Below are 122,370 nucleotides of genomic sequence, written 5' to 3'. Positions count from 1 at the left end.
ATTTTAAATGCAAAAATAAGTTTTGGGGCATTTTGAAATCCTTTAACGTTTAAATCTTTTCCCTGTTCAGCAATGAACTGGCAAGCAATTCCAGCTGCAGTGCTGAACCGATTCCACCATTGAGAGTCATGTATTATCCTGTCTTCTCATGCAATATTCTTACACGGACAACCAGCCTTTTTGGGGGACATAAATGAATTAGTGTCATTGTAAACCTGCAATATTCAAGAAATCAGATTTGGAATGATTAACTTCTCTTTCAGTGGCTGAAAGGGTTTTCCCTTCGACCTTCATCTGGACAACCTCCTGTCACAGGGTTTCAGTCTTGCAAACTCAGGGAAAACTGGATGAATGCTGCCAGTTAAATAGGGTTTGTCATATGCACAATAATTACTTATTAGACTACAGCAATATGAACAGATTATTAAAAATATTTAAATAATATGAATAATTATAATAGTTTAGCTCTATTATTACTATTATACTACTATTGGTAAGCATGAATATATAATACGTAATGATTATTTTTGTTGATACACTTTTTTGATAGCAAAGTTGTGACCAGATATTGGTTAAACAAAAACAACAACAAAAACCTGCACATTTCAACTTTAGGTGCACATGTTTTGCAATGCTTTTAACGTTATTCATGCTATGCACCTTTTGAAATGGACAATATCTTACATAATACTGTTGGCTTGCACAAATATTTCTAATCACAGCCATCTATACAACAAGTCTGCAGATCTGTTTTTGTGCATGAGAGTTCATAGGTCATATATACACTACTGCACATATATCTTTTAAAAAAAGACATGAAATAGAGAATAAACAGTGCAAAAGTGAAATTGGAACAATCTGAGTGTTTAAAAAAAGCCAGAGTGACTCAGCCAACCAGCAGCCGGTACATGGTAAACAACCTGGAGCAGCATGTGAGTGAGTGTGACGGTGTGCTTGTAGTATTCTGCCCTGACATGTGAGTACGGAGGGAGTGGAGTCCAAGCATGTGTCAAATACACATTAAAGGAAAGTGCTGGGTAGGGCCAAAACACCTCCCAACTCAGCTGCTCTTTTCAGAGGAGGACAACAGAGCTCAGGGTGGTACATGAAACTGGGGATGTTACATAAGTGAAGTGTGTGTGTGCAGACATTGACAACCACAGGAGACAGAGAGGGAGAAAAAGTTATGCTGGAGGTCATCTATGGGGACATGGTTCTTTGTTTTGTTTTGGCATGCATTTACTCTTTTAATCAGCTGCAGGTGACTAAACATGCATACAGCAAAAAATAGCTGATCTTTATGTACGAGCTTGGAGAGAAGGCGGCAGGGTGGGGCCAAAAATACAAGGGGGATTATGAGGGACAGACAGTGTTTTTGTGGTGAAAAAATGACAGTGACCGCCATCAGCTGTTGTTGTTTTGCACACTGCAAAGGTGTTGGTTTTGCTAGGACGGAGTCTGTATCATTAACACGCAGTTGCAAAGCAATACTTATTGTCTTAAGAGCTTAAGACTGATCCGTGAGCATGTGCAAGTGTATGCATGCTTGCTTTTGTTTACTACAGCTACTGCGTTGCAGACGCTGGAAAATTTGTGGCCAAAACAGAGCAAAACAAAGTTGCAGCCAAGCAGAGGATTGTGTAACTTTTTTTGACATTTTAGAATTTTTAGAACAGATTTTGGAAAATATCTTGTCCGTTAACAACAAAAATAGCAAGAATAATGTGCAGTCTAATTGCATATTCAAATTGAGGTACAATGCTAGATATGTATGATATATCCCTGGGGTATTTTGTTGTATGTTATATATATATATATATATCTATATATATATATATATATATATAACATGCACCAAACATGCACCAAAACTCTGAGGTGTTTTTGACAAGGTAAAAAGTGTTGTTTTACACAACCATGGAGGAATTTTAATCAAAGTACGTTACAGATATTTCACGAAGACCCTAAAGAATCATATCAACTTGTGGAAAATGGCTTAACATTTTATAATAAATAAGAAGCTATTTTATTTGAAATAGAGCCAATGTAAATGTATTTACGGTCAATTTTCATCAATTTAATGTGTTTTTGCTACACAAACTTACTTACTTACTTACAGGTGTGAGTCTCGAAATGTCCGGGGGAGACTGGATATAAAACTTTCAGATGACATACAGCTCATTTCTCCATCACTGTAAATTACAGAAACCACAAAATAAACCACGCAGCACACGATAGATGTACGTTTGTGCGGCAGAGTGGCTCTCTAACACTTTATGAAGTGACGGACAACTAGTTGTCCAGTCCTGTTCTGTTCACACAGCACATGTGTTCCAAGAATGCAGTTGTGAGTCCTGAAAATGTACAGGTGTGAGTCCAGTTATAGAATACGGTTGTCACACCTGTAAATAACCGTACTGTGGCTGCATCTCAATCAGCTTCCTAGCTCTCGAGCTCGTAAATCAGTATATCGTGTTCACAATGCATCGGTGATGCATGATCAGTGCCCTGACTACTGAACAAGGGAGCTGAATGAGACGCACCGTGTGTGAACGTAACCGTATTTAGGACTCAAATACGGTTTTGACATCCATATTCTGTTGCTGTGTGAACGTGGCCTTATTTTTGTTGACAAAATAATTATGATTTTAATATCATCTATTTATCTATTATCATCCATCAATATGAAATAATTCTAAGCTTATTGATACAGTTGAAGTTGAAAGTTTAAATACACCTTGCGCAATCTCCAAAATGTTAATTATTTTACCAAAATAAGAGGGATCATACAAAATGCATGTTATTTTTTATTTAGTACTGACTTAAATAAGATATTTCACATAAAATACTTTTACATATAGTCCACAAGAGAAAATAATAGTTGAATTTATAAAAACAGCCCTGTTCAAAAGTTTACATACGCTCGATTCTTAATAATGTGTTGTTACCTGAATGATCCACAGCTGTGTTTTTTTTTTTTTTAGTCATAGTTGTTCATGAGTTCCTTGTTTGTCTTGAACAGTCAAACTGCCCGCTGTTCTTTGCAACAGTGACTGTATGATCCATCTTTTCATAATGAGAACAACTGAGGGACTCATATGTAACTATTACAGAAGGGTCAAATGCTCACTGATGGGGGGGTGAAAACATTTTGAATTTGAAGTTAAGGATAAATTTTGTCTTCTGGGAAACATGCAAGTACAAGCTTTCTAAAGGGCAGTATTAAATGGAAAGAAATATGATATTTATGCAAAATATGAAAAATATACACATCTTCATTCCCTTCAAAGCTTTACACCCCTGATTCTGAAGCATCAGTGAGTGTTCAAACCTTCTGTAATAGTTGCATATGAGTCCCTCATTTGTCCTCAGTGTGAAAATCATACAGTCAGTGTTGGAAAGGGTTTAAACACACAAAAATGCTGAAAAAACAAAGAATTTGTAGGACCTGAAGGATTTTTATGAAGAACAGCAGGCTGTTTAACTGTTCAGGACAAACAAGGGACTCATGAACAAATATTACTAAACAAACAAACCAAAAAAAAAAAAAAAAAAAAAACAGCTGTGGATCAATCAGGTAACAACACAGTATTAAAAGTCAAATGTATGTAAACATATTTTTATATCTGCACATTCTTAATGCAAATATACACTTTACAGAGGGGATCGTGCATTGGGCAGCAATAATAGCAGCCTTAGTAGTGCACAGACGTCCTATGTCTCACTGCAAAGGTTCAGTAATGTTGCCTGGCAACATCGCTTGAAAGGTTGCCATGTGTATCAGCAGTATAAAGAGTGATGATGATTCATACTTTCATTGCAACTACCAGACCGTACAGTGTGTGTTAGTGTTTATTCGTGGTATGCGCATAAGGGGACAGTTGTACTGCATGACTAAATCATTCGGTCAGCATTCTGCATGATTTTTATCGGTGGTGATAGTGTGAATGGCTTTACGTCAGCCCACACACAATTCACTACTATCACACTATCAGGTGATCAAAGCCTGAGACATTCCCCAAGCCTATCGTCTGCCCTGCACAAACCTGATTTAGGAGGGGGCAGATGAGACGGGATGTGGGGGACAGAAAAAGAAAGACTTGCTTTCTGTCATGCCACATTCCACCTCCACCTACAGTTTCCTATGGAAGACGTGTTATGAATATTTTACATTGTACGTTCTGACACTCCCCATAAAATCCATTTAGTCTCGTGACAAAAATGCACTTCTGGCACCCATTGCCGTCCTGCCCTGGCTCCTCAGGATAGACTACTATCCTCTACAGCCTTAACTAGTCATGCATTACTAAAGCCATTAGTAAAGGATGGGCATGGGTAGATGCTGGAAACAAAAGCTGTGGAATTTAGATTTGCTTGCTGTTTCTCCTCAAGTTCAGCAAGTTTTTAGCACAATAGGCCTTCCTCTAGTTGTCATGCAGACACATCCTCCCTTACAAACTCATTTTCTCCTTAGCACTAATCCTGTTTGGAAAAACAACATGTTTTACCTTACCTTGACTATAAAGCATACTAATTCTGTAATGCTAATTCTGCACTTCTGTGCAGAAAATGTCAATGTAAAATTTAATTAAGCACACTTACTTAAAGGAATCGTTCACATCCTCATGTTGTTTCAAACCTGTGTGACTTCTTTTTTTGTGCAGTGTTTCAGTGTTGTTGTTTTTTTCAGCACATTAAAAGGCATGGAGTTGTTGTTGATCATTGTTAAAACATTTTTCAGAACATCCTATTTTGTGTTCTGCAGAAATAAAAAAAAGCCATACAGATTTGGAACAAGATGAGAGTGGGTCAGTGAGTAAATTGTAACTTTTGGGGGCAAGGTTTATATGAATGTGTCTTCATCTAAACTTCATATTTTATATATTTCATATTTAAGATGTTTCTCCCAGAAAGCAGTAAGATTAAATGCAGTGCAGTTGGGCATGTTTGTTTAAAGGTGTGCTCATATAATTTGCACATTAATTTGTATATAATGAATAATAGTATGAGTAATAGTATTATGACAGTATTTTTGTTTTTAAAACTTTAAAAACTGTTTTTTAGTACAATTATGTATTATAAGCTTTAAAAATTGTTTTATTTTACACACAAGTGGGTCGCACAATAGGAGTCAAAATATTTGATTGCATGACCAGTCAGCCACTGGTGTATTGTACCACTATTAGCCAGCAAAACAAAATAAAACCAAACAATTTGTCTACCATAGTGTTGCAGGGATGATGTATTTTTGTAGGCCAAAACCCAAAAGGAAGTTTAACACTTTCTAGGTGCTTCGTTCTTACTTCAGTGAATTTTTTGAATGGGTTTTTGGTTAAAGGCTAAAGTCTGTGGTCAACACTGTGGGCCTGTTTACACCTGCTTAATTAATGTGTTTTTTTTTTGGTTAAAATTGTCTACACTTGACCACATAAATGTGTCTCGACAAAACCGATAGCTATAAATCCCATCTTCAATTCCCACACTATATGCAAATTTGACAGGGTTCACGTCAAGGAAAGCAACTGATATGCTCAGCATTTTATTCGTCATCAACTAATTTTGAGGTCATAGACCGCAACAAGAACAGAGTGCGGCATCAGCACTCATAAGAAAATTTAGTCTTACTACTTTTAATGAAGATGACTGTGTGTTGAGCATCTGCGACTTAACCTTATTTTAAATTGCTGCAGTTTTCATGTCAGCTTGCTTAAAGAGGTCATGACATGAGAAATCAATTTTCAAATTTGCCTTGATCTTTTGGCATATAAGAAGTCTTTGTACCATTAAAACATTGTGCAAGTTTCATAGCTTAAAATGTCCCACTTATTATAAACAAAGCATTTATTTAATGAAGCTCTAAAAACAGCTCATTTTGAATCTGAGGTGCGAGATGACATCCCCCGGGTGTATTTGCATAAGCACTGCCTCCAGAGCAAGGTATTGACGAATAGTCATCTTCTCACCATAGGCCCCACCACTGGCGTTAAGTCGCTTAACAACTGACACCTGAATGCGAGTGTTGCGTCAAAAGCAGAAATTACAATCACTGCTGCTATCTTGTGTATGCTGGATACAGTATACCAATGCGCATTCACTTTCTGACAGTCCACGCGCTTGAGTTGTCAATAGGACAAATAGAGTGAAAGATTGTTCGCTTTAACGCGTCTGGTTTAAACAGCTTGTTTGTGTCTTTGTACAGATATCAGAAGGACCCCACTGTAATGGTGCGTTCATACCAGACGCGACTTGCGCGAATAAATCACGCTATTCACGTGTAGTTGGTCGCTTGAACATGAGTTGAACATTGAGTTTACTCGCTTCATTCGGGCATGAAATTCACTTCACAACAGATGCAAATTCACGTCATGGAAGGGGCTTCTGCCAGGCAGCTCCAGTCTCGTTGCAAAATGGCTGACATGGATTTTGTTGAGAGGGTAGCTGCGCTTTATGTGCTATGGAAGGCTGAAAAATGGCATAGACTCGTTTGGTGCCGTGTCTGGGTCCATCAGATCAGTCCATCAATATCTATATAGCTCCATCAATATTTATAGAGCGTTTTTTTTACAACTTACCAGATTGTCCGACCACCTCATTCACTTTCTTCCCAGCAAGATCCATTTTATTCCTGTTTCTATAAAAGTACGAAGATGTATCGTACAGCTCTGGGTATCCACATACATACGCGCGGCAAACACCCGAAATGCTTAATTCGCGCCGCAGGATGTCTATCGTGTCTTTGCATTGACTTAACATGTAAATCACTCGCGCTTAATGCTTTATTTGCTTCTGGTGTGAACGCACCATAAGGCACAAGCGAATGGTTTATTTTTAATGGCATCTTGGATTGTGTCTGAGGATTGATTGGAGCATTTTGTTTTGTAAACAAGGCACAGTGTCATGGAGATTTCACAAAGAAACATACTAGGTACTAGATCTGACTGCAGCTGCATCACAAACGGTAAGTAAATTATTTAATAATGCTTTGTCTGGAAAAGACATGTTTTTACCATGTTGTCAAAACACACATGCAATAGCAAGGGGGCATGAATAAAGTTTCCTATAATGTTAGCCAATCATAACAGTGGCCGATATACTGAGAAGCCTTAAGGAAGCCTTAAAGGAAAACAGGTCGTTTCAGACAGAGGGTCAAAATGAGGGTTGAAAATACAAATACACATATTTGTTTTGTGCAAAAAAAACTATATTAACATTATAAGTAAACCTCAAAGAACATTAAAATAATAAGATACTCAGTTGCATTAGCGCTTTCATGTTTGACCATAAGACGTCATATGTGATCCTGGAACACAAAACCAGGGATAAGGGTCAATTTTTGGAAGTTGAGATTTAATCATTATCTGAAAACTCAATAAATAAGCTTTCCACTGATGTATGGACAATATTTGGCCGAGATATGACAATTTGAAAATCTGGAATCTGAGGTTGCAAATAAATAAATAAATAAAATCAAAATATTGAGAAAATCACCTTTAAAGTTGTCTGAATAAAGTTCTTAGCAATGCATATTACTAATCAAAAATTAAGTTTTGATACATTTATGGTAGTCAATTAGAAAAATATCTTAATGGAACCTGTTAATCAGTAATACCCCCCTGTGACTTTTTAAAAGCTTTTACATGGATAAAAAGGTGTTTGCTAACAAGTGGCTAAATGGGGCTGAGCTTTAAAAGAGATATAAAAACTTCCTCTGGGTCATGTTAGAGCTGTGGAAGTTAGAGGTGCCATTATGATAATCAAAGCAAACATTAAACTGTTAGGCTGCATAATTCCAGTATTATTAGCAGACTCTGCTAACCTTCGGTAGCTGCACATGAAAGGTTACATAAACGATCTATAAATATTCTCATTGCAGATTAGGTGGGCTTCAGATAATGAGGACTCGTCCCCTGCTGACACTGAGTCACATTAGCGCCTTCTTCCTGCTCAATAACCGACGGTCTTCTACACTGGATTCCATCTGGCCGCAAAGGGCACTTTCATAATCTCTGGAATAATTAAATATGCTTTAAAAGGAAATGTATCCTCTCCATTAAGTATGGTCTAAACCAAACTACCTTAGATGGCAGTTTTCCTGAAGCTTATGTCAGATTTACAGCATGTTTTAAAATGCTTCAGAGATAAAGTATGTCCATCATCCTGTGTGCAGTCAATTATTTACATAGACAATGAAATACCAGGAAGTTTCTGTTATAAATGCCTTCCATATATGGGTAACAGTTAACAATTATGCACCGGGAAGACATGTAACGGCATGTGTCTAGAAACTAAGTTTGTCTGCCACATCAATGGCATGTATAAAGAATTAAAAGAATGTACAAGCTGAAATACCTGAAAATGTCTTAACGTGATATTCCATGCACTTAAATGACAGTACATCAGTTCTGATGACATTTCTTGTAAATATGTCTATGGATTACTGATATCTGATGGTACAAACTGTCTGTACGGCAAGTTCATTCATAGTTTCACCTAAAAATGATTTTTTCCCCCATTATCATTTACTCACCTTTATGTCATTCCAAACCTTCTCTGTAGAGCACAAATGAAGATATTTTGAAAAATGCTTCTTTTTTTAAAAAAAAAAAAAAAAAATCTTTTTTTGCATGTTCCACAGAAGAAATAAAGTCTGTAACACTTGTTCAGAGACCAGCTCCCACTATTAACTAGTTGCTTATTAGTATGCATTTTAGCATATTGGCTGTTTATTAATACTTTTAAAGCACATATTCTGCATGAACATATTGTACATCCCTATATTCAATACCTAAATGTCATTAAACGCCGTAATTAGGAGTTTACTGAGGCACAAGTCGTGGTTAATAGTGAGAATTAGACGTTAAAATAAAGTGTGACCATACAGGTTTGGACGACATGAAGGTAAGTCGATGATGGTCAAATGTGTGCTTTATGCAGGTAGATTTATGATTTGTTTTGCATTATGAGGGTGTGCATGGTCACTTGCATGTATCAAGTTCAGAACAAGTGAAACAAGTCATTCTAAATGCAATCATTTATGCAGTTCTGCTAACATTATCACTGACAAACAGGCAGATCTGACACACCTGGGGAACAGAACCAAATAACAAGACAATTATCAAGGCTTTGGGAGCCTTTTAGGATAGAATTAAATAAAGACATCTAAACTCATTCAATTAGACAATTAGCATGGTCAAAGTCGCCTAATGCATGACAGGAATGCTGAACACGTTGCACAAACTTCTGGAGGCAGTATGACTTGTGCAGTTGCATATCAAGCAGTTACTTGTTGAGGGTGTAGTCAGAACTGTACACCGGCCTCCTGCAGTGACCTTTGGAATGTGGAATGCATGGAATGCAACGCGTGCCGTGTGTTACTGACAGCGTGGTGTGGAATTCTGACCTCAGTTTTCCCTCTTTCTTAAAAATTAACAGTCACTTTAGAGTATTTAGTACTACCACAGCAGTGCATTTTGCTTTTGAAGTGTATCTTTGAAGATCTCTAGCAAGTTTTCAGGTCTAGTTTGATGCATTTTTTTAAAACCGTGATGCATTAAAATTCAATTTGTGCAACCAGTAACTGACTAACGAAGCTTTTTTGCAATGGAGCCCCATGCCTAGCCAGGTTTTGTTGCCCCCCTAGCCATCTGTATTCAGTGCAGGATTAACCTCTCGTACAAAAGAAACGAGAAGAGCCACTTCCCTCTTTCGGTGCATTGTCACAGTTTATCTGGAACTCCTGTCAGCTCAACACGCAAAGCCCACTTCCTGTTAGCGCTACGAATGACGTATTATTAGCGACAGTTTCTGGAAAAAGTGCTTGTATTGCAAAGTGTACGTTTGGAGAATCCCTGGACTTACAATGAAGTTGCAATCTGACTGTATTTTCAGTAACAATAATCAATTGTGCATGTGCATAAACAATACCAGCCATAAGTTTTTGAACAGTAAGTTTTTTCTTAGAAGTTTTATTTAAAGAACTCTCTTCTGCTCACCAAGCCTGCATTTATTTGAAAGATCCAAAGATCAGCATTTACCAGCCAAGAGCTTTTTTTTTTTTTTTTTTTTTTTTTTTGAGGAAAGAAATTAATACTTTTATTTAGCAAGGATGCTTTTAACTGATCAAAAGTGATGATAAAGATATTTATAAATGTTGTTTTTCTGAACTTTCTATTCATCAAACAAACCTGAAGAAAAATCTACTCTGTTTTCAACATAATAATAATGTTTTTGTTTTTTTTTTGTGCAGCAAATCAGAATATTATAATGATTTCTGAAAGATCATGTGACTGGAGTAATGATGCTAAAATTACAGCTTTGAAACCACAGGAATAAATTACATTTTAAAATATTTTCAAATAGAAAACAGTCATTTTAAATAATAAAAATATTTCACAATTTTACTGTTTTGCTGTATTTTGGATCAAATAAATGCAGGTTTAGTGAGCAGAAAAGACTTCTTTAAAAACATTAAAAATATATTTAATGTAAATATTAAATGTTTGCATATGCAAATTCTGCCTTGTACAAAAACAAAGCTTTACAAAAATAGCTCTGAGGTGTAGATGTGAAAAAACTGCATTCACAGATAAAGTCCCAATGCAAGGAGTGGCTAATTACTCAGATTGTTTATTTGTCAGTAATGATATTGTCAAAAAGTGCCTACGTAGCTCAGACGAAGAGAAAACAACTATGTAATTTGGTTGTCTGTTTAGCTGTAATCCTGTTTTCTGCTTGTTTTTGCCGTTTTGGAAAGAGTGGGATTTCTGTACTAGAGCACAACCGATCTGTAGTCACATAATATAACATTCGGTCAAGCTTTATAAGATACTGTTCATAGCTTTTCATCTTTAAAGGGAACACTGTGTTGTGGGATGTCAGTATAATTGCAAGACAGAACACAAAGTCATTTTGATATACTGCCTGTATTTAAACATGCACTAGACAGAGACATACTCACAGCAAAAGAACAGACAGTACACTCTGCAATTATTATTACTAGCCTATTTGCCTAATTTGTCTCTTGAGTGTAAAAGCTACCTGCATAGCCAGACGGTTAGCTGGAGTCTGCCAGACTTAGACAGTTAGCTGGGGCCGCTGAAGGTTTGTTAAGCCGCTGTGATGACTGCGTGATCAGAGCTGTAACCGTTGTGGATCGTGCAGTCTCCCAGACACCGATACACACAGACGCCTGGCTGCGAGCCAGCTAGTCAGGGAGGTTCAGACGGCCTGCTGTGAACATTGTAAATATGCTTTTCAACACATTCTCAACTGAGTGAAAAGAAGTTTTAGCTGTAACTCGCAGTTGATTTTTGGAATTGGGTCACTGTGGTTATTGAACAGCCTGTTGTCTGAACAGAATAGATACTTTCCTGGAACAGTACTTAGTGTCTGTCTGCTGGAACTGCCAGTTTGTACTTGGATCAAACATGATCAAAACACTACTACCACTGTCAAAATAGCAGTAATGAAATAGTACTGTATAAGATACAGTGCCCTCCACTAATATTGGCACCCTTGGTAAATATGAGCAAAGGTGGCTGTAAGAATAAATCTGCATTGTTTATCCTTTTAATCTTTCATTCAAAAAATTCACAATATTCTAACCTATCATTTAAGTAAAACCATGGAAAGCAGGGGGAAAATCTCTTTATGAAATAAATGTTTTTCTGTAGTTCATGTTGACCACAATTATTGGCACCCAATTATTGCAATGTCCTTTATTCAAGATAACAGCTCTGTGTTTTCTTCTTTAATGCCTGAAGAGTTTGGAGAACACCTGACAAGAGATCAGAGACCATTCCTTCATACAGAAACTCTTCAGATCCTTTAGTTTCCCAGCTCCATGCTGGTGCTTCTTCTCTTCAGTTCACCTCACGCATTTTCTATAGGGTTCAGGTCAGGCAACTGGGACGGCCATGGCAGAAGTGTTGATTTTGATGTTTGATTTGGATCACTGTCCTGATGGAAGATCCAACCACAGCTCATTATAGAACTTCTAACAGATGCAGTCAGGTTTACATTTTTTATCTGTTGGTATTTGCTAGAATCCATTATGCCATGTATTTGAACAAGATGTCCAGGACCTCTGGCAGAAAAGTAAGCCCACAACATTAAAGATCCAGCGGTATATTTAACCGTGGGCATGGGGTACTTTTTGTACCAAACCTATCTTTTTTTTAGTTTCATCTGACCACAGAAGCCATTCCCATTTGAAATTCAAGTTGTGTCTGACAACTGAATATGCTGGAGTTTGTTTTTGGATGAGCAAGGAGGATTTTTCTTAAAACCCTCCTAAACAACATGTGGTGACGTAGGGGCTGTTCGAATTTTTTTTTTAGTCTTTTGGCCCCAAGACTCAACTAATCTCTGCAATTCTCCTACTGTGATCCTTGGAGAATCTTTGGACACTTAAACTCTCCTCTTCACCATGCATTAGGACGATATAGACACATGTCCTTTTCCAGGCAGATTTGTAACATCTTTAGTTTAATTTGAATTCTTAATTATTGTCCTAATATTGGAAATTGGGATTTTCAATCCTTCAGCTCTTTTCTTACAGCCATTTTCTATTTTGTGAAGCTCAGCAATCTTGTTCTGCACATCAGAACTATATTATTTGGTTTTATTCCTTGTGATGGATGATTAAGGAAATTTGGCCTTTGTGCTCCTCATATTTATAATCCTGTGAAACAGTATTGCTGGACATTATCAAACTCCTAGTCATTCTAGTGTGCTAAATAAATGCAAATATGAATGGGAATATACTTCAGAGATATTTTACTCATTATAATTTCTAAGGGTGCCAATAATTGTGCCCAACATGCATGAGATAAACATTTATTTCATAACGTAAGTTTCCCCCCACTTTTAATTGTTTTACTTCAATGAAAGGTTAGCATTTTGTGAATTTTTTGAATGTAAGATCATAAAGATAAACAAAGCAGATTTATTTTCATAGCCATCTTTGCTCATATTTACCAAGGGTGCCAATATTAGTGGAGGGCACTGTATGTTTGTTTGCATCTGTCTGCCTGTTTGTTTACCATTATTTTTTTTTAAATACTTGACCCTTGTATTTCCAGTTAGTTTAGAGACAATTCAAAGAAACTCAACCGCAGGATGTGAAAGTTAAGCCACCCTCTTGTTTATCTCTCCTGAGCAAGCACTGTTAAAATGACCTGCTCGCTCAGACTTTTGGAGAGACTCATTGAATAAAATGACCTTTGATGACCTAAAGTGATCAGGTGGCCTTTGACCTCAGTGCTTAAAGAACACAAGGAAGAGAGAAAATAGGTTTGCTAACTGCTAAATAAGCAGCTGTAAATGTGTTTCCTATTGTTTTGGGGTTTTTTTATAAAATGTGTGAAAAGTCACACATCTATATTTTACACTGAAAATTTATGTTGCAATGTTACAAGTATTATGGCATGCAGTTTTATCATACATATATACATTTATATACTTTTTATAAAATGTGTCAAAATTCATTTATATTTTGCACTAAATATTTAGTTTTGGGGTTTTTGCTTAGTTGTTGTTGTTTTAGGTTATAAAAAAAATCTAGTAGCAGTGGTTCCCAGTACTTTACCATAAAAAAATACAGTTGCAATGTTATAAATATTATGGGATGCAATTTTATCAACATACATATATTTGCATGATTTATAAAATGTGTATACTTTTACAAAATCACATTTATATTTTACTCAAAAGATTCTGTTACATTCTTTTTTTACAGTGTACATATATTTGTATACTCTTCTCAACTTTGTCATTAAATAATACAATGTTAATATTTCATCATATGTGATCAAAATATTGTTTAAATTTTTTGTTTCCATGAATGCTTTTTTTACAATATTTTACAGTACTTACATGCATTGTCTTACAACACTTACTTAAATTTAGTCAATTAGCAAGTTACTGCATTTTACCAATTTTCTCACTCTGTTTTTTAGTGTTCTCTGAGCAAGTAACAATATTGATTTAACCCTGAACAAGTGAAAGATTAGCTGAAATTTAAAGTTATACTCATGAATATTGGAATAAAATGTTTTCATACTCAGAAGCATCAGATCAGATCTAATCATACACTAAAGATGCATTACAATGCACAATAATCAATGCACGGCATTACAGATCTGAATAAAAGTCTTTAATTTGGTCTAGAATTACAGCTTTTGTGCATTGTAGGCCATGTGTTTTGACAAGTTCTTAAAACCTGTGAGTTCCTTTCTTTCTGCCACTGTGGTTCTGACCCTGAGCCCTACAGAAATGTTAGGTTTGGCATTTGCGGACGTCTCTCTCCGCCACTGCTGATTGCCCCTAGACTGATTGATTTCTGCAGAGGAAACAGGAGCCTAATAATTACTTTTACATATGAGCATGATACGTGGCTTTAGAAATGTTTGCTTGATTGATTTGTTTCGGCAACACTGAGGTTAGATTTGCTTATTAGTGAAAGTGACAATGCAACTCAAAATGAAAGACGGGGGCTGGTTTGATGGGGTCTTGTATTTGAAGCCTGTGACATTGATTAAAGTTGATAAACGTTCTGTGTCTTTGTGAGGGGGCCATTCTCTGTGTTGAGTTGCCCTACTTTTGCAACCCACTTCATCTGATCAGGACTTTGTGTGTGGCATCGTGCATGTGCAGGGTGTGCTGTCCGATTACAGGCTCAGGGCTGACGGGCGCGTGCCTGACTTCCCACTGGCTCCGGTGCATTTCTGCTAATCAATCAGTCACAGGAGGGAGTCCATGTGTTCCCAGCTTCAGTTTAAGGCACAGAGAGACTAATGAATGAATCTGTGTTACCAACAGTTACCCTCAGGCAGACAGATATGGTGTTTCCTGAGTGAGAGACTTTAGGGGAAGTGGAGAAACCACTGAGTGCTCTTATCAAGGTATGGTCTGCGCTCACTGGCATCACAGAAAATAAGCAGTCATAAAATACAGAACCATTCTGTCTATACACACAATACAGACAATTATTAACCTAGCATACACAATATTCACCACAAAATAGAAGAAAATTCTTTGAAGTAGGTTGTAATTGACAAGTTATGATCATGATGATACATTTCTTGGTGTTTTTTTTTTTTTACATATAAAGCAATTTGTGTTTGATGTGGCTCCCATCAGTCGCAGAAAATCCACACATGTGGTCTGTTGCTATTCTTTTTTGGTTCTTCCGTATTTGCAAACCATTAATCTCCAGTGTCGTAAAAGGAAACATGATGTGGTGACAACAGGAAATGTGGGCTGTAAAGCTGTGTATGACATGCTCATAAGTTTATTTATCATAGGATCGGCCTAGTGTTTGCAAACAAGGTCCCATTGCGTCAAGGAGAAGGGTGGGTGGATGGATGCACGATTAGAATTTAATGGTTAATAATATGAAGGTCAAAATTGTAGTTTCATTGTAGGTTCAAAGGGCTCTACATAATCCCAGCCAAAGGAAAAGATTGTTGTCTATCAAAACGATCAGTCATTTTCTGAGAAAAAAAAAAAATCATATACTTTTTAACCACAAATGCATATCTTGCACTAGCTTTGCGATGTGCATTTATGACCTCACATATTGCCTCATCATGTTGGAAAGGTTAGTTCTTCATCTGTGTACTTTGATTTCAAAAGGTAGGGTAGGGCAAAAAACTCCATCTCATTTTCTCCTCCAACTACAAAATCATCTGACATTATGGTTTTACCTTTTTTTGGAAAGGGCACTTGACTTTCTTTGCACGTTCGCTTTGTAAACACTGGGTCGGTACTTTCACCTACGTCACACGCCACCTTTCCATAATGATTATTCCATAGTGATTACATAATGTCATAGATGCATATCGCAGAGCTAGTACAAGAGGCAGATCGTTTTGCTAGGTAAGACTCATATTTTTTGTCTGGGATTGTGTAGAGCAGTGGTTCTCAACTCCAGTCCTCGGGTCCCACTGTACTGCACATTTTGTATGTCTCCCTCATTTAACACACCTGATTCAGTTCAGTTCATTCACGTTAGGAGAAAGATCCATGAATTGAACTGAATGTGTCAGATTCAGAAACACACAAAATGTGCATAGCAGTGAGCCCCGAGGACTGGAGTTGAGAACCAGTGGTGTAGAGCCCTTTGAAGCTGAACTGAAACTATAATTTGGACTTTCAAACCAATCAAAAAAAATAAAAAACACAATTTGTTGAGTCAGCTTAAAATAATTTGTTACCCTGCTGCCTTAAAAATTTAAGTTCAGTCAACTAAAATCAGATTAGTCAACTTGAAATGTTAAGTTGTACTAAGTAACAACTTAGATATTTGTGTTTGCTAAACTTAACAGATGGGTAAGTAACCCAGCTGCCTTAAAATTTTAAGTTGATTCAAATCAAATATCTAAGTTGTCACTTAGTATAATTTAACATTTCAAGTTGAATACACTTTTTTCGAGTTGACTGAACTTAACATTTTAAGGCAGCCAGTTTACAAATTATTTTAAGTTGATTCAGCACATTGTTTTTACAGTATAGTCCTTTAAGGACTGTTTATTGAAAGGTACTTTGTGGAACCAAAAATAGTTCTTCTGTGGCAACACCGCAAAAACTCCCTTTTAATTTAAGAGTGTGGGTTTAAGTTGCCATGTGCCCACTGTCTGTGCTACTGTAACACAGTGTGCTTATTTAGGTTAAAGAGGTCATCGAATTTTCCACAAGTTGATATGATTCGTTAGTGTCTTAATGAGAAGTCTATAACATACTTTGGTTACAATTTCTCAGTGGTAGTGTAAAACAAACACGCTTTTTACCTTGTCACATCAGCTCTTTTCAGAGTGAGCCATTTTGTCGCATTTGCTAAATAGCGCTACTCGCCCCACACCTCTCTTCTGTGGGCTGACAAGACGTTCTGTTTACCTTAGCTGTGAAACTTGCTAACTAGCACTTTAGTAGAAAAAAGGTGATTTGCAAAGATGCATAAAAAACCATTATACTCACTTCTGCTGTAGGTGAAGCTGATTTGTGAGGACATAGATGCTTTTATGTAGATCGCCGGGCACATTTCCTTCAAAAACGAAAGTAATGTTAATCCTCTGCGTCTTCAGCGACTCATGTCAGGAGTAAATGATGACTTTATGTTCATTATTACGTCCAACAACAAAACAATTGCTCAATCAAAGACATTCTTGTCTTCCCCTGCACCAGAGTCGACACAATGGCGGACTGTTCTCAGCTCACTCAGGGCAGGACTAAGGTAAGGCGGTCGTGTCAATCAATAATCGTGAGAGCGGTCTGGGTTTTAGTGACATCACACAGACAAAATGCTGAAAGAGGCTATATTTGAAAAAGTAGATATTACTTATAAAGATTAAAAAAATACCACTGGGTGAATCATTATATTATGTTCAAACAACAAGTAAAAGTGAGTTTTGCATCCGATGACCCCTTTAAAATATTATATAAATTGTAGAAAGCGTGCAATTCTGCTTTAGGCTGTTGCTGACCAGACCTTGACATTCAGTTAGAACTAATTGAATCTACTCAGAGACATTAAATGTCTTGTGAGTCTTTAAAGTCATGTGACTGCTTTGTTTGCTGCTGCACAAAAGTAGACTGCATAATGAATGCAGTGATGAGAGGGTCTTATTTTTCTCGGCCCCTGACCTCGGCTCAGCAGAGCACATGAACTCATTAGTGTATCAGAAAGAAAGGGTGACCCAGCTGCACATGACTCTCATTCTGACTTCACGCTATAGCTTAACAACATGGCCATCCATGACCCCGATTAAGCATGGCACATTTGATTATGTTATGTTTTATATTGTGAAATTAATACTATTTTTTTTTTTTTTTTGAGCTACAGTACGGATGCAGGGACTACAAATTAAGAATTCATTCCCACATTTTATTGTTTAAACTGTTTAAATTGTGGCTATGTTGTACTAAGTTTATTTTATTTATGGGCACAGTTAACTACGCTTAAAGGAATAGTTCACCCAAAAGTGAAAACTTTCTGAACATTTACTCACACTGCAAGACGTAGATGAGTTTTGGTTTACTTGTGGATTACTTATGGATTATTGCAATATTTTAATCAGATGTTCGGACTCTTATTCTGACGGCACCCATTCACTACAGAGGATCCATTGGTGAGCAAGTGATGTACAGTATTGCTAATTATCTCCAAACTCATTTACATCTTCGATGGCCTGACAGTGAGCACTTTTTGTTTTAGCAAACTTTCATTTTTGGGTGAAATATTTCTAGATGGAAATAATTAGTACAACATCCCCATGATTTAACTAAAATAAGGGTACAAATCAATACATGGTCACGATTTAATTAAAACAAAGGAACAAATTAATAAAATGTGACCACAAATGTGACCCTGGACCACAAAACCAGTCATAAGTAGTACGAGTATATTTGTAGCAATAGCCAACAATACACTGTATGGGTCAAAATTATTGATTTTTCTTTAATGCCAAAAACCATTAGGATATTAAGTAAAGATCATGTTCCATGAAGATATAGTTTTTCATTAGTAATATGCACTGCTAAGAACTTCATTTGGACAAGTTTAAAGGTGATTTTCTTAATATTCCAGATGTTTAAATAGTTGTGGGAATGCATTTTAAATCTAAATAATATCTATTTTTCTTCTGCATGTCTCTGTACAACAGTGGTTTGGTTTGAATGAGATAAATTGTGTATATTTGTAAAGCTCCTAGAATATTTTCTGTTGGAATAAATATGGGAAAACCTGTTGATCAGCCTGTGATTTTCTTCATTTCATGATCTTATAATAGCTTGCCCTATGAATATACACACTAAAAACATCATAATTCTAAGGTGCTGTGTTCAGACTTAGACTATAATGTTTATGTCTGATGTCAAAACCCTGTCGTGCTCTACTTTTTGCTTTTCAGTGAATATTTGAGTCAGTGAAATGCTCAAATATAGCTCAGTCTAAGAATAGAACATGGAGTCAGACTATTCATAGCAGCGGCTGTTACCTCAGTATAGCGAGTATCGTTGTTAAAGGGCTGTGCTATTGCTGCCATGGAAATAAGAGCCTTCTGTTCCTGTTTTTCTTCTATTTTCTCCCTCAGGCTTGACGTCAGCGCAGCCCTGAAGTGCGCAGCTCAGTCCAGCAGCCGCCCAGGGTACGCACCATGCTTTAGTCATGTCTGTCTGCAGAGGAGCCCGTCAACGTCGGCTTTGTGCACGTCTGAGAGCCTTGGGGCAGAAAACACTGTTTTCTCTCAGGCTTTTACTGTGAAGATACAAATATATCTGTCAGTTGTTAACTGATCCACCCCTTCCGAAACAATGGCCCCTGTTGATGACTTCATAAAGTGGGTGATTATTGCTCACTAACTTTCTCCTCATCACCGTTCTTGAATTGTGCCATTGTGGTTTTTTTTAACCTCTCGTTCAGTAAGTGAACGTTTTTTTGGCACAACTAAACTGTAAACACTGCCACATGTGAGAACACGGCTCCCTGTGAAAATACAGACGTGCCTTTCAAATCCTTCCGGACAGAATATGTTCTCAAAGACCGAAACTCTGTGCAGATGTAGACATCTCTGAGTCATCCGTATGACATTATTCACTTCATATTACTAAAGCTGTAGCAGGATCATCCCCAGACATCTTAGTTGGAGTTTAAGGGAATATAGTGTGAGTCAATACAGTCTTGTGGGAAGTCAGAGCACACCCATAGTTTTGAAAATGTGGGGTCTAACACGTGCAGCAAGGGCAGAATCTTTCATCCAGTCTGCTTCACTGTCTGCAAAGTTAATGGGGCAATCATCTCAGAAGACCCCTCGTTCATGTTTTCTCTGGCCTGCAGGCAGCCTGACCTTTCACGGTCACCAAAGAAAAGGTCACTACAGTCAGAGTGATCAAGCTATTTTTCCCTCTTTTTTTGGTCTTCTGAAGAACAGCACGAGTGTGTGACTAATAAGATGTTTGTGCATGTTTTCACGTTAAGTCCATAAAGGCATTGATTGTTCTTTTGAAAGAAATATTACTATATGACTAAGGCTATGTTCATACTGCAAGCTTAAGTGCTCAATTCTGAATAGTTTTCATCAGTTCACAGAATTTTTTTTTTTTAAATGTGGCTAATATAAGATTGAAGTCTGAATTGGACACAATCCCAAACTGACCCGTATGCGCAAAAGAACAATAAAAAAGTTGGCGCTGTAATGCGGAAGTAAACTGGGCGGTGAAAAAGTGATGTAACATGGAAGCCAGCAGGTTTGTGTGCAGGCAATAAGAAGCATAAAGACGAGGATGAGGAGAGAGCAAAGTTCAAAAACGCACTTACGCCAGGGTTTGGTCAGTTACCAGGATGCGTGGCCATATTGGAAATACTCGGATGTAAACAACAGCATGGATTGCATGGTTAATGTACTACTGAATACATTGTTCTGCTAATTTATGCTGTCTAAACCACTAAAAAAACATGTGGAAGCTGTTAAATCATATAGAGAAGGACTTAATAAGCAGGAAAGGGTGCAGTGTTTTGACAAACTAAATTTAATAGGTGGTAAAGATACGTACAAGCAGTATTAATTAAGATATTAGCCTAATATTTCACCTACCTGACCAGAAATTATAAGAACAAACAGGAAGGTTGTCAAGATTCTTGCCTTGGAAATCCTGATTCAGTTTGGCCAACCACAAATGCCTTCTTTTGCACTCTTCTCCTTGATTTGTTATAACCTTTGGCAGTCTAACCACCTTATTTTTCCCATAAGAGTGGGTGCAGCCATTTATAATCATGTGTCTCATCCACTTCCAGCTATTTTAGCTGCACAAAAAGCTCATTTTGCTGCTTGATATTGCAAACTGGTGTGTTATACCATATTATTTTAATGTATTATGTTAATTATGAACACACTGGTTTGTAGTGCAAACTGTTTTACCGTTTACTGCGATATTCGATATTCTTCTCGTAATTTCCCTATGGCGGATTATGAACCTGACGTCTAACACATTACCAGAAAACAGCTTACTTCCGAGTTGAAAAATAAGGTGGATAACACTGACTGATTAGTACAGCCCGAAACATGACAATAATTAACCACTTTCTGCAGCAATAATCAGCCACATTTGCGAGTTCCATTCAGTTAAGCGGCATTGTTTACATTCAGTGCGCATGCGCAAACAAAATAAAAAACGCGCTGTTGTAAATGAGTTCAGACTGCTCATTTGCGTACCGACATCACAACTAACTGTAATACTGTATAAGATTTCCGTTCAAAATATAAGCACAAATATAAGCTAGGTGGCGCCGAAATTAGAGTAGTGTTGCCAAGTCCACGGTTTTCCCGCAGAACTGGGCTAGCATAACACTGTTGCCGCGGTTTTTATGTTTTTTATTCCGCTTGTTGATATTTAGCCCCTGGAATGCGGCTTTTAACAGGGGAACCCCGCCGAAAAACGTGTATTTTACCGCCCGAAGTGCTATTTTACCGGGAGATCCCCCTGAAAAGCCATCGGGCTAGTTTGAGTAGCAATTGGGCGGGTTTTGCTGTGAAAACCTGGCAACCTTGTTTCAGAGAGAAACGCAAAACATCAGGCGCGTTTCCTTTAGGCATATTTTCAATTCACAATTTAAATTTGCGCATCTTGAATTTGAATAAAAATTTGCTGATTTTAAGTTTGAAAATGTTAAACATAAATAAACATATATATCTAAATATTTGCATTATATTTTTAAGTGTACTGTAAAATAACTGCATTTTTATTTAATACTCATTTTTACTTAAAAATATACTAGTATTATCACACTTTATTAATTATTTTATTATTTTATTTTAGAAATTAACTAAAATAGTGCAATATTACTATGATTCATTTTTTTTAATAGTTATATGTAATGGGTCACATTTTGTGCAGTTTGAGCAACAAACCAAACCTTCTGGCGCTCTCATGAGAACCAAACCAGACCAAAAAAACTTGTTAAAACTAATTTTCTCTCAAAATTGGCTTGTATGCAGTTGTAATACGTACTACCTGTCTTGAGTATTAATCGAGTAACCAAGGAGTTGTAGCTAAAAATTTTGCAACATTTTGTAAATGTAAAATGCAAAATTTTAAGAGAAAATCCTGTCAGCCAGAACTGTGATGAATGTCAAATGTAAGTCATATGTATTCTGATATGACTGTTCAGACTGAGGTTGCATTGTAAAACACTTTAGTACCAAATATGGCAGTAGCCCAAATCAAAATCAAAAATCTGATTCTATATGGTTTGTGCAGTTCACACTGTTTTGAAAAACACATGTGTGCACAGTTCAGCCACTTTAGCCTAAGCCACTTTGTTTTTTGGAATCAATCAGTGAAATAGAATTGCTAAGCAGTTTATGATATTGTTATGATTTGACTCGTGGTAGTCTCTTTCATCCTTTTCTGCAGGTAGATATTAAAAAGCAAGCGCAGAATGTCTGTCTTCCAGAATTGTGTCTTTATGTACATTTTACAGCTCTTTCAAACAAACCCCTATGTTTGTAAAACAGATAAGGATCCTCTTACGTTTGTACACATTGTGCTGCATCTAGGTTGCAAGATTTATGATGCAGGAGGGGGGAAAAAAACAGGTGTCAATGTGTGAACAGCTATCTTCTTGTGGATAATATTTCTTTACCCTTAATCAAAACTGTCTGTTGTCCCACAAAACACACAGCTATTTAAGTCGCTTTCTTCCTTATTGCGTGCCTAAAATAACATATGCAAGGATAATACTTGACTATAAGGAAGCAAGAATATATGCAAGTCATTTGTTGTTGTTATGAGCTGTGACGTGAACTCATGTCAGTGCATGTGACATTTTTTTCTAACGTCTAAGTTGCTGTTTTTAAAACTGGCATGTAAAGAAACACAACAGGAACTGTTAGTTTTGAATCATTAAGCATAAAATTTATTTCATAAGAAAAAAGTAAACATTTGTGAATTTATAAATAACCAAATATATTATTTGTTTCAAATGACATCAGTCAGTGTTATGCATAAATAAAAATGAAGACAAATTCAGTCCTTAAATAGCACTTCAGTCTCTTTTTTTTAAGGCAGAGGTTCTTTTTCCTCTGTTGACCCATCACAAAATTGTCAGGTCTGAGTCATGTGTTATTCATTCTCTCCCCACGTGGACTGCAAAACGCGGCCATACGCCACCGTCCGGAACCCTTTAGCATCCTTGCTGCATACCTCACGAGGTACAACACAGTCCACCGACCACCCTGGTGCTCCTTTGGTCCTTCCAAAGGGCGACAACACCGATCATGCAATATGAGGAACGTGGACCAATGTCTCTAGTATCCTCTGACACTTATAATTCCATAAACATGGAGGTGGAAGCTCCATAATGGACTCTTGAATTGATGAGTATGTCCTCATGACGGTTGAAGGACGACATCAATATTCCGGTTCTCTTCAGCACTTTTCAGCGCACAAGACCTCAGCGCTCTTGCAGGGCAATGGAGGGCACCCACTGGTTCCTGCAACGACTTTCCTTGCAGTAACTCCCAACTTCGTTCAGCTTGAGATGCTCGGCTTGTGGGTTCTATGAGAATGAAGGAAATGTGATTAGTATTGCATATCTTTGACAAGAGCTTATTTGTTACGTTGTGTTAAGGGTGTGAATTATGGGTGGAGGTGGGCGAGTGGTGCTTTTTATGATAAATTTCCAGTGAGTTTTTGAAATATTTCCATCAGGAAACTAGTTAGTCATTGTGTAAACTCTGAGCAACTGTTTGTTTACCACATACCATAAAAAAAGCTTGTATTTTGTTTACAAAATGTGTATATTTGTAATATGCGTACTAATACTTACAGTTACAAGTATGCAGTGGAGGTCTCTTGGCTCGTTAGCGTTGTTGTCAGTGGAAAGCGGTTCCCCGAGAACCTGTGCTAAACGCCTCATGCCGGAGACGCGCACAATGTTGATGTCGATGTCGCAGCAGAATGCTTGGATGAGGGTGAAGTGGATCTGAAGCGCAACATCATTCTCGTCCTCTTCGTCAGTCGCTAAAACGCATAGGACCACGCTGTCCGGATCCCTGTAGAAGTTAACAAACGCGTTTAATTTAATATGCACTTCGGTTTTTACATTTGGACTGATGCATATCGCTAAATTACATTTGAGGTTGAATAGAATACTTACACATTCATAAGCTGTGCAGACTCGTAGACTCCTACTGTCAGACAGTTTTGTCGTTGAGCAGCTACTAGCAGCTCCTCAAGAGCTTCACTTACAGTTTCCATTCTTTAAAGAAAAAAGATGGGTTTTAATTTTTGACATTCTTAAGAATGAAAACAAATCTTTTTGAGACACTCATACGTTCGAAATTCTAAAAAAAGAAAAGAACACAAGTTACTTACTTTCTGTCAGTACTATTGCATCCAACAACTTCTTCCAGAGTCATGTTTGTCCTTAAATTATATTATAATCCAGAAATCGAAATTTCCTCGCAAATAATATAATTCCAATGAATGCGGCGATCTTTGACGGCAGTAGTAATCCACAGAGATTTCGAGTGGTTTCTCTTTCGCACTGCTCGAATGCTTCTCTCTACGATACTGTCTCGACTCGTGTTTGACTTGAAGCTGTGGGAGCCGCAGTTTTTATAGCAGGAGTAGCGTAGTAGGCGTGGTTGAAACTACAGCCGAAACCTCATGCTAACCGGCCCTGGAGGTTTTTATGGAGTCTCCTATTGTGTCAACTGCAGTTGTCTTTGTGTAAGGAACGATCAAGGGGCTATTCTCCATAATGCAATCCTGCAGACTAATTTGTTAAAAATGAAACATGAATATTGATTAATAGTTGCTTGTAGATAGTTCCTTGTTTTTTTTTTTGTCAGCTGCATCCCACAAAGTACCCTCTGAGATTTTAAACATTGTTAACCTTTGCACGTCTGTTGCACGACTTTTTAAAAACGTGTTTTTACTTTTTATTTTGTTATTTTGCAGTTGACATTTCTGTCTCACAAAACCTTTTGCAATTACATTTTTTGCAAAAGACGTTATATTTGCATGTTAAATAATACTAATTATCATAAATTAATATAATATGAACATATATGCGAGACTGCTGCGTGCAAACAAATGCATTCATATACATTTTTAAAAATGGTTCATTAAAAGATGTAATAAAATATATGAAACCATATTGTGCATATATGGACTCAAAAAATAAATGCATTAATTTCAATTCAAATTATTGTTTTTTTTTAGTTTTCAAAAAACAATAATTTCATTGCTCGATGCAAAAGTCATCGTAACTATTTTGAACCGTCATGATGTCTTCTACGTTCAGCGCTCCATCTGGTGGCCAGAAATGTTCCACCTCACGGAGGCCCGAGCACAAGCACGAGGACAGGAACATGTGCGGGCATGCCATGGACTTCAGAAATTAAGGTGATCACGAAGGTACTCATTCGTAATTGCATCAAAACTAATAACTAGATTTGATATTACACACACTCAGTTAGTTTCGGTCATGATGGCCAGAAGCTTAAACTGGTCAGCTTTAATATGTTAGTGATAATGTGTTACAACAACATAAAGATGAGCTGTGAATCGAAACAGCGAACTGGATTACATGATTGTTAGAGGAACGCCATTTTGCATGATAATCTCTTCAATCAAGGCTGTCGTGATTACATCAATTGAATAAGATTATAGTTTGACAAAGTTTGTACGACCATAAATCAGCTGTTGAGAAGGTGTTTATCGTCTTAATCCTTTATCAAGTGACATCACTACCCCTACATTCTTACAAACATATAGTTAATAGCTCTTCAGTTTATTAAAAGACCTCGCTCCATAGAATGATGAGAAAATAAAGTGATGAGTAAGTCTGAGGGTTAAAATCTAGTAGTTCATACACAGTTTAACTTAGAACTACATTTTAATATTTCTTAGTTCTTTTGATATAAAATCAATAATCGCACACTGGATTGCATTATATATATGTGTGGACCATTTTATAGAAATGGTGCAAACTGCTGTCCCACAACCAAAAAAAAAAAAAAACACATTTAAAAAGCATTTAAGTATTCATATCTTATATGTTTATCAAGATCTTCCTATTATCTATTAACACCCGTAATAATATTGAAAATATCAGTAAGTTATGAAACTTCATGTAAAATGTGTCCCACATTTTCATGTCACTAATGAAACAGTGTATGTTTTAGTTCATTGGCTGAGGCTGATTTTAACTACACCCCTACATTTATGATCTGATAATATTTATATGCCCCTCTCTCTCATAACTACATGTTGCTTAGATAGGCCCTTTTTTGAGGTAAATGTGTTCAAAAATCTAAAAATCTGTGTGTAACTTTAAGGAATGTCACTACCAAACACCCTTTTTCTGCAATTAAGCACTTCTTTTTTGAGTTATTCCACATTTAGTTGTTATCTGTGTACACCTATAACTACTAAATGTTATGGAATAACTGGGTAACCATGTGCTGATTAGCATCTTTGAGCTAGGTTCAAAAGTATCTAAAATTGTCACTGCCGAAACAGTCATGACCAAAACATGTCATCATTGTTTTGGTAGTGACAAAATCCTTTATTACTAAAACAAAATGTTAGTACAGTTATGCAATTTTTTAGTATTTTAGTATGTTTTAGTAGTTTTAGTGAGTTAAAATTCTGTAATGTGATGTGGTCGCTACCAAAACATTATTTTCATTACCGAAGCATGGAATGTTTTGTCAAAAATAAAGTATCCTGAATTATCAACTAAGATGTTTGGTGTATTGCATATTCAAACTAATGAGTCCTTAACTCTGAAATCTGTATGATCCAATTTTTGCCTTTTAAAAAGAACAGTTGGATTCAAAATACAACAAATCTCATAAATCACACTTTAAATATTGTTCAAACTGTAATTGTTATTGACTTAACTATGAAAACTTTTTAATAAAATAGCAAAAATATATATTTACAAGGTCAGTGTAAGCAAAATTTTAATAGGTCATTGTAACCCTTCTTATTAAATTATATATTATTGTGTTTCGGTAGTAACACATTTGGGGAAAGGACAAATATTCGGAAACTTTCTGAAAACACAATATCAGAATAAACTGCACAATTACTAGAAATGGGTACCTTGGTTATAATACAATTTGCATACATACAAAATTAATGGAAAAAGACACATCTTTTTCAAGATGTTTCCGATTCTGACTTTGCCCCAGTTCTGTAGAATAGCCCATATATATGCACACACACATTAAGTTTCTGTGAATTGCCCTAGACTTTTCACTTTCCATAGACTTATATTGTTTTTATACTGACAAAATTATATTTTCTATCCCCTAACCCTAAATCTTCCCCTTACAAAAAACCTATATGTATTGTTACACTTTCAGATAAACTTAATTTAGTATTTTTACACAGTATTATGTTTTTCCGTCGTCGGGTCCTCAGGCCGGTCCCCACAATGTCAGAATGTACACACACACACACACACACACACACACACAAAGAGGGGTGGTGATTATATTAATGTAGTGCTTACTTTAAGAAACATTAACATGGGATTAAAACGACTTGAGTGTTAATTTCTAATTTTCTCAATTAGGCTAGAATTACTTCATCAGTGTTCTGATAACCAGACATCCGTTGCCTAGGGGTCTCTGCCTTACTTGTCTAATTAGAAGCTGAAGCAAAGCCACTGACCCTGGTTACTCTTCATACATGCCCTCAATCATCTGTTCCTCCTCGCCAGATCAATGTCAATATTAGACTTGACCCGCAATCATACAGATCACGCAGTCCTTTGGAGTTCGTCTGTCACATATCTTGAGTAATTTATTTGTTAATTTAAATCATTTTATTTAAAATGATAATGAAAATAAGTGCATAAATGATTTACTTTGTTTTTTACTTTGAATATAAGCCCAAAAGGGCAACATTATTTATTATTTAGGAATTTATTCGGAGGTTTGTCAACCCCTGCTGGTGTGTCAAGGTATTGCATTCACATAAGCTAATACTAAAAATTTATTTTCTTAAAAAAAACACCTAAGAAATTAAATATAAAGAAATAAAATTTAAAATAGCCTTTACTCAAATAATAGATCAGCATATAAAGGTAAAAACAGAAACAACAAATTTAAGTTTCCTATATTTTTCAAATTATTAATTAACTTATTAATAATAAGTAGGCCTGTTATATTATGTAAAATGTTTTTTTTTATGGCATTTATGAAAATTACAGTGTTAAAAAAAAAATGAAGTTTCTGTGTTTTCTGAGATTTTGGGTGGGGTCCCTGAGCCTGTAACAGGAAATAACTGTAGAACTGTAGAAAATATAGGCAAAAGAAAACATATACAGAATGCATGGACACTCGGAGGTGGAACACAAACTGCATCTGCATTATTACTCATCTTTATCTCACAAACTTCTAAAAATATGGGAATATGGCCTAGAATGAGCTTAACATGTGTCACTGAGAGTCATCATCATGAATTTTGTAGCAGGTGATGTTGAATCCATTTATAAAGAGCAGCTCTTCATCACACCATGAGACCACTGACCACCTTCTGTTGTTGGGACCAAGGAAACCTGTTTCAGCACCATGGTTAGTGGACGGATTGTCCTTATCGCTGCTGCTTCTGTCCTGTCCTTCATTCTCACAAGCTGTGATGACTCACTTGACAGTCGCTCTTTGGAGAGCGCCACAAAAACACAGGAGGAGAACAATTTGGTGAGTTACGCATTTTACCCTGCCTTTCATAATGGAACATTGGAAACAGAAATGAGAAGAAGCAATCTTCTTGAATAATCTCAGGAAATGGATCTAAAATTGTAATTGTTTTACAGATAGAGGCACTGCAAGAGGTTCTTGAAAAGTTAAAGAATAAACAACTGCCACAAACTGGAAAAAAGTTTAGCCTACTTCCTTCGGTAAAGTAGCATTTCACACAATATTTTACATTTACATTTAAACATTTACAGTCTTTTTTCATCTGTACCTTCATGTAAAAATAATTTTGATCACGATTAAATGACTTCATTCTCTAATAGGCTTTGATTTTGAAGTAAAATCATAAGTTCACTGCACTTTGAATCACTTTGAATTGAACAATTTACAAAGAATATACAGTTGATAATACAATGAGTATGTATTGTGAGAAGTAATAATATAATGATTTTGCATAGATACTTAATTGTAGGCTACTCATGACATCATGCGCTGTAATATGCGTGTCTGTTCATGTACTGTTATTACACCTACCATTTCATTACTCATATATGTACTTTTTTATCTTAAGTGTGATGCAGGTGAGCAGTGTGCAGTGCGTAAAGGTGCAAGAGTTGGCAAGTTATGCGGCTGTCCACAAGGAACATCATGCCACTTTTTTATTTTGAAATGCCTTTAATAAAACAGGGTGTCTGGGAGAAAAATGTACCATTTTCCCTGATGCCATTTTGCATTTTTAGACATTGCAGTTTTTTTTTTTCTTCATATTAATACTGTGTGAAATGCATGGAAATTTAAAATAAAGTCATGAATTACTGAATGGCTTACTTGTTTTGCTTTCCTTATTTACATGACTGAGTGATATACATTTGAGGTCAAAAGTTTACATACACCTTGTAGAATCTGCAAAATGTTAATTATTTTACCAAAATAAGAGGGATCATACAAAATGCATGATATTTTTTTATTCTGTGCTGACCTGAATAAGATATTTCACACAGAAGATATTTACATACAGTCCACATGAAAAAATAATAGTTGAATTGATAAAAATAACCCTTTTCAAAAGTTTACATACACTTGATTCTTAATACTGTGTTGTTACCTGAATGATCCACAGCTGTGTGTTTTTTTTTTTAGTGATAGTTGTTCATGAGTCCCTCGTTTGTCCTGAACAGTTAAACTGCCTGATGTTCTTCAGAAAAAATCCTTCTGGTCCTACAAATTCTTTGGTTTTTCAGCATTTTTGTGCATTTTAACCATTTCCAACAGTGACTGTATGATTTTACACTGAAACTGAGGGACTCATATGCAACTATTACAGAAGATTCAAACGCTCACTGATGCTTCAGAAGGAAACACAAAGCATTAAGAGCCGTGGGTGTAAACTTTTAAACAGAATGAAGATGTGTACATTTTTCTTATTTTGCCTAAATATCATACATTATTTTTTCATTTAGTACTGCCCTTCAGAAGCTACAGACCATACTTAAATGTTTCCCAAAAGACAAAAAAAGTTAAATATACCCTGATCTTCAAATTCCAAAAATGTTCATCCCCTGACTCTTATGCATTGTGTTTCATTCTAAAGCACCAGTGAGCATTTGAACCTTATTTAATAGTTGCATATGAGTCCCTCAGTTGTCCCTATTGTGAAAAGATGGATCTCAAAATCATAGTCATTGTTGGAAAGGGTACAAATACACAAAAATGCTGAAAAACCCAATCATTTGTGGGACCTGAGGGATTTTTTGAAGAACAGCGGTAGTTTAACTGTTCAGGAAAAACAAGGGAAATAAAAAATAACATGCATTTTGTATGATCCCTCTTATTTTGGTAAAATAATTAACATTTTGCAGATTCTGCAAGGTGTATGTAAACTTTTGACTTAAACTATACGGTATATATATATATATATATATATATATATATACACACACAAACAAACAAATAAAAAAACCCTGAATTAATTAAGATTGCTGAGAACATGATGCATGCAACAAGGCGGTCTGAATCCCGACTTCGATTGGTCAGCTTCAGTTCCATTCAAATTATCCGCCTGTTCCGTCAATAATGCTTGATTGTTTGTGTATTACATCATAAGAATAACTTTCCAACATGGCGGGTCTAACGGCAGCGATGGAATCGGAGGACCTGACAGCCCATCCTGGATTCAGCAATGACAAATACTCAATGTTGATTGTCATCGGTGCGCTCTATAGACCGCATATACTGGATTATATTGTGGTGGAGATTGAACGAGGTATTGCTGTTTTTACATTTTGGATTTAGAATAAATTAATAACACCGTTAATCAACGCCGCTATTACATTACATTAGATTATCTCGCGTATCTGTATGTTATAGAACAGGTTGCGCGCATCCTGGATATTTCATTCTTTAAATGATTTTAGGATTCACCGGCTGCCTGGTGGATCGAGATGGCAAAAACACAATCGCACAATGTGACTTAGTGCGCCAGACAGTTTCTCTCACGTTCAGCAATACATGAGATATTTTTTTTACGCATACAATACAGTTCAACAAAGCTTTTGTACATACAGTGTACATTAGCGTTAAAAGCAATACTACTATGTTTATTCTGGCACAGTATTCGTGCAGCAGCTGTTCCCTGCACTGCAGTGTTATGGCATCAGATAGTAAACATCAAAAATAGCCTCCTTGTGCATCAGTCTTTCCAGTATGCTTAGCTACATTTTTTGCTTTACATGTTGATTCGTATGTAATTATACAGAAACGAATGTCGTTTAAGTCATGACGTGTTCCTCAGCGTTCCCAACAGTTTAGACAGGGCTCTGCATGTTCACACCCACCTCAGAGACCGTTTTTTGCTTGCATGTAACTTTTGGTGGCCATCATTGACCTGATGAGAATACTAGTTTAATCTAGTAGCTGTGTGTTTTAAACACTAGCTAGTCTAAGCTAGCCAAATAATAATAATCTTAGACCAGCTAAAAACCAGCTGCTACAAAACACAGCTACCAGCCTAAGATGTCTTCCATATTTCAACAGTAACAGAAAAGTGATTTGGTACCATTTTAATGAAGAAGGCTTTAACAACATGTCAAATGTTGACAGATGTGTGGGCAGTCAAAACACTGAAAAGAAGAGCCTGTCTCCATGGTAGTGATCAGGCAAAAATGGAAATTTGTCTACAAAGATGACTAACAGCTGGCAGTAAAATGAAATGAAAGCATATGGAGAGAAAAAAAACTTTCGTTTAAGTTACTCTCGCACAGGTGTAATTCGTCAGGTTTTAAATTTTACTTATAATATTGCAATATTTGCTTTAGTTTATTCTCAGTCCACCCCTTCCTTCCTATTTATATCAGGAAATTATTTTGATTTAACTGCTTTTTATGCCGGCTGTAAGATGTTTTCTTATTTCAGTGCTAGCAGTGATGAGTCGGTGTCTTTTTTTGGTCATAAGAGATGAGAACATGCAGTTCAGAGGTTTTTTATATTTCATGAGTACAGAAGACCAGTGCCACAAAACAAGGCTTTTTTGATGCAAGTCAGCCAACCATCTCATTTGTCTCTGAAAGCCACATTGTGTCTCACATGATGATGTTTCAGTTACATGCTGACTGCAGTGCTTTTGCTCTGGGGGGTTTAGCCTGCTTGCTCTCAAATCACTGTGTATTGTTTTTATGTTAAGTCCAATATGGTAAGTTAAAAATTAAATTAGCACGTTTTAATACACTGATTTTTGATGTTATAGTGAATTTTACACATATATGTGCATTGCATTAACACAGGTATCCGTGCATGGGATGTGGACCTGACAGTGTGTAATTTGGATGAGCAGCTGAAACTGTTTGTTTCTCAGCATTCTTCTTATCAGTCCAAAGACATAAGAGGTAAGGGTTGCCTTCTTTTGGGTTGGCAATGAAAGACATAAGCTTCTAGTACAGTAGGCTACACTGTTAAAGAATCTTTCGGTGCCCATTTGGAACACATGATATATGTGTGGGATGCGATCTTATGAATTAACAAAGAAGCAACTGTGTAGTTCAGCCCGAGCACAGCTCCGTATACACTTTCAGACATGCACAGCATGATTCCAGTAAATAACGGAACATGGTCATATTAAGCCAACCTGATTAAGCCAATATTTCAGTTTCTAGACATCTGAAAACAACTGGCATATCCTTATATTGAAATGAAGACACAAAAATAGCAGAAAACGAACATGCATGCATTAGATTATTCCGAATATGCTGATTACCATATGAAGAGTTCAGATGCAAAATCAGCTAAATCCATCTGACGTCTTTCTTTAAAAAATGCATTTTTATCAGGCTCAGATGTATAGGTTTCTGTGTAAGTACCGGTATTTCTGATTGGGCTGAGGCTGGTATTTTAGCGAGTTTGAAGAAAAAGTATTTGATGGACGCATAATATGTGTCGAGAGCATTCACTCAGTATCATCTCATTTTTGACCGAGATGGCTTTTAGCTGGTTTTGCATCTGAACTCTTCATATATACAGGGAAATACCAATATCCACCGAGCATGTAAATCTATTTTGAAATAAATTCTTACTATGAAATTTTATCTGAAAATTATGTTTATGTACATCTATTCCTTGCTTAGTTTACTTGGAGAAACACAATACATATCTGTTAAATACAGTCACTCTGATGTAAAAATGCAGAAGTACAGTATGTTCTCTTTGCTTTACTGGGACAGAATCATTAATTTATCATCATTTTATTATTTATATTTTATAATAAGAACTGTCTAAACTGCACACGGTTGCAGCTTCTATTATTCAGTAAAAGTTGTAGGTTGGCTAATTTGCTGTTTCAGTAGACACAGCAGAAAGACAGGAAGGAAGTGCTTTCTAACAATTGTTCAGCTGCTGTTGGAAAAACAGCAATGGGACATTTTGTTGCAGTAGTTTTGAAAGTGAACTTTAGATAGATTTTGGAGCTCTCATACTCAGGGAAATCTTTTTAAATTTGCATTACTCTGGTTGAGAACTGACTGTCAGCATCAAAACACCTTGAAGTTTACCTCATGATTTTAAATGCTTACGCAGACAGTTTCCACTTTAAAATTAAGTGCAGTTTGCTTTGACTTAATTTATTGTACATTCCTTTTAGCAATGCAGCTGTTTGCTGTAGAGAAATCCACATATGCATGCCATATTTGTATACTTATACTGATTAATTCCTTTTCATTTTGTCTGTCTCCCAACAATCCCATCATAGGTCAGGCAACATTTAATTTCAATTCAGATGTACTGGACATTAAAGTTGTAGTAAATCCATCTGAAGGGCTTCTTTACTCTGAGGTTTGTGATTAAAAGGCATTTCTTCTTCTCTTCCTCAATTCTATTTGTTTGTATTACATGACAATCAATAAATGACAAGGGTCACATTACATATATTAAAGCTAAAATTATACAGTGCCTTGGCAATATTAGACACCATAAGCAATTCAAAATTTGAAACAGATTAAATTCAAAATAATATTTTATTAATATACAATTCAGGTCCACAGCTTGATATCATCCATACCTCGACACAAATTGCTGGTGCTCACAGGACAGTCTCTCGAGGACTCCGGAGATCTGGTCCTGCACACGGGGCAATTCACTCCAAATGATTTCAACCAGATCTTTTCAGATGAAGAGGTTTGTCAGACTGTAAATGTGTATGCTGATATTTTAATGTATTATCCTCACATTAGCTATGGATTTGAAAACCTATCCATCTGTTTTCTCATATATTTCAACTAATGCCTTGTTTTCTGTACAGGTTCAAGCTCTGTTAAATTCTGTTAGCATACATGGCAAAGCAAACCTCACCATAAGCTGTCCTAAAACTGGAAAATGGAAAAACTCTGTGCTAGGGAAGCACAGCATACATGACATTATTGACATTAAGGTGAATCCTCTAATGGTACTACCCAAAATGGGGGGCCTTCAAGAGTTCACCGACCACCTTTTTGAGTCCTCAGAGCCACAGTCTCCATTTGACCTTCTAGAGCCTCCTGGCACAGTGGGATTTCTCAAGCTATGCCGTCCGTGCTGTTATGTCTTTCCAGGAGGGAGAGGAGACTGTGCCTTTTTTGCCGTCAATGGCTTCAATGTTTTGGTCAATGGTGGAGCAGATCCACGCTCTTGCTTCTGGAAGCTCGTCAGGCATTTGGATCGTGTTGACTCGGTGCTGCTTACGCATGTTGGAACAGACAACCTGCCGGGAGTTAACAGCCTGTTGGAGAGGAAGGTCGCAGAGCTTGAGGAAAATAATACTGACTCACAGGAAAAGGAGCAGTGGGTGAAGAATCTAATCTCTCCAGAGCTTGGTGTGGTTTTCCTCAATGCCCCAAACCGACTTAAAAAACTTCAGGGTGATCCTAATGTACTGCGAAGCAGTGATCTAGCAGCACTTATTTTACAGCATTTGGAAAAACTAAAGATCTCACCAGAACCACTTTTACGCAATTCAAGTGGCTCCATAGAACCAGTTATTCTGTTTCAGAAAATGGGAGTGGGATGTCTTGAGCTTTACATCCTAAATCCAGTCAAACGTAGCAAAGAAGTAGAATCTTTCATGAATATCTGGCCAGATAGTAGTTCCAAATCCAAGAGCTTAGATGGCCACCTAACCTCTTTGGTCTCTATATGTGCTTTGCTTGTTTGGCATCCTGCTAACCCAGTGGAGAAAATCATCAGAGTTCTCTTCCCTGGCTCTACACCACAAGGAAAGATAATGGATGGTCTGGAGAGACTAAAGCACCTAGAGTTTCTCAAGCGGCCTGTAGTGTGCTCCAAAGATTTTGAAACACCAAAAACTGAGAAGAATCCAAAAGTTGCAGAGAGTCATGATAGTCCCAAATCTGGTAAAAGTGAATCTAGACCAAGTAACAGTGCTTCAAAGGACCGAGCTCTTCGTGGAGATCAAGAACTAAAAGACAAATCCAAAGGCATGAATGGGAATGATTCAAAAAGTGAAGAAAAGTTGAAATCTGCAGAAAGCAATGTGAAACAAAAACCCTCCAGACTAGTTACAAGGAAGGAGTCTTTGAAGGACAAAAGCAATGAAAAAACAAACATATCAGACTCAAAGAAACAAGAAAATGGGCAGAGAAAACTGCCAGGTAGCAAGGATTCGTCAGTGAGAAGACCAAAGTTAGACAGCAAAACTGAAGAGAGAAAATCTCTTGGGAAAGATATCAAGAAAACCTCCACAGGATTACCAAACTCAAGTAAGCCTGGTAATGTAAAAAATGAAGTAAAATTGAACAAACAGGCTGAGGACAAAGCCAAAAACTTTAAAACTAACAAGGAGCAGCAAAATCAGAAGTTGTCAACAGACTCCGAAGATGTAAATCGCTCCGCAATGTCTTCGCCTGAAGATATGACGGCAGCATTTCTGGAAATGGATCAAGAGCAACATGAATTACTTGTGAAGAGGCAAACTGTGGACTCTGGGAACCTGAAAAATGTCTCGACGGGTAGTGTGCAATCTTGCCCTAGCAAGGCCACAGCATCTGCAAGACCCTCTGTCAAAATAAAAAATGAGCACTGTGTGAATCTAGACCTCACTCCCACTGAATATACTTTGCTTGATGGGGCTTTGAAAGAAAATATTTCAACAGACGGCCATGAGGAAGTTTGTGTCAGTCCTGATGAAAAGACATTAGAGCTAACATCTCCTAGATCAGGTCCAAACAGTGCTGGTCATACTCCTTATCACTTGTCACCTGAAGAGACCTGGGCCTCAAAAGATCATAGTAGTTTTGGGGTTAAGATGTGTCTTGGTTCAGAGAGCCAGCAGATGGGATTATCCAAGTTTTCAGAGTCCGGATGTCCTAAAAGTAACCAGGAGAGCATCTCAACTTCCTCCAAAGAGAAGCATTCTAGCTTTCTGTCTCTTAGCTCTTTCAAGGATATAATGCCTGATATATCTCCCTCTGTTACCACTACTCACTCAATGCCTGCGGAAGTAAGCTCACCACAATCCACTGAGGTTGATGAGTCATTATCGATGTCTTTCGAACAAGTGCTGCCAACGGTGAGCGAGTCCACCAACGAAGACGAAACATTCTATTCCAATGGACACCATGTCAGTTCTGATTTCAAAGTAGGGATGTCTTTGTCTTTAAAGAAGTCTCACACCCAGAGGGCATCTCATGATGGCTCAGAAGGGTGTCCGTCTGGACCACAAGGTCTGTTGTTTGATGCTACCCATGATGTTGACCTCTGCTTGGTTTCTCCTTGCGAGTTTAAGCATTTCAAACCAGATGGTGATCAAGAGGATCCACTCTCACCAGGTTTTAGTAACACCAGTCCGTTAAACCTTTCAGATGATAGTGACCATTCCCAAGACGCGGCAAAACCCCTTCCATCTTCATGTTCAGGTAACAAGGCCACTCATCCAACTCAGGAGACCCCTCTTACTTCTAGCAGTGATTATTTCCCAATGGCAACAGATTCGGATGTACATCTGGGTTTAGAGGATTGCCCATCCATTACAGCGGACGGACTTCTCGATTCTGATGAAGAAGGCGGTGTCCACTTTCAAACACAGAACCTAAACGATGGTTTGAATTCTTACAGAGGAAATCATTCTTTGCCGAAGGATCCCCCACCCGCACCTGTGAAAGATTTACCTCCTCTTCCACCTCAGCCTGGTGCCTGTATGCCTGATCCAGTTAGCGGCGTAAAGCCTGGTGCAACAAAAGGCAGAAAAGCAGCAGGAGTTACGCAGAGATTATCATCTTCTAGTGTTTCAACGCAAGGCACCAAAACCAGAGCTGGAAGTCAGGGAACTTCTTTTAGCGGCTCGAGAAGCAGCTCAGCAGGAGACATAATGGCTAGTCGTAGCACAGTCTCCACTTCTAAACGATCCACAACAGCAGGTTTGAACTGATTTTACATAGTTCATTTTTGAATGCCAGTACATATGTACTTGGCACTAACTTGTGTCTTGATTCATCAACAGGTAGCAAGGTTGGCACTTCGGTATACTTGGACCTGGCTTACCTTCCGTCAAGCCATGCAGCTTCCACTGTTGATGTTGAGTTCTTTTGCCGCTTGCGATCATCCTGTTACATAATAAGTGGAGATGACACACTCAAGGAAGGCTTGATTAGGTCCATTCTGGATGCATTATTAGAGGCAAAATCTGTGTGGCCTGAAGATGTGCCGGTATGTATGAGTACATACAGATGAGGTCAAAAGTTTACATACACCTTTCAGAATCTGCAAAATGTTAAGTATTTGATCAAAATAAGAGGGGTCATACAAAATGCATGTTATTTTTTATTTAGTACTGACCTGAATAAGATATTTCACATAAAATACTTTTTCATATAGTCCACAAGAGAAAATAATAGTTTTTTTTTAAATTACCCTTTTCAAAAGTTTACATACACTTGATTCTTAATACTGAGTTGTTACCTGAATGATCCACAGCTGTGTTTTGTTTAGTGATAGTTGTTCACAAGTCCCTTGTTTGTTGCTGTTCTTCAGAAAAATCTTTCAGGTCCCACAAATTGTTTGGTTTTTCAGCATTTTTGTGTATTCGAGCCCTTTCCAACAATGACTGTATGATTTTGAGATCCATCTTTTCACACTGAGGACAATTGAATAGATATGCATCTATTACGGAAGATTCAAATGCTCAGTGCTACTCCAGAAGGAAAAACGATGCATTGCGTTTCCTTCTGAAGCATCGGTGAGTGTTTGAACCTTCTGTAATAGTTGCATATGAGTCCCTCAGTTGTGCTCAGTGTGAAAAGATGGATCTCAAAGTCATACAGTCATTGTTAGAAAGGGTTCAAATACACAAAAAAAACTGAAAAACAGAAATTTGTGGGACCTGAAAGAATTTTATAAAGAATCACGGGCAATTTAGCTGTTCAGGACAAACAAGGGACTCATGAACAACTATCACTAAACAAAAAAAGCTGTGGATCATTCAGGTGACAACACAGTATTAAGAATCAAGTGTATGTACTTTTAAACGGGGTCATTTTTATAAATTCAACTATTATTTTCTATTGTGTACTATATGTAAACGTCTTTTATGTGAAATATCTTATTCAGGTCAGTACTAAATAAAAAATAACATGCATTTTGTATGATCCCTCTTATTTTGGTCAAATAATTTACATTTTGCAGATTCTGAAAGGTGTATGAAAACTTTGGACCTCAACTGTACATGCAATGGAATTAGGTTTGAGTGCAATCTCTATTACCATCTGTGGTTAAAATATAAAAAAGTTACTTGCGGAGTTGTTGTTTTTTTTTTATGTCTAACCACTAGGGGATCACCATATAATAGAGGACCCCAAACAAATCTGTAATGCACCTTTAAAATCGACTACGTTTTATGGGGATAATGTCACAAAGTCTGTATTACTTTCCAGGTGACCCTGATTCCCACGTTTGAATCACTGATGATGCATGAGTGGTACCGGGAAACCCAAGAAAAACAGCGACAACTGGGAATTACAGTTCTAGGGAGCAACAGCACTGTGGCTATGCAGGAGGAGACATTCCCTGCTTGTAAAGTAGAGTTCTGCTAGATAGAAAGCAATGACACATGCTTGACATTTTCCATTTGTGTATTCCATGCTTGAAGTCATACATGCACATTTTTACCACTGTAGATTCGTATGTTCCTGGCAGATGCTTTATCAAACAACATATATTGTGTTTGTGAAAGTTTCCTTAGCAGGCGGTTGAGGCCTAAAATATACCGTAAAATCACAAGTATTAAATCAACACCCATAGATGTGTTTACTCTAGGAGTATAACTGCACCGGTTTATTATTAAGAAGAGTATTTACTAGATTTCCACTGTGCAAAAATAGTCGTAATGAAATACTGCAATCTTTAACATATCCCAGAGTTCAAATTGCATTATGTCACATTCTAACTGTGCATGAAGACCATTACAAATAGTCATTTAGACAGACAAATAAATTACACAAACTAGCAGTGCCAGTGGAGGTACAGAGGATGGCACTGTTATTTATATTTCAGTTGTCCATACAGATCAGATCACAAGACATGATTACAAAGAGACCTATTTTTATACTTTGAGATTTACTTTGTTTTGGGTTGCTCTTAAAGAATGGTTTTTAAGCCATTTCCCAGTCCCTTTGACTGTTTGGGGATCAGTAGCTTCACATTAAGTAACACAAATATTGTATGAATGCAGTGCACTATAATAGAATATCAATGAAATCTGAAAAAACATGATGGCATGTGACGGATATTTTAGTTCAATTGGAAATGTGAGATATGGTAGAAGTGCCAGCTGCTTGACACCAGGTATACAGTAACTTGCAGTGCAGAGGCTCTGATATCTACCGTATGCCTACTGTGTTTCTGTTAAATACTGACTGCTGTAGGGCATATTGGCCTTTATTAATTTATTTTTTTAGATGCATCTCCTTAATTCAGCATTGTAAAAAGAATGTCTGGTAAGTTTGTGGGACGGAAAGGAATTTTGGATCCATGTATTGCTACACTCACATAGAGGAAACTGTGTATACATATATGTAACATGAATTATATGAATTAAAACATTAAAACGTCATTGTAAATACTGTGTTGATTCTGTGCCAATATAAGATGAACATAGATAGAGATAGAGATAATTCATGGAAACTGTGCCATGCTGAAGTGGAAGGTTTCTAACACAATGGCACAATATCTCCACTATAACCAGTAGATGGCTGCAGTTAATCACTTTTTTGTACTGATGAAGTAGAAACACATCAAACCTACATGCATCACACCCCTGACCTATTCTGAATTCAAAACTGCGATTTTCTGTGAAAGGTATGGTTTGCGATTTCTTAACAATCTCTTTAGTTTCTTTCAAATGTAAACCAAACACCCATTTACAAACATACCGTGACTGTTTTATTTTTTGAGCTACAGAGATAATGAACTGATATGGTTTGCACTTACGTCGCGAGATGGTCAGTTACCCGAATGCGCAGCCATATTAGCGATACTCAGATGTAAACAACAGCATATATTTTACGGTTAATGTACTACTGAATATGTTGTTCAGCTAATTTATGCTGTCTAAACCATGGAAAAAACGTGTGGAAGCTGCTAAATCATATAGAAAAGGACTTAAGCATGAATATATATATATATATTGGCAAACTGAAGTTAATAGGTGGTAAAGATAAGTACAAGAAGTATTAATTAAGATATTACCATAATTTTTCACATACTTGACCAGAAATGATAAGAACAAACACGAATATTGTCAAGATTCTTGCCCTGGAAATCCTGGTTTTGTTTGGATCAGTGGCATTGTTTACGTTCAGTGCCGCCTAATCACTTTGCCCTCTTAAGCAACAATGTTAAATGCTGATTGGCTTAATGAATTACAGTAAAAAAAATAAAATAAATAAAAATAAGATCTCAGTTCACTTTAATACATTGTTCTTTTTCCCTTTGTCTTTTTCTGTTCTGCGTTGTCCACTCCTTTCCTCTATTAATTTTGGTCACGTGACTGTGTCTGTGACATGTGGAAGGGTGAGCTATTGATATGTACTCACTTGATAACAAAATACATTTTGAACTCCTTATAAATGTTAAACAACGTAAATAAAACATTTTCTTTCATTATTTTAACAAATAAGCTTTTGATTATTTATAGCATTTTATTAAGATTCACAGAATGATTTCGACAAAATAGCGCCCCACTGCATATAGGCTACTCAATACCCAATTTTTTGATGAGATGTCATTACCAAACTGGTTATTATTTTGTGTTTAATTAGGAAACAATACATTAAAGTGAACTAGCTAGCTCGATGTGATAGCAAATCCAAGGATCACCTAATTATTTCTTCAGAAAGTAGCCAATAAATGTCATGCCTTCACATAATAACAAAATACACTTAAAGGTTAAGTAATCAGCCAAGCGTTTTAACATAGATGAAGCATTTTGAATATAATTTTCAAACCGTCAAAAGTTTGAAACAGTTTTAGTATTACCCATGATCAAATCCACCCATGATATCTGGACTGAACTTAAGTTTGAACATTTCTTGACAGGTGAGTCCATGACAGAGACAGACCAATGAGATCGACTGCAGGGCGGAGTTTGCGCTAAAGGTTTGTGGAAAAGTCACGCATTTGACGGGTCACGATAAAACATTTTGGATTTGGGGTAAAACGAAATGTCACATGCACTGTGTGACTGTGGTTATTAAGTAAATTAGTGTATTTAATCTAAAAACGATTATACACTGTAAACTGATTTTCTGTGCCTGCGCCGCCACTCAAATGACGTTTTATTTTTGACGTACGACGTAAGTTTCGTTTCTGTTAAAAGGAAAGTCATCTCTTTTGGGTTCCCAGCGAAAACAAGCAGACGAATCCGACGTCTTATATCAAGGTGGGGTGATTTAAATCATTACATTTCTTTTGTATATTTAACATAATGAATTCTTTGACATGAATTTGGTTGGAGGCAATAATCTATATGTTGTACCTCATTGTATTTGTAGTAGCCTACATCATTTTGAAAATACTTGTAAAATGACCTTTTCTTTCTATTTTACTATAACAGCATGCTTTAAAAGTGTTTGTGTAATGTTTTTCAGATCATTATGAGCACCGTGACATCCAGCTTGAATACATGGCAGAAGAAGAAGCTCTGCTCCTTGTTCAACCATGCCAGTCTCAGCTTGCTGTTCAAAGCCAGTGTGCATGGCTACAATGCCAATACATTTCACCAAAAATGTAATATGCAGGGACCAACTGTTATTGTAGCTTACAATAAGTCTGGATATGTTTTTGGAGCTTTCACTAGCAAAAATTATGCACAGACAGGACAACAAATTGTGGATGATAAAGCTTTTCTCTTCAGTTTTAACAGCAAAGAAATTAAAGAAGATCCTCTGCGTGTGGTCAGTGGGAATCCCCAGTATACTTTATGTGACAATGGTCCAAACTTTGTTTCTTTGGTATTTCTTTACAATAACACATCCGCCGTCTACAGTAATCCAGGAACATACCAATTCGATCCATTGAAGATGCACGGGAATGACTTACAGCTGACAGAATGCGAGGTGTACAGAGTGGAAGGTTTGTATTATTTTGGGCTACTTTTTTAGATAACTGCAAAGAAAGTAATGCACTAGTTCTGTGAATAACTCATGCTCTGGTTTGGATTCTCACCAGATTGTGGAGGACTCATGGAGAAACCTTGGAGAAACATGCAGTGGAATTCTGAGTGAGTAAAGCAAACCAAATGCAGTGTCTTCTATAATAATGCAGATTTTAATTTGATCTGTTTTCATTTTTTTGTTTTTTAGGAAAAAGGCGGCACTCTTGAGCACCATCTCTGGCTGGAAGCCTTCTGTTAGCTCAGTCAAACAGGCTCGGATTCTGCTGGTGGGTCCAGTTGGTGCTGGTAAATCAAGCTTCTACAACTCCATCAACTCTGTATTTAAGGGTTACGTGAGCATGCAGGCCAACACTGGCATTGCTGGCACCAGTTTGACCACCCAGGTAGACATCTGATGTTTTATGCAGTGAAATGTTGTTATGCAAAGTTTGCCAAAAATTTACATATGTTTGTGCCATGTAGTTCCGTACCTACTACATCAAGCCAGGCAGCGGTGTCAGCGATGTTCCCTTCACTCTGTGTGACTCGATGGGTCTGGAGGAGGGTTTGAACACTGGTCTGGATGTAGATGATTTTGCCAGTATTTTGAAGGGTCACATTCGAGACAGGTATCAGGTGAGAACTTTAGATAAAAGGCGATCATAATCAATAATAAGTCTGGCAGATGTTTTACTAGTTAGGTACAGAAATAAAAAAATGATAGGCTTTACATTAATTAAATTTTTAATTCACTATTTTCTGTCTCACATTTTAATAATTTAAAGATATTCTACATGTTTCTTTTTGTCAGTTTAACCCATCGATGCCTATACAACCAGAGTCCCCTCATTTCAATAAATCTCCTGGCTTGAAGGACAAGATTCACTGTGTGATGTACGTGATTGACACCTGCAAAGTCAAGCTTCTCTCTGACAAAATGATAGACAAGTTTGCAGTTTTTCGAAGGAAAACCAACCAGCTGGGTGAGGGAATAACAACAATGAAGCAGATTTGAATTCATTATTGTGTATTGTGTCATTCAAATGGTGGAAATTCAAACTACAGGAATAGAAAAAAAGGAAAATGAAAGGAAAGTCCACCCAAAAGGAAAATTCTGTCATCACTTAGTCCATACCTGTAGGACTTTCTTTCTTATGTGGAACACAAAGATATTTTGAAGAATACTGGTGACTAAACCATTTCAGTTACCATTGTCTTCCACTGTAGACAACAACAAAAATGTTTCGTTATCAACATCCTTCAGAATATCTTCTTTTGTGTTCAGCAGAAGAAAGAACTGCTTACAGGTTTGGAATGACATATAAAAGACGGACATCACCCACAAGATAGAAATCTCTGGGATTTAATGGCATATAAAGTGTTGTTCTGTACTTCAGGTATTCCTCAGCTGGTTCTGCTGACTAAGGTGGATGAGGCCTGCCCCTTAGTGGCGGAAGACCTGAAAAACATCTACCAGAGCCACTATATCAACAAAATGGTACAAATAAATATATATGACTTAGTATTTGTACTATTCTGTTGCACATATTATTTTTGAGTATTTCTGATGTTTTCTGACAGATGCAGGAGGTGAGCACTCAACTTGGAGTTTCTCTGTCTGCTGTGGTCCCAGTGAAAAACTACTGCCAAGAACTGGAAATAGACTCTCAAACTGACATACTGCTTCTAAATGCTGTGGTTCAGATGCTTAGAGCCGCTGAAGGCTTTTTTGATGATCTTTACAGTGCAGATGAGTAGAGTCTTATTTCCTTGTCTGACCTAAATGTTATGAATGTATATTAGTATTAGCAAATTATACCTTATACGTTTTACATATTTAAGGTGATAAGTTCTCCAATGAGGTCTGTTGATTTCCATTTGTTATCCAAAACATGCAACCTGATGGCTAGTATTTAAAGCCTTATTCTTTGACTGACAATTATTGGTTTTGAATTAAAATAAAGGGCATGTGATGAGTGATAGAAGTGCCAGCTGTGTAACCACAAGTATAATTTGTACCTGCAGTGCAGAGCCTCTGACAATTACTGTACGCCTACTGTGTTTCTATTAAATATTGACTGCTGTAGAGCATACTTGCCTTTTTTTTTTTAAAAAATGCGTCTCCTCAGTTCAGCACTTTAAAGAGAATGTCTGGAAAGTTTGTGGGGTGCGAAAGAAGTTTGAATTTGTGCATTGCTACACTCCCAATGGAAATTGTGGAATATACTTTAATGTAATATGAATTATACAAATTAAAAGATATAAGTATAATTTGACAGGATAAATCAATCAGAATGTAAGATTAGTGTAAAAACTATTTTCTTTCATTTATTCATTAAAGCTAAAAAATACCAGGTTTATTTATATTTTAAACAAAAATGTACTTCCAGCAGTTGCACTTAGAACAGTAACATTGTCTACACATTATGATATTTGCATTTCTGGAAGTGCAGTGTTCTAAGCCTTAAGATACAACATCTTCCTTTGAGAAATTACCACATTTTAGACACAAATGAAAATTAAGTTTCCACTTATAAGCAACTGCAAACAGTTTGATTAACCAGTCAAGGCATGTTTTGCTTAATCAGCATTCCAGGAAGTAACAGGAGTGAACACCTCTCCAAAATACTCTCTTGTTGTTTTGATCCCAAGTGTCATTGTTACAAAATCACATTTAGAGAAACAACCAAGATCTCCTCTAAAGGTAACACTGTTTTGTCTACAGACATTTCTAGATTTTGAAGTTTCCTGCTTTTACATTTTTGTGCTATTTTTCAGATAATATCTGAGAGAGTACATAATGAGCTTTCAGTGTTTAGATGTATGCATGCTCTGGTTTGGATTCTCACCAGATTATGAAGGACTGGTGGGTCCAGTTGGTGCTGGGAAATTAAGTTTCTTTAACTCCATCAACTCTGTGTTCAAGGGTTACGTGAGCATGCAGGCCAACACTGGCACTGCTGGCACCAGTTTGACTACTCAGGTACACACGTATCCTGATTATGCCACCTCTGTTGTTTCACATGGTATAATATAACAAGTAGTTATGAACTATTTAGCATTAGCTTTGTGTAGTATACTTAAAAATAATAATTGTTTGTGTCATGTAGTTTCGAACCTACTTCAAGCCAGGCATCAATTAGTGATGGGTCGTTCTTGAACGATTCGTTCATTTTGAACGAATCTTTAATGTGACTCGGGACGAACGAGTCGCCTCGGGGAGTGATTCGTTCAGTCGCGCATGCGCAACATCCTATTAGGTTCTGTACTGGAATTAGTTCACCTGTTTTAGAGTCGTTCGTTCACCTTATGGGGCTGTCACGTGATGAACGAACGACTCAAACCCGAAGACTCAAAAGATGAACTAATCAATTCTCCTTCCGGCTCAGACTGCATAGGTTAACATTACGGGGATGTCACGTGATGAACGAACGACTCAAACCCGAGGACTCGAGAGATGAACTAATCAATTCTCTTTCCGGCTCAGACTGCATAGGTTAACATTACGGGGATGTCACGTGATGAACGAACGATTCAAACCCGAGGACTCGAGAGATGAACTAATCAATTCTCCTTCCGGCTCAGACTGCATAGGTTAACATTACGGGGATGTCACGTGATGAACGAACGACTCAAACCCGAGGACTCGAGAGATGAACTAATCAATTCTCTTTCCGGCTCAGACTGCATAGGTTAACATTACGGGGATGTCACGTGATGAACGAACGATTCAAACCCGAGGACTCGAGAGATGAACTAATCAATTCTCTTTCCGGCTCAGGCTGCATAGGTTAACATTACGGGGATGTCACGTGATGAACGAACGACTCAAACCCGAAGACTCAAAAGATGAACTAATCAATTCTCTTTCCGGCTCAGACTGCATAGGTTAACATTACGGGGATGTCACGTGATGAACGAACGACTCAAACCCGAGGACTCGAGAGATGAACTAATCAATTCTTTTTCCGGCTCAGACTGCGTTGGTTAGCTAATTGGGCTGTCACGTGATGAACGAACAACTCAAACCCGAAAACTTGTCAGATAAGAGGCGAGGTGAGCGAATCATAGACTAAAGACCCAGGTAAACAATGAATGAATCTTTTCTGTTTCTTATAGCATTATAGTTTTATTTTGTTTGTAGTGTGATCAACGTTTGTGTAAGCAGTAGATGTGTTAGGGAGGTAAAACGTAACATTTTAATTATATTTTGCTAAAATGAACGAAATGAACGAAATGACTCGAAAAAAGATTCGTTCATTTTGCTGAACGAGACTCAAAGGACCGAGTCGGTAAAATGATCCGAACTTCCCACCACTAGCATCAATATCAGCCATGTTCCCTTCGTGCTATGTGACACAATGGGCCTGGAGGAGGGTGTGAACACTGGTCTGGATGTAGATGATTTTGCCAGTATTTTGAACGGTCACATTCAAGGTATCAGGTGAGAACTTTTTAAACATGGCTAAAGCACAGCAGCTGTATATTTGGAAGCTGTTGGCAGTTACATTTCAGAGTGAAAAATAATGCCATCCATTTCCCATCTTCCTTGTTTCATTAGCTTAACCCATTGATGCCTATCTATATAGCCAGACTCCCCTGATTTCAATAAATCTCCTGGCTTATAGGACAAGATTCACTGTGTGGTGTATGTGATCGACACCTGCAAAGTCAAGCTCCTCTCTGACAAATGTACTAGCCCAGATTTTAAAGTATGGTTCTGTTCTTCAGGTATTCCTCAGCTGGTTCTGCTGACTAAGGTGGATGAGACCTGTCCCTTAGTGAGAGGTTAGGCAGAAGATCTGAAAAATGTCTACCAGAGTCACTATATCAACAAAATCATATGATTTAATGTTAAGATTTTTTTCTGTACTGTTCTGTATCACACAGTTTTTTAAACCCATGTAAGTCTGATGAATATTGTTTTGTGACACATGCAGGAGTTGAGCGTTCAGCTTGAAGTTTCTCTGTCTGCTGTGGTCCCAGTGAAAAACTACTGCCATGAACTGGAAGTAGACTCTTAAACTGACATACTGCTTCTAAATGCTGTTGTTCAGATGCACAGAGCCTCTGAGGGCTATTTTGATGATTTTTACAATGCAGAGGAGAGGTCTGAGTAGAGGTCAGTTCCTTGTCATAGCATTAGAAGAGTTTTTTCATTGCAGGACATCTTATTTGCAGGACTTTTGCTTTATCAATAATGTATATATGAAGGTATAACTGTGTTTACCACTGGTCTATTTTGAACTAGATGCTGTGTTGCTAGATGGGTACAAATATAACCACTTTGATAAGAAGTCAAGATTATACATATAGTGGTGTTAAGTGATAAGTACATCTTTGTGTATGATATTTGTTTTTGTTGCTGTTGGCCTGAAGATGCAAACTGTTTCTGATGCAAGGTGGCTAAGATGCTTTGCTTGAATGATTTTTGTAATTTTTATGATTTAGTATTAAAGGAGAAGTTCACTTCCAGAACAAAAATGTACAGATAATTTACTCACTCCCTTGTCATCCAAGATGTTTGTGTCTTACTTTCTTCAGTTGTAAAGAAATTCTGTTTCTTGAGGAAAACATTCCAGAATTTTTCTTCATATAGTGGACTTCTATGGTGCCCGCAAGTTTGAACTTCCAAAATGCAGTTTAAATGCAGCTTCAAAGGGCTCTAAATGATCCCAGCTGAGTAAGAAGGGTCTTATCTAGTGAAACAATCAGTTATTTTCACGATTTCACAATTTCGTTATGTTCGCGCATGCGAACTCTGTGTAATCCGGGTCAATATAGTTAGGGTATGTCGAAAAACTCCAATCGCATTTTCTTCACCAACATCAAAATTGTCCTACTTCACTGCAGAAGTACCGACCCAGTGATTACAAAGTGAACGTGCAAAGAAGATCAAATGCTCTTTACAAAAAAGGGCAAAACAGCAATGTAGGATGATTTTGAAGTTGGATAAGAAAATGAGATGGGAGTTTTTCGACCTACACTGTAACAAAAAAAAAAAAAAAAACCAATTTGTTGAGTCAGCTTAAAATATTTTTTTTTCCCTGCTGCGTTAAAATTTTAAGTTCAGTAAACTAAAATAAGTTTAGTCAACTTGAAATGTTAAGTTGTACTAAGTAACAACTTATATATTTGTGTTTGCTAAACTAAACAGATGGGTAAGTAACCCAGCTACCTTAAAATTTTAAGTTGATTCAAATCAATATCTAAGTTGTCACTTAGTATAATTTAACATTTCAAGTTGAATAAACTTTTTTTGTAGTTGACTTAACTTAAAATTTTAAGGCAGCCAGGTTACAAATTATTTTAAGTTGATTATCTGTACATTTTTGTTCTGAAAGTTCTTTTGTGTTCCACTGACTTTTTGTATGAACAAAAACATTTTCCAAAATATCTAATGTTTCACACAAGTTATTAACTTGGTGGAGCCCTGTGATGAACTGGCCATCTGTCCAGGGTTTTCCCCCCACCTGTGGTTCAAGACGCCAAAATATAGGCTTCAGCATCTCTGCAACCATACAGAAATTAAAGGTTTGGAGAATGGGTGGATGCATTAAAGGGTTAGTTCACCCAAAATGAAAATTAGCTCATGCTTTACTGACCCTTAAGGCATCCTAGGTTTATGTGACTTTCTTCTTTAAGACGAATCCAATCTGAGTTATATTAAAACTTATTCTGGCTTTTCCAGGCCTTATAATGGCAATGGGTGGGTATTTTTGTACAATAGTCCAAAAGAAGCCCAATAAAGCACATCCATAATAAAAAGTGCTTCAAACGGCTCCGGGGGGTGAGTAAAGGCCTCCTGTAGTGAATCAATGCGTTTTTGTAAGAAAAACACATGCGGTACGCTGACGTCCTATGTCATTCGCCCAGAAGAGTTTGTGTGTATAACAGTTACAGTAGCGCAAGATAGAGAAAACTCTTTATAGAGTTTTAAATATTGATAGTTTTCTTACAAAAACACATTGATTTGCTACAGGAAGCCTTTATTCACCCTCCCAAGCTATGTGAGGCACTTTTTTATTATGGATGGATGCACTTTATTGGACTTATCTTGCACTGTTGAACAAAACACCCACCCATTGCCATAATAAAGCTTGGAAGAGCCAGGACATTTTTTTATATAACTCTGACTGGATTCATCTGAAAGAAGAAAGTCATATACACCTAGGATGCCTTGAGGGTGGGTAAATTATGGGCTGATTTTCTGTTTTGGGTGAACTGTGTTGTTCAGTACAGCATTGAGGAGTGTGTGTGTGTACTGTAAGAACGGGATGTTTTCACCACCCAAGCCTTCTACTTCACCTTTGTGTCAGCTGTTTAATACTATTCTCATTCCCTTGCAAGTATTGCCCTCTGGAGGTTAATACTGAAATAGAATGCATAAAAGTCGTATTTGAAGTCAAGATGCCTGGGAAAGTTTAATGCTTCAAGAAACAACCAGTTTGCGTATTAAGGACTCCACTAATATGTTTTGTTGCTGTTACTCTGAACAGTAAACTATTTCTGATTAAACTCTAAAACAAAGTACAAAATCCAACATCAAAGTTGTCTAAGTAACCTACTATGAGTCGTAAGTCACAATACAGTAAAGTGTTTGGGATACAACATAGTGTGCGAAAAGCATGCTGACACATGCAAGTAGAGACAGCAGATTGTACATTTTAAATATTATTCATTAAAGATTAGTTCCTGTTACTGTCAGAAACAAACTTGTGATGCCACTTCCACGAGAAGTTTATTTGTCCAGTCGAAACAAAAGTACAGAAGTACTATAGTAGCGCTGACAAGGTGTAGTTATTAGTATTCAGGGGATCCTGAACAGGGAGTCAGAGAGTGATAATTAAGCCTGTTGCACTTTGACAATGAGATATTATTAGTATTATTGTTTAAAAACAAGTTTGCTTAGTTTAACTGATTTTCTGTACCTAGCAAAACCTGTGCTCCCGCTACTTCAAGTGATGCATATGATGCTTTTCAATAAAAAAGAAAGTCTGGACACAGAGTGAAAGCAAGGAGACAAATCTGCAGTCTTGTTCCAAGGTGAGCTGATTTCATAAAGTTTTTCGCAAGATCATCACATTTTTACATTTTACATTTAAATCATTACATTTCTTTTGCATACTTAGTATAATGTGACAATTTGAATTACTTGAATCCTTTCACATGTATTTGGATGGAGACAGTAATCTATGTGTTGTACTTTATATGTAGAAATCTATGTATTTTTCAAAACACCATTTTAATGGATATTTACTTTCTATTTCATTATAATAGCATACTTTAAAAACGTAATGGTTGAATTTTTTTTCAGATCATTATGAGTACCGTGACATCCAGCTTGAATAAATGGCAGAAGAAACAGCTCTGCTCATTGTTCAACCATGTCAAACTCAGCCTGCTGTTCAAAGCCAGTGTGCACGGCTACAATGCAGCAGCATTTCACCAAAAGTGTGATAAGCAGGGACCAACTGTCATTGTAGCTTACAATAAGTCTGGATATGTTTTTGGAGCTTTCACTAGCAAAGATTATGCACAGTCAGGACAAAATGTTGTGGATGACAAAGCATTTCTCTTCAGCTTTAATGACAAAGAAATGAAAGAAGATCCTCTGCGTGTGTTCAGTGGAAATCCCCAGTTTGCTTTCACTGACACAGGTCCAAACTTTGGCTCTTTGATATTTCTTTACAATGATACAGCCAATGCCTACAGTAATCCAGGAACATACCAATTCGATCCACAGAAGATGCATGGGAATGACTTAGAGCTGACAGAATGCGAGGTGTACAGAGTGGAAGGTTTGTGTTTTTTTTTTTTTTGTTTTTTTTTTGTGCTACTTTTCATATAGTAGTTCACTTTCAGTAAATGTTGTTTGAGTAATTGATGCTCTGGATTGAATTCTCCCAAGATTGTGGAGGACTCATGGAGAAACCATGGAGAAATTTGCAGTGGAACTCTGAGTGAGTAAAGTAAACCATTATTTTAGATAAATAGTTATTACTCACTAAAAAATGTTGGGTTAAAAATAACCCAACTAATAACCCAACTATGGGTTGGTATAGCACCTTCCCATCTATGGGTTATTTTAACCCAATGAATTGGGTTAAAATCCAGTTGGGTTAAAAGTAACCCAACAGTTGAGTTAATTATTTAGATTCATTTATATCAGTTTTTATTTATTTATTTTTTAATAAAATACACTATAACACTACTTTGTTTTCAAATAAATATTTTGTTTATTTAAATATGCAAATATTTTTTTTACAAATATATTTTTAAATGTAAAACAATCATACTGCTAATGTTTACAAAATAAGTGTACAAGAATGTGAAAATATAATACATTTAAAACACAAATATGCACACACAACTGACATATTTTCAAGATGTACACTGAATTCAAAACCAACAAATGTGACTCTGGTCCACAAAACCCGTCATAAGGGTCAAGTTTTTTGTATTTAAATGTAAACATCATCTGAAAGCTCAATAAATTAGCTTTCTATTAATATGTGGTTTGATAGGATAGAACAACTATTTGAAAATCTGGAATCTGAGGGTGCAAAAAAATTTAAATATTGAGAAAATTGCCTTTAAAGTTGTCCAAATGAAGTTATTAGCAATACATATTAAGAAATTCAGTTTCGATATACTTATGGTAGGAGATTTACAAAATATCTTCATGGAACATGATCTTTACTTAATATTCTAATGATTTTTGGCATGAAAGAAAATTTGATAATTTTGACCCATACAATGCAATTTTGGCTATTTTTACAAATGTACCCATGATACTTATGACCGGTTTTGTTGTCCAGGGTCATAAATGTGTATCAATTCATATTTATTTATATCAACACATACACAAATGTGCACAAATAAAACAAACATAACATACAAACTTTTATCAATAAAACAAAAATAAAAAATCATAAACACAAGTAATAATAATAATAATAATAATAATAATAAAACAAAGTAAATCTGCTGGCTGCTGGACTTGTTGATAATCAGCAACATAAAAACATTTTTTCATAATTGTTGGAAAACCTACACTACTAATCAGAAGTTTTTGAACAGTAAGATTTTTAAAGTTTTTTTAAAGAATTATTTTCTACTCACTAAGCCTGCATTTATTTTATCCAAAATACAGTAAAAGCAGTAATATTGTGAAATAATTTTACTATTTTAAATTACTGCTTTCTATTTTAAAAGCTTTGAAAAGACTGGACAATTACATTTTAAAATATATTCAAATAGAAATCAGTTATTTTAAATGCTGTATTGGATCCTGAAATGCTGGATGAAATAAATGTGGGCTTAGAGAGAAGGGAATTCTTTAAAAACATTAAAAATCTTGCTGTCCAAAAACTTTTGACTGGTAATGTATATGAAATATTTCAGTTAATTGGCATGTAGATGTTTAATGTATGAGATTCCACTGTTGTAGTTTTTCCTTCACTGAAGAACCCAATGTCTAAAAACAAGTATAAACACATTTAGTACACATTTAAAAAACATGCAAATCTGTCATAGCTTTATAAGAGAAATGGCTGTAAGTAGAGGCGATTCTAATATATGCATAACAATATTCAATGTAAATAAACCATAAAAACACTTTTAGTGTTATTACAATTAGTGCTCGCTTTCCAAACAACTGACGCTTGCCCTGTTTTGAGCAGCAGGCGTCGCCGTTGTGTCACGAACGATTGGAAGCGGTGAATCATTTTGCGAAGCGATTCGTTTAATTGATTCGAAACTTTGAAAAGCTTCGTTTCTTCCATCACGTCTTTCTTTTGGGAAAATTTTATTATTTTTAGACTTTTCTAAACAGAGAATTAACTGAATTTGAGCGCGTCTCTCTGAGCTGCCGCTGAGCGAATCTTACATGCTGGACCGAGAAGTTGAATGATCCGTGCGGCGCGGTTCAAATCAACACCAATGTCTCATTTAGCATTAGCCATTTCCCATATAAAGTAAAATGTGATAACCATTAGTGCGACCAAACAAACTGTAGTCAGAAACCGTATGTCTAGATCCCTTCATCAGCTGTAAAATAATAATAAACCTGTAGTAATGGTAGACGGTGATTTCAGTAACATAAGTACTCCTATATACATTTTACTGTACATTATTAACGTTAGGTTACTGTAATACATCTCTAAACAGTTTTCCAACTTTCTGTTAATTTTTATTACTTTATTACTGCTAGCGACCTAACTGGGACAGCTACGTTAACGTTTAGTTATTAGTTTACAATGGAGCTCATTCTCCGCAGTAACGTTACAATACACTGACTAAAGGAAACTGCAACTTAGTTTTAAAAAAAACAAAAACAAACATACAACAACAAAAGTTCAATTTTGAAGTGCATTTCACGTTCTTCTTATAAGTACAATGTTATAAGAGTTATCAAAACCCTATTACTTATGGGATAATTTTTGTGCCAATAAGAATGAACGTAACTTTATAAAACTGAAGGTAACTTTCCAAGAAACGATCAAAAATATGCCACTGCAAAAGAAGAAAAACACAATGAAAATGAAAAAATGAACTCAGTCGCACGAATTTAACATGCTCTTCAAATATGCTCCATTCTTTGTTAATGATTTTCAAAGAATCGTTTTCGCGAATCATGGATTCTGAATGCGTTGCCACAACTTTCGCTTACGCTTCGCAAATTTTCGTTTGCTGTTTTGGCACAAACCTCTCGTGGGGGCGGGCTTAACAGCGATCTACTCTGATTGGCTAATGAGCTTTTGATGGACAGTTGCTCTCTGACCTGGAAGCACGGACGGTGACGTCAGTGGCGCACATATTGGAAAGTTGTTGCGGTGTGCAATACGTCGTGCTTTGTTTATATTAAGTATTAATGTTATTAGTATTTCACCTATGGTCGTCTCTTAGTTTCTAAAGATGAGCTCCCAGGAAAGACACGGAGCAGCATCATCTTCCACCTCAGCTTGTCCCTCAGGGCAGCTTGAAGTAGGTTCGTGTTGCTAAAGTAACGTTAATCAATAACATCGATAAAAGTTTTATTCATGTACAGTGTGCAACAGTTCTGATAGTTTCTATAAACAAAGCACGACGTATTGCGCCACTGACGTCACCGTCCGTGCTTCCTGTTCAGAGAGCAACTGTCCATCAAAAGCTCATTAGCCAATCAGAGTAGATCGCTGTTAAGCCCGCCCCCACGAGAGGTTTGTGCCAAAACAGCAAACGAAAATTTGCGAAGCGTAAGCGAAAGTTGTGGCAACGCATTCAGAATCCATGATTCGCGAAAACGATTCTTTGAAAATCATTAACAAAGAATGGAGCATATTTGAAGAGCATGTTAAATTCGTGCGACTGAGTTCATTTTTTCATTTTCATTGTGTTTTTCTTCTTTTGCAGTGGCATATTTTTGATCGTTTATTGGAAAGTTACGTTCAGTTTTATAAAGTTACGTTCATTCTTATTGGCACAAAAATAATCCCATAATTACTCACCTCATACTGATGCAGCAGCAGCTTCTTCTGTTGTCAGTCACCGTCGACCGTTAAAATTTGAACTGTCGCGGCGGGAACCAATTAAACCTAACGCTGGGTTATTATTAAAAACAACCCAACGATGTTTAAAAAAATAACCCAACGTTTTAGAAAATAACCCAACACTGTGACCCAATATGTGTAACCCATCTATTGGGTTAAAAAAATAACCCATCTATTTTTACTGTGTAGTTATTAAATAATTTATGTCATGATTTTTTAGAAATGTTTCTGGCTTATTGTTTCCCTATGAATTTGATAATGATAATTAATGATGTGTTCAGGAGGCAGGCACTCTTGAGCACCATCTCTGGCTGGAAGCCTTCTGTTAGCTCAGTCAAACAGGCTCGGATTCTACTGGTGGGTCCTGTTGGTGCTGGAAAATCAAGTTTCTACAACTCCATCAACTCTGCATTCAGAGGCTACGTGAGCATGCAGGCCAACACTGGCACTGCTGGCACCAGTTTGACTACTCAGGTAGACATATATCCTGATTATTCCACCCTCTGTGTTTCATGGACTGAAATATTGTGTGAAAAATTGTGACTAGTTATACAAAGTTTATAATCAAAGTGTGTACTGGAAATACTTGTTAAATATTTGTTCCATGTAGTTCCGTACCTACTACATAAGGCCAAGCAACAATATTACACATGTTCCCTTCATTCTGTGTGACACAATGGGTCTCGAGGATGGTGTGAACACTGGTCTTGATGTAGATGATTTTGCCAGTATTTTGAAAGGTCACATTCAAGACAAGTATCAGGTGAGAACTTTAGATACAATGTAAACTTACAATAGTTAATAGGTCTGGAAGATCAATTATATAATTTTTATTCAGCATTTTCTGCCTCACGTCTTAATAATTTAAAGATTGTGTATGTTCTTTTTCTTAGTTTAACCCATCAATGCCTATACAACCAGACTCCCCTCATTTCAATGAATCTCCTGGCTTGAAGGACAAGATTCACTGTGTGGTGTATGTGATTGACATCAGAGTCAAGCTCCTCCCTGACAAAATAATTGAGAAGTTTGTGATTTTTCGAAAGAAAGCCAACCAGCTAGGTTAGTAACAGTTTTAGATTTTAATTAACTTCAACTGACATGAGTGTATTGCACCATTTAAATGATGGAAATTCAATCTAAAGTGGACTTATTACCGGGGCAACCTCTCCAGAAACCCAAGGGTAAAGAGATTCACCCAAAAATGACAATTCTGTCTTTATTCACTCATATTGTTCCAAATCCGTATGACTTTCTTGTGTTCTGTGGAACACACATACATACATACACACACTAAATAATAGGGAATGGGAGAAAAAATCGATTCTCCGATGCATCGCGATTCTCTCTTCAACGATTCTGAATCGAGAGACGTGGCGGGTTTCATTGCTCAGAATTGCTTGACAGTGTGTGCTTCCACCCATCGTGTTCTACTTTAGATATGCTTTCATTAATACCGTTTGGAATGCATTAGGCTACTATAGATGCACGAAACTCGTGCACTGAGAGACTTTCACGTGCGCTTTGTGTTTGTTGTCCTGAAGATTGATTGCGAAGTTAATGCACTTACATTTGCACTTGCAGACAAAACATCTGATATATTGAAACAGATCTGTGCATTAAGGCTAAAGTATACTTCACTTTTTACGCGTACGAGAGGGACAGCGTACAGTGCGCGCGTGACGCGAATTTCGTCATCAGAACAGTACGCGCATACTGCACGCGCACCACCCGATTTTTGTACGCGCAGGTTGCACATGCGCATTTAATTTATTTTGCAGTAATAAGTCGTTCTACCTGGAGGCAACATTGTCCGGGTCAGTTGTTTCACAATGGAAAACGGAAGTAAAGAGACGGAGCAGCAACAACAAAATACAGAAGACTGCAGCAACAACAACAGACGCTCACGCTGACAAGCACTTGTGAGCGAGAGGATATGAGACAGCCCAGCTTTGGTTTAAAAGTGTTCAAAAATATATAGCGCATGTGTCGACCGTCCGCGTTCGCGCACAACATCAAATGGGGTTTACTTTGAAAGGCTACGCGTTCGACTGTACGCGTATAGGTGTACAAAAATGAATGCAATCTGTTAAAGCTGCCACTGTCTATGATCTCATCAGTAATAATCAAACGGCAATAATGCTGAGGGAATAAAAAGAAAAACCCATAACTAATAATGTAATTGTTTTAAAAAAGTAGCCTACTTATATAATAACAAATTAAGTAAATTTTGCACAAAATAAATTTGATTCCAACTATAAACAAAAAGCATAGAAACTGCAATTTTGGTTAAAATGTATGGTTGTAAAGATTCCCACCCCTACTAAATAAATGTATTTTGAAGAATACATTTCAAGAAAACCATTTAAGTTCTCGTTGACTTTGGACACAAATTACAATGAAAGTCAACAGGAACTGAAACTTCAAAGTATCTTATTTTGTGTTCAGCAGTTGAAAAATTTATACAGGTTTAGAATGACATAAGAGTAAGTTAATAATTACATAATTTTGGAGTGGACTGTTTCTTTAAATCCCATGCTCTTGTAGGGTTTAAGTATACAACTAGCATGAATCTTTAACCATTAGGGGTACATCACCCATAGGATGTGATAGCGTACAGAAAAGGTGTACTTTTCTGTACTTCAGGTATTCCTCAGCTGGTTCTGCTGACTAAGGTGGATGAGGCCTGCCCCCTAGTGGCAAAAGACCTGAAAAATGTCTACCAGAGCTACTATGTCAACAAAATGGTATGAATTAATGTAAATAACTTTGTAGGAAGTATTATGTAAAGTTCTGTTTGTTTCACATATTGCCTTGATGAATTATTTTGTGACAGATGCAGGAGGTGAGTTATCAGCTTGGAGTTTCTCTGTCTGCTGTGATCCCAGTGAAAAACTACTACCAAGAACTGGAAATAGATTCTCCAACTGACATACTGCTTCTAAATGCTGTTGTTCAGATGCTCAGAGCCGCTGAGGGCTATTTTGATGATTTTTACAATCCAGAGGAGAGGTCGAAGTAGAAACAATTTTCTCTGTCCGACCGAAAAGTTCTAAATATATATCAGTACACTGAAAAAAATTTGAAACAATTTTCTGCTTGTGAATTTAACAAATAATTACAAAAAAACAGAAACACATTGAATTAAACATGAAATTTTGAAGTAAAAATAATATTTTTAATTGCAAAACATACACAAATAAGCTCTAAAAAAATATATTTTTATAGGGTATATTAAAATTGTATTTCTTAATTTACACACATGTTCACATGTGACAAGTTTTTCTCTGTGTATTTTGAGGTGCATTAATTGGGGTATATCTATCTATATATATGTACTGCTTCGTATAAAGAATTTTCGATTCATGCATTGCAACACTCTCACATAGAGGAAATTGTGAAATACTTGTATGTCATATGAATTATACATATTAAGAGATAGTAATTAAATACAGTTTTGGTTCTTTGTTTGTATGACTATGCTAGAAAAAACAAAACAAAATGCACTTCCAGCATTTTTACTTACCATAACATTGCCCAAGCCTTCTGAAACAACAGCTTTCTTTGAGAAAAATAACTAAAATAATGACGCTTGACATGCATTCAAATAATAAATTTTTGTATATGATTCAGTGTAAATTTCAGTATCGCTCAAGGAACCTTGCACCAGTTTGACTACCCAGGTAGACAGTTTTCCACCTCTGATGTTTTATGGAGTGAAATGCTGTTATACAAAGTTTCTGTATGTACTTGAAAATAATTGGTAAATGTCTGTGCCATGTAGTTCCGTACCTACTACATCAAGCCAGGCAGCGGTGTCAGCCATGTTCCCTTTACTCTTTGTGACTCGATGGGTCTGGAGGAGGGTTTGCATACTGGTCTGGATGTAGATGATTTTGCCAGTATTTTGAAGGGCTAAATGCTGTCGTTCAGATGCTCTGAGCCACTGAGGGCTATTTTGATAATCTTTACAATCCAGATGAGCGGTCTGAGTAGAGCTCAGTCTGTTTTCCCTGTCTGACCTAAAGATTCTGCATGCATGTTAGCAAATCGTATCTTTCCGTTTACATCCATGTTTACTTGTTTATATTGTTTTAGGTCACAAGCTCATCTCTTTTTATGTTTTATGCACTTACATTTATTCATTTTGGTAGGTGCTTTTATCCAGAAATAATCTATTATAAGGTCTGCTATTATTTCTGCTGTTACTTTAAACATACAAACTATTTGTGCTTTAAACTTTATTTGCTGTATAAGTGAACAATTGGTGGAAATAAAGGTCTTTTTGTTGTTATGTTGATAACTGTCTTTACTTCATATAGTTTATTTGTTGTAGAACAAGAAATACATTCACAGTACCAGTACAGTACCAACAGTGGACCATAAAAAGCGTTACAAGGCAATTGTTACATTTAACAGCAGTTTGTACTTGATCCATAAACCATAAAATTACTTTTGTTGATGCAACCAAATGTAGTTAGGTTACTTAAGTGAAATTAAATTAAAAACATTCGTTTATTTAAATGATACATGAGGAAATTTTTAGGTTCACTGGCAAAAAAACTTTTTGCATTGTGACTTTTGTAAAATACTATGGTTAAACTCACAGTAATACATAAAAACAATATAGTGTTCATGTGAGATTATGTGAGCCTTAAAAGCAACTGATCTGATACACTCGTCTCTAGAGGGGCAGATATTGCTTCCTGCTGGCACCCATCCTTTGAGAATCCTCTCATTCCCAATGTTTACAACCATTCGGATCTATAATGTCCTCTGGTTTGAGGGAACAGCCTTCTCATCATATGTGAGACTCATTTCAGGAGTGCTCTCATTAAATACTCTTCTTCTCCACCACTACGCTTAACCTTTTCATACTTTAGCTGCTCTCCCTTCTCGATGGGCCCAGGAGAGCCTTCTGGTGACCCAGCTGGAGTGGGGGTTATTAGCAGGGCTCCAGGCAGGATCTGTTTGTGAGGAGTTCTGATGGCCGTTGGCAGCTGTCCTGAAAGAGCCCAAAGTTTTTTTGAGCCATGTGTTTTTAGCAGCCTGAAGTTCAGTCGTCAGAAGTGCATTTTGGTGCTCCAGCTCCTTGGGACATCAAGAAACAAATGATGAAAAAATTATATATAATTTGTAGTTTAGAATTATACATCTAATGTCATTATGAGATGCTTCCATAACACCTAATAATAAGCTTTGGTTCATTAAAGGTGTAGTAAGCAATTTCTGAAAAAACACTGTTGAAAGTGGATCAGAAACCAAGAACCAAAACACCATGTAGCCAATCAACAACAAGGGGTGTGCATCTCATAGAGGTTGCATGTTTGTGAATTTAGGGGTGAAGCTATAGGAGTGTGATCATTAGGTAGGGGTGTGTTTGTTTTTGTTATTTCAAATATCAACAGCGTATCAGAAATTGCTTACTCCACCTTTAATAGAAGGTAATGCAGCATTAGGTATCGTGAGCAGTGAACAGAATTTTAACAGTATTATGTTAATGTTAATGTACTATATACAACAAATATATATATATATACACTACCGTTCAAAAGTTTGGGGTCAGTAAGACTTGTAATAGTCTTTAAAGAAGTCTCTTATGCTCATCAAGGCTGCATTTATTTGATTAAAAATATAGAAAAAAAAAACAGTAATATTGCAAAATGTTTTTACAATATAAAATAATGTTTTTTATTTTAACATACTTTAAAATAGAATTTATTCCTGTGATGAAAAGCTGAATTTTTATCAGCTGTTACTCCAGTCTTAAGTGTCACATGATCCTCCAGAAATCATTCTAATATGCAGATTTATTATTAGAATGATCAGTGTTGGATAATATCAACAGTTGTGCTGCCAAATATTTTTTGGAACCTGTGATTTTTTTTTTTCAGGATTCTTTCATGAATAACAAGTTTAAAAAGTACAGTGTTTATTCAAAATATAAATATTTTATAACAATGTAAATTATTTATTATTAACTTTTAATAAACTTTGAATTATTAACTTAATACATCCTTGGTGAATAAAAGTATTAATTTCTTAAAAAAAAAAAAAAAAAAAAAAAAAGAAACAATAAAAATGTACTGACCCCAAACTTTTGAACGGTAGTGTATATATATATATATATATATAAATGAAACAATGCTTATATTTCTATATTAATACACTACCAGTCAAGAGTTTTTTTTTTTTAAAGAAGTCTCTTCTGCTCACCAAGCCTGCATTTATGTGATCCAAAATACAACAAAAGCAGTAATATCGTGAAATATTTTTACTATTTAAAATAACTACTTTCTATTTGAATAGATTTTAAAATGTAATTTATTTCTGTGATCAAAGCTAAATTTTCAACTTATTTACTCAAGACTTCAGTGATCCTTCAGAAATCATTCTAATATTAGCAAGAATGCTTTAAATTGATCAAAAGTGATGATAAAGACATTTATAATGTTACAAACGATTTCTATTTCAGATGAATGCTGTTATTCTGAATTTTCTATCAAGAAACCTGTAAAGAATTATACTCAGCTGTTTTCAACATAATAATATTTTTGAACAGCAAATCAGAATATTACAATGATTTCTGAAGGATCATGTGACAGGAGTAATGATGCAAAAAATTCAGCTTTGAAATCACAGAAATAAATTACATTTTAAAATATATTCAAATAGAAAACAGTTATTTTAAATAGTAAAAATATTTACTGTTTTGGCTGTACTTTGTATCAAATAAATGGAGGCTTGGTAAGCAGAAGAGACTTCTTTAAAAAATATTAAAAATCTTACTGTCCAAAAAGTTTTGACTGGTAGTGTATATCTATTGAAAGTCCGTGTAAAGCAAATTAAATATGTGTTATGTGTTAAATATTCGTCACACCACAGAAAAAAATGTGTTATAATTCGGTCTAACACCATAATTTAGCACTAAATAGTTCACAGTATTTGTAACATTTTCAACATTTTTTCAACAAAACATGCTTTTCATCAGATTATTTTGTCTTACCTGTATCTTGCATTTGGACTCCACCATTTGTAGTTTGGTCTGGGCCAGCTCTCTCTCTAATTCTTGGACCTGTTCTCTGAGAGAGGCTTTCACTTCATCCTGAGCACAGGTATTGTCACTCTCAGAGCACAGCTGAATCGTTCCATCCATGCTAAAGATTTGTCTACACCGCTCACACTCCAGCATCTTGCTCTGAAAAAGTATCATGTATCACTAAATATCATAGGCCTTCTACTAAACTAAGACTAATTGTTAAGGTGCTTCGAGGTCAGTGTGTTTCTTACCTTGATACCTTCCAGCTCTTTGTCTGCTTGAGCCTTCTGGTTTTCAAGTTTAGCATTCAGTTGAGAGCAAATCTAAATGATGCAAGAAATTGTGCTGAACGTTGGCATCAAATGCAATAATGTTTGTTGAATATATGGCATTCTGATTGAATGTTTACCTGCTTGTAGTCAGCAATGATGTTGTTTGATCTCTTAATGTCTGCTTCTGCTTTGTCCAGCTCTTTCCTAAACATCTCTTTCAGCTGTCGAGCACATCAAAACTTTACACAAGGCCAGAGATTGTCCACACACTTTATTGTGTACATCAGAGATGTTAAATCTCACCTGTGAAGCCTCCTCCTCCTTTCCCCGTTTCTCCTCCTCTGTAATCATCAGAAGCTGTTTGGTTTTCAATAGCTCCTTGGTTAATTCATCCACCTGGTCCTCGGTCTAAAAATACACAGCAGATCTATTTAAACATACACAGCAAACTAAACAGAAAATGAAACTTGCCTGTTGCTTATGACATGCATGGCTTGTAATAATCTGACAGACCTTATCTAATGCATTCCTTAGGGCAATCTTGCTGGTGACAAGTTTTTGTGCAAGGTCATCATTCTCCTGCTCCAGGCGCAAACTTGTCTCCTGAAGCTTACGGTTTTCTCTCTGAAAAGAGAAAGCATTTTTGTTTACTCCACAGATCTTAAACCCTTAATTATTCAATGCATGATTATGCAGGTTTCACAAAGCGTAGATGTTGAAAGAGTTGTGTTGAGGAGGAGGACAGAAGCTTTTTGTTTTCACTAAGGTGTGATCTCTTACCTCATACTTGTCGAGTGGGTCTTCTGGCTGCGTTTGGTTATCTCTTAATTTTGGCTTTTTAGAGGGCACCTGTTCAAAAAAAAGATTCAAAAACATTTCATATCATATCAGATGTGCAAACTCATAAAGGCATGAAAGGTATGTGTTGCAACATATTACGCAATAATGATTGCAGGATTGAGATGAGATTTAAAATGTAAAATTTGATTTAATTTATTATTAATTTATATATAAATACCTTCATATATATAAATTAATGTATTTAAATTTTATAATATCATTTTTTTTTTATAAAAATGTTAAAAATATAAAGTTTAAAATATAAATTGTATATATATAATTTTATATTATATTATAATTAAATATATATGATAAAATAAAATATGAATATTTTTACTTTATACATTAAGTACAATATATTTATGATAATGCTATATTATGTAATTGTAATTGTTATTATTATTATTATTATTATATTATTATTAATTAACACGTAATTACTACAAATTATACATATAATATATAATAATTTACTTTATACTTTAAGTGCAATAAATTTGATACTTTATGATAACTTTTATTAGCTTTCGTAATTACATTAACTATATATATATCTATATATATATATAGATATATAGATATAGATAGATAGGTATAGATAAGATATAGACATTTATAGATAGATAGATAGATAAGATAGATATTTGTGCGTGTATGTGTATTTATATTATAAATATATTATACATATGTGTATTTATATATTATATATTTGTTACAGTATTCTATTATGTAATATTTACTTTTTATTAATTTACATGCGTGTATATATGTGTGTGTGTGTATATATACAATAATTCACTTTATACAATATATTTATGACAATATTCTATTATGTAGTATTTACTTTTTTATTAATTTTCATGTAATTACAATAACTATATATATATATATATATATATGTGTGTGTGTGTGTGTAATATGTGTGTGTGTGTGTAAATGTAATTAAATGTAAATAAATAAATGAATAAAATAATAAATAATATAATAAAACATTTTAAAAACTATTTTATTTTGTACATCATGTATTTACTTTAATATTATATTTAAAATTTATGTTTGTGAGCACCGAAGACTAAACAATCTCAAATGCAGTAATATGTGCATTGTTTTAAAGAGATTTGAATCAAAACATGCTATCGTGCTACGCCTTAAAAATTCCAGCATGCCAGGTTTGACATGAGGTCAAAGGGAGCTGAACTTACCACTTGTTTTGGTAGCGTTTCCACTACTAGACTAGCCAGGATCTCCTCCTCTGACATCTGGTCAATAATATGGGCATCATAGGCCACAGCAATAGACACTTCTTCCATCATTTTGGCAGCTGAGTAGAATGCAGTTCGATCTCTAAATACAAAGTAGACAGCTAAACTTGTCTGGAGAAGTGACAACAGGTTTGACAGGCAGCAGTCTATATCTGTCTGTCTCAATGCAAGCCCTGCCCTAATGTAAGACTATGGGAGGGGATTCATTTCAGTCCACCTTTGTCCTCTGGATCTTCACTTACCTAATAAGCAGGTACCAAAGGTTTTCCAACTGCCCTTATAGTATTATTACTCAATCCAGCAGCCAATATTAATTATTTCCACACACAACTTCCTCATTGCTGAAGCAGAGCTAATGCAGAAAATGATTAATCCAACACAAGTAGGACCTGGAACAGATATATTTTTTAGAGGAGCTTTTACCGTCGCCGTTCAGAGTTTGCTAGCCTGCCTGCGGGTTCAAGCTCAGGGCTAAAGACTGTGAAATTGAAATTCTTGCTGTAATCCTGTAGGTCGCCTCTCACACAAAAACACTGCGGTTTTCCTGGGACAAGCAGGTGCCAGTACATTCCTCCATTCCTTAAGCTGCTTACATGTGGCCGCTGTATATGTTCGGCAGGATTGATGGAGGCTGTGAACTGTTTTTATCATCTCACTGCAGCTTTATGGAAGCATAATGCAGATATTATTCATCAAAACTGGGTTAAAAAGCACTGGTGTTCTTATAAAACTGTATGATACTTTGTTTGTAATACAGAGATAATCTGTTGCGGTCATCGGCCTGAACAAAGCCGAGCTAATAAATAAGAAAGGAAACAAAAGTGAACAAAAGTGGGGGAGGTTGTTATTAGTAATTGAAAGAAGGGAGGAGAAGAGAGCAATAAAGACAAACAGCAAAGTGTCACGGTGTTCAAAGGTTCTTGTATTGGAGGAGGCGCCACCTCTCAGTCTTCAGGTTTCGTCATGATCCTGTGAAGCAAACAAACAAACGCAAAACTCTCTCTTCAGGGCACATTCACTGCGAGGGGGGGGGGTGACTCTCGCATCAGTTTGTTAAGTGTGCTGCCTATTATGGCTGAAGAACTCAGAGGAAAGCTTCATCATGCTGAGAGTGAAATTCTTTACATGTGCCATACTGTAATGCAAATGAGATGCATGGAACAGCTATTTGTTTAACAAGATCTTAAACTGGTCCTTCAAGTAGTTCAACACAATACGCAGAGAGAATGCTGTCCCAGCCCTGCTTGGCACTCCTAAATGTCAAATGTCTTCAGCGCTTTAAGATGTCAAAGCGAAAGAACAGGCTGCAAAGAGGAAGCCGTAAGATAATTGAAGATTTGGTCAAAATTACATAAAATTAGTTTCCTCAAGGAGTGTTTTTTTACACTATGCCATTCAGATGTTTGCTAGTAAGATTTTTTTTTTTTTTCTTTCTTAAAGAAATTAATAGTTTTAGATTAATAGTTTAGCAGACATGTATTAAATTGATCAAAAGTGATTTTTTAAAAATAAATTGTTGTTTTAAACTTTCTACTGATCAAAGCATCTACACTGTAAAAAACAATTTGAGTCAACTTAAAATAATTTGTAACCCAGCTGCCTTAAAATTTTAAGTTCAGTCAACTAAAAAAAAACTTAATTCAACTTGAAATGTTAAATTATACTAAGTGACAACTTAGATATTTGAGTTGAATCAACTTAAAATTTTAAGGCAGCTGGGTTACTTACCCATCTGTTAAGTTTAGCAGACACAAATATCTAAGTTGTTACTTAGTACAACTTAACATTTCAAGTTGACTAAACTTATTTTAGTTGACTGAACTTCAAATTTTAAGGCAGCAGACTCAACAAATTGTGTTTTTTATTTTTTTACAGTGTAGAAAAAAAGTCCACAAAAACATTAAGCAGCACAACTGTTAAAAAATCAGATCATGTGACACCGAAGACTGGAGTAATTTGCTATTGTAGACATAAATTACATTTAATACAAAACAAAACTAAACCGTGGTAATGTACACTACCTACCAAAACTTTTTGAACAGTAAAATGTTTAATGTTTTTTAAAGAAGTCTCTTCTGCTCACTAAGCCTGCATTTATTTAAATCAAAGTATAACAAAATAAAATTCTAAAATATTTTTATTATTTAAAATAACTGTTTTCTATTTTTAAAATATTTTAAAATGTAATTTGGTGTCACATGATCCTTCAGAAATCATTCTAATATGCTGATGTTTTTGTTGTTATTATTATTATCAATATTTGAAACAGTTGAGTACATTTTTCAGGATTCTTTGATAAAAAAAAGAAAGATCCAAAGTTTAGCATTTATCATTTATCAAAGTTTAACATTATACTCTATACTTTTCAAAAGCTTGGAGTCAGTATGTATTTATTTTTTTATAGAAATAATAGAAGTCAATACTTTTATTTAACCAGGATGCTTTAAATTGATCAAAAGTGATGGTACAGACATTTACAATGTTAGTCAAAAGATTTCTATTTCAGATAAATGCCCTTCTGAACTTTCTATTCATAAAAAAAATATTCTAGTCTGCTGTTTTCAACATAATAATAATAAAAAATGTTTTTTTTTTGAGCAGCAAATCAGAATATTAGAATGATTTCTGAAGGATCACGTGACTGGAGTAATGATGCTAAAAATTCAGCTTTGAAATCACAGGAATAAACTACATTTTAAAATATATTTAAACAGAAAACAGTTATTTTAAATAGTTAAAATATTTCAAAATTTTACTGCTTTTGCTATACTTTGGATCAAATAATTGCAGACTTGTTGAGCAGAAGAGACTTCTTTAAAAACATTAAAAATCTTACTGTTCAAAAACTTTTGACTGGAAGTGTCATTTCACAAATATTTCACTAAAGTTACTTAAAAGAATAAAATAAATGCAGCCTTGGTTAAAAAAAACCAAAAGATTTCATAAGCATAACTTCACTTTAAAACCAAAAAACCTTACTGACCCCAATTTTTAATGGTGGTTTTTAATTTTACTAAAGCGATAAGTGAACACAAAAGGCACACTGGCATTCAGACATGAATCAATTATGCACTAAAGGTAGATTTTAAATGAAAGGCTAAAATGTGTAAACTTTTTTATAATTGTCTTAATTTAAGTTACGCTGAAAAACCTATCCTATACATGATCTGCTTTTGGGGCATGTTGTCACAAAATACGTTTAGTAAACTGGGGAGTAAAAGTGAAAATGTTCAATAGTTTTTAAAAATGTTTGACAACCAGTCTCTTTTTAATGGTTTTACATATTCCACCAAATGCCAAAACAGCTGCATGAATAGAAATATAGAAGAAAAAATAATTAAAGGAAACAAGCATTGGCAGTCTCTTAGATACAGACTTGACAGGAAACATTCAATCATTGAAATAATTTGATCTTTATGTACATGTATTTGTATAGATGTGAAATGGCTTTTATTACTCTGATCACAATTGACCAATTTTATAAAAGTCTACAGGCATTTAGAAATGCTTCACTTATATTCAAAAGCATTCTGTGAAATATGTGGACAATAGGCTACTCCGTTTTTCTTCAATATTTTAAACCATAGATTTACATACTTCCCATTTTTTTGTCAAAAATTATTCACATGTAAAATAAAAGTGCCATCCTGTGATTTATAATGTGATCCAGTTACTAACAAAGAGTGTTTCAGACAGTGAACATAGACATCCGAATGCACAATTCATAAACCAATGAAACAAATATGTGAGAAAATATAACAATTTACATAAACACATTTGCAAAGACAAGGAAACTATCGTTCCTATAAGTATCATTTCAACTGCCATGATATCATACAAAGAGGGACAAGATAATGAAATGTTTTTAATATTTTCCAGTCATTTCTCTCAGTGCCTCAAGAAGATTTTTGAAAACGCTGCGTATAAATCTGAAAATTATATGCCATTGGAGATTTCAGCAACTGCTGATGTTATTTTAAAAAGCTTTTAATCGTAGTATGCAGTGGATATGGACAAAAAAACCTTTGACCTCTATCTTATTTGGTAACTCAACAACTGTCAACACTTCTCACTCTGTGACGATGTGAATTTTAGTTAATGTGACATATATATTCAAATATGAACTGACCAATATAATCACCATCAGCAATTCATTCAACAATTTCCCAACACATGAAGACAATCACATTTTGATTAATTTCTTATCCTGAAATAAGCTTTTCAAAGACAAAGAGTCAGTATATCAGGGGATATTTACTGTAGATAAAGCTGAATGTCATGCTCTTTTCCAACAAAGAAACTTTTTTAAAAGCTATTAAAAATTGTGGAATGTTTGCCTTTTATGTCCCCATAAACAACAAAATACTTGAGATGAGCCTGGAAAGCTTCCTTGGGCTGCTCCGCTTCTATTTTCTAACTTTATTATATGCTTTATTCGACTTTCTCGGATAAATAAAATATCCTATTTGCATTTAACCTTTAAGACTTACACTGAAAAGGCCAAAAACTCCACAAACACTTCATATAACACACAACCCTCAAAGCACAAAGAGGGATGGGTGTGCAAGAAGAAGAGGTAAACAGCAGGTAAAACAAAAGACAATGGAAGACTAAAGATGGCCTTAGACCTGTGTGGAAGAATAACATGGCATCCCGTAGGTCTTTTTAGTCTTGGCGTGTGGAGATGTGCCGGCCCCAGTTGCCCTGGTCCACAGAAGTGGCTCTGTCCCTGGGTCCATCTCCAGGTCTGTGAGGGTCAGACGTCAGTGCTGATGGCTCGTGTATTGGTGTAAAAGTCTGGCGTACTGCGATGGCTCAGCACGGGGCCGTACATGGCGGCCAGACCAAGGGCAGTGGCGCCATGGTTCTCGTAGTGAGTGGGCATGTAGGACAGGCGCTCGCCGCCGTTCCGCATCTCATCCGTGCCACGGAGGTAGTAGGGTGAGCAAGTCGGGCAGTAGCTGTGAGGCGGAGTGGGGTCGTAGGGCAGCGAGAGAGGTGTGACGGCCGCCCCGTCCACTCCCGGAGCGCTGCATGCGTTGCAGGCGAACTGTGGCTGAGGATCTCCAACCGAGCCCGCCTCCCCTTCTGACTCATTCCTCTTACAGCAGTAATACTAGGATGGAGGGACGGTTTGAGATACAGAGGAAACTAAATTAGGCACTGGGGCTTCAACACAGATCTTTCTCAAATTGTTGAGTAACATGCTGAACTTATTTGAGCACATAACATGAAATGATTCAATGGATTTTGGTTATTTTCATAACAGAGCTGTTCAGTCTTAAGATCATTTTTAGGTCAACAAGTAGCTAAGGTTTTTCCAAATTAGCTTAAGGTCAAATCATACCTTAAAGTGTTAGTTCACCCAAAAATGAAAATTCTGTCATTAATTACTCACCCTCATGTTGTTACAAACCTGTAAGACCTTTGTTCATCTTCAGAACACAATTTAAGATGTTTTTGATGATATCCGAAAAGTCTATGACAAGTACCAAGATGATCGACAAAGTAGTCTATGTGACATCAGTGGTTCAACTGTAATCTTACGAAGCTACGAGAATACTGTTTTTTGCAAAGAAAACAAAAATAATGACTTTATTCCACATCTTCAGCTCTACTGCGTCACTTGTGGACACACGTGCACAAAAGTACCCAGACATATGTGTGTTGCAGTGCTGACCCAGATCAACAGATTTCAATAGCTTTCATACAGTGTGCATCTTTCTTTGTGTTTAAACAAGGCACAGCACGTGTTCAACATCATAACGTCGGATCTGAGTCAGAGTCTGTGTCAAGTGACGCAGTAGAGACGAAAATGTGGAATAATGTCTTTATTTTTGCTTTCTTTGCGCAAAAATGTATTCTCGTAGCTTCGTAAAATTACAGTTGAACCACTGATGTCACATGAACTACTTTGTCGATCATCTTGGTACTTTTCTGGGCCTTGAACGTGGTAGGACCCTTGCTGTCTATGGGAGGGTCAGAGTAGACCTCTGGGATTTCATCAAAAATATCTTCAATTGTGTTCCGAAGATGAACAAAGGTCTTACGGGTTTGGAACAACATAAGGGTGAGTAATTACTGGCAGAACTGCAGACTAAATAGCTCAAACAATTTCGGGCCATTCACACAGAATACGTTTTGACATTTCACTGTAGAGGTCAATCGATATGTGTTTTTCATGGCCAGTGCCGATACCGATTATTACTGTGAAATAATTACAGATTATTACAGATTATGTGTAAAAAATTAAAATTAAGAATAACAAGGGCTTGGACAAAAGCTTTCTTAAAATGCTTTTAAATTATTTTATAAGCATATCGGTTTTGAAAATGACTGATACCGATAACCATAAAAATGGGAACGATGTGTTCGCATAAATGGTGTCCAAAAACATGCCACTCTCGTTAAAGGTTAACTTTTAAAAAACACATAACAAGATTTTGCAGATATTTTACTCACCCCGTGTAATCCAAAAGGTTCGTGTCTTTCTTCAGTTGTAAAGAAATTATGTTCTTGAGGAAAACATTCCACAATTTTTCTCCATATAGTGGACTTCTATGGTGCCCGTGAGTTTGAACTTCCAAAATGCAGTTTAAATGCAGCTTCAAAGGGCTCTAAATGATCCCAGCCGCGGAAGAAGGGTCTTATCTAGCAAAACGATTGGTTATTTTCTTAAAAAATGTATATACTTAACCTCAAATGCTCGTCTTGCCTATTCTCTGCGATGCACATGTGAACTCTGTGTAATCCGGAAGTTAAAGAAGAAAATGAGATGGGAGTTTTCGACATATCCTAACTGTACTGACTCGGATTACACAGAGTATGCATGCACATCGCAGAGAATAGACAAGCATTTGAGGTTAAGAAGTATATAAACTTTAAAAAAGACCCTTCTTCCTCGGCTGGGATCGTTTGGAGCCCTTTGAAGCTGCATTTAAACTGCATTTTGGACATTCAAACTCATGGGCACCATAGAAGTCCACTATATGGAGAAAAATTCTGGAATGTTTTCCTTAAGAAACATAATTTCTTTATGACTGAAGAAAGAAAGACACAAACATCTAGGATTTTTGTTCTGGATATAAACTTCTCCTTTAATGCAGAAATGTGTTGTGTGTGAATGGCTCCTTAGCCCTGCAGTGAAATGTAAAAGCAGTGCTCACCTGGAGTCTACAGTAACAAAGCACTGCAATGATACACAGGAGTATCACTGTTGCGAGAATTCCTCCGGTTATGACAACAGTTCCAGCTGTCATCCGACCAGATCTCCATCAAACCCTGAGAAAAAAGAAAGGGAGTCAATTGTCTTACTGAAACTTCATTTCCATATGTAAAAACAGACAGATACTGAAAACAGTTACTTGGTTCACAACACCAAAACTCAGATTTGAAACCAGTGCAAAGCTAAATAACATTTAAAGGATCCCCAGTACAGCACAAACAGTTGGATTATATGTGTCAAAGCCTGTGGATGGATTGCGCTCAGCACTTACATTAGAAGAGAGCAGAGAGGACGACAGGCCACAGAGAGTTTGCACTGCTGATTCTCCTGACGCACGGCTCATGGGTTGCAGACATTCAGCTGTACAGTTTCTGGGTATTACAGAAGTGAAACAATGTGTAATGTCAGTGATAAGTTTTTTTATGAACTTCTGTTTCAGAAATAGTATAAAAGCCACAATAACCACTCTGTCCAGAAGGAGGCAGTACAATATAAGATATGCATATATTACCACAGCACAGTATACTAGTATGGAACAACAGAGATACACATTACATTTTTAACATATATTCAACTAAGAATAATGTGTTAAAAGGATAAGTCCACTTCCAGAACAATTTACAGATAATGTACTCACCCTCTGTCTTTCTTTCTTCAGTCGTAAAGAAATTATGTTTTTTTTTGCAGAAAATTTTATGGATTTTATGGTGGGATATGGTGCCCCGAGTATGAACTTCCAAAATGCAGTTTAAATGCGGCTTCAAACAATCTCAAATGTAGTTGTAAACAATCCAAGCCGAGGAAGAAGGGTCTTATCTAGCAAAACGATTGGGTATTTTCATAAAAATAATACAATTTATACACTTTTTTAATGTCAAACGCTCATCTTGTCATCTTAACTCTGTGTATTCTGGCTCAAGACAGTTACGGTATGTCGAAAAACTCTGAACGTATTTTTACCCTCAACTTCAAAATCCATCGCTGTTTTACCTTTTTTGTTAAGGGTGTTTGATCTTCTTTGCATGTTCACTTTGCAAAGACTGGGTCGGAACTTCTGCAGCAGGATGATTTTGGGATTTGGGATTGTTTGAAGCCGCATTTAAACTGCATTTTGGAAGTTCAAACTCGGGGCACCACAGCAGTCCATCATATGGAGAAAAATCCCGAAATGTTTTCCTCAAAAAAAAAAAACACAATTTCTTTACGCCTGAAGAAAGAAAGACATGAACATCTTGGATGACAAGGGGGTGAGTACATTATCTGTAAATTGTTGTTCTGGAAGTGGACTTCTCCTTTAACAGGATTTTGGGAGAAAATAATGGAAAAGAGACAGCATGGAGAAAAACATAAAACTGAACAAAATATTCAAAGCCTGACATAAAATCCTGTATATAAAAGTACATTACCAATTAAAAATAGGTAAACTTAATAGCAACATTACTTCAGAGCACCTAATATTAAAATACAATTACAACTAGTAAAATAATTAATACCCCCTTAAATACAGAACCCAGACTAGTCTCAAAATCAGGGATGTTATCCCACCCATCACATACACTCTTCCTGTCCATTTTCTCAGAGTAAAAGTACTAAATTATATACAGGAATGGTGGAATGCTAATGCTGTTAAAAGCAATGTGCCATCTATTCTCCCTGGAATGTGGCCAAGCAGTGTGTTCCTGTCCCCTGTGCCGCTTGCCAGCAGTTAAACTCTAAGAAAGTACGGATGTGGGATCTTATGGTGGGCTGCTGGAGGTCAAACCTCTCCATCATGGCAACACTGACAGCAATGGACCACTGATAGGCATGTTTGGACAATTACATACAGCTGATGGGCTAGACAAGGTCACTGTAAGTACACCGAGAATGCTTTGAATAACAAGGACGGGTGGGAATTGGAGATTGTTTCTGTTTATCCAAGTTTTTCTTGTGCTAATTTGTGGTGATACTGAACTGTGAAATTTAATATCAAAGTAATGGCATTTCCGCACACAATACCAAAATCCAAAGTCTGCTCACTTGGTGACCATCTTGGCCACACCCCAATCCAGCTTTTTTGTGGTATCTACTAGAACAGGGGTGGCGAACATCGGTCCTGGAGAGCTGCAGCCCTGCATAGTTTTGCTTCAACCCTAATCAAACACACCAGAACAAGCTAATCAAGGTCTGAAGTGTTACTAGAAAGCAACAGTCAGGTGAGTTTTAATTAGGGTTGGAGCTGAACTCTGTAGGGCTGCGGCTCTCCAGGACCGGAGTTCGCCACCTCTGTACTAGAACAAAGAAAAGCCAAAATAGAGAAGGAAAAATAAGTCTGCCAAGCTTATGGAAGACACAAACTGACTAGGAGCTACTCAACAAAAGCGTCTGAGATTAAACACCATAATTTTGTTTATTTGTCGCATGAAAGTAGCATGTTTAACTAATTGTGAGGTGACCTCTTGAGTGGCTGCTGCATCTTCTGGTCTGATTGTTTCGTTTACTTGTCTTGTGGAAACTACATAAGCAGCATTTGCGAACGTGGATGAATTGTTACAGCTTACTAAATAAGATTCAAAGATCTGTAAAAAGAAAAGAGCTTCTCATTAGTAGCAAGAGTAGTAGGCCTATGCTATTCTGAATTTAGCCTTGTGTTGAGTGGTTTGACCAAAAATCTATAGCATTTTTTTTTTTTTTTTTAGTTCTGGTAGTTTATTATGTTTTTTCTCTGACTGTGCCTTTATGTAAATCAGAATGCATAAAACAATTCCAGAACCACATAATTTTAATCACGATCCAAACATGCTACATATTAAGGGTGTGCGATATTGACAAAAAATGTCTACATTTTTTCTGTGATTTTATCGATAATGGCAATTTGACAATATTTTGAGTGCTCACAGCAGTAATAGAAATGAATCTTTTCAAATAATTTTAAATTGTTTTTTTCATTTTATTGGCATTTTTACCTTGACAAAGCCATTTTTTCATTTGAGGCAAATTCTTATTTTTAATCAGTTAGACTAAGACATTTTTGGGCTGTTACCAGGCAAATGAAATCAGTATCAACAAACTTCATCTTTGAAATGCAGAGGAAACACAGAAGCTGCATCTTAAGTGGATATCTTATCTTTTTCTTTTATGCCAAAAATAATTAGGATATTAAGTAAAGATCATGTTCTATGAAGATATTTTGTAAATTTCCATAAATATATCAAAACTTAATTTTTGATAAGTAATATGCATTGCTAAGAACTTAATTTGGACAACTTTAAAGGTAATTCTCTCAATATTAAGGTTTTTTTGCACCCTCAGATTCCAGATTTTGAAATAGTTGTAGCCAAATATTGTCCTAACAAACATCGGTGGAATGCTTATTTGTTCACCTTTTAGATGATGTTTACATCTCAATTTTAAAAAAATGACCCTAATAACTGGTTTTGTAGTCAAGGGTCACATATTTGAAATTATTTAAAAAATAAAAAAAAATTTAAATGTGAAATTAAAACGGTCAGTAGATGGCAGCAAGGCACTGTTAATAAGTGAGTCATTGCAATTTAACCGAATCATTTAAACGGTTGATTCATTCAACAAGACACCGTCTTTTTGTTCAAAGACAAGACAATGCTGTGGCTGTGTTTGTAATTATTTTTGTTGGCAAAATAGAGGGAAAACAGTAAATATGGTGTCTCCTAATATTAACTTCTTGTTTATTGAACTGTTGGAAATCAACATCATATTTGTAATCATGCAGATTTTTGGTGGTGAAAAAGTGGCACTCTTCGTGAAATATTAACTATATGAAATTATATAAATATATATATTTTCTGCCCCTATATCTTGAATTTTGTGACCATTCTAAATGCATTTTAATAGACTAATTCATACAGTGAAAATGCACTAACTGACTAAACTTCATCAGGTAATGTATGCGCGCACTCTACAGGTGTGTTTTGTTTGGTTTTTGCCATATACTTCATAAAGTCAAATTGCACATCGTTAAAACAACAATTACGATATCATCACAGACCATATATATCGCACTACATATAGCAGTTACTTATGTAAATTAGATTGTATAATTTCAAAATTGAAAGCAAAAACAGAATGGTCTGGCCTTAGCTTTGTGAAATGATGCTACATAAAACAGCAGGTGGCGCTTAAGAAATAGCTGCGTTGCAGTTTTTACTTGATTACCGCTGTAAACACAGCAGCGCTGCTCTTTTAAACACTGCATTAACATTCATTATGAAATGAAAAGAAAAGACCACCTTAAGTTTTCAGTCAGTGGTGAGTTTGCTCTGCCACCTACAGTATTTTCTCTTCTTTGCATTCGTCTTCAGCGTCTCTCATTTACAGTTGGTTTTTTTGCACAGTTAAATAATTGTGTGATATTAATAGCTCTTTAACCATTAGTCAGAAGCATATGCAGTTAACGCCATTTCCTCTCAATTCACAATGCTATCTATATTGCTTAGTCATTTGTTTTAAAAATTCATACCGTGTGCATAATTCAAACCTGTTTACTGTTTAAACTGGTGTATCGCCCAGCACTAATTCAGCCCCTGTGAAGACCACCTTACCAATAAGGTGGTCAAGTGAACTTTTAACTAAAAGCTACATAGGACTTCCTTTCCTACAGCCACCTTATAGATCATTCATTCCTTATATCATTCATTTTGTGTGGCCTGTTTCTTTCTTCCTACACCAAATATGTCTTGCATACATACTGCATAACCATATTACAGATAAAACCACACTGCAGTGTACACTGAAGCCAAAAAAGGGGAACCATTAAATTGAGTTATGTTTTAAATTGGTCCTCAAGTCCCTGGAGAGATTTTTTTAAATGAACAGTCAATTATTCATGGCGAAAACTAAAAGACACCACTGGACGCAATGGACACTGTGATAATAGAACTACCATACTGTTCATTTGGTGGATTACAGTTCAGTGTTTTTGAGGTTAACTCAGACAAACATGTTTGTTAACGTGTTTGCTTACAAGGCCGGCTGATGTTTGAGAGATTGTTTGTCGTGTGTCCATTTGTTTATTCGTGAAACATGCACAGTAATATAAGATAAACATCCCATGTATATTTTGTAGGTATGTGAAGAGATGCCAACGGAGATGTGCTGCAAAAGGAAGTGTGACCCAGCGCAGGCCTTGTCAGCATGCTCGTTTATCACCTGGCTCACTCTATTACACCAATGAGTCTGCAGATCAATAGACAGATGCTCGTATATCTCCGTTGCCATGGTACCTAGGGCTGCTGACCCACTTCTCCCCAAATACCCCAACACCCCTCTCCTTTGTCAATTCTTGTTCCTTTCTTTTTAATTCCTTTCCTCCTTGATTTCCTGTGACCACTATATTTTAGTGCATCACCAGTACACGTTAGCCATCTTCCCACTGAAAAAACAGCACAGAAGCCACATTTGAAGCTGCAAATGTACTATGAAAATGTGTTCTGGTATTTGGAAAAATTGTTTTAATGTATTTTAAAATATAACTTATTCCTGCTATGATAAAAGGTGCATTATCAGCATCATTACCCCAGTCTTCAGTATCACATGATCCTTCAGAAATCATTCTATGCTGATTTGGTGCTCAAGAAACATAATTTCATATAACCCAAATTTTGTATATATAATATAATATCAATTGTACATTCCATATATTGTATATTTCACACTTGGCTGTATGTGGCATTACGTCTTTACTCACACAGACACCTTTAGATCTTGAGAACTGCTCACTTCCTCTCACCTGCTCAGTTGCCTTGTCTAATTTTTCTTTTTCTCTCCTTGCCTCCAAAAATATGACTCTTCTCACTTCCTTAGCTTCCCCTCTGCTTCTTTTTAAAGGAGCATGTGATGACACTTCCCCTCAGTGCTCTGGTAGAGTGTGGTGTCTGTCCTCCCTGCCTTTGCTCCAGAACAGTTATTTACTTCTTATCTGGCAGCTCTATCTGACCTCTTATCTGTCCGACCGCACCAGACTCAATATAGCTCTGGGGGTTTAAAGATGTTCACGACACAAATATGTCTGCAATATAAAAAGTAAAGTCAAATCACATCAATCATGTCAGAAAAACAACACTTAATTTAGCATCTAGTGTGAAGACGTCACATTAAAGGGACAGTACACCCAAAAATGAAAATTCTGTCATTAAGTACTCACCCTCATGTCATTCCAAACCCGTAACACCTTCGTCAAAAGGACTATTTTAACAATGTCCTTTCTACCTTTCTGGGCCTTGAATGTGGTGATTTGTTTTCCAAATAAAAAACAAATGTGGGGTTTGAAACAACATTGAGGGTGAGTAATTACTGACCAAATTTTCATTTTTGGGTGAACTATCCCTTTAATGTCGTAAAAGGAACAAGAACTCACAGAAAAAGCAAAAAATTACGAAGGCCACCATAAACACAAAAACATTAGTAAGATCTTCATCAAAATCTTTGGTTTTATAGCATTTTTGTGTATTTGAACCCTTTCCATCTTTTCACACTGAGGACAACTGAGGGACTCATATGCAACTATTACAGAAGGTTCAAATGCTCACTGATGCTCCAGAAGGAAAAAAACATGCATTAAGAGCTGGGGGTGAAAACTTTTGAACAGAATGGAGATGTGTACATTTTTCTTATTTTGCCTAAATATCATATTTTTTTCATTTAGTACTGCCCTTCAGACGCTACAAGGTTTCAATTACATGTTTCCCAGAAGAAAAGAGTTAAATTTACCTTGATCTTCAAATGCAAAAGTTTTCACCCCCCGGCTTTAAATCCATTGTTTTTACTTCTGGAGCATCAGTGAGCATTTGAACCTTCTGTAATAGTTGCATATGTGTCCCTCAGAGTTGTTCTCCGTGAAAAGATGGATCTAAAAATCATGCATTCAGGGTTCGAATACACAAAAATGCTAAAAAACCAAAGAGTTTGTGGGACCTGAAGATTTTTTCTAAAGAACAGAGGGCAGTTCAATTGCTCAGGACAAACAAAGGACTCATAAACAACTAAATCACTAAACAAACACTACAAAACAGCTGTGGATCATTCAGGCCACAACACAGTATTAAGAATCAAGGGTATGCAAACTTTTGAACTCAGACATTTTCATAAATTCAACTATTATTTTCTTGAGTAGACTATGTAAACATCTTTAATGTGAAATGTCTTATGCAGGTCAGTACTAATTAAAAAATACCATTGCATTTTGTATGATCCCTCTTATTTTGGTAAAATTAACATTTTGCAGATTATGCAGGGTGTATGTAAAATTTTGACCTCAACTGTAATTCTAGAATGGAAACCCCACTAAAAAAACTGCGTTCTATATGAAGACTGGTTTATGCAATTCTTTTCGTTCTAGTCTCGTTGGTTAAGCTAGTTAAGAAGCCTGCTGAAAAAAAATCAGCATTCCATGCTGAACACCAACATGCAAAACAACATAGAGTATGCTGGCGAGCAACTACGGTGGTCTTTTCAGCAGCAGCGTTGTTTTCTCAGTGTAAATAAGCACATACATCACTATTTAAAGTGGCAGCAGGATGGTTCATGTCACTGAGCAAACTAAACAGGACAAAATAAATGTCCTATGGTTAGGAAAATGCTAAATATAAATGACCAGCACTGAGCAAACCCCTGTTTGACAAATTCTGACACGTTGAACACTGACTATTAAACAGCTAATTTCCCTCAACGTTCTAATTTTCCTTCCATGGCAAAATGGCAGTGATTCCTTTGCTTAAAAAACAAAACAAGCACAGCAGCGTGGCGCTAATAGAAACCAAATCGCAAAGAGCTGAGATTGCACTCTGTATGGACAGCCCTTAGGGCCATTACTGGAACAGTCCGAGCTTTCATTTACTCTAATTGCAGTTCTAGCTTTTATAACATACGCTTAAACCACTGGGTCTAATAAGAGAAGGAAAAAGGACAGGAATCAAATCCTATTCAGCGTAAATTTTCTCATAATCCTTCTTCGTTGTGGAGAATTCTCTTACAGTGAGCTGGTTTCTTAAGGGATTTAGAAAGATCATGCTCGGTTTCTCATTGAGAGCCTAAAGTAGAAATGAATTGAAAGTCAAAGGTTTTATATCACAGGTCACTGTGGTGTTTTTCTTTCTTTTCTTCCTTTTTTTTAAACTGTGGATTGTCCTCAGACTTTTAGACCAGAACAGAAAATATATGAATAATAGTCCTTGTACATCATTAACATGCCATAACTGGTTCAATCTGTCAAATAAATTAACATTATGTCATCATTTGCTCACCCTCAGGTCATTTGAAACCCGTATGACTTTTACAAAACAATCTTACTGGACCCCATAGACTTTCACTGTATGGACCAAAAAAAGAGACATTTTTCACAATATCTCATACATGTTTTAATTTAACACCAGACTGAATACTGTCCTGTAAGTCATTTTGGACAAGTGACAGTTAATAATCTCAAGTAACTAGCTGACAGCTGCAGAAGCATCATAAATGCATATATTAAAGACTCCCTGATGTATAGAAGCGCTCAGATCAGCTCAATGGCCTCTGACACAGTCAATGAGAGATATTTAAGCAAAGGAATCACAGAAGTGACTCGGAGCCCATGATTCATCAGGGTTTTGGAGATGGTTCACTAATGACCAAAGAGAGCTTGCTAAGCTCCTTGTTCCCAGGCCACCTTCATTTTACTCACTTCATCATCATCAACTCTACAAATTTGGATTAACTTTAATGTCTTCTAAATTGATTAAAATTCTCTTCTTATTTCCAAGACAATTCATTTAAAATCAAATTTGACATAAAAAACAACATTTTAGAGTTTTTCAAGATGCAATTGAAACCTCTAAACCTATAATGTTGCAGCTTTAGTTTTAGCCTTTCTCTCTCCAGCTGGGCCTGTATATGCCAGCGGGTCTCTGTTGCCTGATTTATGGACGGCCAGCATGCACATCCCGCCCCAAGGACAAATCAAGAGACAGCTTCAGATGTCAGGCTATAAAGCAGCTGCTGACTGGGTTCTTATTCAGCAATTGCCGCTACCCCACTTAATTCACTGGCGTTTATTTAAAGCACAAAGAGAGACGATCAAAAATTGTGGGGTGATTTTTTTTTTTTTTTTAAATTGACGGACATGAGGCTCATGGTTTAGGGGGACAGATGCAATCTGTGTACAAATATTAGACTAAAAAAGACTCAGACTAAAACTTGAATAAAACAGGAATACAAGTAAACAGAACATTTTGTAAAAGTATTTTAGATTATTATATATTAATATGTTATACGCTTGATACTTAATACTGTGTTGTTACTTGAATGATTCACAGCTGTGTGTGTGTGTGTTTTTTTTTTTTTTTTTTTTTTTTGTTTAGTGAACTATTTTTTCTGAATAGTTAAACTGCCTGCTTTTCTTCAGAAAAATCCTTCAGGTCCCACAAATTCTTTGGTTTTTCAGCATTTTTTGTGTATTTGAACCCTGTATGATTTTGAGATCCATCTTTTCACACTGAGGACAACTGAAGGACTCACATGTAACAATTACAGAAGGATCAAATGCTCAATGATGCTCCAGAAGGAAAAAACAAGTATTAAGAGCCAGGGGGTGAAAACTTTTGAATTTGAAGATCAGGGTAAATTTAACTTATTTTGTCTTCTGGGAAACATGTAGTATCATTTTTAACTTCTGAAGGCAGAAAAAAAAAAAAAAAAAAAAAAAAAGATATTTAGACAAAAATAAGAAAAACGTACACATCTTTATTCAGTTCAAAAGTTTACACCCCAGGCTCTTAATGCATCGTTTTGAAGCATCAGTGAACATTTGAATTTTCTGTAATAGTTGCATATGAGTCCTTCAGTTGTCCTCAGTGTGAAAAGATGAAAAGATGAATCTCAAAATCATAGTCATTGTTGGTAAGGGTTCAAATACACAAAAATGCTGAAAAACCAAAGAATTTGTGTGACATGAAAGATTTTTCTAAAGAAGTTTTTAGCTGTTCAGGACAAACAAGGGACTTAAATGAACTTAAAAAAACCCCACATCTTTTGAATGAGGTCATTTTTATAAATTCAACTATTACTTTCTCTTGTGGACTATATGTAAACGTTTTTAATGTGAAATATCTTCAGGTCAGTATTAAATAAAAAAATAACATGCGTTTTGTATGATCCCTCTTATTTTGGTAAAATTACTATTTTGCAGATTCTGCAAGGTGTGTGTAAACTTTTGCCTTCAACTGTACTAGCTTGATTGCTTAAACCACTGTTAAATATAAAATATATTATCACCTAGCTCTAATCTGCTGAATGTGACTATAAGCCATAAAGATATTAAGATCTAAACATCAATGTCATGAAAAGTGCTAAAGAAAAAATATAATCAGACAACAATTTCAGGACAAAAAATCTAATCCAAAAACAATAAAAAGTCAAAAAATTTCAGTTGCATTTTCAGCTTTTCCCATTTCCCACTGACAAAAACTCAAAACCAACCTACGGTACAATAGCTGTCATGTTAATAGGTCCATTCGGGAGAAAAATGAACTTTTTAAATCATTGTTTACACAGCGTAAGTCATATAAAGTGCAAATGCCAGCGCAGTGAAGCGTGCACATGTCCAACTCAGCAGTAAGCATTAAAGCTCTCTCTTTGGATAGCTCAAGCAATCCTGAGCAGATGACTCAGTGCTCTGTTCACTCATAAACACATTGTAATTTGTTTTTGATGTGTGCTACATAAGTCAGCAACAAACAGAAAGCGCCGCAATCACAATGCTGAGAGGCTTCTCTTGACACAGCTTGTCGGACTGATCTATGATGTCACTTATAACAACGCTGTGGGGAGATAGTAAGGTGAACGTCCTTCTTCATTATTAAAATGAATCTCTCCTCCACAGCCGTGAGAGCCGGTTCTCGCTTTGTGAAATGGAGAGGCAGGAGCTCTGATCATTTTTGAATGAATCCCTACTCCTGATATATCCACTCTTAAATAATGGCATGAATATTTCGGTGAGGAAGTCTCTAACTTTGCACTTGAAATCATGGCAAGCCTGCAATTTTAAAGTCGTCCTTTTTCAATTATTTAAATATCATTCCTGTAACAATATTTTTCCATCTCCAGGCCATTTAGCCAGGTAGTGAAGGAAGGATTTTTCACCCCATTCTCTTCAAAAAGCACTCATCTCTGCTGTGTATGGAGAGAATATATTTATGCTGAAATCTGGGGCAGTTGCGTGGATTTAAAAAATGAACAGAGGGAAGAGGAATATCATCATTCGTTTTTCTTTGTCAAAGAGTATAATGCAATCCTGTCCATTTATGTGATTACTTTAATGTCAAAGTCGTTTCTAACTGGTTACAGGGATGTATGCTAATGTGAAAATTTACGAATTTTAGAATCTGCCACTGACTCTTAATTGACCCTTCGCGAACAGCTTGATTGATAAATGATCTGACCAATCATAATGCAGAATCCGCCATTTTGTCGAGTGTTTATCGGCATCTTTCTGTGGTTGACATAAAATACGTTCTTATGTTCATTCATGTTTTTTTCATGGATTAAGTAAATCGGTTCATGTGTCAACTGATCTAATAAGTAATACAGTGATCTGTCACGACACATTAAAGAGCCACAGAATGGTCTTTATTTTCTAAATTTCTTAAAAAATAACGTTTTGAAGCTGAGACCTTGTATAATACCAGAAGTAACCTGCTCTGTCTCGTCTGTCGGCATGTTGCCAGTTTCCTCCTTGTTCCGCGATGTATTTTTTACTGTGTGAGAATATGATGTGTAGTTTGAGAGCGGCATTGTTTGTTGGACATAGCAACAGTAACTTAGGAGGGCGGGTTTTTGCGAAGGGTAAAAAAATAAAATAAAATAGCTGAAAATGTACTCACCTTCAAGTCATCCGAAATGTAGAAGTATTTGTTTCTTCATCGGAATAAATTTGGAGAAATGTAACATTACATAACTTGCCCACCAATGGATGTGAATGGGTGCCGTCAGAATGAGTCCAAACGGCTGACAATACATCACAATAATCCAAAAATAATTTACATGACACCAGTTCAAAAATATATTTTGAAAAGCATCATTTTTTACTTCAAATCATTGCATCCAGCTCCAATATACATGTACTCTATCCATAATATACTTTCTTCAGTAAAAAGGCATCTTGTCTGAATCAGGAGTGAAATATACACAAATCCAAGCAATGTTTACAAGCGGAAAAAAAAGTCTTAAACAGTTCTAAAGAAATATATCATTGGATTTTGATGTGAAAGGACAACAGATGATTGACTTTCACTGGAGCAAGTGTTATTATGAAATATGGACTATGGAATATGGCCAGAACAAATGGTTTCAAGGATTTGTTTCTTACAAACATGCAGTTTTTAACCTAAAAAGCCCTTAAAAAAAGTCTTCAAATCTGTTCCAGTGAAGAAACAAACTCATCTACATCCATGGAGGAAGCCATTTAGTGAGTTAATTTTCAGCATATTTTAATTTTGGATGAACTATTCCTTTAAATACTACAGTAAATGTGACCCTGGACCACAAAGCCAGTCTTAGGTAGCATGGATATATTTGTAGCAATAGCCAACAGTAACCATATACATCAATGGGAAGCTTATTTAGTCAGCTTTAGATGATGTATAAATCTCAGTTTCAAAAAATTGACCCTTATGTCTGGTTTTGTGGTCCAGGGTCACAAATGGCTAACAATCTTTTACCATTTTCCCTTTTAAACATAGTATAGTAGTATTATGTCATGTTCATGTACGTGTCGATTGTGTTTCTTGCAACATGACAAGAATTGTTCTCAGAACAGCCCTTGATGGGCTCTCCCCTGTCGAGGCGACTCACAGTGATGCTTTAAAAACTTCAGACTGCGTGGTTTACCATAGCTTGAGTCAAACAAACATGCTCCCTCAAGCAGTACTTCTGCCAAGAGCACACTGCTGGAGAGCTTGCCATGTAAATCCAGCAAAACAAACAGTTGAAAAGCAGCTCCAAACACGCCAGGCCCCCTTGGCAGATAGAGCATCACTGGCCTAGAAATCATGTCTCCACTAAAACAGCATCTGTGTATGTGTCGAGTCTGCTAGAAACAGACAACATATGCTTTACCCCGTGGAAAACATGACTTTTTTGCCAAAAGCTACAGCCCTGCGAGAGACATGACTACTATCATGCTCTTCCATCACAAAGATGTCTATCTATCTATCTATCCATCTATCTTTGATCAATCTGTCTGAATTAACCATTACATAAAAAACAAAAATAGATAAATAAATTAACAATTAATTTAAATAATGTAATGTAAATATCTTAATCCAGGAAGTAAGACACTTTAAACACATACATTTTTTTTTATATAGAAATTAATATATAATTAATGGTGGCCATAGTGTGCCAGAATTACCATATTTTACGATTCTTCCACCTTCATAAATGTATTGTGTCCTGTGGTTCTGTATAGTGATCCCACTTTTGTGGTTGTTGCATGCTTGTTTACTACTATATGTGTGTAAGAAATAATTTTGTAATTTTTAATTCGTGCAAACAAAGAACATACAGCAAGATCCATAATCTGCCACATTTACAGATTGAATTGGCATTTTAACACTTGCATTACACTGCAAAATCCAAATCAAACCATTTCAGCACAAGTGCATGTCTACTCTTATGGAAGGACATTTCAATTACCTTTAAACCTGTTTCTCCTCCTCCCAGAATGTTTGTAATGCAGTGTGCAGGGTATTATTCCAAATGACTGATGCTTGTCAGTAGTGAACACTACTGTATCTGTTCATCTGGGAAAGGCTCGTCTGAGGCTTTGCTTCGTTAGCAGAAATGCAGCGTCCACTGCACAGCGAGCTTTTATTATCTATCTGAACGGATGGCTGTCACATCATCATTTGTTGCGGCTGTAATTCCGTAGTATCCCCTCGAACAGCCGCTTGTATGCTGTGAGAGACAATATAACACATCCGAGCTCGCAAATGAGTGAGTGGCATTACCCAGATTGCGATTCAGAGACCGGTATGTAGAGTGCAGGCTGTGAAGAGCGCCGACGGTCCCTCAGGAGGATGCAACAGCCTGTGAGGAGCTGATGCTGCACGCGCGGAAAGGGTCAGGAAATGAACCCACACCTTTACAGACGTTAAGCGAGAGCAAAGCGTCAGCCTATGAGCGTGCGTCATGTTTCACATGACCACCGTCCAGAGACTGTAGAAAGAAAAGTGACAGCGTTCACATGACGCTTGGCTTTATCTTTTAGAAATTAATAAATTATGAATGAAATTAATAAATATGAATGAAATAATCATTTAAAAGAATCTGTAAAATAGACTGCAAAACATTTGGTTGGAGGCTGCTAAAGAATAGCCTGATTTTTTTTAAGAATACGCTCATTTTGTTTTTTTAATTTTCTGAATAAGCCTATATTAAGACAGACATTAACAAGCTCTTGTTTTTATGTGTCATATATGAATTTATCCCTTTCACTTCAAAATAAAAAAAAAAAAAAAAAACGAATAAAACAACAACATTAAAATATAGATTGAAGGAAAAATACCTTTAAGTACATATGCAAGACAACATTATGTAGCAAACTTTTTTCGTTTCTTTTTTTTTGCAAATACATGTAACTTACCATAGAACTATTATGTTTTGTAATGTTTATGCCTGTTACAGTGCCAGCTGTGGTCTGATCTCCTAAGAATTTTGCATGCTTGTTTAGAATCACCTGTCACATGTGCTCACCAGGTTTTGTGAAGTTTTGAGTTTTCCTTTAGACTTTATAGGATTTGGGGTTTTCGGATTTTGCAACAACCCTGTTATAGTTTCCCAAAGGGTAAATTTCATCTTTTTTTTTTGACAATCATTGTCTTAGCAAGTACAGAGAATTGTACTACAGTGTTTTTTTCCAGACTGAGAGAAAAACCTAGGACAAGTTTGCAAAAGTCGTTTTTTTTTTTACATCTTTTCAATCATTTAACAAATGATTTGATTGACAGCAGTGGTTCTAGAGGAAGTTGTCCAGAATGAGGAGTTTTGTCATATGATACGAATATTGCGTGTATGTTTGAAAAACTGCGCAATGCACAATTGTTTACACCCTTGAAAAATGCAATATTGCCCTCCAGTGGCCGATTTATTTCAAATAACTCACAGACGGTTGGGGCCGTGAGTCAAATAGGCCCACCAAGTTTCGTTTCGATCTGCCTCCGGTAACCATGTCTAATAGGTTCTCAAACTTCATCGGACAATGGTAGCCATGTTTTTTTAGGAGCGCAAATGTCTTTATAGACACTTGTGGCACTTTGGACTAAGACCGTGCACAGTGATTTTCATGTTGATAGGACAAAAGTTGTGTAGGTATAGACATTTTTATGTTTTTCCCTCTTATAGCACCACCAAGTGCCCAAGGTCTACGATTTTTGTCCTGCGACCTCAGATTGATTTGCTCTCCAGAGAATCTTTCTGCACTGGTTTGATTCCAATCGGGCAAAAAACCAGCAAAAGTTAGCAAAAGTAGGTGTGGCAAAAAAAAAAAAAAATTCACCATGCTTACAATTGAATCTAAGGCATGCATTTTATCCGGCATGAGCCTAGGATTCTACTGACATAAGACACTTGAGTCTGCGACTGACGTTTTAGGAGTTTCGATTTTGTGCTTTTGATCGCTGTAGCGCCCCCGTCAGGCTTATTGGGGCAAGCCTTGGTGACATTGTCATCAGTAAGAGTACTACCATCTCTCCAAATTTCAAGTCTCTGTGACTTACGGTTTGGTACAATTACAATAGGGTTTCAGCTCTATGCTATGGCAAACTTTATAATGGCAGTAAATGGGGGGGCCTTCTGAATAAAGGCCTTCTGAAATGAAGCGAGGCGGGCCTGGATGAAATCGCATTCGAGATGGTCTAGTACAGAGACCGAGACATTGCCAGGGAACCCACCCTCACACGCTTACTGAACGCTTGTTGGGTGCAAGCAAAAAGTCCTCAATGTGTGGAGAAAAGGACTCATTGTCCGCCTCCCAAAGAAGGGCAACTTCTCAGACTGCAACAATTCTACAACGTCTGCAACAGGCCATCAATGCACGGTTCCGTTAAGAACAAGTCAGATTTCATGCTGGACGGCCCTGCAACAAGCAATTATTCATTCTACGAACTATCATCGAATAGAGTTTGGAATGTGTCAGCAGTGGCTCTCAATAAATTTTATCAACTTTACCAAAGCTTTTGACAGTAACCACCGTGAGACCCTCTGAAGACTGCCCTAATGGTACAGCATACCACACCAGTTTACCAACCTGTTCTGTGACTTCTACTGTGCCTTGCTGCTGCCTTTGGCTTAATACGTTCCAACAACGATGCCTGATTCGCATCCTGAAGATCACGTATCAAGATCAGGAGACCAGTGAAGAAGTGCATCGCCAGACGTCAGCTCGCCCACTGGTGCAAACCGTGGTCGCGCATCGGATGCGGTTTGCCGGACATGTCCTCCAACAGTCACCAACCAGGCTCTCACGAATGCCCAGAACCCACAACAAGGTAAATGGAAGCAAGGATGCCCCAAGATCACATGGTGAAGGACATTCATTGAAGACCCCAAAGACTTCAACCTTTCCTGGGATGAAGCCGGAACCGCCGCAGCCGATCAAACGCAATGGAGATCGCCCAATTCACCAAACAACACAGGAGGATCTAAGTCTAAGGCTAATGATACACTAGGCAACTATTTGAGCAATATTGCAGGGCAACTATGCCTACGTCCTCTGAAAGAAGAAAGTCATGAATAAATCATGAGGTTAGTTTCATTTTTTAAGTGAAATATTTCTTTAATATTAATATTCAACTAATTGTTCACCCCAAAAAAATGAACACTTCAGAAATGTTCCTTTTTTGAGTGAAATTTCCCTTTAACCATCACCATTTCTCAATTTGTTTTGCCAACAAGCAAAACTAATGAAAACACCTTCTGTGTACAAATGTTCCAGCGGGAAGATTAATGACGTTTGACGTAAATGAACACACACAATCACAAGCACATATGCAAATCCCATCGTAGACTCAAGCTCCCCTCTCTTATAAGCATGCATGCATGCACATTCATGTGTGCTCATACACACACAGCAAGGTGCCACATCATTGACAGATTTGATTATGAGGGCTGGCATGGATTTGTTGCATAAATTAGAATAGTACCAACGGAGGGGATCTGTAACAAAGCTGAATGAAGGAGATTAAGAGCCTGCTCAACTCATCTGTGCCGGTGCATGTAATGTAGGGAAAGTGCTTCAGTGCAAAGCTGCCATACTTGTTATTTGACATCTTTTTAATTAAATATTACACACGACACAGGAATGCCATTCCCTCCTTCCTGACTGCCATTACACTTAGTCTTTAGACCCGTAGAAATGATTTCATTAAAATGCCACCCTGATAAGCATGTCAATGTCTTGAATGAGATTCTCAAAACACGTAGATGTTCATAGAGTTTATGGTGCTTTTTTGTATAAATGATAATGAGTGCTGTGTAGATTACTTATTACTTACTTAATTGTAGGCTGTCACAGATTACAAATGACATGATGAAAATTGTATTCAGTAATCTAAATCTACTCATTTTAGGTAATGTATTCTGGCTACTTTTAGATTACTTTCACCTGGCTTGTTTATAGATTTAAATGGGGTTATTGTTATAAAAAGCAGAAAGAAAGAAATATATTCCATTCTGTTATTAATATCATGAAACGCACTTAGACATTACATTATTCAAGGGTTTCCTAAATGGTACATGAAGGAACTGCAGGGTGTTTATGAGTTGATGAAAAAAATCATATTTAATTAAATCATAAATGTTAAAAAGGAATGAATTCATTCTATTTCTACATTTGAAATATTTTATTTGTTGACTGGCAGGTCAGTGACTATTAACTGACATCAGAGAACTGGGAACATGCAATATGAACATGATATAATTGACTGAGAGTTGCTTTTGTCTCCAAATTCCAAACTCCAAATTCATTAGCATGGACCGCAAATAAATTTACATGACATGTACATGGCACACACAGTGCAATTTTAACATGTAATCCATGAAAAAGTAACTTTTAAAAAGTAATATAATCTAATTACAACTACTACATTTTTAAAATATGATTACGTAGTCCAAATTACATGTAATCAGTTAGTACCCAGCACTGATGATAATGTTCAGCGTTTTAAATTCATAATAGCGTGGTTCCACAACATAAAAAAAAGAGTTATAATTACAACTATGAATTTATCTGTTATTAAATGAATTAAATTAGGTTGTCTGAGTCTAGCATTAAACACCATTATCTCAGTATCGAAAGGCCAGACCCAATTAACCTGTCTCACAGACGCGTTGTTTCATTCCCTGTGCTTTGCTGCCTGCGAGGCACATAATTCATGTCCTTCTTATATTTAACATGATCCGTAAAAAGCAGCGAGACTCACAGCTCCATGAGAGAACTCCCTGTAGAGCAGGAGGAGGAATTCTCACATATATCTGCCTTATTTATTCACACTATCCAACCGTTTTCTTTCTTAGCTACACCTCCTTCCACTTAAGCAGCTTGTCAATTAAGACACCCTGCAGGAGTGAAATGAAGTGGCAGCGTAGTGATGAATCGTCTAACTACAAAAGGCAGGCAGTGTATGCCAAGACAGTCTAAATATTTAGAATGTGATCCCTCTTAAACTGTGCCACTTTCAGCAGACTGATGAAACTCTACCCAGTGTACTGGACCTCTACGGAGCACTTCAGGACAGCAGGATCAGAACAATGAAAGGCGGGGTGGTGAGAGAAGAAGAGCTATTCTGGAGCACAAAGAGATCAACTCTCTTGCTGTGCTGCTATGTGCCACCTGCCTGGACAAGGAGAACACAATGCCAACTCCATGTGGTACCTAGTAAGTGTTGGCACTGTGACAATTCTCAACATATTTTCAGCGAAATCTAAGGTCACCTTTGGAGAGTTGAGGGCATGCTTTTTAAAATTACATCACATATGGTATAATGTACCATATACAGTTCACTTGATTAAAACATCTTGCTATACTACTGTAAATGGCACATTAACAACGCCAACAATAAACATTATTAGCAAGACATTTACTTGCAATATTTGACAAACTAAAGTTAATAGGTTGTTAAGACACATACAAGCATTATTAGTTAAGATATAGCCTAATATTTCTTCTTACCTGACCAGAAATGAATAGAACAAACACTAATGTTGTCAAGATTCTTGCTCTGGAAATTCTGGTTTAGTTTGGCCAACCACAAATGCCTTTTGTTCCTCAGTTTTTGCACTCTTCTGCTTGATTTGTTTGAACTTTTGGCAGTCTATATAGTACTTCAAAGGTTTATCCTTGTCCGACTGATTATTACAGCCCAAAACATGCCAATAATTAATCATTTTCAGCAGCAACAATCAGCAAAATATACAAGTTTCGTTCCGTTCAGACGCGTCGTGAAAACACTCTAGCTTACTGTACCCTGTTTTTAACAGAAGTACGTTAGTGCAGTTGTAGAGCCCTGTCCACCCCCACTGACTTTTATATATGATACATTTGATATCATACACATATTTGAAATGAAGAAAACAAAAAGCAACTTTATTCAACAATTTCTTTTCTTCCATGTGTTCACAAGAGTATCACAACATATGCATGTTTTCTTTGTGCACAAAAAGTATTTTTGTAGCTTAATACAATTACAGTTGAACCACTAGTGCCACCTGGTCTAGTTTAAAGGAAAAGTCCACTTCCAAAACAAAGATTAACATACAGGGGTTGGACAATGAAACTGAAACACTGGCCCATATAGTGTTGGAGGTTTCATGGCTATATTTATGCAGCCTGGTGGCCAGTCTTTACTGATCGCACATTCCACCAATAAGAGCAGAGTGTGAAGGTTGACTTTGTGCACCCAATAGCTCAAACATTGTACCCTGAAGGTGGTGCCGTGGTGACAAGAGTGATTTGATGAACATGAAAGTAAAGTTAAACATCTCCCATGGCCTGGACAGTCACCAGATCTGAATATTATTGAGCCACTTTGGGGTGTTTTGGAGGAGCGAGTCAGGAAATGTTTTCATACACCAACATCACATAGCGACCTGGCCACTGTTCTGCGAAAGGAATGGCTCAAAATCCTTCTGGCTACTGTGCAGGACTTGTATTTGTCATTCCCAAGATGAAATAATGCTGTATTGGCTGCAAAAGGAGGCCAAACGGCATACTAATTGTGGTCTAAACCCAGGTGTTTCAGTTTCACTGTCCAACCCCTGTATGTGACCCTGGACCACAAAACCAGTCTTATGTTGTACGGGTATATTTGTAGCAAATCTCGGCCAAATATTGTCCTATCCTAACAAACCATACATCAATGGAAAGCCTATTTATCCAGCTTTCGGGTGATGTATAAATCTCAATTTCGAGAAATTTACATTTATGACTGGTTTTGTGGTCCAGGGTCACATATGATGTACTCACCTCCTTGTCATCCAAGATGTTCATGTCTTTCTTTCGTCATTCGTAAAGAAATTAGGTTTTTTGAGGAAAACATTTCTGCATTTTTCTCCATATAATGGACTGATATGGTGCCCCGATTTTGAACTTCCAAAAGACAGTTTAAATGCCGCTTCAAACGATCCCAAATACGGTTGAAAATGATCCCAGCCGAGGAAGAAGGGTCTTATCTAGTGAAACGATCAGTTATTTTCATTTTTAAAAAATACAATTTAAATACTTTGTAATCTCAAATGCTCGTCTTGACTTTCTCTCCTCCACGAACTCTGTGTACTCCGACTCAAGACAGTTAGGGAATGTCGAAAAACCCCAATCATATTTTCTCCCTCAACTTCAAAAATAATTTCAAAATCATCCTACATTGCTGCAGAAGTACCGACACAGTATTTGCAAAGTAAACATGCAAAGAAGATCAAACACCCTTAACAAAAAAGGTAAAACAGCGATATAGGACTTTTTTGAAGTTGAGGGAGAACAAGAGATGGGAGTTTTAAGATATACCCTAACTGTAATGAACAAGAACAAAAACAGTCCAGGCAGAGTAAGACAAGATGAGCGTTTGGCATTAAAAAGTATATAAAATGTATTATTTTTATTTAAATAACCGATCGTTACACTAGATAAGACCCTTCTTCCTCGGCTGGGATCGTTTACAACGGCATTTGGGATCGTTTGAAGTCACATTTAAACTGAATTTTGGAAGTTCAAAAAAATCGGTGCACCATTTCAGTCCATTATATGGAGAAAAATGCTTTAGCGCTTCCCTCAGAAAACATAATTTCTTTACGACTGAAGAAAAAAAGACATAAAAATCTTGGATGTCAAGGGGGTGAGTAAGACAAAATTTTCATTTTTGGGTGAACTAACCATTTAAGTTTTCTCAGTGATGGAGAAAAAGATTAGAGTTTCATAGATTAATACAATATTTTGTTATTCAGAATAACGTACACTAATCACATATAACAATACCAGAAAGGGTATATTAAGTAAATAGTGTGCATTTTGCTTTCACGTTTATGTTGATTTTTAAATAACTAGTGACTCATAAAAGAGATGGAGACATTCAAATTCAGTCCATTAGTAGTTTCACGGTGCTTTTAATAAATATATATTTGCACATTCTGAATTTAAGCAGTGATATTAGCCATTGCTCAGTTTACAGGTTGAAGTTGTGCCTAATGCAGAATGATGCTATAGCAGTAAGAGAAGCATCATCATTTTGGTCTTGCATGCTTAAATGCCCACCTTTGAAGCACCATTATAATCCTCAGTATCAGGCATCATCAACTGACTACATAAAAAGCAGTCCAGCAATTTCTCTTACTGCATTTTGTTCAAATATATTTCATACTTTTCAGCACAGTGTCATAACATTATAAATTTATTAGTAGAAACATAACACTGCAGACTTAATGATAAAACACACACAATTCATTAAAGTCATGTTTACGTTCTAAAGGTCCACTACAGCCAGGAAGGGATATAATGAAACCTTGTGATCTGCGTCTGTCAGCAGGACCCTCAAAATGAGCCCCATCCATGCCCGCACGCACACACTCAAACACACAACATTCACAGCAACGTCATTTCAACAGCAGGGCTCATTATATGAACGCACACATGGCTGAAGCTCGTTTCTCAAGTTCGAGAGCATCAGGAAACCACCGGCCCCTGCTCATCCTTGCTCAAGTATGACAAAGTAGACGAGAAGAAAGGATGGAAGATGGAGGTGGGGGATGCGTTCCTGTGTACCAGCTGGCAGAGTGAGTCCATGCTTTTGTTTATTTGAGAATCTTGTGGTAAGGGTAGAGATTGAGATTGGAAGTGAAGGCCTGGATGTCTGTGATGGTAGCGGCTGAGGCCAGTAAATTGGAAGCAGGAAGGAACGTGAGTTTGGAAACCTCCCCATACAATGACATCTTGCTGCCTTCCTCCTCTTCCTCTCCAGCAGCTGGCTGTTCTTCACTAGGAGGGTCGTTTTCTTCGACTCCATAACCAACGACCTGAAAAGAAACCATTCATCATTCAGACTCACTTCTACAACAGTATATTCACTAAACAAAATATGAACAAACAGATGTGCATTATGAAAAGGAAAATAGTTCTGTAAAAATTGTGAAATTTTGGTCAAATCCACAAAATTGGTTACAAAGTAGTTAAAAAAAAAAACCCTGGTAAAATCCACAAAGGAAGGCATAAAAAATAAATGAAAATAATACTAATAATAGTATTAGTTCAAAGTTACTTAATAGACTAATATCAGTTAAATAATCACTTAAATAGTAATAATTAATTTGAATATGACAAAAGCATCCTAAGTGTGTACATTAATACTGTACTTGCTACACTGTTTATTTAACCAAAAAAAAAAAAGAAAGAAAGAAAAAAAAAATAATAATAATTTTTCTTTCTTTTTTTTCTTGGTTAAGTAAACATTACTTATACTATCGGAATATATATATATATATATATATATATATATATATATTTTTTTTTTAGCAATGTAATCAATATTCTATTTATTAAAGCCAAGTATGAATCGCACCAAGTTAGTGTTTTTAAGCATTTTACATTTATTCCAAAATAATAACTCAAGGCTGTAAAAATTTTAACAATTTATTTTATTTGTGAACTTATGTTCAGCTATTCTTTTAAATAGTTAACTTTTAAATATTTTTTAATTTTTTGGATCATCAGTCATCAAAACTCTGTAAATATTGGTCACAGACATAGAGATTTACTTTATATTTCACCAAGCTGATTACTTACTAAAAACTCCCACAGATCACACCATTTTAAGTCTTATTTTGATGTAACAAAGTGATCTATACACATATACATACACACACACATACACACATATATATATATATATATATGATATGGTGGCCTGATGTTTACCTACTTTTTAAATTAGCCTTCCCATTAACGCCATTGACTGATTCAGACTGATTCAGCCAATCACAGACAATCATAACCAGTCATATGCAGTCAGATTAGAGGCATTGCCTCTTCTCACATAACTTTCCCCCATTCATTCTTAATCACCCCCCACCAAACTCACTGCACACTTTAGGGGATCTGTTAAAACTCAATGGACTTAGTGGAGGAGAGAGACGTGGAGAAACCACCTCCCATGCCTCCTCGGAGGAACCACCCCTAATATATACAAGTGAGGAGTGAAGGACTGAGTGATGTGCCGGTAAACGTACGTGTACACTGAGCTTCCTGTTGCCTTCACCCCTGTGTTCCATGAACCAGTTCACGAGTTCAGCCTTGGTCATGAGCTTCAGTGCATCAATCTGTTATACAAGCAGAAAAAAAAATGACACTGTCCAAGTATATTCCCACAATTCATCATTAACACATTGCTGAACTGTCAGGCTTTGTTCGTGTGCAACAGGGCTTCTCACCTCCCGGCTAAGTCTGTCGAAGACGTATTGCTGCGTGACCACCTCTGTCCAGTTCCTATCCACCTCTTCACCGAGATGGGTGTCTTCGCAACCCTTCAGCTTGACGAGAGCAGTCACCTGTGTCTTAAAAGCCTCATCACTCAAGCTGTTCATCTTTTCTCCAAAGCTTACCAGGAACTCCTCAATCTTTGTCTCTACCAGCTCAGTGCTGGAATGCAGAAAATTTAGTGCAGAAAGGAGAAGAGAAAAGGAGTTTAACACCACTCTGAAATATTTCAGAATGCAAATTAAAGATTTACATAATTTACTATGTGCAGAAGCTATTATTGCAGCACACTGAACTCAATAGAAAACACTTAAAATGCATTACTGTATTAACATTTCCAGGTTCCCACACTTCAACTTCAACTTTTCCAGTTGTCTGAAGATTTTTTAACAACCATTTAATAGAAACCTTATATTTTTTCTAGCTATTTTTTTTTTTTTTTTAAAACTCAACTACAGTTGAGGTCAAAAGTTTGCATCCCCTTTCAGAATCATTAAAAATGTTAATTATTTTACAAAAATAAGGGAGATCATACAAAATGCATGTTATTGATATAAGATATTTCAAAGAAAGACGTTTATTTATAGTCCACAAGAGAAAATAATAGTTGAATTTATAAAAATAACCTTGTTCAAAAGTTTACATACACTTGATTCTTAATACTGTGTTGTTACCTGAATAATCCACAGCTGTTTTTTTTTTTGTTTTTTTTTTTTGTTTAGTGATAGTTGATCATGTTTGTCCTGAACAGTTAAACTGCCTGCTGTTCTTCAGAAAAACCCTTCAGGTTCCACAAATGATTTTGAAATCCATCTTTTCACACAAGGACAACTGAGGGACTTACATGCAACTATTAGAGAAGGTTCAAACGCTCACTGATGCTTCAGAAGCAGAAACTATGCATTAAGAGCTGGGGGGGTGAAAACTTTTGAACAAAATGGAGATCTGTACATTTTTCTTATTTTGCCTAAATATCCTATTTTTTGATATAGTACTGGCCCTCAGAGGCTACAGAAGTTTCCACTACATGTTTCCCAGAAGACAAAATAAGTTCAATTTACCCTGATCTTCAAATTCAAAAAGTTTTCACCCCCAGCTCTTAATGATCGTGTTTCCTTCTGAAGCGGTACTAAATAAAAAAATAACATGCATTTTGTATGATCCCTCTTATTTTGCTAAAATAATTAACATTTTGCAGATTCTGCAAGGTGTATGTACATCATAGTTTTGAAGTTCCCTGATATTTATAACTGTGGTAACCCTGATATTTATATTAACACAACATTTCACAAGATAGGCTTTTATGAAGCAATAAAATGTTATGCATGATGTAAGTACGTGAATTGTTTTGTTAACATTCAGTGTAGGCTGTATTTCACTTCAGAAATAATAAAGAGAGCCAATCAGTGTAGAGTAACACTGCAATTTAGTCGAAATGGAGGTGCAGATAAAGGTTAATTATGATTTTGAAGTCAAGAGGCAGCAGCTGCAGCACATAAATCAGATAATTCTGATGCAGGAGTGAACTGCAACCAAAAAGCACACTGAGAGCTCACTTGAACTTGGTGGCCTGAGTCTCTACTGTGACTGAGAATCCAAGGACACCTGATGTGTTTCTACAGGTTGGGTAGACATGATATCTGTGAAAACAGATGGAGTACAACTAATTAAATCCAGCAGCTGGAGCAAGATAATGTCTTAAATGTCGTCTCTGATACTCACCCCAGCGTCTCTTTGGTTCGGAGGAAGTCGAAGCATGGCTCCTCCATGTGCATCTACAATACAGCAGCCACAATGATAAAACATAAATTGATAAAAACAGCCACCCATGTAGGAACAAGCTTTAGTGGAAATTAAATTTAGTTTTGCTTAGTTTTCTTTAGTTTAATATGCAAACAAAACTCAGGGATAACAAACAATGAAAAAACAAAATCCATTATTAACATCTGTTTCAACCGATATCTTGTAGTTCCAAAAGCTGTTATCTGCAAAAATAAATAAATCGTTGGACCTTTAGAACAGCACATTACACTTTACAATGAGAGCCAGCTCAACCTCTCAGAGTGTTTTAAAGTAACTGCTGAGAAAGACAGAGAACTGGACAGCATCCAAAGTCCGTCTTCAGTATAAAGTAAAGTGGATGAGTTGAGCTTATGGCCATGCAGATGTGTGTGCTCAGCGCCCTAGAGAGCAATAACTGAGAACTTCTTTTGAATCTGGCAGGAGGGACTGACTTTATTGCTTAAAAAACCCTGGGGCAGCTGTTCTTATACTTTATATACATACATAAAGTTACAGTAACGTTTACTGTAAGCGATACCCTTCATTATGTAGTCAGCCACCAAAACTGAGTAATACTCACCACTAGCAGCTCCATAAGAGTGTGCTCACGCAGGTTCTTAGGACCGGACTAACAAAAGACAAAGGCAGATATTACAGACAAATCACTGCTATTTTAAAAATATGACATGACTAAACATGTCTATATGTCATGTGTATTTTGCTGGTTTTACCTGGTAATACACAGTGACCTCAGAGTTAGCGTCTCCTTTGTTGAGAGACTTCACTTTGCAAAGATGATGTTTCTGAGGAAGCTCTACCACTCTGAAGAGAACAGGGACCTCTACTGACAGCTTCTTGAATTGCAATTTGCTGAAAGCAGGAAAAATATGCAATATATAACTTTTTAATTCAATTTTAAGTGGTAATGCTATACAAAATAAACTGGTGAAAAAAGTGCTTACTCTGTAACATACTGCAAAAATCCCATGGATTCCTACAGGTGATGAGAAATAAAAAAAAAAATGACAATTGTAATTTCAAATCAGATCAACTATAGTTCTGATATGTAGTTCTTTTCGCTTATACAAGCATTACAAAATGTTATAATATTCTGTGTGCACACTGCTGTTCAAGAGTTTGGGATCAGTAAGATTTTGTTTTTTTGTTTGTTTTTTAATGTTTATGCTCACTGACGCTGCATCTGTTTGATCAAAAATACAAAAAAAAAGTAATTTTGTGAAATATTATTGCAATTTAAAATAACAATTCACTGCTGTGACATACTTTAAAATATAATTTATTCCTGTGAAGCAAACCTGAATTTTCAGCATCATTACTCCAGTCTTCAGAAAGCATTCTTAATATGCTGGTTTATAATCAATGTTGGAAACAGTTGTGCTGTCTATTATTTTTGGGACCTGTGATACTTTTTTCAGAATTTTTTGATGAATGATAAGTTAAAAAAGAAGAGTGTTTGTTTAAAATATAAATGTTGTGTTACAATATGCACAGTTATGCAAAAGTTTGGGGTTAGTAAATTTGTTCTTTCTTTCTTTTTTCTTTTTTTTTTTAAAGAAATTAAACTTTTATTCAGCAAGGATGTGTCAAATGGATAAAAAGTGATAGTAAAGTGTTATATTGTTAGAAAGGATTTCTAGTTCGAATAAATGCTGTTCTTTATAACTTTTTATTAATCAAAGAAAAAAAAGATCACAGTTTTCAAAAAAAATTAAGCAGCACAACAGTTTCAACACTGATAATTAACCAGCATATTAGAATGATTTGGGTCAGTACATTTTTTTTTCTTTCCTTCTTTATTTTTTTTTTGAAAGAAATTAATACTTTTAATTAATCAGCATATTAGAAGAATGCTTTCTGAAGGATCATGTGACACTGAAGACTGGAGTAATGGCTGATGAAAATTCAGCACTACATTAAAGAAATAAATTATATTTTCAAGTGTATTAAAACAGGAAACTAATATTAGAAATTGCAATAATATTTCCAAATATTACTGTTTTTTTCTGTATTTTTGTTTAAATAAAAACAGTCTTGATGAGCATAGTAGACTGCATTAAAAAAACAAAAAATCTTACTGATCCCAATCTTTTGAACAGCAGTGTTCACCAATAGAAGGTAAGCTCTATCAGCAGCAATTGTGGGACATTGAAAAACATACACATGCAACATTTACGTGAGAAAACTCACAGTGCTAGCGAAGTTTCCTTGCACTAGTCCTTCAGCATACAGCTCTGACTTGAAGCTGCTCACAAACTCCATAAGTTCATCCACACTGAGCCCATCCAGCACAGCCTGGTACTTCTGAATGGTCGACCAGCGAGAGTGCTCTAGAATCAGAAGCCTCACATCTCTGAGGAGACACATATGGACAGACATAGAGTGATGAGTGGAAGATCACTGAAAAGATATATATAGCAAGAGCAATGTAGACACTGGCATATGGGACTGCGTGGGTTGTGGAGGGACCTATCATGGTGTTCCAAGCCAATTATATTATGCTTCATTTTGCCCATTCAGGGGCAGTTTTGACACTACATCACTGTAGAAGCTGCATCAATATGCCTTAAGCTACCATTCAAAAGTTTGAGGTTAGTACATTTTTTAAATTCATACTGTTATTCAGGATAAAGGACAAAAAGTTAAAATATTCATGATTTCCACAAAAATATTAAGCAGCAGCTGTTTCTGCACCAAAAATCAGCATATTAAAATGATTTCTGAAGAATCATGTAACATTGAAGACTGCAGTAATGGCTGCTGAAAATAAACTACATGAAAATAAGAAACAGTTCTTTTAAATTGTACCAAAATATACTGTTTTTTCCCCCTGTATTTTTAGAAATGCAGCCTTGGTGAGCAAAGACTTCTTAAAAAAAAAAAACAAACAAAAAAAACAAACATTTTTTTTAAAAAAAATCATACCGATCCCCAAACTTATGAACGGTAATGTTTTTACTTGTATTTACACAGATATTTTAAGGTGGCATAAGTGGATTTACACAAAATCACAATTGCAAGAAACAAATCTCTTACATGCTTCAATGTTGCAAACCATAAATTTGTAGTGTAAAATGCTTGAAAGATTTCAATTTTCTAAATTAAAGAAAAATCAAAAATTAAAGGGATAGTTCACTAAAAAAAAAAAGAAAATTCTGTCATTAATTACTCACTGTTCTGTTTCAGTCTCTGCCACCATTAACAATAATGCCATGGCACATGCGTGTGATGGTATTATGGAAATGTGTTATGATTGGTTAACTATCCCAGTGCGTTGCGATTGGCGAACAGCTTAGATGGTGTTTCAGTACTGCCACGCCCCTTGTCAAAGCAGTTAGCAAGCTAGATTAATAGTGAATCTTACGTTTTAAATACGGATATGCAAAAACGCAATTATTCGGTACAGGAGACCCCCGGGAGCCGTGTGAGGCAATTTTTTGTTATGGATGGATTCACATTATTAGACTTTATTAGACTCTGATTGCATTTGTCTGAAAGAAGGAAGTCACATACACCTAGGATGCATGGAGGGTGAGTAAATAATATACTACGGTAGTTTTGAGTCCCATCCTCAGCCTGCGAGATCGCCAATACATGATATTATCATGCTAATTTATTTCATTATTTTACATACTTAGTTTCATTGCCCGAAACCAGCTCCAGCATAAGGCTAAAAGCAGCCTAACATTATCAAAGAACATCATCAATGATCAGCCTAGCCTATTCTAGTGCAAGTTTATTGCATTTTAAAAAACACTCACGTTATAAGTGAAGCTATGTACACTGTATGATGAATAAATCTTTTACCACACACTGCACACAGCGCGTTACGGCTCCGACACGGCAACCAGAGTAGATCGCGGCTTCAGTATGTGTTTCGACCCCCTGTACTGCACATGTCTACGGCGCATTATTGTGCTGAAACGGCCACTCTAGTCAATGCTCGTGTTTTTATACCCGCTCGTTGAAGCGGCTCTTAGCGCGGAATCGCTAAAGTTTGGCTAATCCCCCCACCTTGTCCCTACACCACCCCAGTTGGAACTATCCCTTTAACAAAAAAAATTGATAAGAGTGCTACTGTACGATGTCTCTACTTGTGGGTGGGGCTACAAGCATATATAAAGTGTAAGTGGAGTAAAGGCAAACATGAAGTTTACACACTTTCCAAGCTTCTCAGGCTTGATGAGGATGTTAAAGTAGGTTTTTTTCAGCTGCTCTGCAAACATGCTGAACACGTCAGGAGCAGCGGAGAAATCGGCGAGATAATCCACAATCAGGTTGAACAGTAACTGCAACACATATCAGCAATTAAAAAAAACGAATTCAAAAAAAAATGACACCAATTTCTGTATATAAACAAATCTGTGCTGGTTATTTACCGGTAGTTTGTGGTTGAAGCCCTTAACCTTGATGACAAGGCCATGCTCCCCTGCAACCAATTTATATTCTAGCTGGGCCACATCAGCTTCGTAGGCCGGCTCAGCCAAGTTATGCACCAGGATATTCACAAACAGGTCAAAAAGCACCAGGCTAAGTGGAAGTGAGAAGAGAGAACAAAAAGAGAAGGTCAGATGGAAAAGTAAACGGATGAACAAGAACAGAACCTAGAGATAGTGATTCCTAAGACCTGAGCAGACACACTAATGGCTAGATGGGGTTTCCATGGCTACAGCATTTACAAGATCTGCTCGGATGACTGTATGTTTTCACATGATCGTCAGCTTACTTTTTGGGAGACTTCTGAACCACAGGTGATATGAGGTGGAACCGCACGTACGCTGTTGGAAGAGAGAGAAAACGTAAGTGTGAGCTGGGTAATTGAGCACAGAGGTGCAGCTAGAGACTTTTCGTACATTCCACTCAATCCATTTTGCTATTGGACATTGGAGACATGATATATTGAATGTAGAGACAAATACAATGATACCTTTGGGGATCTTGAACTTCTTGTCCTTCTTATACCACAAACACCCTCTGTCATTGTTCATTATTCTGACAGGGTACTCTGTGTCCGGACAGTCAGAGGTTTTGAGGGCAAAATCAGTGGCTGGAGGTGAAAAGAGACACAAGAAACAGTCATGAAACAGGCTACAGATACAGTGCAACATTAAAAGACATCAACGGAAGATACCCACCGATAAACTTATTTTCAGCAGGTAGGTGAAGGCCAGGGTTTAAATCAAAATCTCCTGCCCAGAGCTCTCTCCAGTGCTGCTGTACGTCTGTAAGGGAAAAAAAAAATCTTGGTTTAAACAAGTCTCCAGAGCTGCACAATATAGAAGAAAAATGCTTTATTTCTTGTATAATGGGATAAATCTAAGATTAATTAAGAATACATTTTAAGTAGATTTGAATCCAGCAAATAATAATTTCCAGTAAGCATGTGAGTCTTCAAAATTCTCAACAATTCTCAAGTGTACCCGAATAAGAAATAACAATTCTTTTATTTAAAGTGATTGTTCACAAATGTGAAAATTAAGCACAACAAGCTATTTCTACCTGTTCCTTACAGGAATAGTTCACCCAAAAATGAAAATTTCCCCATGATTTACTCATTCTCAAGCCATCCTAGGTGTATATGATTTTTTTCTTTTAGAAGAATACAGTCCGAGCTATATTAATAAATGTTCTGCCTCTTCCAAGCTTTATAATGGCAGTGAATGGCTGTTAAGATTTTGAAATCCAATAAAGTGCATCAATCCATCATAAAAAGTACTCCACACTCCGAAGCGAATTTACATTGTGTAAGAAAAATATCCATATTTAAAACTTCATAAACTGCAATCTCTACCTTCCGCTAACTGTCATGCGCATACACCAGAGAGTGGCGTTCCAGCAGATGATGACACTGTGACGAATGCAAAAGCGCAGAGTAGAGGGCAAAACAAAACACTGGTCACTCTCTCGTGAACGCACATATGACAGTTAGTGAAAAACTAGAGATTGTGGTTTATAAAGTTTAAATATGGATATTTTTCTTACACAAACGCATCAATTCAGTTCAGAAGGCCTTTATTAAGCACCCGGAGCCATGTGGAGCACTTTTTTTGATGGATGGATGCACTTTATTGGACTTTAAAATCTCAACAGCCATTTACTGCCATTATAAAGCTTGGAAGAGCAAGGACATTTTTTAATATAACTCTGATTGTATTCGTCTGAAAGAAGAAAGTCATATACACCTAAAATGGCTTGAGGGTGAGTAAATCATGGGGAAATTTTCATTTTTGGGTGAACTATTCCTGTAAGGAACAGGTAGAAATAGCTTGTTGTGCTTGGACTTAAGATGTATTTCCCATTTGAGTAACCACCTACAATCTACTAGTACACTAATATTGGTTGTGATTTCCTGCAGTTGTTCAAAACCAAACTACTCCTACACAGTCAAGGTACTTCTTAATTTTGGCATCAGATATTCTTCTACAGCTGCAGTGGCTACGGTGACTCATTTTGATAAGCTAAAGCACATTCTCCACTTCAAACTGGTAATTACTGCTGGTTTTGAGTGCATGAGTTTCTTAAATATCTAATTTTGTGACCGAGCTTACTGCAACACGTAAATCTGCAATGTTTACAATTCAGCACTGGATTCTGACATTCACTTCCAAAATAATCTAATACAAACACAGTTTCTAAGACACCAAACTTTAACTTCTGATCCTGCATATTGTATTTTATTTACTTCTGAAAATATGGAGTTAAAATTAAAAATATGTACAAACCCTCAATACTGTACTGGGTCCCAAACCACTTTTCCCTGAGTGGGCACTGGCCTTCATGCTCAGGGGACAAAAGGAGCAAGTTGGCCTTCTCTGGTGTTAGGAGGTTCAGTGCAGCAGAGATGACCTAAGAGAAAAAACATGTAACAAATACTACCCATATTTTTCAAATCCTGTGCTAAATCAATATCAACGCTGCATGTGCTGCAAGTACCTCCGGTTTGAACTCAAACATTAGCTGGTCTCCAGTTAAGAAGTCCTCTTTTGGGAACAGCTGCATGTTTTCACAGATGTCCTCCACATATTCAATAGGATCAGTCTATAAAAGCAACACTGTAAGAACAGAGTCTACAAACAAATACACATATCCATCTTTCAACTGAAAATACAACACTCCATTGTTGGTGAGAAACAGCTAAGCGCTCATAGGCCGACAGTAGTGCAAAATACTAAACCTTACCTGCTCCTGATAGTGGAATTCATTGGCCTCAATCTTTTGAATTTCTTCATATATTCTGCCAAAGAGAAGCAAAGTTTTTGTGATATCTTTTAAACTACAAAATTAGCTGCAAAGATCCTAACACCACATAAAGGGCCTACCTCTGTTGGGGCCCAAGAGTCTGAAGCATTTTCAAGTACTGGAAGACCAGATGAGCAACCTAAAGAAGAAAACCATTCAAATTACCATGGATGCATTGGTTTTAAGTGGGACTAAACTTTGCAGCAATCATGTCTGTTATAATTTAGGATGGAAAAGGGCTGTGTTTGCGCCTCAGAGGCTTTGTAATCCAATTTTACACACATCTAGCAAAGCTGTTCATTTCTCAGCTTCCCCCCATATTTCTATAATGACATTAAGTGTGAAAACAATATATCTTAAGGATGCTTGTAACTGTAGTGCATAATTTTGACTTGCACTAGCAGTGTAGGATCACAGAAATGTAAAACAATGCAACGTCTAGTCTGGTGACCCTCACAGACCTCATAGAAGTTCTGGAAGCCCTCATCAGTCAGAGTGATGGAGATACTAAAAATCGAATAGGTGGTGTTCTGATCAAAACCAGTTTCACTGTTTCCACCAAACAAAGCCAGAGCCCAGCACCTAGACACAGAGAAAGAGATTCAATTTTATAGTAGATCCACCTTGGCGTTTACCAAAAATCACAACATGAGAGAAAAGGACTTACTTCCTCCGAAGCATGGACAGGATACTTCCAGTTCCCTCGTGGCCAATCAGCCAAGCGATGTAATGCAGAGGCTTTACCCTGAGAGCAACATGAATAGCTTTTTTTCTCTCTTTTAAAGACTTTTTTTTTCAAATATCTCACATTATTTGAAAAATAATATTGGCATTCCAATACAGACCAGCAAAATCAATATGTAAAGTCACAGTGAAATGGCAATTTTTGATGTATTTACTACTGAAAAAGGAAGCTGAAGTGGGAAGTTAAAGAAAGGAAGTTAATTTAAAAAAAGGGCCACACAGAGTGCCATCATGACTGGTTTACCTATAGTGCTTCTCTTGAGGGGGTAGAGCCCATGTGATGGTGAGGGCATGTACTTTTCTAACAGGCACCACTGCAACAAACAAACAAAATATTAATAGTAAGTTCTAGAGTTTTGTTAAACCTCATTTGAACATTAAAATCTACGACATACCTCTGTAAAGTTTGTTGAACGCAGGTGTTTCAAAGGGGCTCAACTGGTCTGAAAAATCAGGTTTCGGCTGGCCACTGAAATGCATTGAGAAACTCTTTAAACATTTGTATTATCACATTTGCCATTCAAACGGGGCTTTGGTTGAGCTTACTTGTTGGGTACTTGACTGAAGATTTCTCTAACCCATTCCTCAAGGGTGTCAAGACTCTCTATGAAGGTAAGAGTAGAAGAGATTTTAGGACCATTTTCTAAGAAATTCCATATCTAAATTGACTCCTGCGTAGAGTACCTACCTTTAGACTGCACAGCTAAGGTCATATAGTGGGCAGAGTAGTACCTCTTCCAAAACTCACGGAGCCGTTTGTAAACGTTGATATTCTTTTCCCTAGGCTCAGTTTTCAGGGTCTGTGCATTTCCTTAAATACAATCACAAGACCATCAAAAAAGCAAGCAACTTTAGAATAAACCCAGGAGCTACTCTAAAGCAGCTTTTGACATGTTTTACTTACCCCAGCAGAACTTGCTCATGGGATGGTTGGGCTTTGCTAGGCTGCCAAAGAGCATTTCCTTACGGTGAGAGTCTGAAGGCTTAGCAAGCTGATATTCTGTAGCAAACAAAAAAAACAATAGGCTGTTAAACCGCAAAGTTGAGCTATCAAGAATATTTTAATCTATAATATAAATGCTTTACTTACCACTGTCCACAGCCTCAACCTCTCGGTCAATGGCGTCTTCAATCATAAGAGGACAGATGAAAAACTGAGCCCATCTGAGATAAAGTCAATCACATTATTTTAAAGGTTATGGACAACTAAAGTTTAAAACATATAAATAAATGTATCTGCTTTTATTTTAACAGTTTTGGGTAGAACAACACTCAGTTGGATTATGTCAAATATTCTGACACAAAAAAAAGATGAAGAGGCCATCAGGATAAGAGGTGATGTGATAAGATCAAATCTTTGAGAGCTGCTTCACCTGTCGAGGGCTTCTTTGAAGCGCTTTCTCTGGACGTCAAATTGGAAAATGGTTCTCTCACAATCAGTGGAAGCATTATCACTGCCACCATGCTTTTTAAGAAATGCATCAAAGCCATTTTCAGAAGGGTACTTTTCGCTGCCCATGAACACCACTGGAACATAAGTAGTGAGATACGTTTGAGTGAAACATTATCGCTGAGAATAAAGCAATATTGAATACAGTTATGGCTAAATGACTGCAAGAGTGACTTACTGTGTTCCAGGAAGTGTGCAAGGCCAGGTAGGTCATTAGGGTCACTAAAACTCCCTACGCCAATACAAAGGGCCGCTGCAGACTAATTTCAAAAAACAAAATTAACAAACAAAAAATAAATTAATTAATTAATAAATAAATGCACTACCAGTCGAAAGGTTTGTGAACATCAAGATTTTTAATGTTTTTTCAAAGAAGTCTCTTCTGCTCACTACGTCTGCATTTATTTGATCCAAAATACAGCAAAAACAGTAATTTTGAAAAAATTTTACTACTAAAAAAAAACGGGTTTGTATTTATTTTAAAAAGTATTTATTATAAATTTAATATATTTTAAAATGTAATTTATTCCTGTGATCAAAGCTAAATTTTCAGCATCATTACTCCAGTTTTCAGTGTCACATGATTCAGAAATAATTCAAATATGCTGATTTGTTGTTCAAGAAACATTTTATTATTATTATTATTATTATTATTATTATTATTATTATTATTATAAATATTTAAAACAGTTGAGTACATTTTTTCAGGATTCTTTGATGAACAGAAAGATCCAAAGATCAGCATTTTTTTGAAATAAAAAGTGTTTGTAACATAATACACTATAAAAGCTATTATATAAATACAAAAGCTTTGAAGTGGATCAAAATATTTTATATAAATAAAAACAATATCTGTTCTTGGCTTAGGACAATTTTGATGAACTTTTCTGATCCACTTCAAATGTTGACTACTGTATATATATATATATATGTATTTTTTTTTTTTTTTGTAAAAAAAAAAAAATTATAGATATTAATACTTTTATTTAGCAAGGATGTTTTAATTTGATCAAAAGTGATGATAAAAACATTTATAATGTAACAAAAGATTTCTATTTCAGATAAATGCTGTTCTCCTGAACTTTCTGTTTTCAACATAAAAATAATACTATTAAATAATTAGAATATTATGTTAATCAAATTATTAGAATGATTTCTGAAGGATCATGTTACTGGAGTAATGATGCTAAAGATTCAGCTTTAAAAATCACAGGAACAAACAACATTTTTAAAATATATTAAAATAGAAAACAGTTCTTTTAAATGTAAAAGACATATTTCAAAAGGTTACTGATTTTGCTGTACTTTGGATCAAATAAATGTAGACTTGGTGAGCAGAAGAGACTTTAAAAAAAAAAAAAAACACTTACTTACTGAATCTTACTGTTCAAAAACTTTTGACTGGTAGTGTAAGTAAATAAATAAATATATGGTTCATAATTGATAATATAGTTTTAAATTATTTGTCCAAATAGATACAAAAACTACAAATTAAGATCAGTAATTCCAAATGCTGTGAATTTAGGCATCAAAGCATTTTAAATGTACAGTAATAAGAAATCGATATTCATTTTGAGATTTGCTAAATATTACATGTAACAGTGCCATTAAATTAAAAAAAAAAAAAAAAAAAAAAAAAAAAAAAAAAAAAAAATCCGCTATGAAATCCCCAATACTGACAAACATACAATAACACACAAATCTGTACTATCAGCTGATATATCATGTATCCTTCAAGTCACAATAAAAGGGAAGTAGTGACAGACCAGAATGAAACAGATTATTTATAAAAAAAAAAAAAAAAAAAAAAAAGGCTAAATGATTAAAGAAGTTGTTCCACAATTTAATTTGTAAATTCAAATTACAACGGTTTGGGAAAAAAATAAAATAAAAAACACAGATAAGTAGGATTTTTCTTTCATGTTTACTTTAATAGAGGTTTGACCAAAATAAAATGCAGCCAGTATCAAAGTTTGAATCCCTAGACAACACAAACCTGTTTTTCAGATCCCTTTTTCTTCTTCCTGTCATCGTCCTCATCAAGCTCTTCAAAGTCGCTATCTTGACTGTCCCCATCCTCTTCAGATTCCTCATCCGTTCCTTCCCCCGAGTCTCCCTCCTCTTCCTCTCCCTCTGCCTGCTCTTCTTCCTCCTCCTCTTCAGAATCTTCATCATCCTCATCTTCAGCTTTCCCATCTAAACCACTCAGATCAGAAATCAGGAGAGCCCTCAGTCCGTTACTCAGCTCAATATATCTGAAAATAAAAAGAGGAAAAAAAAAAATCTGTTAGCTGGTTTAGTCATCAGTGCATGCAGTGTTGTGTTACACACTCAAGAGAAGCAACCAGAGCTTGTGTTTTACTTGTGTGATCTCATATTTCTGTTAACTCCCTGTCCTTAAGTGCCAACATACAGTATCATTTATAATGTAAAATGATCTTTTAAAAGGCTTCACTTGTTACTTTAACCTTTTTAGAACCCAGTTTAAAATCTGTACATGTGGACTTTACCTGTATTGTTTGGGGTCACTTGGAGATTTAATAATTTGAGGGTCTCCTTGGTTGTCATCTCCACCACTGTCCCCTGGAGGTGCGTTGGGGTCTCTGAGTGCTTCTCCCCGGTCTGGACCAGCAGACTGAGCAGCACCGCAGGCTGCAGCACTTTTGAACTTGTTTGTCTGGGGCATCTTGAGCAATGATGCTACTTTAGCACTGGAGTTGAGGTGAACGGGGCGGTATATGACCCTGCTACAAAACAGGGGAAACGTGCGCGCAGCCTTGAATAGAGCAATACTGACTTTGTCAGTCTAAAACAAACGACACGCATATTAGAAACAGGGCGACAATAATAATATATACATTATGAAATCTATCTTAAATTATGGAATTAGTTTGATGTGGCTTTTGATGAAGGATTACTTGACATATTTTGACAATTTATATTTGTATTATCACCACTGTGCTACAATGAAGCTAATCCGCTACATAGTGACACAATTTAATACAAACCAAAAACGCCTGAATCGCTTGGTACAGTTAACAAACTAAATTAGCTCATTTGTCTCAAATATGATATGCTCATCTGCAATTAGTCTATCACATTATTTCACAAAGTTATCCAAGTTTCATCGCAGACTCATACCTGCTATCCTGATGATGGGTCAGACGAACTTTACAGCACTCGGCCTGTCACCGGTAGGTTGCGTCTATGCAACAACAAGAGTTGTGATTCGTCAAAGGCCATAGGCGTAGTAAAACGCGCCTCACTGATTGGCCAAAAACCCTGCTAAGGTGATGCTGATTTATCTGGCTCAGCAGTTTGTAAGTTTATGTTACGGTCTGTGGAGATTCTTACAGTAGTCAGTCCATCACCGATTATTAAATTAACGGCAAAATTTTGTAATGACATCACATTTATATTACTTGTCTGTGTTTTAGGAAATGCCTGAGACTGTAATACAGCCGTCTGTATTATAATCAATTAGGCTACTTTTTTTTAATTTGCGAGTTAAGTATGACTTATTTATGATCAAAGATAATCATCCTGAAGAAAATGATGTACAGAATTGGTAAGATGTTTACAGAATATATCATTTAAGATGCGTTCATGGCAACTTAAAAATACACCTTTCATAATTAATATTATACATACATTTAACCTTATATTTTGATAAGAAAAGTTAGACATCATCAACCCAAACACATTTATGACTTCATATGACCGTTAAACTGTACAGAAAAAATGTAACAGTTTATTAAATCTTTAAAGAAAATATTTGTAAAAATCTAAGAGAAAAAAAAAGTTAGCAAATATAAACTTTTTTTGTATCATATGTGATACATCAGGCTTTTATGGCTTGTATAGTATGATAGTGAGAATATGAAGCTCACACTCAAATAGGGAAAACACATTAGTTTTGTTCAGAGACTCTACCTAAGTAAGATGAAATTCTTATAAAAGTACATATAAAAATACATTTGTTTCATTCTAAGTATAGTTCAAATCTATTAACATTTTTACTGACATATCGCTTAAGACTTACTAATATAAAATAGAATTAAACTCGATTTGGAGTACTACTTGTGCACAATGCACACTTAATTATGCCTAAAATGTGTTTTAATGTGTTTTAATGTCACTTTTCATAAGGATTGTATGATCTTTAAATGATATCTGTCTTTAATTGTAAGATATTTAAAGTGTACCTGAAGTATTTTTGCAATAGCTCCACTTTAGCACAATCAAATTTACTTCAGCACTAACTTCACACAAAAAGTTTAAGTACAAAATTAGTTGTTCCAATTTAGCAGACTTTAAGTATGCCAGTTTAGTATACTAAAAGTAGAATTGCAAGGTATATTTATTAAACATATACAGTGCCTTTCAAAAGTATTCATACCTCTTCATTTTTTTTTATGTTTTATGTTGCAGTCTTATGTTAAACTGCTTTAAATTACTTTTTTCCACATTAATTTACACTGCATACACCATAGTGACCAAGCAAAAAATTGATTTGTGACAGCTTTGCAAACTGGTTAAAAATAAAACACTAAAATAAGTACATTGCATAAGTATTCATACCTCAGTACTTAGTTGAAGCATCTTTACAGCCTCAAGTCTTTTTGGGTATGATGCGACAAGCTTTGCACATCTGCATTTGGCAATTATCTGCCATTCTTCACCTCACCTCTTCAGCGTGGATGGGGGCTGGCAGACATTTTCAAGTTTCTCCAGAAATACTTGACTGCGTTTAAGCTAAGGCTCTGGTTGGGCTACTCAAGGACGTTCTCAGAGTTGTCTATAAGCCACTCTTGCTGTGTGCTTAGGGTCACTGTCCTGTTGGAAGGTGAACCGTCTGCCCAGTCTGAGGTTCTGAATGCCCTGGACTGGGTTTTCATTAAGGCTATCTCAATATTTTGGTGCATTAAGCTTTCTTTCTACTCTTACGAGTCCCTCAGTTCCTGCCGCTGAAAAACAGCCTCACAGCATGAGGCTGCCACCACCACACTTTACTGTTGGGATGGTACTCTGGAGGTGATGAGCAGTGCTTGGTTTTCTCCATACATGATGGTTGGAACTGAGATTCATCAGACCAGAGAATCTTGTTTCTCACAGTCTGAGGGTCTTTAAGTGCTTTTTTGCAAAGTGAGTTGCCAAGTGAGTTTTCATGTGTCTTCACTAAGGGGAGGATTGAGTTTGACCACACCACCATAAAGACCAGATTGGTGGAGTGTTGCAGTAATGTTTATCCTTCTGTAAGTTTCTTCTGCATATATGATCATGGAACTCCATTGGTCACCAGTCAAACCAAAGCCTTTTCCACCAACTGCTCTTTTTGGCCAGGAGGCCAACTCTAGGAAGAGTCCTAGTTGTTCCAAGTGTCTTCCATTATGGACAATGGAGACTACATGTTTCTGTAAACATTCAGTGCAGCAGGATTTTTTTTCTTAACACTTCTCCAGATCTGTGCCTTGACGCAAGCCTGTTTCTGAGATCTACAAGCAGATATTTTGACCTCAGGGCTTGGTTTTTTTGCTCTAATATACATTTTCAGTGGGTAGAACTTTTCTGAGAGGTGTGTGCCTTTCCAAATCATACTTATTCAAATTAATTTGCCACAGTTTAACGCCATTCGAAGTGTAATAACATCTACGAGCGATATGAGTGCTCCTGAGCTAAATTTCAAGTGTGCATAAATACTTACGCAATGGAATCATTTTAGTTTTTTTCTGATTTCTAATTTGCAGAGTTGTTACAAACCTGTTTTGTGCTTTGTCATTATGGTTTATCAAGTGTAGACTGATGTGGAAAAACGTAATTTAAAGCAGTTTAACATAAGGCTGCAATGTAACAAAAAAAGTGAAAAAATGAAGGGGTATGAATACTTTTGCAAGGCACGGTATATATCACGGTATAAATTTGTTTCAGATACATTTTAGTATATTTATTTTTCATTTTAAGCTCTTGTCGCCAAGTCAAACTCCTTGTGTGTGCAAACATACTTGGTAATAAAGCTCTTTCTGACTTCTGACTTACAGCATATAATGTAAATCAAAATGAATTTTTTTTTATAACCGTAAACAGGCTGCTTTCATAAAGAATCTTGAGCAGATATTCTCAGGAAATGTGATGAAATGTATCAGAGACATACAAACATATTTCTGGCGATTCAGTAATTTAGAAATCTACATTGAACATTCAGCAAAGTGCTATGCAAAGGTACAGCTTAAGTGTTCTTTTGAACCTTTATTTCTTTCCATTTAATTACCTACAGACCCTGTGAAAAAAAGACGGATAAATGCTGCATCCATGACAACCAGATGTGGAACAGTATACCGGTAAGCTTAACTGTCATTATGAGACTATCAAGTGTTAAGAGTAGGTTAACACAGTGTTTTCAGTCACATATCACATCATTCCTGCTGCTGTTGGTTTGTGCTTGAGTCTTATGTGATGTGTTTAATGAGTTCCAGAGCTGCTTTGGATGATAGAAATAGACGATTTCCTTGCAACGTTCTTATTTGCTGATGTTTAGAACAGGTAATCTGTGCTTAGTAATTTAATTCTGGTTAATTGTTTCTATATTTTACAATTGGAAAGCTCTCAAGTGGAGATAATCATAATCATTGGAATCCCTGTATAATCCTGTGTGGGTATTACATGCCCGTGAACACGCTTGCATTGTTTAGTAGCGGATGACTGCGACTCTCTCCGTCGGTAGGGGGAGCTCTCGTCATGGCGTATTTTCTGCTTCATTTAGTGTGGCTGCTTTGATGTAATCTTTTAGCATCTCAAGTACGATGCTTCACATGATAAGAGGTGATTTCCCTTGGAGCACTACTCCTGTTTTCCGAAATGCTGTGTCACAACATTTTGAGTTTAAGTCTGGCTCGTTTCAATTTTTAACAAGATGCTTTTGACAAGGAAATGCTAGGCCAGAAAAGCACTCTAACAGGCAAACAAATGAGACCCTGACAAAGTCCTTGTGCAAACATTTATTTATGTTAAGGATAATAGAAGTATGCCTTAAAAAAAAAAAAATCCAACAACTTAGCTTTGTCAAAATGACTAATATAACATAAAATGTGACCCTGAACCACAAAACCAATCGGAAGTACCACAGGTATATTTGTAGCATTAGCCGTTGTATGGGTCAAAATGATTTTGGTTTTCTTTTATGACAAAAATCATTGGGCTTAAGTAAAGATCATGTTCCATTAAGATATTTTGTAAATGTCCTACCGTAAATATATCAAAACTTAATATTTAGCAATATGCATTGCTAAAAACTTCTTTTGGACAACTTTAAAGGCAATTTTCTCAATATTTAGATTTTTTTGCACCCTCAGATTCCAGATTTTCAAATAATTGTATCTCGGCCAAATATTGTCCTATCCTAACAAACCACACATCAATGGAAAGCTCATTTATCAGCTTTCAGATGATGTTTAAATCTCAGTTTCAAACAATTGACCTTTATGACTAGTTTTGTGGTGACATATAAGTGTCATTCTTTATTATAAATGAATGCTGATTTTTTTTAATGGATGAATATGCACATATTAATAGATGATTAAGCTAGTGTGGTCGTTAATGATTTTATGAAAACATGATTTAACATAATATTCAGTCACGGCATTCAGAGATCATGTTCCATGAAGATATTTTGTAAATTTCCTACCATAAATATATCAAACCTTTTTTGATTAGTAATATGCATTGCTAAAAAACGTCATTTGGACAACTTTAAAGGATTTTTGGCACCCTCAGATTCCAGATTTTCAAATAGTTGTATCTCAGCCAAACCTATCCTAACAAACCACACATCAGTGGAAAGCTTATTTGTCAGCTTTCAGATGATGTATAAATCTCAGTTTGTTTAGTGGTCACAGGGTCAAGTGTCATTCTGTATTATAAATGAATGCTGATTTTAATGCATGAATATGCACATATTAATAGATGATTAAGCTAGTGTGGTCCTGAATTGTTTTATGAAAACATGATTTAACATAATATTCAGTCATTGCATTCAGAGTCAGATATTTCCTACTATTCGTGGTTGTCCATGGCAACACTATATATCCGGTAACTGAACCAGTGCTAGTTTCCTCAGAGCACATTACCTTTTAATATTACTGTAACATTGCTGCGGTGTTTGTGTTGTTGCTAGACTGATTGCTTTATAAATTTGACTATGTAATGTGAAATATGATTTTTATATTATAATATAACAATTACTCCTTACATTGTAAACAAATGCATATTTTTAGCATTTATATATTAGTCTGTATGGACGGCTACATGAATTAAAAGGGCTTCTACAATTGAAGGCTTCATCCACTGCACTTAATCCATCAGGAGTTTACATGGGGACTCCAAAGGACAGGTTCCCATGGCAACTGATTTATATCCTAATTAAAATGGGAGGGTAGTTTAATTAGCTTAACACTGGTTATTGCTCAAGGCCAACCGTCCTTGGTGGAGGTCCATGTGTGTGAGTAGAGGGGTCATTGCTCTGTGGTATCCACGAGGCGCACCTAACTAAATAGTAACGGCACCTGTGGATGCAGATACCCTCCTCTCCAGCACCTCGGTGCCAGCTACGCCCTTCATCTTCTGTTTTCCAAAGCTGGGTGGTTAATGACCAGCTTCAGGCTAAATGAGCTTCAAACGGCCCGGCCACCAGATTACATCTCGTGATATTTTTTTTTTCTGAAAAAATTACACCTCTAATTGTGTCTCTTGAGTTGTTGCAAATTGAGACAGTTGGTTTTGTCAAACAGTCTTTGTTGGTTTCATGTGAGGGGGATTTATAATTGAATGAGAGTGCTTGAAGTGATTTGTTAATTAGTCAAAGGTGGTGAAAATCATGTAAATCCTTAATATAATCATCCTTCAAACAAAGCTAATCTTTTGTAATAATATTAATTACACACAATTACTTGCTTAAATTGATCAGTGTGCGAAAAGCATGGCACGGCTATTCTGCTATTACGGAACGGAGATTGAATTGTTTCTTTGAAATATGCTTCAGGTCAGAATCTGGCATTAGGTTTCAAAGACGGTCGGGTTTCTGGACCCCATTACTATCTTGTCAATCACGCCGCTTTCTTTCTCCTCACTGCGTGATGGCTGCAGAAAAATGGATGTCCAGCACTGCATACCTTTAATGGCGAATAAAGTCGCATAAAGCCTCAACCCCACAATTCCTAATGATTTGTTTGTATTTTTCCAGCTTTTTTTCCTCTTCAAAGGGCTGTGGTAAATACTCTCCCAGCAATTTGATGGAGAAACACTGCTTTAATCACCTTTAACAGGCTTTAGAAGAGAAGGGAAGCTGCTGTCGCAAGCTAATTCACTGGAACATGTTCAGATCTGTAGCGCTGATCTGTGTGACGGCATTAAAGATTTTTTTTAAAGGATCTTCAGGAAAATGCTTTAATGCTCAAAGGCACAGAGAGCTGCTGAGACAGAGTATTAACTAGCTTTAGCTCAGATTCTCTGTTACCTGTGGGAAATTCACAATAAAGGGAAAAGTAAAGTCGATATGCTTGTGTGTTCGGAATATTACTTTGGATATATATGGGGAATTTAGTGCTTTCAGTGTTCAGAGCATGCAGGATGGAAAGGAACGCAAGAAATCATATCACAGCATCTATGCATATCACTGTCAAACTCATTATGAAGTAATTAACTGGTGATTTATAAGATAATTAATCAGCCATATGAGAAATCAGCAAAAGTGGGCATCAAGTCAACATTGTTCATTCTCAGTTCCAAAATAAGCAACATGCCCATGTATGAAGCGCCACATTGTTGTGCAATAGCAGATGGCACTATGTTTCCATGGTAACCAAAATAAGGTTTCATTAAATTGTTAGGGCCCTAATAGCATGAAGGATGATGAATAAGTAACGCAAGAAGCCTCATCGCTCTGGGAGCAGTTAGAGTATTATTTGATATACGCGAATGTTGTGATACAACAAAGTGAATAACCCGCGTTACGCATTCTGGGTACAAACAATCTCAACTACTTTCTTTCGTAAATCAACGCGAATCTAGCAAATATGTCTCAGGAGAGCGCGCGTAACGCGTTAAAAAAGCCCCGCTAAACCTGAAGCGGTGCGTCGCGTCGCGTCGCGTTCATATTATTCTCATCATCTCTCGCATATTTGGAGCGTTTCATAGCAGGGCTGCGGGCGGGCGGGTGCAATATATTTTACTTGGAAACCGAAGTCCGAGGCAGCGCCATCCTGTGATTTATTACAATGCCAACTTGCATACTTGAGCCGCTTTAGTTTTTCCTACTGTTTCTAAGCGAAATGTACTAAGATCTCGCTCATCATCAGTCCTCACAGTGGTGCTGAACTGCAGCCTTCGCTGTCTTCACTGTTGAGCGCTCGTCAGGGGAGCGGACCTGCATCCTAAAGCAAACCTTTCTGAGACATTGCAGTCCTGTCACGTCTTCGGCTCTCCTATTTGCCTCCACCACGAGAGCGGAGAGGAGAAGAAGAAGAAGAAGAAGAAGCGGCTCAACGGTGGTGACATGGCAAGAAGCAGCATCATTTGAAGTGGTCCATCTTCTGCTCTTTTAATTCCACTGCAGCAACCTGAGTGAGTAGCGCACATTTCTGCTCAGTTAATGCCTCTGATATGGATCCGGACGCGGGCGGTGGTAAAGGCAGACAAAGGGGAATGCTAATAGATTGCATTTTAGCGCATTGGATTATCATTATGTGTTAATTACGTCTCTGACAGCGTATTATAATGGCATGAATCGCTTTTGGTTAGCTAATGAATATTGTGTTCGGCTTCCATAAGTTCAGCTTTTTTCATGCAGTGCTTGAATGGTTTCCTTATGTGTCTGTATTGCATACTCAGTTCAAAGCTGGATCTGATCTTTGGGTCTGTTCTGTCGACAGAGCAATGTGATTATCTCATCTAGGCTGGATTTTAGTTTAACTTTGTTTTAAAATATCTTGTCTTGTTGCAAATCACACTTTACCTGCAAGTGCAAAAAATGATTTTTAATACTCTAAAGGTTTTGCTTGCAATAAAATGCTTTGCATGCATTAGTGGGCCGCCGCTGAGATAGCTACATTATTTCAATGACCTGTATGCACATATACCCCTTCAGCAATCAATAGAACCTAGGTCTTATTAACATCACATTCCTAAGTGCCCTGCTGTGCACATTAGCTAATAGGTGCTCCTGGAGGAGGGGAGAAAGAAATATTTTCCATGGAGGTCAAATTGATATTCCAGAGTCATTAGCTGATTTAGAAACTAAAGCGAAACCTCTAGAGAAGCATGATGCCTTTAAATGGATTAGGTCACATTTTGCTTCTTCTCAATATCGCTGTAACAAATGCAGCAGGCGTACTTTTAAGTCAATATTAAGCTCTGCTGCATTTGCTGACATTGGTTATTGAAGCCTTATTCTATATTTCGAGAATATTGTTTGCAGGAAAAAAAAAAAAAAACTGCAGTCAAAGCAGCTGAGCTGCATTCTGCTCCGTCATACAGTATAGATGATAGCCTCCCCTGTTCTACAGTCATATCACGACTAACTTGTCAAAAGTCAACATCATTTGTATTGAGCAGTGTTCATCATCCTCTCTGTATTCACGCCACTAAAACTCTTGTATTTTTTTCAGTGCAGTGAAGGAGCTCTTGAGGCTATGCACTTGCCTGCTTTTGGTGAAAGCATGTTGTGGGTTACACTGCTAAGCACAATTGCACTTGGATGGACGACTCCTATCCCTCTACTTGATGATTCCGAAGAAATAGACGAGCCTTGCTTTGAGCCCTGCTACTGCGAAGTGAAGGAAGGCTTGTTTCATGTTCATTGTGACAGCAAAGGATTTACAAATATTAGCCAAGTCTCACAGTCATGGCTTAGACCATTCAAGCTCTACCTGCAGAAAAACTCTTTGAGGAAGCTCTACTTCAACAGTTTTCTGCACTTGAACAATGCAGTGGCCATTAATCTGGGCAATAATGCCCTGCAGGATATCCATGTTGGGGCTTTCAATGGCTTGAGCTCCCTGAAGAGGTTGTACCTTCACGAAAACAAACTGGAAGTGTTCCGGAATGACACATTTCTCGGACTGGAGAGTTTAGAGTACCTTCAGGCCGACTATAACGTTATCAAGAGAATAGACAGTGGGGCCTTCCGAAATCTCCACAAACTCAGAGTGCTCATCCTTAATGACAATTTAATACCCATGCTGCCGGCGTTTCTTTTCAGATCGGTCTCTCTCACGCACCTTGACTTGAGAGGCAACCGACTAAAGACGTTGGCTTATAAAGGGATTTTGGAATATATCGGTCGCAGTCTCATGGAAATCCAGTTGGAGGAGAACCCTTGGAACTGCGTCTGCGATATCATCCAGCTCCAAGCCTGGCTGGAGCGGATTCCGTACACTGCGGTTGTTGGAGAGATCACGTGCGAGTATCCTTTCCACCTGCACGGAAAGGACCTCAGAGAGATCAAACGCAGTGAGCTTTGTCCCTTACTGAACGAAGCTGAGATTGAGTCAATTCTAGGCATTCTGCACTTACCATTCTACACGGGGAGGGCGAGGCCTACAAAGCCATCATCTATAGTCTCCCCCAATCAAAACACGGTTTCCTCTGTGGAACAAAGAGAAAGACCCCCAAAGCCAACAAAGAGACCCAGGCCTTCAAAGACGCCACCAACACCACGAAGTGTGTTCCCTAATCAGCCGCCCGTTGCCGGATACCAAACGAGGCCGCCTATACCGATCATTTGCCCGATTGGATGTACCTGTAACTTGCATATTAACGACCTTGGTTTGACAGTCAATTGCAAGGAAAATGGTTTTCGGAACATTTCCGAATTGATGCCTCGACCTTTGAACGCTAAGAAGCTTTACCTAAGCGGAAATCTGATTCAGAGAATTTACAAGTCTGATTTTTGGAATTTTTCCAGTCTTGATTTATTGCACTTAGGAAACAATCAGATCTTTTATGTCCAAGAGGGGGCTTTTGTTAATCTCCCTAATTTGAGAAGCCTTTACCTGAACGGTAACAATATTGTGAAGCTAACTCTCGATATGTTCCACGGCTTGCACAGCCTTGAGTATCTGTATTTTGAGTACAATGAGATAAGAGAGATCCAGCCGGCTGCCTTCAGTTTAATGCCCTCCCTGCAGCTAGTCTTTCTCAATAACAACCTCCTGCGAACGTTGCCCGTGGGAGCATTCGCAGGTACCTCGCTGACACGCCTGAACCTGCGGAACAACTACTTTCATTGCCTCCCGGTCAGCGGCGTTCTAGAACACCTGCATGCTGTCGTCCAGATCGACCTAAATCAGAACCCCTGGGACTGCTCCTGCGACATCATCCCTCTCAAAGAGTGGCTGGACACGCTGAGCTTAGTGGTCATAGTCGGAGAAGTGGTGTGTAAGACCCCCGAGCTGGTCTCAGGAAAAGATTTACGCTCTCTGAATCCTGAAGTGATTTGCCCTGAGCTCCGACAGTCCTCGCTGTCTCCCGCCGAATCAGATAGCGGGCTTATCACTACGTATCCCGAGGTGGGGCCGCACCCGCCAAAAGGTGCCATACCCCTCTCCGTTCTCATTCTCAGCCTGCTGGTTCTGTTCGTGTCCGCCTTCTTTGCTGCTGCGGCTCTTTGCGCGTACGCTCTTAAAAAGCGCGAGAAGCTACCCTTTAGGAAGCAAGGGGAAGTGGGCCTGGCGGGCATTCAGATGGAATGTGGAATATTCACAGAGCAGCCACCCACCTTGCCAGAGACTCCTCCTTCCAATCACGTGTACGATAGCATTGGCGCTCCCTCCTCGCACATGTGCAGCAACCCGGTTTACAAAAGTGGACAGGAGGAGTCAGGGCAGAAGCATCCATTCTCAGAGACAAAAGAGAGCGGCTCGCACTACAGAACGCTCGTGGAGAAGGAAAAGGAGTGGACCATGGCGATCTCCAGCTCGCCCATTAACACTATCGTCACTGTCGGCACGCCATGCGGCGACATTGCCAGCTTCCACGAAAACGGAATACTCTGCCCGACTGTCATTGATAGCCAAGGTCCCACCCCCAAGGTGGGATTAGTGGACAGTCTTTTTGGCACAGCTTCCCAGTTTAGCAACCTGCCTGACAGACACACGCACCCTCCCTCAGAGTATCCACATGCCAAACAGGATGCCAGACAAAAGCAAATGATCACAACCACCACAGGGACAAGGACAGGATGTCCTAATCAAACCCAAAGTGATTACCCCGAGCTGAGGGCTAGACTCAAAACAAAGATGGATTACATTGATATGCTGGAGAGGTCATATCAATTCTAAGACATGTCAGATATAAGACTGCACATCCAAAATGAAAATGGTAAGATGGAAATGCGATGTGTACGATGGTACGGTTTTCCCTCAAGTTGCTCTGGAGGAAATCCCTCGTTCCGATTTTTTAAAGTGCCTTCATAAGAGCAGCCAGCAATGTTGTAAATGAGTATTTTTGTATTACAGTTTTATTTATCTAAACTACATAGATTTACATTAGAGGGAAAAGGATCCACTGCTGTTTCCAGACTTTGCGATGTTGGTAAACGTGACGCAAACTATACATATGAATGCAGGGCGTGCGGTCTTGGCTTTTAACTCGTTTGCATTGAAAACTTCGGAGATATTTTTTATTTAACTGAAAATTGTCCTTCAGCAATAGAGATACTGCAGTTATTGTATAACTGTTAAGTGCTTTGTTGAATCTGTATTTTCAAACTGAGTAGATTGTCTTTATTGGGACTTATCGAATGGTTTTACGGACCAAGGTAAGGTCAAAACACGTAAAAGCTTGGGAACTATCGATCGTGTCTATGGACGAGTACCTTTTCGTGGTCTATCTCACCAAGGCGAGGACAGATCTGTGCATATATTTATTCTTAGATTTCAGTGTTGCAATTATTATTGTAAGACATCATGTTAAATCAGTGTATAATGATTATGCCTCTGGTTTAGCCTTCCTTGAAAAAAACCCATGAATTCAATAAAGGGTGCTAAACTAAGCCAAGTTCTGCAAACTGTACCATTCTGAGTAGCGAACATGCAGATTTTGGCCTCTACATAGCATGCACACACACA

The 122,370-nt window shown here is 36.6% G+C and overlaps 8 protein-coding genes, 1 long non-coding RNA gene and 1 pseudogene across 15 annotated transcripts; 6 read left to right on the top strand and 4 right to left on the bottom strand.

Moving 5' to 3' along the window:
- Nucleotides 1-22,894: 22,894 nt before the first annotated feature.
- On the bottom strand, nt 22,895-24,574 carry gadd45bb (growth arrest and DNA-damage-inducible, beta b). The gene is made up of 4 exons (XM_051124149.1): nt 24,373-24,574; nt 24,155-24,256; nt 23,825-24,050; nt 22,895-23,554 (listed from the first exon to the last, which is right to left on the bottom strand). The coding sequence occupies exons 1-4, from the start codon at nt 24,414-24,416 to the stop codon at nt 23,450-23,452; spliced, it is 477 nt and encodes a 158-aa protein (XP_050980106.1). The 5' UTR covers nt 24,417-24,574; the 3' UTR covers nt 22,895-23,449.
- A 754-nt stretch (nt 24,575-25,328) lies between these two features.
- On the top strand, nt 25,329-29,520 carry LOC127152031 (cocaine- and amphetamine-regulated transcript protein). Of its 2 annotated transcripts, none has more exons than XM_051092429.1 (4): nt 25,329-25,419; nt 28,572-28,718; nt 28,835-28,918; nt 29,287-29,520. In XM_051092429.1, exons 1-4 carry the CDS (start codon nt 25,384-25,386, stop codon nt 29,392-29,394), a joined length of 375 nt encoding a protein of 124 aa, XP_050948386.1. In that variant the 5' UTR covers nt 25,329-25,383; the 3' UTR covers nt 29,395-29,520. The 2 variants fall into 2 exon arrangements, with proteins under 2 accessions (XP_050948386.1, XP_050948393.1); XM_051092436.1 differs by having other exon boundaries at nt 25,372-25,407.
- Nucleotides 29,521-30,802: 1,282 nt separating this feature from the next.
- map1sb (microtubule-associated protein 1Sb) lies at nt 30,803-40,299 on the top strand. The gene is made up of 7 exons (XM_051093194.1): nt 30,803-30,978; nt 32,495-32,596; nt 33,952-34,034; nt 34,236-34,376; nt 34,501-37,609; nt 37,693-37,898; nt 39,122-40,299. Exons 1-7 carry the CDS (start codon nt 30,834-30,836, stop codon nt 39,278-39,280), a joined length of 3,945 nt encoding a protein of 1,314 aa, XP_050949151.1. The 5' UTR covers nt 30,803-30,833; the 3' UTR covers nt 39,281-40,299.
- Nucleotides 40,300-41,838: 1,539 nt separating this feature from the next.
- Nucleotides 41,839-59,143, top strand: ifi44c2 (interferon induced protein 44c2). Of its 5 annotated transcripts, none has more exons than XM_051093794.1 (8): nt 41,839-42,126; nt 42,335-42,818; nt 51,752-51,803; nt 55,655-55,847; nt 55,984-56,136; nt 56,267-56,435; nt 58,020-58,120; nt 58,210-59,143. In XM_051093794.1, the coding sequence occupies exons 2-8, from the start codon at nt 42,341-42,343 to the stop codon at nt 58,393-58,395; spliced, it is 1,332 nt and encodes a 443-aa protein (XP_050949751.1). In that variant the 5' UTR covers nt 41,839-42,126; nt 42,335-42,340; the 3' UTR covers nt 58,396-59,143. The 5 variants fall into 5 exon arrangements, with proteins under 5 accessions (XP_050949751.1, XP_050949767.1, XP_050949776.1 ...); XM_051093810.1 differs by lacking the exons at nt 51,752-51,803; nt 55,655-55,847; nt 55,984-56,136; ... (1 more) ...; nt 58,020-58,120; nt 58,210-59,143 and adding exons at nt 42,915-42,966; nt 43,049-43,244; nt 43,324-43,476; ... (1 more) ...; nt 44,238-44,338; nt 44,422-44,926 and having other exon boundaries at nt 41,856-42,126; XM_051093819.1 differs by lacking the exon at nt 41,839-42,126 and adding an exon at nt 51,556-51,641 and having other exon boundaries at nt 42,505-42,640.
- On the top strand, nt 44,813-48,179 carry LOC127176291 (interferon-induced protein 44-like; annotated as a pseudogene).
- Nucleotides 46,172-46,688, top strand: LOC127152936 (uncharacterized). Its single transcript, XR_007825148.1, has 2 exons — nt 46,172-46,238; nt 46,631-46,688. It is a non-coding gene; the product is annotated as an uncharacterized LOC127152936 (long non-coding RNA).
- Nucleotides 59,144-59,318: 175 nt separating the features above from the next.
- rabgap1l2 (RAB GTPase activating protein 1-like 2) lies at nt 59,319-64,947 on the bottom strand. Its single transcript, XM_051093838.1, has 8 exons — nt 64,727-64,947; nt 63,465-63,533; nt 63,198-63,308; nt 62,988-63,092; nt 62,822-62,905; nt 62,664-62,735; nt 62,380-62,571; nt 59,319-60,464 (listed from the first exon to the last, which is right to left on the bottom strand). The coding sequence occupies exons 1-8, from the start codon at nt 64,835-64,837 to the stop codon at nt 60,246-60,248; spliced, it is 963 nt and encodes a 320-aa protein (XP_050949795.1). The 5' UTR covers nt 64,838-64,947; the 3' UTR covers nt 59,319-60,245.
- Nucleotides 64,948-68,096: 3,149 nt separating this feature from the next.
- On the bottom strand, nt 68,097-86,126 carry fam163aa (family with sequence similarity 163 member Aa). The gene is made up of 4 exons (XM_051126057.1): nt 85,698-86,126; nt 72,283-72,382; nt 71,953-72,067; nt 68,097-69,902 (listed from the first exon to the last, which is right to left on the bottom strand). Exons 3-4 carry the CDS (start codon nt 72,043-72,045, stop codon nt 69,543-69,545), a joined length of 453 nt encoding a protein of 150 aa, XP_050982014.1. The 5' UTR covers nt 72,046-72,067; nt 72,283-72,382; nt 85,698-86,126; the 3' UTR covers nt 68,097-69,542.
- A 7,511-nt stretch (nt 86,127-93,637) lies between these two features.
- Nucleotides 93,638-110,455, bottom strand: nrd1a (nardilysin a (N-arginine dibasic convertase)). 2 transcript variants are annotated; one of them, XM_051138722.1, is made up of 31 exons: nt 110,393-110,455; nt 109,762-110,057; nt 109,248-109,506; nt 107,430-107,511; nt 107,175-107,328; nt 106,892-106,965; nt 106,706-106,801; nt 106,490-106,612; nt 106,348-106,405; nt 106,197-106,270; nt 106,046-106,115; nt 105,725-105,802; nt 105,519-105,639; nt 105,138-105,196; nt 104,998-105,052; nt 104,752-104,856; nt 104,541-104,664; nt 102,954-103,040; nt 102,746-102,865; nt 102,545-102,596; nt 102,198-102,348; nt 101,980-102,107; nt 100,009-100,171; nt 98,763-98,794; nt 98,532-98,670; nt 98,381-98,428; nt 97,741-97,793; nt 97,575-97,658; nt 95,973-96,180; nt 95,772-95,861; nt 93,638-94,562 (listed from the first exon to the last, which is right to left on the bottom strand). In XM_051138722.1, exons 2-31 carry the CDS (start codon nt 109,935-109,937, stop codon nt 94,341-94,343), a joined length of 3,285 nt encoding a protein of 1,094 aa, XP_050994679.1. In that variant the 5' UTR covers nt 109,938-110,057; nt 110,393-110,455; the 3' UTR covers nt 93,638-94,340. The 2 variants fall into 2 exon arrangements, with proteins under 2 accessions (XP_050994679.1, XP_050994670.1); XM_051138713.1 differs by having other exon boundaries at nt 109,762-109,998; nt 110,393-110,449.
- A 7,009-nt stretch (nt 110,456-117,464) lies between these two features.
- On the top strand, nt 117,465-122,140 carry slitrk3b (SLIT and NTRK-like family, member 3b). The gene is made up of 2 exons (XM_051092373.1): nt 117,465-117,865; nt 118,909-122,140. The coding sequence occupies exon 2, from the start codon at nt 118,933-118,935 to the stop codon at nt 121,579-121,581; it is 2,649 nt and encodes an 882-aa protein (XP_050948330.1). The 5' UTR covers nt 117,465-117,865; nt 118,909-118,932; the 3' UTR covers nt 121,582-122,140.
- The last annotated feature ends 230 nt before the right edge of the window (nt 122,141-122,370 follow it).

Source organism: Labeo rohita, chromosome 2 (genome assembly GCF_022985175.1).
Source record: "Labeo rohita strain BAU-BD-2019 chromosome 2, IGBB_LRoh.1.0, whole genome shotgun sequence".
NCBI lineage: Eukaryota > Metazoa > Chordata > Actinopteri > Cypriniformes > Cyprinidae > Labeo > Labeo rohita.
Note: the sequence above shows the minus strand (reverse complement) of the source record. Positions and strands in the feature narration are given on the sequence as shown.

What these genes read in the sequence shown, in the direction of transcription:
- gadd45bb (XM_051124149.1), bottom strand. Translation starts at nt 24,416, where the DNA reads ATGACTCTGGAAGAAGTTGTTGGATGCAATAGTACTGACAGAAA. An exon ending in TCTGCACAGCTTATGAATGT is followed by an intron (nt 24,051 to 24,154) that starts GTAAGTATTCTA and finishes TAACTTCTACAG; the next exon opens with GGATCCGGACAGCGTGGTCC. An exon ending in TCCACTGCATACTTGTAACT is followed by an intron (nt 23,555 to 23,824) that starts GTAAGTATTAGT and finishes TCATTCTCATAG; the next exon opens with AACCCACAAGCCGAGCATCT.
- LOC127152031 (XM_051092429.1), top strand. Translation starts at nt 25,384, where the DNA reads ATGCCATGGACTTCAGAAATTAAGGTGATCACGAAG. An exon ending in AAATTAAGGTGATCACGAAG is followed by an intron (nt 25,420 to 28,571) that starts GTACTCATTCGT and finishes GTTGGGACCAAG; the next exon opens with GAAACCTGTTTCAGCACCAT. An exon ending in AGTTTAGCCTACTTCCTTCG is followed by an intron (nt 28,919 to 29,286) that starts GTAAAGTAGCAT and finishes TTTTATCTTAAG; the next exon opens with TGTGATGCAGGTGAGCAGTG.
- map1sb (XM_051093194.1), top strand. Translation starts at nt 30,834, where the DNA reads ATGGCGGGTCTAACGGCAGCGATGGAATCGGAGGACCTGACAGCCCAT. An exon ending in TCAGTCCAAAGACATAAGAG is followed by an intron (nt 32,597 to 33,951) that starts GTAAGGGTTGCC and finishes ATCCCATCATAG; the next exon opens with GTCAGGCAACATTTAATTTC. An exon ending in TAAACGATCCACAACAGCAG is followed by an intron (nt 37,610 to 37,692) that starts GTTTGAACTGAT and finishes ATTCATCAACAG; the next exon opens with GTAGCAAGGTTGGCACTTCG.
- ifi44c2 (XM_051093794.1), top strand. Translation starts at nt 42,341, where the DNA reads ATGAGCACCGTGACATCCAGCTTGAATACATGGCAGAAGAAGAAGCTC. An exon ending in AATTTGCAGTGGAACTCTGA is followed by an intron (nt 51,804 to 55,654) that starts GTGAGTAAAGTA and finishes TGATGTGTTCAG; the next exon opens with GAGGCAGGCACTCTTGAGCA. An exon ending in ACATTCAAGACAAGTATCAG is followed by an intron (nt 56,137 to 56,266) that starts GTGAGAACTTTA and finishes TCTTTTTCTTAG; the next exon opens with TTTAACCCATCAATGCCTAT.
- rabgap1l2 (XM_051093838.1), bottom strand. Translation starts at nt 64,837, where the DNA reads ATGATGGAAGAAGTGTCTATTGCTGTGGCCTATGATGCCCATATTATT. An exon ending in AGGAGGAGGAGGCTTCACAG is followed by an intron (nt 62,906 to 62,987) that starts GTGAGATTTAAC and finishes TGTGCTCGACAG; the next exon opens with CTGAAAGAGATGTTTAGGAA. An exon ending in AAGAGCTGGAAGGTATCAAG is followed by an intron (nt 62,572 to 62,663) that starts GTAAGAAACACA and finishes ATACTTTTTCAG; the next exon opens with AGCAAGATGCTGGAGTGTGA.
- fam163aa (XM_051126057.1), bottom strand. Translation starts at nt 72,045, where the DNA reads ATGACAGCTGGAACTGTTGTCATAACCGGAGGAATTCTCGCAACAGTG. An exon ending in TTTGTTACTGTAGACTCCAG is followed by an intron (nt 69,903 to 71,952) that starts GTGAGCACTGCT and finishes CCTCCATCCTAG; the next exon opens with TATTACTGCTGTAAGAGGAA.
- nrd1a (XM_051138722.1), bottom strand. Translation starts at nt 109,937, where the DNA reads ATGCCCCAGACAAACAAGTTCAAAAGTGCTGCAGCCTGCGGTGCTGCT. An exon ending in GGTTGAGGCTGTGGACAGTG is followed by an intron (nt 106,802 to 106,891) that starts GTAAGTAAAGCA and finishes TGTTTGCTACAG; the next exon opens with AATATCAGCTTGCTAAGCCT. An exon ending in AAGGAAACTTCGCTAGCACT is followed by an intron (nt 98,795 to 100,008) that starts GTGAGTTTTCTC and finishes CATCACCTGTAG; the next exon opens with GAATCCATGGGATTTTTGCA.
- slitrk3b (XM_051092373.1), top strand. Translation starts at nt 118,933, where the DNA reads ATGCACTTGCCTGCTTTTGGTGAAAGCATGTTGTGGGTTACACTGCTA.